The following is a 142,723-nucleotide window of genomic DNA, read 5'->3' on the forward strand; positions in this document are numbered from 1 at the left end:
CAGCAACAAACACCGTTAGTAAATGTGTCCTGGAGTTTATGCAGGTGCAGAAAGTGCTGCTGCTGTAAGTCAGCCTAACAGCTTCCAGATCACTTATTTTTCTGGAAAGATGGTAGGAAAGGCATCACTGCTCATTTCTACAGTCTCCCAGATCTTGGAATACAATCCCTTTGTACCATGAAACCACTTCGCAGTACTAGGAGTCCACTAAAACCTATAAGAGAGTGATCCTGGAAGAAATGGGGCACACACTAGTGACCTCAACAATTGCAAGACAGCCTTTTCCCCGATGCTCAGATGGGGGGGAAAAGGAAGTTTCATGAAAACATTAGGACTTTATCACCGTTTTACCAGAAAAGTTAATGGTAATATATAACCTAACTGGCTATAAAGAGTAAAACATTTAGATACAATTTTGATGAAAAGGACTGGGGCTATTTTAAAGAGTCACGTCGGTAAAAGTAGAAAAATGTTTTAAGAAATATACATTTTATAGCATTTTGTGAACATACACAAAAAGTGGCCATTTTTGGCAACAAACAAGCTGAAAGAGTTGTATATTTTTGGCTCTCCTTGAACAAAAATAATAGAGCATAATAATCAATGTTGATGTTAATCAATTAGATGTCCCAGACTCTACTATTAATAATACAGCGGTGCCTCGTTTATCGCTGGTGTTACGTTCAAAAAATAACCCGCGGTAGGTGAAATCCATAGCCAACTTTATTTTTTACAATTATTACAGATGTTAAGACTGTAAAACCCCTCACTACATGCTTTATACACTTTTCTCAGACAGGCATGAACATTTTCACACTTTTCTCTTTGTTTAAACACTCTTAGAGTTCAAACCTTAGAAACACAAGTCCAGTGCAAAACGTTTTGTCGGCATTGTTGTGTTTGTTTGGGAGAAAACTTACAAACATACAGTACAGCACTTCAGAGTTACACTGCTAGCGATCGAAGATTTATGTCAATTCGACAAGCTAAACGCATTCTGTACTGTACAGCAGGAGTCCCCAAGCTTTTTGCACCACAGACCACTTTAATGTCAGACAATATTTTCAGGGAACGACCTTTAAGGTGTCGCGGATAAATACAACAAAAGAATAAAAAAAAGAAACTGTGGTATTTTGTAAATATAATAATAAACGTGACTTGAGCTGTGCGCCAACAACAATGACAGTGACATCCTCTGCTTCTTACGCTCTCTGGTCGCTATGGTAACGCGTAAATAGTTCTTTCAAAATAAGACACACAACTACAACCATACATTTCACACCGGAGGATCAACCCTCGCGGAACGGTACCAAAGGACCGCTCCTGTACAGGAGACACTGGACTAGATTGATTGACAATGGTCTACAGCAATCAGAACGCACAACACGATGTACTGTAAAAATAATAATAAATCAGCGAAACAGCAAGTGTCACTTTTGGCCACGAACAATTTAAGATGTTGCATCTTCAAAAAATAAAAATACAATAACTGAGCCTTACACCGGAGTATCGTTGCACTGGTTTACTGAACCTTACTTTCAGGGCATGTACAGAACATGAGCATCCATTTTCTACTGCCTCCTGCAGGACACACTCTTCTTCCACTTCCTTACACATTAATGTAACACAGAACTAATACTGCCTCTCCTGGCATTACCATTGTAACAACACATTCATTCTGTTTCTTTCAGAAGAATAACAGGAACTTAGGATGTAGGTATCTATGAATAATAACTATTATGTATACTCATATATTTATATAACCACTTATTTCTTGCGATACCACATCTCCTCCCCCCTTAAGTCAACAACTCCCTTGACTTACAAAATAACTGTTTATCTAAAGAATGCTTAACAAACAATCAACATGTAATTAAGGTAACCATACAACCATACAAACTGTACATAGGTTTCCATGTTTCTCTTTTTTTTTTCTAACTAGGAAGGTACGTCCTTCCTGTGAGATCAGAGCGCATTGTTGCTCTATTTCTGGAAGATCTCACACTACCTAACAAAGTCCTTTAAAGTCTCTGGTGGACGTCTCTCTCTCTGGGAACGTCGCAACACGGGTGTCCCTGAGGAGTCTCCAGGAGCTGGAGTCTCCGGAGCATAAGGCAACTCCATTGCCGGAGGTTGTGGCGATGTGTCCAACTCTGATGGCAAGCAGCACTCAGGCACTGATTCTTTGTCAAGCAATGGCTCCACCTCCCTGTCTGGCGTACTGGGAACAGTGTCAGCCACTCTTGCTCTCACCTGATCCACGTGCCGCTTCACAGTTTGACCTGATCCAATGGTAACAATGTAAGACACTGGACCCGATGCTCTCACAATGACTGCGGGAATCCACTTCGGGCCATAGGAGTAGTTTCTGATGAAGACCTTGTCTCCTGGTGTGAAACTTCTCAGTCTTTTCTTGGTGACATGATTTTCTTTCTGTTTCAATTGTTTGTGCTGCACTTTTGTTTTCACATCAGGCATGAGCAAGTCCAAAACTGATCTGAGTCTCCGTGACATCATCAACTCTGCAGGTGATAAACCAGTAGTGGCATGCGGTGTGATGCGATAACTGAACAGAAATCGGGACAGTCTGGTTTGCAAGGTATCACCTTTTACTTTCTTCATCCCCTCCTTAAAGGTCTGGACCGCCCTCTCAGCCAGCCCATTTGAAGAAGGGTGGAAAGGTGCTGATCTTACATGGTCAATTCCATTCTGCTTCATGAATGACTCAAATTCAGCACTTGTGAAACATGTTCCGTTGTCTGAAACTAACATTTTAGGTAGTCCAAACACACTGAAACTCTGGCGCAGTTTCTCTATAGTTACCTGTGATGTAGAGGATTTCACAGGGTAAATGTCCATCCACTTGGAATGAGCATCCACAATGATTAGAAACATCTCCCCGAGGAAAGGCCCTGCATAGTCCACATGGATTCTGGACCATGGTGACTCCGGCCACTCCCAAGGGTGTAATGGTGCAGTAGGTGGTGACTTGGAGTGTTTCTGACACTCCTCACATGCCTGCACTTCTCTTTCAATGTTCTCATCCATCCCTGGCCACCATACATACGACCTTGCCAAGCCTTTCATCTTCGACATGCCTGTATGAGTCTGGTGCAGGAGTTTCAATATTTTGTCTCGGCCTTTGGTGGGAATAATTACTCGGGCTCCCCAGAGCACGCAACCATCCCTCACACTCAGTTCCAGCTTTCTCTGTCGATACGGCTTTAAACAGGTGTCGGTCTCAGTTGGCCAGCCTTTTAAGGTGTACTCGTGGACTTGCGACAACAAGACATCCTTAGCTGTCCATCGTTTGATCTGTGCAGTGTCCACTAATGTGTCATCCAGTACATCCATCATCAAAACCTGCTCAGCCATCTCTTGCTCAGGTGCTGAGTCTGGTACCGGCAACCGGCTGAGCGCATCCGCGTTTTCATGATGTTTTCCTGGCTTGTACCTGATGTTGTACTCGTAAGCACTCAATGTCACGGCCCATCTTTGTACTCTTGGTGAGCCCATCTGAGGTATAGGCTTCTTTTCATTGAACAGTGAGATTAGGGGTTTATGATCTGTGTAAATCGTGAAAACTCGGCCATACAAGTGTTTGTGAAATTTCTTGATGCCAAATATCACAGCTAGACCTTCTTTGTCAAGCTGAGAATACTTTTTCTCAGCAGGAGAGAGTGTGCGTGACATGAACCCCAAAGGTCTCTCGCTTCCATCCTCCATCTTATGTGACAATACGGCGCCTACGCCGTATGGGGATGCATCACATGAGAGAACCAACTCACGGTCAGCAGAATAATGAACTAACACCTCTGTTGAGTTCAACAGGTTCTTAGATTTCTGGAATACTTCCTCTTGTCTCTTTTGCCATGTCCACCGTACCTCGTGTCTCAAAAGTTCATGCAAGGGTGCCAACAGGGTTGCCAGGTTTGGAAGGAATTTGTTGTAGTAATTTAGCAAACCTAAGTATGCTTTCAGTTCAGTGACATTTGTGGGGGTAGGTGCGTCCATGATTGCTTTAACTTTCTTTTCCACTGGGTGGAGCCCCTGGGCGTCCACTATGTGCCCCAAGTACTCCACTTTCTCTTGCATGAAGGCACACTTGCACCTCTTTAACCTCAACCCAGCTTCCTCCAACCGGGTCAACACCTCATCCAGGTTCTGTAGATGTCTTACTTCATCCACTCCAGTCACTAAGATGTCATCTAAATACACTGCTACATGAGGTATCCCCTTCAAAAGACTTTCCATGGTCCTCTGGAATATTGCTGGAGCAGAGGCCACTCCAAAAGGCAATCTGTTATACGTGAACAGCCCCCGAGATGTGTTTACTGTCACATACTTTTTCGATTCGTCATCCAAGAGGATTTGCTGGTAAGCGTGGCTCATGTCTAATTTTGAGAACTGCTTACCCCCGGACAGTGTGGCAAACAAGTCCTCCATTCTGGGTATGGGGTACTGCTCCAGTGAAGCCACGGTATTTACAGTAAGCTTGTAATCCCCACACAGTCTTATTGTCCCTGTGGGCTTCAGGAGTGGCACTACTGGTGCCGCCCATTCAGCATATTTCACTGGCGAGATGATGCCTTCTTTCAACAGTCGGTCTATTTCCTCGTCGACTTTTGCTCGCATAGCAAAGGGGACAGAACGCGGACGGAAGAAGCGTGGGGTGGCATCACTTTTCACATGAATAGCAGCTTTCATTCCTTTCAGGGTGCCCAACTCCTCTTTGAACACATTTTCATGTTTACTTAACACTTGCTGAAGTGTTTTCTCTGTTGTTTTGACTTGGTGCAGCTTCCTGTTGTTAGGACTGCTTTTCACTTCACCCCAGTCCAATTTAATTTCCTCGAGCCAAGCTCGACCTAGCAAGCTGGGGCCGTCGCCTTCGACCACCACCAGGGGCAGATGTTTTTTCTGCTGCTTGTATTTGACGCTGACTCGTGTTGCACCAATCACCTTAACAGGATCCCCTGTATAAGTTTCGAGCTTGATTTGGATGGGCTGCAGGCTGGGGGGCTTGCTGTCTTTCCCTGTTTCTCTGATTGTTGCTTCGTTCATGACTGTTAGGCAACATCCAGTGTCTATTTCAAAGTTCACCTTTTTCCCATCAATTTGCATATCCACAGTGTAGGGGTCTACTCTTCTTAAGTGTACCGCACTGCCACGCCCTAACTTGAACAGTTTTCTGTTGTGCCCTTGACTGCACTTGACACAGTTCAACATAAAAGAGTCATCTTCAGAGCTATCAGTTTTGTTGTTATCTGCTTTCTCGCCCACATTGTGAGTACTGTAGTGTGAACTCTGCTTTTTTTCTTTCTTTACATATGTCGATCTATACTTTTTCTGGTTCAGTTTAGTCTTGCTTCTACAAGCTCTAGCTATGTGTCCCACTTTACCACAAGCATGACATTTTTCTTGTTTGTACTTACAGTCTGCTGCTGTGTGCTTGGTTCCTTTGCAACGATAACACTCTTTATTTTCTGCTTTAAAGGTACGACTCTCCTGTTGTCCTCTAGTGAGACTGAAACATTTTGCTGACGCCCCTGAGGTCTGCAGATCCTGTGCATTTTTATTTGCAGTCTCCATGGCCACTGCAATTGACAGAGCTTTGTCAAAAGTGAGATCTATTTCTGACAAGAGACGTCTCTGAATTCGGTCATCCTTAATTCCGCAGACGATCCTATCTCTCAACATCTGTTGTAACGTGTTGCCATAGTTACAATCCTGTGCCAGGCGACGCAGCTCCGCTACATATTCCATGACGGTTTCATTCGGCTTGCGGGAGCGAGAGTCGAACTTGTACCTTTGCACAATTTCACTGGGCTTCGGATCGAAGTGATTTTTCATCAGAAGCACCAGCTCTTGGAAGGTTTTGTCTTTGGGCTTGGCCGGGCTGAGAAGGTTTCGTATCAAGCTGTACGTCGCTGCTCCGACGACACTTATTAATATCGCTCTTTGTTTCTCTGCATCGTCGATCCCGTTAGCTGCGAAAAACTGTTCGAGTATTTCCGTGTACTCATCCCAAGTCTGATTCTTTGGATCGAACGCTACTAGCGTGCCAATTGTAGCCATTTCCGCTTCGAGGTCACTGCCTTCTATTTCCAGCCGAAAACTTTTGCATTCTTTGAAAAGCTAGCCAAACCTGTAGCCGACTCCTTCACTTTATTTTCTTCTCTTTTCTTTCAGTCCGATCGCCCAAACTCCTCCCCCCTAAACGTCCTCGTCGCCAAAAAGATGTTGCATCTTCAAAAAATAAAAATACAATAACTGAGCCTTACACCGGAGTATCGTTGCACTGGTTTACTGAACTTTACTTTCAGGGCATGTACAGAACATGAGCATCCATTTTCTACTGCCTCCTGCAGGACACACTCTTCTTCCACTTCCTTACACATTAATGTAACACAGAACTAATACTGCCTCTCCTGGCATTACCATTGTAACAACACATTCATTCTGTTTCTTTCAGAAGAATAACAGGAACTTAGGATGTAGGTATCTATGAATAATAACTATTATGTATACTCATATATTTATATAACCACTTATTTCTTGCGATACCACAGTGAATTTTTTTTTGAACAAACCCAGAGTGTTAAAAAAAAACATCCCACTTAAAACCATTTTATAGTAACAAAAACGCAATTTAGTTTTCGCTGTCAAAGTCGATTTAACCGAAGTTACGTGTTTACGGCTAGTGTGGAGGTCACATGTTTCCGGTTACTGTGGAGGTCACGTGTTTCCGGTTACTGTGGCGCTCCACAGTGGCTGCAGCCAGGTGCTCTTGTGTGCAACAGAAGCAGAGGGAACATTTTACAAGATGATAAATGGCAGATTTAGGTGATTAAGGATTTGTTGACAAGATTAAAAGACACGTCCGTCAGAGTTCAACAACATTACAGTTTGATTAAATAAAACGTTTTTAGACTACACAAGGCTCATTTTCTCCTCTGATAGTAATCATATTAAACATGTCAAGAAAGAAAGAGTATAAAGAAAAATAGTAAATGTGTCTAATTAAACTCTTCCTGTGAGCCTTATATCATCCTTTAATATGTTCGGTGTTACAAACTTGAAGAAGCACAGAAAAGATCATCAGACATTCATCTAATCAGTTTTCAGCCTTCATTCATATTGAAAAGTTGAAATCTTCCCTGCTAGACCCAAGTGCAGCGTTTAACACCGTTGGCCAGAACATTTTATTACAGCTATTATTAAATGGAGAGTCCTCTTCACACACTGAGGTTAATTATGAAGCTCCACAGGCTTCTGTGCAAAGACCAGTTCTGTTTACATTATACGTGCTTTAGAAGACATAGCATACATTTTCACTGCTATGCATATGATACCCACTTTTATTGGTTAAACTGCCGGGATGTCTTAGACACATAATGAGCTTTAATTTTCTGCTTCTAAGTTCAGATAAACTGAGGTTATTGTAACGGGGCGTAAAAATCTTAGAAACACTGGCTAACAAGATCCTTACTCTGGATGGCATCGCCTTAAGCCGCCTGTTGCAGTCATTTGGCACATTATAAGTCAAATTGAAGCACACGATCCCAAAGCACAACATCAACATTTATTTATATACAAAAATAAAAATGCTTTTTACAGAAAAGAATTGTAACTTCACAATATTGCATTAAGATGAGCAGACAGATTTTAATCTCAGCATCGTGCACACAGATTTTTCAGGACACTGGAAGAGTTCCTGCCGTGGATTTAGATGTTAGTGTTGTGTGGATGATCCCATTCTGTGATCTTTGTGTTACTAACACTGATGCTTTTACACTTTAGGACCCTCGAGACCTCTGCTGCTCAGCCGTCCTGATCGCTGCCTCCACTTTAACCAGAGGCTGTAACCTCTGATCATTTCACCTGCACCGACAGTAAAACTCTTCTCCAGAACCAAACGTGCCATAAACCCGTCACAGCTTCATCATCAGCTCAGTCTCAGCAACATGCAGACGACCGAGCAGCAGAAACTCTGCAGGGAACGTCTGAAGTCTGTTCTTCAGTTTTCCCAGCTCACTGTTTATTGAACATGAGACAGAAAAATAACTTCACCTTTAATGTGAAACTTTTATCGCCTGTGACATGTTTGCAGGAAGTTTTCATGCTGTGATTTAGTGTCACAGCCATAAATATCACACAAGGTAAAAACTACAAGTCCCAGCATCCTCTGTGTTTAGGGAGGAGCAGTGAAAGTGAAAGTGTTGATCCTCCGTTCAGAGCAGCAGGAGGAAGAAGGTGGAGCTGAGGCAGCTGAGTGTTAACATGAATATGTTTCTTCTTATGACATAAAATAATTCCACGCTGTTCGTGTCTGTGGGTGAAACGTGAGGCCGCTCGGCTCCTCTGAGCGCTGGTTTCCTGTAAGTAGAGAGGAAGTGAGTTTAGCTGAGAGAGCAGGAGGAGAGTGAGAGCTGTGCTGAGGCAGGTGAGTGTTAACACCGCTCTGACATTACTGTGTCTCTGTGGCGGGAACAACAGGCTCCGTCAGTGGAGGCAAAAATAATCAGACTTTGGTTTTTCAAAGGAAACTACTTTATGTTGGGAGAAGCCGCGCGCTCATTGGATAACGACTTGTCAATATCAAGTTATTAGCCAATGAGCGCGCAGGTTCACAGTAAGACCCGCCCTTATCTCGACAAAAAAAAATGGCGACAGAAACTCATTTCAGGCTGACTTTAAACTGTTTGAGCCACTTCCTGTTCTCAGTCCCGGCGTCCTGATCACCGAGGTTTCTGTTGCTCTGATATCTGATATTGATTATATCGGTAAACAGGCTGTAGGCAGAAACATCAGGTCTGATCTGAAAATCCCTTCAGAAACAAACTTTAAGAGTTTTATGTCCGTGTGAGGCCGCACGCTGATTGGATAACCACCTGTCAGTCTCAGGATATTAGCCAATGAGCGCGCAGATTCACAGTAAGACCTTATCACAGCATTTTTTTAAACTAAAACATTGACAGTAAAACTGTAACGTGTCCTGTGATCTATAAACACTCTGTGATGAATAATCTGAAGTCATTTTGAGCCTGACAGTAGTTTCCTGTCACAGAGCAGAAGCTGCAGGCAGTTTTTGGCACCTTTATATTTTATTTATTCCAAAATAAATCAATAAAGGTAGAAAAGAACTCTCAGTGACATTAAAAATCTATTTTTAAAGACAGATGTGACCAAGTGCAACAAATATAAGATGAGATGTTTACAGATATTTGAAGTATTGATCATATGTAGAACACAGAGCAGGTCCAATAACAGAGTCATCCTGCTCACAAACAGCAGTTTGGTTTCATGAGCTCACTTCCTGCAGTGATCCTCAGCTTCTCTCCAAAGGAGCCGTAACATGTGGGCTCCTCACATGATGATGATCCCAAACACACTGAGTTCCTTCATCCACCTGATCATGTACTTATTAAATAATGTGATGGTTTTGGTGTTTTTTAAAGACTTTGAGCCTCTAAAATAACTGGTTTGGACTTTAGGGCCAAAGCTCCAACATTAGAAAGCCGTCAGTGTGATGCTTCCAGTACAACAGCACCTCTGAGTGTGTGTGTTTACCTCTCAGACTAACTCCACCCTGACATCAAGAAGATGGAGGAAGAGGACGGAGCAGCATCTGCAGCATCCAGCTGTGTGTCTGTGAGGAGTGACGGGGTTACACAAACACCTCCACCTTACAGTCATGGACCTGCAGCAACAATGTAAGAACACTACTAACTTTATTAGTCATTTCAACATAACCATGACAGAATCATTGATCTGTGATTGGTTCAAACTGTTTGATCTGAGTTTGATTTTTATTGACTTGTTTTCTTGCTAAGATCTGAACTCTGTAAGTTTAAGTGAAGTCAGTGCAGCAGAATCAGAGAGAAGAGCTGAGAACAAACTGAGTTCATTCAGAGACAGAAAAACTGGCTGATGATTGGCTGACCTGTCAGCGTTATGAGGCAGACACAATATCACAGAGTGATCAGCTGATCATATGGCTGTCAGAGAGAACTGATCAGTTATTGATGTTTGTGTTTGCAGAGGTCAGAGGTCACAGTCTCCAGTATCCAGCTGTGTGTCTGTGAGGAGTGACTGGTCCAAAGACAAACCTCCATATTTCAGTCATGAACCTGCACCAACAATGTTCTTCAATCATGGAGCTCAGCTGACCATGTAAGAGAGCTGCTGACTCAGAGTTCAAAGGTTGTTTCTATAAATGTTCTGCCAGTGACATCATAACTTAACCTAACACTGGTCTGTGTATGAAGTATCATTTAGTGGCCGTTGTTAAAGTTGTATAATGATGATGCTAGTTTGGGGTGTATTTTCCTGCTGATGCAAATGCATCTACTTTGCCCTTTGTCTGGTGCTTTGGACAAAGACGTCCAATGAAACTCAGAACAACACAGTTTGCACCACCAGCAGGCAGAGGAAGTGGCTGACATCCAGAAATCCTACCAGTGGCTGAACAAAGCTGGACTGAAAGACAGCACAGAGGCACTAATCATGGCAGCACAGGAACAAGCTCCGAGCACAAGACCCATAGAGCCCGGGGTTGTGTTGTATTAATAGTGACTTTGTTTCTTTGGACCAAAATCTTTAGTTTTTCAGTTCAGTTGCAACATTGACTAACACTAATGCAGGGGTCGGCAACCTGCGGCTCTTTAGTCCTTACAGTGCGGCTCCTCGTGGTTTGGGAAAATAAATTAGAGTATTTAGCTGAAGTGTATTTTATTTATGTTCTTTTTTAACTTGTAGTTCTAAATTGGAAGATTATTGTGATTTTGAAATATAAAAATAAAATTATATTTTTTATTTTTCATCGTTCAAATAAGCGTCACACTCGTGGAAGCCGGTGTACCCGCCGAAACGCCGTGCATTTATCGAGACTTTCAGCCCCAGGTAGGCCAATTATGGATCTTCGGATCCACATTATGTCAGCAGCTGTTCTCCACCGTGAACTATGTTAAAAACAAACACCGCTCACGCCTCACAGACGACAGCTTACAGTCCTGTAAAGATGAAAGTGACTTCGTACAGCCCCGACCTGCAGACGCTGTGCGCAGAGGTTCAGGAGCAGAAGTCCCGTTGTAAACATATCACGGCAGACCCGACGATGTTTGCATGAACACGCTTTTCACACACGGTTGCTGTACGCACACAGCCGGCTGTAGCTTTGCAGCTCACAGCCCGACACACACCAACACAACAGCACAGACGTTAAGGCGGCGAGGCGTGATTGCGGGTGCCGCTCAGGTGCGTCCGGCTCCCCTGCAGCGGCGCTGCAGACCACGCCCCGCCACACACATTAACCAGGTAAAATACATATTTAGGCAGAATTTTGCAAATATCTATTTTTCATCTTTCAGCAGCTTAGAGCTTTTTTTCCAATTACTTTTTAAAAGTCAGGTCAAGGCTCCAAAAGCCCAAAGGAGATATAAGGGTGGCGGCTCACAGCAGCTTTTGTTTGCTACATCATTTTAGTTCAGCTGGGTGTCTTTCCTTTGGTTATATTTCTTTAAGAGTTCAAATGTGTTCATTACATAAATAACATGTAATTTTCTCTGTAGCACTTCATGGATTTCATAAGCAACACACCTTAGTTGTTCACACAAAGCATAAAGGTAAAAACAGTATATACAGTGTTATCTTCATTCTAGATGTCACAAAGTATTTGTGGCTCCCAGTGTTTTCTTTTGCGTGGAAACTGGCTCCAAATGGCTCTTTGGGTCCTGAAGGTTGCTGACCTCTGACCTAATGGTATATTTGTTTTAGCTGCATCGTTCTATAAAAACATGAATCAAATCTGAGAAAAGTTTCCACCTGACCTGTTGAATGTTATTGAAGCCAGAAGTTTGCCTTCATACTGTGTTTCTTGCATGCCTTTTGTGGTGTACTAATTGATGTGAAATGAATGCAATGTGGTTGTGTTTGCAGAGGTCAGAGGTCACAGTCTCCAGTATCCAGCTGTGTGTCTGTGAGGAGTGACTCGTCCAAAAACAGACCTCCAGTCTTCAGTCATGAACCTGCAGCAACAATGTTCTTCAATCATGGAGCTCAGCTGACCATGTAAGAGAGCTGCTGACTCAGAGTTCAAAGGTTGTTTCTATAAATGTTCTGCCAGTGACATCATAACTTAACCTAACACTGGTCTGTGTATGAAGTATCATTTAGTGGCCGTTGTTAAAGTTGTATAATGATGATGCTAGTTTGGGGTGTATTTTCCTGCTGATGCAAATGCATCTACTTTGCCCTTTGTCTGGTGCTTTGGACAAAGACGTCCAATGAAACTCAGAACAACACAGTTTGCACCACCAGCAGGCAGAGGAAGTGGCTGACATCCAGAAATCCTACCAGTGGCTGAACAAAGCTGGACTGAAAGACAGCACAGAGGCACTAATCATGGCAGCACAGGAACGAGCTCCGAGCACAAGACCCATAGAGCCCGGGGTCTACATGGCTCTTTTTGGGGGGGTTGTGTTGTATTAATAGTGACTTTGTTTCTTTGGACCAAAATATTTTGTTTTTCAGTTCAGTTGCAACATTGACTAACACTAATGCAGGGGTCGGCAACCTGCGGCTCTTTAGTCCTTACAGTGCGGCTCCTCGTGGTTTGGGAAAATAAATGAGAGTATTTAGCTGAAGTGTATTTTATTTATGTTCTTTCTTAACTTGTAGTTCTAAATTGGAAGATTATTGTGATATTGAAATATAAAAATAAAATTATATTTTTTATTTTTTCATCGCTCAAATAAGCGTCACACTCGTGGAAGCCGGTGTACCCGCCGAAACGCCGTGCATTTATCGAGACTTTCAGCCCCAGGTAGGCCAATTATGGATCTTCGGATCCACATTATGTCAGCAGCTGTTCTCCACCGTGAACTATGTTAAAAACAAACAGCGCTCACGCCTCACAGACGACAGCTTACAGTCCTGTAAAGATGAAAGTGACTTCGTACAGCCCCGACCTGCAGACGCTGTGCGCAGAGGTTCAGGAGCAGAAGTCCCGTTGTAAACATATCACGGCAGACCCGACGATGTTTGCATGAACACGCTTTTCACACACGGTTGCTGTTCGCACACAGCCGGCTGTAGCTTTGCAGCTCACAGCCCGACACACACCAACACAACAGCACAGACGTTAAGGCGGCGAGGCGTGATTGCGGGTGCCGCTCAGGTGCGTCCGCCTCCCCTGCAGCGGCGCTGCAGACCACGCCCCGCCACACACATTAACCAGGTAAAATACATATTTAGGCAGAATTTTGCAAATATCTATTTTTCATCTTTCAGCAGCATAGAGCTTTTTTTCCAATTGTTTTTTAAAAGTCAGGTCAAGGCTCCAAAAGCCCAAAGGAGATATAAGGGTGGCGGCTCACAGCAGCTTTTGTTTGCTACATCATTTTAGTTCAGCTGGGTGTCTTTCCTTTGGTTATATTTCTTTAAGAGTTCAAATGTGTTCATTACATAAATAACATGTAATTTTCTCTGTAGCACTTCATGGATTTCATAAGCAACACACCTTAGTTGTTCACACAAAGCATAAAGGTAAAAACAGTATATACAGTGTTATCTTCATTCTAGATGTCACAAAGTATTTGTGGCTCCCAGTGTTTTCTTTTGCGTGGAAACTGGCTCCAAATGGCTCTTTGGGTCCTGAAGGTTGCTGACCTCTGACCTAATGGTATATTTGTTTTAGCTGCATCGTTCTATAAAAACATGAATCAAATCTGAGAAAAGTTTCCACCTGACCTGTTGAATGTTATTGAAGCCAGAAGTTTGCCTTCATACTGTGTTTCTTGCATGCCTTTTGTGGTGTACTAATTGATGTGAAATGAATGCAATGTGGTTGTGTTTGCAGAGGTCAGAGGTCACAGTCTCCAGCATCCAGCTGTGTGTCTGTGAGGAGTGACTGGTCCAAAGAAAAACCTCCAGTCTTCAGTCATGAACCTGCAGCAACAGTGAACTTCAATCATGGAGCTCAGCTGACCATGTAAGAGAGCTGCTGACTCAGAGTTCAAAGGTTGTTTCTATAAATGTTCTACCAGTGACATCATAAATGATTCCTAATGGTGGTCCGGGTACGATAATGCTAGTATCAATCGTAGTAGTAATGCAATCCAAGGTAATGATTTCTTCTCTGTTGCTGTGAACGTCTCTGCAGCCGTCTGTACTCTAATCTGAGACAACTATTACTGACAGAAACCATCACATCATCCAGTTTGTGTGTTTGCAGCTGCTTAAAAGATTTTAAACAGATTAATCAGTAATTTATGTGATGTGTTTGTGTTTGCAGAGGTCAGAGGTCACAGTCTCCAGTATCCAGCTGTGTGTCTGTGAGGAGTGACTGGTCCAAAGACATATTTCCTCCAGTCTTCAGTCATGAACCTGCAGCAACAATGTTCTTCAATCATGGAGCTCAGCTGACCATGTAAGAGAGCTGCTGACTCATTTACGGGTGTTTGAAATTCTGTGACCACTTTGTAATTTTAGTTTATATTTTAAAGTGTTTTTATTTGTAGTTGCCTGTATTTTTATTACACTGTGTGTAACGTGGTGGTTTGTGCTGTTTGGGATTGTTTTGGTGTATTTGTGTCAGAACATCAGATAAATGATTTCATCACATTTTAAAAGAAAGTATCAGGATAATAATCTGAACTGAGTCATCAGAAATAGAAAGATGGTCTCAACAGGCCACTGAGCTGATCTCCAAAGAAATGCAGAAGATTGAAGAGTCCGAGGCTGTTTATTTGTCACAGGCATCGTCATACACGTACAACACAGTGAAATGTGCTGAGCTGCTCCTGTGACTGGACAAAACATTAGAAACAATCATTAAATGAAATAATGAAACATTGTGCAGATGTAATGTTAAAGTGCTTTGTGCCACATTAGCACAGCATGTACTGACAGAGCAGTGCAAGCAGAACAAAGCAAATGAGCAAAGTGATGTAAACAGAGTAACTGAACAGAGTGAGCAGAGTAATATCAGCAGTAATGAAGCAGCAGGATCAGTGTAGCAGCGTGTGACGTCATAATGAATCAGGTATGATCTGAAATATGACAGTGAGACAAGAACATGATGTAAGGTCCTGTTTAAACCCTGATGGTGATGCTATGAGGGGAGCATGTTCTGATTTAGGACTTGGATGGTCTGAGGATAGAAGCTCCTCTCTGTTTGTGTCCTGATGGTGCAGAAGCTTCTGCCTGATTGTAGAAGGAGCTGAAGCCAGCATCATCCCAGAGGTGAAGCTCCTCTGTGTGCAGACCTGAGGTCAGATTCCTCCAGGCTGATGTTCAGGATCTGCAGAAACGTGTGGTTGTAGTTATTGCTGCACTGTGTGCTGACAGCAGATACTCAGAACAAAGCGCTGCACACGTGTTCTTTACAAACATCTGTACATAGAAAATATGGATCATGGCAGTGAATGAACACGTTTCTGTCATTTGTTTCATTGGCTTCTTTTTTCTGCCTGTGTTCATGTGATTAATGTCTAACACATAAACAGGTTTGTAATCAAACATCACATCATCAGGGAGGCATCATGAAACAAAGTTACTGCTGGAGGCTGAACTCAATTTGGTGGCAATGTTCAAAAATATCACTCAGATCATTTCAAAGCTTTTAGTTCTTCTTCTTCACTTCTGTAAAATAATAGAAAGGAAATCAGAACCCAGAAGTTCACTTCCTGATGACTGAACTCTTTCAAAATAAAGCTGAAAGCTCTGAATGTGACACCGCTGTTCCACCACAGTTTTTAGAGGAGGTCAAAGGTCAGTTGAAAGTGATGGATCCCAAACTTCCAGTACATCCAGTGAAGGACATAATCAGCTGTGTGATGAAGGCTTTTACTGTGGAGTTTGTAGGCTGATCACTCTGTGTTTAATAAGACAGGCAGGAACAGCAAAGGAAACTTGGATTCTGAACTCAAACACAAGTTTCTCCACTTTGACTTTTCTCTGTGACCATCAGAGCTTCTGCACAGTGTCATCAAATCTGGATGTTTGTCACTGACAGTCAATGATTTTAGTGATAAAGAAATGTGTTCACAGAGGGAGGAAGAGGAAGAGGAGTGGTGTCTGTGAGGAGGATCAGCTGTCCTGCTGTGCTTTGTGTCAGGACGTCCTGAAGGATCCAGTCTCTACCAGCTGTGGACACTGGTTCTGCAGACAGTGCATCTCCTCATACTGGGACCAGTCTGCTTCATCAGGAGACTGGTCCTGTCCCCAGTGTGGAGAAAGATCCAGAAGCAGAGCTGGACTGCAGACAGCCAGTCAGAGCAGCTGTGTACAAAGTAAGACTGAACATCTGTCTGCTGATGGACTCATTTCTGAAAACTGGACTTCTTGTTGTTGTTCAGACATTGAAGAGTTTTCTTTCTGTTTTTCTTTCTTTCAGCAGATGTTGGTCTGCAGGAGGTTTTAGATGAACATAAGATCAGTCTGAGGAGGAGATGTGAACGTGTGACTGAAGGAAGTGATGAAACAGGAAGTAGAACCCTCCTCAACAGGATCTACACTGAGCTCTACATCACAGAGGGACAGAGTGAAGAGGTTCATAGCCAACATGAGGTGAGGCAGCTGGAGACAGCTTCCAAGATGGACGCCCTCCATGACACTCCAATCAGGTGCCAGGACATCTTTAAAGCCTTACCTGACCAACAGAGACCCATCAGAGTGGTTCTGACCAACGGCGTGGCTGGTGTTGGAAAAACCTTCTCAGTGCAGAAGTTCACTCTGGACTGGGCAGAGGGCTTGGAGAACCAACATGTCAGTGTGGTGGTTCTGCTTTCATTCAGGGAGCTGAACCTGATCAGAGATGAGCAGTACAGTCTTCTGGAGCTGCTCCATGTTTTCCATCCAACACTACAGAAGGTCACAGCAGAGAAGCTGGCTGTCTCTCAGCTTTTGTTCATCTTTGACGGCCTGGATGAAAGCAGACTTTCATTGGATTTCACCAACAGGAAGCTGCTGTCTGATGTCACACAGAAGTCATCAGTCAGCCAGCTGCTGACAAACCTCATCCAGGGGAATCTGCTTCCCTCGGCTCTCGTCTGGATAACTTCCCGACCTGCAGCGGCCAATCAGATCCCTCCTACATGTGTTGACAGGCTAACAGAAGTACGAGGCTTCACTGACGCCCAGAAGGAGGAGTACTTCAGGAGGAGATTCAGTGATGAAGAGCTGTCCAGCAGAATCATCTCCCACATGAAGACATCCAGGAGCCTCCACATCATGTGTAGTATCCCAGTCTTCTGCTGGATCACTGCTACAGTTCTGGAGCACATGTTGACTACAGAGCAGAGAGGAGAGCTGCCCAAGACCCTGACTGACATGTACTCACACTTCCTGCTGGTTCAGACAAAGAGGAAGAAGAACAAGTACCACGAGGGACATGAGACGAGTCCACAGGAGCTGACGGAGGCTGACAGGGAAGTTCTTCTGAAGCTGGGGAGGCTGGCGTTTGAACATCTGGAGAAAGGAAACATCATGTTCTACCAAGAAGACCTGGAGCAGTGTGGTCTGGATGTGACAGAGGCCTCGGTGTACTCAGGAGTTTGTACTGAGATCTTCAAAAGAGAGTGTGTGATCTTCCAGAAACCAGTCTACTGCTTTGTTCATCTGAGCATCCAGGAGTTTCTGGCTGCAGTCTACATGTTCCACTGTTTCACCAACAGGAAGTCAGAGGTGCTGAAGGACTTCCTGGGAAAAAAATACAGAGAGTCCTCTCTGGATGATTTTTTGATGGAAACACTAATAAAATCCTTCAGGAGTAAAAATGGTCGTCTGGACCTGTTTGTCCGCTTCCTTCATGGCCTCTGTCTGGAGTCCAACCAGAGACTCTTAGGAGGTCTGCTGGGTCAGACAGAGAACAGTCCAGAAACCATCCAGAGAGTCATCAAGAATCTAAAAGAAAGGAAGACAAAATCCTCTCCTGACAGAAGCATCAACATCTTCCACTGTCTGATGGAGATGAACGACATCTTATTATCTCAGGAGATCCAAGAGTTCCTGAAGTCAGAGAACAAATCAAAGAAACTCTCTGAGATCCACTGCTCAGCTCTGGCCTTCATGCTGCAGATGTCAGAGGAGGTTCTGGATGAGTTTGACCTGCAGAAGTACAACACAACAGCAGAGGGACGACGTCGACTGATTGCAGCTGTGAGGAACTTCAGAAAGGCTCGGTGAGTCCAGATGTGATCATTAATATTATCAATTAGTGATAGTTTAGTTACTCAGTCACACAGTAATAAATTCTGATTTATTTTGTGTTCACAGTGAAGAGTTGTTTTCATGCTTTTAAAAAGGTTTTTTTTTTTTTATCAGAACAGTACGTTTGTATTATTCTGGCAGAGACCTTGGTAGGAGAGAGCACCTTCACATGTATGTGGGTGTGTAACTGTGAGTTTTTAGTCTTACGCTGAGTTTGCAGTCTGACATGTTTTATCTGCGTGCTGTTTCCACTCGGTCGTGTTAACACGGTGCAGCAGACAGTAATGAGACTGTTGCTCATGTCTGTGCTGCTGTTGGTCTGTTAGCATTGCTCCTTAGGCGAGAAGACTGAGGTGAGACACTTTACAAAGAACGTGTTTGTAGTAAAGTGAAACTGTGTGAAACAGTGAAGATGGTCCAAAGCAGCCTCTGTTTGTGCTTCTAGTCACTGCTCTTTCTGTCTGATGTTATTGTCTTTATCTGGGCTCTGATTGCACTTTCTTAATTTTTCCAACTAATTATTGAACGTGTGAACAATCACAGCATCATCATCATCTTTGGTGGTTGGTGACGTGTAGCAGCAGTGAGTGGGCCAGAGTGATTTGTGTGTTTGTTTTTCTTAAAGTGGATTGTTGAGTCATTCTGGCTCGTTTTGGCTTCACAGCCATCCTCCTCACCTGGATGCTGACTTGCCACTTAGTGAGAGCTCTGTGGAGATCTTCAGGTTCTCCAGTATAGTCGAGAGTCACTTTTATTCTTTTGGGACCCGAAGCTGGAGATGTGGAGCTCACGGCGGCCTTACTTGCCGAGTTTTTCAGCGTGACTTTCTCCACGGTGAACAGGTTTACCGTGGAGCACAAGAAAGCTGACCTTATTGCTCCGATGGAAACGGAGTAAGGCCGAGTTTTAGGACCACAGTAAGAAAAATATTCCCGATCATCTTAAGATAAAGTCGAGGTTAAAGTCAAATTTGTATTTGGAGAAAAAAGTTGAAATGTGGAGATTTGATGTTTCAAGACAAACTGCCAGGTTTGCTGTCCCCTCTACAAAACGCTTTGTTTAGATGAGTTAGTGAAACAAAGTGATCCACCGTCTTATGATAATGATAATAACTTTATTTATAAAGCGCTTTCAAACAAAGTGCTGAACCAATATTTCATCATCCAGTTTTGCAGCATCCATCCTCTTTATTGTACGAAGGTGGAACCATCGATAACCTCGCATCCGTCCATTACAAGACATTTGATTTTGTACAAATCTTCCAGATTTGTGTTTTTCAGCTTTCTGCACCATCCTTTCAGCATCTTTATACTTTTCACCACACTGTGTTTATCTAACACATGGATGTGTAACAGGAATCATTTCCCTTCTTTAGCTAACACCACTGCTGAACTTTCACTGACTCAGAGAGTACAGCAGCTGTGGCACTTTGTCCTGAAACAGCAAATCTCCACATTTCTTCATTTTCACCTTTAATGTTGAAATTAAGGACATTATTTTTTCCATAATGTGGTATGGGCCTTCTGTATAACAGAGACCCAGCAGTAACTAGTGAAGTAGAGCTGGGCGATATATCGAGTTTTTAAAAAATATCGATATATTTTTATACGAGATATAAGATGTGACCATATCCTTTATATCGATATAGCTTATGTTACGTTATAATTATACTTGCGGAGCCGCAAGTTTGCCTTTCTTTCGTCCACTTTCGTCTTTACGCAACGTTACTCGGCCTCGCCTCTCCTTGACTGAACACAACTCCCCCTCCTCCCCCATCGCTTCACCTGCAGGAAGCGACAAGATGAACACGGCAAATCTCCGTTAACGAATTACTGCGCATCGCCCCGTGCGTGGGGCTGGACGGCGTCAACGTGTTAGCTAGCTAACCACGCTAACAAGCTAACCACGCTAACGCCATGCAGCCCAGAGGTGCTGCACGGACTAAAATCCTTTCATTTTCTCAAAAGTTGACAGCGTGCCTTATGTATAAATTCTGGTTGTGCTTGATGGCCGCGAACCGATTTTATGTGGAACACGGCGCTCAGCAATCTGTCAAAAAATGTTTTAGTACGACTTTGCTCAGCTACGGAGCTGCACCGCTTGATGGATTGTCGGAGCATTACGGCTGAGCCTCGCGGAGTGATACGTACTGTGCTTCAACGTAATATTACCCTACTGTGTATAAGGACCATAAATGGCACCTGTTAAGAGACGTGGTTGCGAAGCGGATTTCAAACTCCAGGCTGTCAGTCACGCAGTAGAAGTTGGGAACAGAGCAGCTGTGAAATCTGTGCTCGTCTTTTACTTTACATTTTGACTGCACATTTGTGAGCTTTTTGTTATGCACAAAAACAACATTGTTTTCTTTTATTTATGGAGCATTATTATTTAATAAATGCTCATAATTTATTTTTGAGTAAATTTTATGTACATCTGCTCTATGTTAATAAAAGTGCCTGTGTGACATCTGGGACACAGCTTTGACTAAGAACTCTCTTTTTGTTCTTACTTTATGGCTTTAAAAAAAGATATATCGAGATATATATCTTATATCGCCATCCAGCTAAAAAATATCGAGATATGAATTTTGGGTCATATCGCCCAGCCCTATAGTGAAGCCCAGTGTGAGGGTCTCTGTCTTTAAAATAAAGAGAGCTGGTGATAAAGTGGTGGTGAGGGAATCACCGCTGAGGTTGAACTTCGATCCGCCTCCCTGCATCCTTTTTACTTACCAAGAGAGTTTCCACAGATCCTTGTTACTGATGTGTACGTTCAACTGAGGGCGAATGTGGAAGTCGCCACTCAGACCACAGTAACGTCACACCACACGCTCCCAGTTTATTTTGTCATTTTAATCAATGTGCAGTTGGGAGGTCGCTCGCTGACGTTTGTTATAGCTCCATCAAGGAACCTAATAAATCTTTCTGTAGAGCTCTCTGTGGCATGTTTGACTGAAATGTGTTTTATTTGGTTCCCATCATGAAATCTGTCTTAAAGAGAACTAAACCTCAGTGCTGGTTCTAGATTAGATTAGATAGAACTTTATTAATCCCTCGGGTGGGTTCCTCTGGGAAATTCGATTTCCAAAAAAGCACAGCACCGACAGAAGTTACAGAGTTATACACACACACACACATATATATAAATACAGAGACAATATAAATAAAATATACGAAGGGGATAAATATAATAAATAGGAATAAAAATAAAAATACAAGTGAATTGCACATTTCAAGTATTGAGTCTATTGCACCGTTGACTATTTACAAAAGTATTGCACAAAAGGTATTGCACAGTGAGGTGAAGAGGCACTACAGCTTAGTTGTTCCCCCCTCCTTTGTCCTCCTGTTTCCCCTCCCTCTCCCCTCCAGAGAGGAGTTAAACAGTCTGATGGCGTGTGGGACAAAGGAGTTTTTAAGTCTGTTAGTTCTTGTCTTGGGGAGAAGCAACCTGTCACTGAACAGACTCTTCTGGTTGTTTATGGCCGTGTGCAGAGGATGCCCAGCATTGTCCATAATGTCCAGCAGTTTCTTTAATGTCCTTTTCTCTGCCACTGTCACCAGAGTGTCCAGCTTCGTGCCGACCACTGATCAGTTTCTCCAGCCTGGATGAGTCCTTCTTTGCTGTGCTGCTCCCCCAGCACACCACAGCATAGAAAAGTACTCCAGCAACCACTGACTGGTAAAACATCCTCAGGAGCTTCCTGCAGATGTTAAAAGACCTCAGCCTCCTGAGGAAGTACAGTCGGCTTTGGGCTTTTTTATACAGGTGCTCTGTGTTGCATGACCAGTCCAGTTTATTGTCCACCCACAGCCCGAGGTACTTGTACTTGTTGACCACCTCCACCTCCTGCTGTGGTCAGCGAGTCCATCCAGACCCTTCAAGACTGTTTTTCTTGGACTGATTAGGACTTATTTGAAAATGCTTGCTGTGACTTGGATACGTTTACAGACTATGACAGCGAATATTCATTTTTGTGAGGACCTCAAAATCCCAAGGAGGGTAATTTGTATATGTCCAAATGATAAGCTTTGAAAAATGTTATTAATTATTAATGCCTGAGCTTCAGAGTTCCTCAGATTTGGGAGGAATCTATTATTGTGTCTAAATCTATAAATAATTTTGGCCTGTTGCTTGTTTTGTAATCAAAACCTGAGAAACTTTTGTGTGCCAAAAACAGGACGTCCTCCTATTGGCTTATAGAACATCCAGGGGTGTGTGCACTGTGCTCCACATAGTTATGAAGATCTTGATTAACCACATTAGCTTCACATTAGTAACTTTGTTCTCGACAGCTCAGCCATCTTCAGAACCTGCCCAGGAATTGAACTGCACATGTGCACTGGCTCCAGACGTGCGGTTGTCCTGCATAGTCAGTGGTGTCAGTAGATCATTAAGTAAAATAATATGTAACTAGATTCCTTTGAAAGAGCAACCATGGACGACAAAGCTGGGCGGAGTCTGCTCTAAGACACCAAATGAGCAAATGTTTGCTGACCTGTATCAGTGATCACCTTTTTGTTGGCCTGGTCCCCCAGTCCTCCCACTCCCCCTGGTCCTCGGTGGATGCTGTCACTTCCTCTGACACTGGCTCACCATTTATGTTGTGTCAAAAATCATTTCTGCTCCGTTTGGTGACAGTCAGCAGATTTTTCCTGTGTGTGGACGTGAACAGTCGTACCTGACAGCAGCAGGTAGCAAACAGAGATCATCTTTCCAGCTGGAACTCTTCACTGAGCTGAGCTCATTCAAAATGTTCTGGATTCAAGACAGGAAACAGTCCAAATGTGTGTCTTCACTCTGACTCTGGATCAGATCTCAGTGACAGACTGTGGACATTATGGAAGCCTAAATGTGACGCCATCTTCCTCCTTCATCTGCAGATTAAAGCCAAACAAAGATTCTCATTAAAAGTCTGCAGGTCTGAGAGAGACTCAATCGTTGTGTCATGTCAAACACAGTAAAAGGAGCTGAAGCACAGATGTGAAGAGCAGATGTTCATCAGATTATGACCTCACTCTGTTTTGTCTTCATATACATTCAGTCTGTGTTTATAATGCAGACTTTCTGCTTTTATAATAACATATTTTATATTTTCTGTAATCTCAGACTGGCTGACTGTGGACTCTCAGGGACTCACTGTGAAGTTGTGGCCTCGGCCCTGAAGTCCATCCCCTCCCATCTGACAGAGCTGGACATGAGTGAGAACAAGCTGCAGGATTCAGCAGTGAAGCTTCTGTGTGCTGGACTGGAGAGTCCAAACTGTCGACTGGAGACTCTGAGGTGAGTTCACTGACTGCAGCTGTTGTTGTTTTTCTATATTTCAGGCTGCAGAGACTTTGAGCTTGTGTGGAAACAGAGAGAGAGAAAAGAAAGACATGAATGTCAAAGCTAATAAAGGTGAAGTTAGGAGCTGTGACGATGTTCATGTATCAGAAGCTGATCTGGCTGCTACAGAGACGACCCACACAGCTGCTGTGGTGAGGTGTGTGTTAAAGCAGAGGAACACAGAGCAGCCGAACACAGGCCCAAACATGACAGCAAAGCAGGATTCAGGCTCTGTGAGAGGATTTCAAACAGAAGCTGGAGAAGAGAAAGGACTCTGTTGGAATGACTACAGAAAGAAGGCAGCTGAGACCAGTCCAAGTGTTTCCATGGAGCCCAGTCTAACATTCATTTATACACTAACGTACAGAAGTGAACGGGAAAATGAATCCATAGTTTCAAATGTAGAAATAGTTCTCAGTTCATTTACAGAGTTTAATACAGTTCATGAGGAAATGTTCAAAACAGCAGCTGAGAAGAAATCTGCTTCACAAAGTTGGATCCAATTCCAATAGTTTGTGATGCACTTGAACGCAGCGTGAGCAGTTCACTGCCTAACCCCACAGAGACTGTCAGTCTGGACTTTTCTTTATTTCTATTGGCTGTCAGTGAGATTTCAGAGCAATCAGAGACTGTGGGTCTGTGTATGAAGTATAATTCATGTGCAGTTGTTGAAGTTGTAGAATGAGAAATGGCAGTTTGGGTATTTCCTGCTTTCATTGTCCTGCTTATAAATGTTTATTGACGTGTGAATTCATTCTTCAACGCTCGATTCTGCCTGAACAACGTGAAAACTTTGCTTTTCTTTGTGTAACACAATTCAAAGTAGGGCTGGGTATCGTCACTGATTTCTAGAATCGATTCAATTCGATTGGAATCTGGGAAACTTTGCCTCAGACAGAAATATTATAATTCAGATCAGTACATTTACATATTTTTGTGTCTATAAAAGGGAAGCTGACACTTTCGAGACTTTATCAAAGGTGTGAGCATCACAGCAGAGGCCTTTGTGTCAAAGTAGCTGAAGATAAAACACAGAAAAACATGAAGCTGATTTTCCTGTTCTGGGATTTTATAAAAATATTCTGCAGTAGATCAAAAACACATGAACATTACCTGATGCTGCTGAAGTGAAGCAGAGCAAAGTTACACCGTTTTTATTACAAACACAGCGTTTTGCAGTTTTGCATAATTTTAAAAAGTTTAAATTTGTTCAGTATTGAACAGCAGAAATTAGGTTTTGTTTTTGGAAGTGAGTAAAAGGAAAAAAACAGCGGCCGACAGTCTGTAAACAACGGTAGACTTGTGCGTAACAAGCAAGCGAATAATGCAGAAAACAGATTTTTAGACAGGAAACTGTTCTTGAAGTACAGAGAGAGAGAGAGAGAGAGAGAGAGAGAGAGAGCTGTGCATGAAGTGTGATTTTATCCTGGTGGAAGTAAAACAGCAAAAGTCAGAGTGAGTTCATGACGATGTTTATGTGAAGCGTAGTTTGGATCTTCTTTTGCTGCTGGTTCAGTCAATATTGTTTGGAGAGAGATAAAACTAACAGCTTCAGAATCACCGTAAAAAGGACGTAATAGAATAGAATAGAATAGAATAGAATAGCCTTTATTGTCATTGTACAGAGTACAACGAAATTGGAGTGCCACTCCCTTGGTGCAAGTTTCAATAATAAATATAAATGTAAAATATAAAAAGTACAATAAAACAATCGCAAGTATTCAAACAATAGTAAGTAAGATATATACAGGATAGCAGCATTAATATAATGACAGTATGAATAGCAGCATAATATAATGGCAGTGACGGTATGGTATAGCTAAGCAGGTTCAAACAGGTTAAACACAAAGCGCGGAGCCGCCGAAACATCAGAATCAGCGAGTTGTCGGCTTTCAGCCCCGACCGTGTCCGTGCCGTCAGTGAGAAAGGCGACATCTCACTGATTCTGATTCGCGGGTCGCGCTGTGTGTTTAAGTCTTTGTGCAGAATCCGTGTTCCTGCTCTCATTTACTGTTTCAGCTGTTGTTGAAATTTTGTGAGATTTCACCAGAAATTCTGGAATTTCAAGCAAAATAAATTTATATTAAAAAATTGATTCAGGATTTTAATTAATCGATTTTACATTATCCAAGCCAGAATCGATTTTAATCGATAAATCAATTATAAAAACCCATCCCCTAAAAGCAACCTATCAGACCCATTAAACACTAACATAGATGAATACTCAGATTTAAACCTTTATTGTTTCACAAAGGGTTAAATAGGGAACGTCCACAGTTTAGACTGCAGCAGATTTTATTAAAGCAGTTTGACAGGAGCAAAGCAAAAACACAAAGAATAAGTGTTTCACATATTAATACATATAACATAATAATAAAAGAAAAGCAAAATAATGATGAAAAAGAATGAAAAAGTTGTCCAGAGCAGCAGGATGTCTGAGGTCTGCAGAAACACAAAAACACAGCAGCTAAAAATAGTTGTTGAAAGAAAACGAGGTGGGAGCTGCTGATTCCTGAGCTTTGATACTGGATTAGCTTCAGTACTTATTCCCATCACTGCTGTAGGAGCTACATTTAGTCACAGCTGATTGTCTTCTTTGACCAATCAGAAGACTACTGTTGTAAAAACAAGCAGACAAAGAACCAATGAGAGTGAAGAACAGGATAAAGAGCTCGTGTGATGGAGGCAAAGCAATAATCAGCAGACTGTAGCAGTTTCTATCTGGATGAAAGTAGAAGGAGCTCAGCGGAGCTCAGTCCCATATCTTTGGTTAGAAACAACATCAGTGATTTCCTGCTGCTCGAGATGATTCCAGCAGCTCTCATTACAGCAGCTGATGAGAGAAACAGCTGATGGCTCACAGCTCGTGCACTGTTGGATCTCCAGATGTTCACGTGGCTGAAGTCTGTGAAGAAACTGTGGTCCACGTAGTTCACACGGCCTCAGATTGGACCGAGCTCCCTGGATCACTGCAGCATCCTCAGCTGGTACATGGACGTCTCTGCTCCTCAGTCTTGGAGCCCCTGCAGGTCCGTCCACACCACCAGGGTCTTCTCACTCACCTTTCCTTTGTCCTCGTCCTTCATCGGCCGTGCTGTGTCTTTGTTCCTGCGGTGTTGTTCCCACGATGCAGTGCTGATGTTCCCTCCTTGAATGCACAACAAGTACGGTGCTGGTCTTTCTCGGGTGGAGCAGAGACAGATTGAAGTCTTTCAGGCTTTAGTGCCGACTTCCCTGACAGAGGCTGGACTCCATGGTCTGCACAGGAGGCTTCTACACTGTGTGGAGGTGACTCCTGGACTTGAAGACAGGCTGCAGGTACATGTGTGATGAAGAGGAGCTACAGCAGTGTGATGGAGCCGCAGGTCTGAAGGAAGTCCTGCTGTCCTGTCCCACCCTCATCTTTGCTTCCTCTGTCTTCTCTGGACTTGTCCTCCTGTTTCAGAAACAGCACTGCTTCATGCCGAGGGTGGACGGGAGCGTTGGCTCTGATTCTTTTACCGTCCACCACAAGGAGACACTGATGCTGACCTCCTGATTCATCTGCATGTGTTCTGCTTCACACTGCTCACCTCCACCAAAGACTTCACAAACATCTTCTTTCTTTGAGTCCAGTTTGTCCCACAAACACTTCCAAATCTCCTCCTCTGAGATTCTGCAGCTTCTTGCAGTGTGACTCAGCTGACTTCTGACAGACCACAGACTGGCACAGCATCCACATGTGTCTCCTTTCAAACAGGCTCTTGATGTTTCCTCCCACATCATTCTGGCCTCTCAGTCTCCTTTGTTCTCCAGCTCTGTAGCTCCAGCTGATGAAGCTTCAGTTTCCATGTTGGTAACAGTAAACTACAGCCTCTGCTGTCAGCTGGGTAACTAAACAGAGCTGCAGCACGTCTCTGCGGTGGTGCTACATCCAGCCTGCAGACGGCCGTCTACATGTTGTAGTGGTTTACAGTCACCAGGGGGCGCTGTCCCAGCCATGCAGGCAGTGGGCTGCTCTGCTTGTGCTGTTGTTGGTGAAGCTGAAGTGAAAGCGAGAGTTAAAACACTGAACAGTGTCCACTGAGCTTCTCATGCTCTTCTCATGCTCAAAGAAGTTTAACAGGAAGGACGACTCGTCCATCAGGCGTCCAGCTGTCCGTGACCGTGTCCACAGCAGAGTGTGACCGAGGCTTCATGCTAACACGCACACATGAAGCTAATACCACCACGAGCAGCTGCTCAGTGGATTTGGAGGACAAATGTCTGCAGCTTCTCACAGGCAGTATGCAGAATGTGGATCTCCACAAAGACTGTGGAGAGCTCGTCCCACACTCTAAATCCACACTTGTCTGCACAAAACTTCTCACACGTTCCCGTCACAAGTGTCTTCTAAGTGAAGCTACCAGGTTCAGGTCCAGCTTGTTTATCTGGAGCTGCAGTAGATGATCCATCCTCACAAAGCAACACAGACAGCAGATATGCAAACACACAACACAACCACAGGATTCTCTCTGCATGTCTGTGGCTGATGCTGCTGGAACGAAGCTGTTTGAAACCTTGTTGTTCTGCACTTTGGGACCAGAAGAGGAAACTGAAGCTCTGTGCAGAGGGTTCAATGGAAGCAGCCAAGCGCTGTAAGTGTCTGCTGTACAGGGATGCTGGTTCAGCTGTGGCTCAGTTTCACAGGGTGACTCAATAAAAGCAGCAGGAAATCAAAGCTTGATGCTTTCATCAGTGTGGAAATAAGAAAGTTTCCTGTGACAGACGCTGGAGCTCTTTCACTCTCAGCTTCACAGTTTCAGCTTCAAACTTCTTCCAACATGTTTCTAACACGGCCACATTCCACCTTAATGGAGCTGATATCTTGTGCATCAGCACATTTTCTAAAGGCAGCGATCACATCTTTAGTTTTGAATGTTTAACTGCAGATTGTTTATGTGTTTATAGCACATTAATTACAGCCGCAGCGTTGACCACAGTGCTGTACAAGAATCCAAAATAACTATTAAAATAACTCCTAATATTAATATCACACATCAAATATCAAATAACTCTCATGCTGTATTAAAAGCCAGTGAATACAAATGTGTTTTCAGAGCAGATTTACAGAGACTGACAGCAGGAGCTGGGGCTGCTCGATAGAACGATGTATATATGATGACCATATGAAAACGTCTATCGTTTCATATCACGCTCTTTGTTTCCTGCTTATGTGTTTGTGTGTTTTCCAGATAAAGCTTTCAAAATAAATCTGAAGATCCTGTTGAGAGTTTTCAAAATAAACACAATAATTACTGCGGTCGCTCGTTTATCGAGTTACGTTCTAAAAATAAGTCTCAGAATGAAGTAGCAGCTTTATGTTTTACAATTATTATAGAAGTTTTAAGGCAGTTAAACCCTCACTGCACACTTTCTACACTTTTCTCAGACAGGCATGAACATTTTCACACTTTTCTCTCTTGTTTAAACAAAGTTCAAACCTTCATAGAAAAATAAGTTCATTATTAAAGAATGAAAGCAAAGTGTTTCTGAAACGTGTCAAATCAGCCTTTGCTGGCATTAAATGAGCTTCTGTGTGAGGAGCACTCGTCCATGGCCTGGGCTCCTCGCTGTCAAAGTTTCATAAAGCTTTTGAGTTTTTATGCAGATAATGTTGGTGTCCAGCACGATGTTCTTTTTCCTGCGGTCACTGATCCACAAAGCCAAAGCTGACTCCATCCTTACGATGTTCTTGTTGTGGACAGTTACAACCTTTTTGCCTCCTTGTTGAAACTATGATGGTCAGCATCTTCCTCTGCCTTTGGCTGCTACCACAGGTGCAAAACGTCTCGTCATCATTGTTGTTTGTTGGGGACAAAACGTACAAACATACAGTGCAGCACTGCAGAGTCACACTGCTGTAAATTTGAACACATTCTGTACTGTACAGGAGACACGGCACGAGATTGGCTGACAATGGTCTACAGCCAATCAGGACGCAGAACACAACGCGCTGTAAAAAACAAAAGCATGCAAAATTGCACAAAAAAGATCAGCGAAACAGCGAGGCCGCCAAAGGTGAACTGTGTTACAGCGAGGGACCAGCGTATATGTGGTTGTTGGGACGATAAATGTCTTTGAGCTTGTGTCAGAAGACGAGCTGCAGCTTTCTGGACCAGCTGCAGTCTTGCCAGGCAGGTCCCACTAACTCCAACATATAAGGAGTTACAATAATCCAGCTGGGACGTCATGAAAACGTGGATCGCCCGTTCAAGGTTTTTAAAAGATAGAAATGATCTCACCTTAGATAAAAGCCTCAGTTTGAAGAAAGACCGCTGTACAACTGAGCTCAGCTGTTTTTCAAAGGTCACATTGCCGTCAAATATAAGCCCCAAATGTAATAATGCGATTTTATAAAAGAGCTGAACCAGTCTAATAGAGCGCCCTTGATGCCGCCATGCTCCAATGGTGAGGTCAAGATGCTGTGGTCAACAGTGTCAAAGGCAGCGGTCAGATCCAAAAGCACAGCTGAGTCTGAGTCTGGTAGTAGTGACGCTCGGCTATGACGGCGTGCGGGTTACCAGCTGGCTTTCTCAGGATAGGGCTCCTGTGTGAGCGGTCGACAATAACGTCTTTATCCATACCCAGCACTTCACGTAGTAGCACGGATCAGGTTTTTAGTACAGGCTGTACAACAGCATGTTTAAAACAGGCTGTACAACACCTGAACTAAGACTGCTGTTAAAAATCGCTAAGATGTCGAACCAACAACCTTTAAAATCTTTTTAAACACATGTTGGAACAACATCATTTGGACAAGATGATGTCTTTATAGCATCACATCGTTCCTCCACCTGATCAAACCACACAGGCTCAAACTGTCACGGCTGGGAGCAGTCGTGTGGTGTATGAAAAAAGGATCCAAAATGCAGGTACTGGATGAGGTGCGAGTGAGTGTTTATTTACAGCGGTGAGAAGGTGACAAAACAGGAAGAGCAGAGCGGGGAGTAAATAAACCTAAACTGGGAAAACTAACGAACAAAACTTAAACCAAACACGCACAGGAGGAGGAGCAAAATGCACAAAGACAGATGGTAGAGAGATGCAGAATGAATACCGGGTAACAGAATAATGCAGACTGACATGGAATTAAAAAAGACGACGCGACAGAGAGCACAGGAAAACACAGGGCTTAAATACACGGGGAGTAATCAGGGAATGGGCCACAGGAGAGAGACACAGCTGGGAGCAATTAGGCTAACGAGACAGGGGAGAGGTAAAACTGAACACACTGACATGAGACATGAACTTTCAGAATAAAACAGGAAACTAACAGACACAGAGAACCAGGCAGGACACTGAACTTGACAGGCAGACTCATGAGCAGACACAATAACACCATGGACAGACAGAGAGAACACAAGCAGGCATGAAACAAAACCACTAACACATAGCAAACCTAAACAAAAGACAAAACAGAATAACCGAGAACAAAGAATAATATTAGTGATGGGCAGATGAAGCTTCATGAAGCACTGAAGCTTTTCATCCAATTGGTTCACCCCAGCGCAAAGCTTCTTGAAGCTTCATTTGCTCTAGTAGGACATCTACTGGATGTAAAAATATTAGTTGGCATGAATTTGAAGAGTGTGGCCTTTTGCACACAGCCTGTAAATGTCAACAACAAAAGGAGTGTGTAAAACATCTATATTGTAGTGATGCAGTATACTGTGTATATTTATAGTGGCAGTATGGAAAATGATCATTTGGAAATGCTTAAAATGGAAATGATCATTTACTGTGAGGTGAGGTGTGGTTGGGGTGTGGACAGTGGTTGTGCTTTTGTAACGTTGAGGTATGGACAGCTACACACTGCCTGTTCACATTTTATTCTGTAAAAACTACATTTTCACTGCTTTTATGGCCTTTTTAGTGGGGAGAACATAGCTAGGATTTAATGATTTAACAAATCTTTTAAATCCTTTGTCCTCCACAATGCTAAATGGCTGGGAGTCCTCAATCACCATGGTAACCAGGTCTTCATCTATTTGAGATTGTTCTCCTGAGGAAAGACAATAAAGACAAAGCACAAATATAAATATCACACACGTAACTTATAACAGTTGTATAATATTGTTATATCATTTAGTAACATTACTGCATGCTATATTATCATGGCATTTGATGGCTCACCTGGTCTTGCTCCACAATCGGTGTCCCCCTTATTCTCATGCAAAGCTCTGTAGTGCCTAAGCATGGATGAGGTGTTGTTGTTATATCCCAGCTCCCTGGCACATAGCAAACACTTCACCTTGTACAAAAGTCAAGACAGCTTAACATAAATTGTATTGCACCATCAGTATTATGAAAATACATCTTCTGTAGAAATTTGCATACCTTGTTGGGAGGAATAAGATCAAAATGTTCCCACACAGGGGAGGACATCCTCCTCTTCTTAGCTGGCTCCATTCTCTCCTGACTTTCTCTCCTCACTCTCATAAACCTTCAAACTGTCTCCAAACTCTCACTAACCGCAACTCTCCATCAAACACCCACATTTTTGAATGAAGTCTGAGGGGTTTGTATCGCTGTCATATCTCGCGGCAAAGTTCAAACCGCTTCATGAACCAGTCACGTGGTACAGCCGGGCAGCGAGGCTTCGGACGTCATCATTTTCATCTCCTCCCATAAATGAAGCAAGCCTCGATACGCGCATCGCGGAAACGCCCCCTCCATTACTCGACACAAGCTTCGAAGCCTCGATACAGAACGTCACATCACTAAATAATATAAAGAAACACAATACACCGAGTCCTCAGACTCAGGACCATGACACAAACTGATCAAAAACAGCTGAGCAGGTGAATATTTTAGCCCCGGTGCGATCTCGTGCGGCGAAGTTGATGGAGTAAAGGTTATAGTGAAAGAAGCTGAGGATGGGCTGTCAATGTGGAGCGATGAGGTGACCACCCTGCAGTCTACAGTAGAGAGTATGAAGGAGGAGCTGTCTGACCTGAAGGATAAATGTGATGAAGGCAGGAAGCGGAGAGCTAACATCCACATCATAGGGATCCCAGAGGGCCTGGACTCGAGCTCCTCCACGGCCGTATCCGTGCTACTACGTGAAGTGCTGGGTATGGATAAAGACGTTATTGTCGACCGCTCACACAGGAGCCCTATCCTGAGAAAGCCAGCTGGTAACCCGCACGCCGTCATAGCCGAGCGTCACTACTACCAGGATTGTGTGGCTACGCCGTGCCAGGGCCCAAGCCCCGCTTGAGTTTAACGGACAACCTATTGCAATATTACGACTGGGCGATATGACCCAAAGTTCATATCTCGATATTCTTTAGCTGGATGGCGATATACGATATATATCTCGATATTTTTAAAGCCAGAAAGTAGGAACAAAAAGAGAGTTCTTAGTCAAAGCTGTGTCCCAAATCTCACACAGGCACATTTATTAACATACAGCGTAGATGTACATGAAACAATTACTCAGGAATAAATGATCAGCATTTATTAAATAATAATGCTCCATAAATAAAAGAAAACAAGGTTGTTTTTGTGCATAACAAAAAGCTCACAATCGTGCAGTCAAAATGTAAACTAACAGACGCTGAGCATAATAACAAGCAGCTGCTCTGTTCCCAGGTTCTACTGCGTGACTGACAGCCTGGAGTTTGAAATCCTCTTTGTAACCGAAAAACAGGCGAGTTATCAGCTCACCAGCTACGACTAAGAACAGCTAACCAACTATCCTTGAGATCCACAATGATTTCAATAAGGTGTTTGATATTCCCTCCTTGGGAGAAGATGCGATCGCTAGCCTGGAGGAACCTGTCTCTAATGCTGGAATTGAAACGGCCGTACGGAGCATGCAGTCTGGAAAATCTGCTGCCCCGACGGGTATCCATCTGATTTTTTCATAAAGTTTTCTGACCGACTGAATTCACTGTTAAAATCAACTTTTGAAGAATCCTTCCTCTCACAGTCGTTGCCTCCAACAATGCATCAAGCAGTGATGTGTTTAATTGTAAAACAGGAAAAAGACCATTTAGATTGTCGTTCATGTCGTTTAATATCTTTGTTCAACACAGACACCAAGATCCTGGCTCAAGTGTTGGCCCGTCGCTTACACAAGTATTTGTCCTCCATTATTTCACCAGACGGGCTTTATTAGGCACTCTTTTTTGAACATTAGAGCTCTATTAAATATCATTTATACCCATGTTAAAGGTGATACATTGGAAACTGTAATTTGGCTTGACGCAGAAAAGGCGTTGGATCGGGTGAGATGGGATTAATACATTTTATTTATAGGCGCCTTTAAGAGCCTCAAGGTCACCTTAATGCATACTTAAGGAATTTGGGACAATTTCTGGATATAAAGTGAATTTTGGGAAGAGCGAGGCAAAGTCTGTCTGTACAACAACTGGGGAGTTTTGTGTATTTTAGCCCCTTTTAAACCCAGCTATAACAAGTTTAAGTACTCGGGCATCTGGGTGACAAGACAACCACAAAGACTTGTATAAAACTATCTTCCTTTATTGTCGAAGCTTAAAGAGGATTTTGGAAAATGTGGGTTTTGCCTCTTTATATTTATGGTGGGGATGCAGAACAGGGAGCAAAGATGAATGTGATGCTGAATCAGCAGAAGACTTGGACTCATTTGTTTCCAGCTTTGATATCATTGATTTCAATATGTCCATTTCTGTCACACTTCACCTTTAAAAGTGAAGCCATGTGGTTCCTGGAAGGAAAAACACGACTTTTTCAAGTCTTTGTCCTGTTTTTATGAGAAATGTACGACTTTAATGTGAAACATTCAGAGTTTTTTCTCTTGTTGTGTTTGTTTGAAGCTGCTTCCTGTTGGCTTCAGCTGTTTGGAGTTTCCATTTTCTAAACTTCTACATTCTGAACCTTCTTCAGCTCTGAACAGATGATGAAACACTGAATGATTTCAAGCACTTTGTCTAATAAACTTACATCTTTCATTCTTTATACAGATTGTGGGGCTGTGGTTTGTCAGAGATCAGCTGTGATTATCTGGCAGCAGCTCTGAAGTCCAACCCCTCCCATCTGAGACATCTGGACCTGGGTAATGACTACTCCTGGTCTCCAACTAACAACAACAAGCTGCAGGATTCAGGAGTGAAGCATCTGTGTGGTTTCCTGGAGAGTCCAGGATGTAAACTTGAAACTCTGAGGTCAGTCAGCATGTTTTAGTTGTGCTGAGATGAATATGATGTGAAAGTTGTGCTGACACTAAACTGCAGACATCAGGCTGATATTATACTGATCCACACTGAGGATCTTCATGGTAAAGTCTGTTTTCTTCTTCTCTGGTTTAGTCCATTGACTGCAGCAGAACAATGTTCACATTTCAAACAGTGATACTCAACGTATGGCCCGCGGCCCACACGCGGCCTGCCCACCTTTCCTGATTCAGAGAGAGGGGACCCTGATTAACTGTGTAGCTTCTTCCTCACAGTTCTAAGTATCAGACACAACAATGAATAATCCACAGCTGACTGTCTTTAGCAGGTCAAAGGTCACGGCACACAGCAGACAGTCAGAAATATTCTAACTCTGATCATTTATCAGTTGTGACACTGTGAGACTTGATCAGAGGTGTGATCATCACAGCAGAGGCCTTTGTGTCAAAGTCACTGAGGATCAAACAGAAACACATGAAGCAGATTTTCCTCTTCTGGCTTTTTATAGCAGATAACCTTCAAAATATTCTGCAGTCCATCAAAAACTGAAGCAAACCATGAAGCAACATGTGAACATGAGCTGATGCTGCTGAAGTGAAGCAAAGTTACAGAGGTTTGATTACAGACACAGCTGAGAGTTTGTAATCTGTCATCATTTTAAAAAGTTTCCATGGAACAGCAGAAATGAGGCTTTACTGTCAGAGGCCGACAGCACTGAACACAACAGCAGACTGGTGGCTAATAAACAGTGAATGATGCAGAAACAGATGTTTGAAGCTGTTCTTGGAGTACACTGAGAGAGAGAGAGCTGTGCAGGCAGGAACAGCCAAAGTCAGAGAGAATTCATGAGCATATTTATCAAACGTGAAGCAGAGTTTGGATCTTCTTTTGCTGCTGCTTCACTCAGTTTTGGTTGGAGACAGATGAAACCTGCAGCTTCAGGATCTGTGAGCTGTCCACTTTCAGCCCCGACGGCGTGTCCGTGTACGTGCCGTCGAGTGAACGATCCACGCTCTGTGTTTCCATCTTTGTGTGTTTAGCTGCTCTCATTTACTGTTTTAGCTGTTTGCTGCTTGTTGAAATAGTTTGTGAGCTTTAACCTGAGATTCTGGCAAAATACATTTATATTAAACATCGATTCAGGATTGAATGAATCAACATCGTTTTATTCAAATTAAAACCATTTAAATGGGAACATGAATTTTTACAGCCGCCTCTAATGCTGGGTAATGTCAGCTGGTCCATGTGCAGCTGGCTGTGAGGCTCAGGGAGCGTCTACAAAGTGCAACACTGAAAGAACATCATCCATAAATATTGAGTAAGAACTGGACTCTCATACAGCGAGACTCAAATGCCTTTAAACATCAGCTTATCCTGCTGATCCAAGTCCAACACTGAGTTTGTAAAAAGATGTTTGTCAATCATTTTGTTTGGTTTCTGAGGAAAATGATTCAATAAGTTGCTGCTAATACACAACATTTCATCATATTTCCTCATAACCCTCTTTTGTCTGACCATTTGATCCCATTTGAATTTGCAATAAAGGATCCACAGAGTTTGGTGACAATAATGACAGTAGATGTTTGTGTGGAAGTGCTGGAAGCAAATGAGTGTGTGATGTTCTTTCAGTGTTGCACTTTGTAGACGCTCCCTGAGCACTGGTCTCACAGCCAGCTGCACATAGAGACCAGTGTTGTTAGTCCAGGTCAGAAGATGACTTGTTGGAATGAAAATGAGCTTGTAGTTTGTCTGCTTTAATAATGTGACTGGAAAAAGGTGTTGGACTTCAAATATGTCCATTTCTTTCACACTTCACCTTTAAAAGTGAAGCCATGTGGTTCCTGGAAGGAAAAACACGACTTTTTCAAGTCTTTGTCCTGTTTTTATGAGAAATGTACGACTTTAATGTGAAACATTCAGAGTTTTTTCTCTTGTTGTGTTTGTTTGAAGCTGCTTCCTGTTGGCTTCAGCTGTTTGGAGTTTCCATTTTCTAAACTTCTACATTCTGAACCTTCTTCAGCTCTGAACAGATGATGAAACACTGAATGATTTCAAGCACTTTGTCTAATAAACTTACATCTTTCATTCTTTATACAGATTGAAGGGCTGTGGTTTGTCAGAGATCAGCTGTGATTATCTGGCAGCAGCACTGAAGTCCAACCCCTCCCATCTGAGAGAGCTGGACCTGGGTAATGACTACTGGTCTTCGACTAAGAACAAGCTGCAGGATCCAGGAGTGAAGCATCTGTGTGGTTTCCTGGAGAGTCCAGGATGTAAACTTGAAACTCTGAGGTCAGTCAGCATGTTTTAGTTGTGCTGAGATGAATATGATGTGAAAGTTGTGCTGACACTAAACTGCAGACATCAGGCTGATATTATACTGATCCACACTGAGGATCTTCATGGTAAAGTCTGTTTTCTTCTTCTCTGGTTTAGTCCATTGACTGCAGCAGAACAATGTTCACATTTTTTTTAAACAATGTCTTTTTTTTTAAGAGGTTTCCTTTTATACACGTAAACATCAATGTATATATTATACATATAAACAGAAAGAAAAGAGAAGGATTACATATGATCTGTACATTAGGGTTAAGTAGTACATTTAAGCTGTGAAATGAGTTCAAAAATGTATCTTTGGCTGTGAAATAAAAGAAAAAAAGAGAAAAAAGAGAATATAAACAAATGTATAAAATATCCCAAAGTAACAAAATCCCTGCAAAACAATCCCATTCATTCCCACCCAGGTCACTGCCTGCACCCGCACACTGTATTTCCACACCTGACTTAAGAGAGTTTGCTGAAAAATTCTTATAGATTTTGAAAAGCATCAAGGAAGGGTCCCCACATGTCTTGAAATTTCCCAGTGGAGTTCTGAAGTGAGTGTCTTATCTTTTCCAGTTTTAGACAGGCCATGAGGTCATATAACCACTGTTTGTGAGTGGGAGGGGCAGCGTCCCGCCACCTCAGTAGGATTGCCCTCCTGGCCAACAGGGAACAGAATGATAATGCCTGTTTTTTAGAGGCCGGTAGAAGCACCTCATTCCCACTGATGCCAAACAGAGCAAGAAGGGGGCCGGGGGCCAGCGTCACACTGAGAATCCTGGACAGGGTACGAAAAACCTCTGACCAGAACTGAGTGAGATTGGGACAAGACCAGTACATGTGGACCAGTGAGGCTTCAGCAGTTTTGCATCTGTCACAATATGGAGAGATTTCAGGGTAGATACGGGATAATCTGGATTTTGAGAAATGGGCTCTATGCACCACTTTGAACTGGATTAAACAATGGCGGGCACATAGTGATGTTGTGTTGACATGTTTGAGTATAGAGGCCCATGTTTCGTCAGAGGTTGTCATGTTTTAAGTCTTCTTCCCACAGTGTCTTGAGCTTGGATGAAGAGGTATGTGTCAAATTTAACATTTTATTGTAAAGCAAGGAAATCAGCCCTCTATTGGTGGGATTGAGTTGTAGGATAGTTTCTAGTAGTGTAGGCTCTGGTGGAGGGCTTGAGCCTGAAGTCTGGGAACAAATAAAGTGCCTGACTTGCAAGTATCTGAAAAAGTGTGATGGTGGAAGAATATATTTATTAGCAAGTTGTTCAAATGATGCTAGTTTGTTGGCTATGAATAGGTCCTTGAAGCAAGTTATTCCACTTCTGTGCCACTCCGCAAACCCACCATCCTGGGTAGAAGGTTTAAAGAGATGGTTAGATGCAATGGGGCTGAGAAGGGAGAAGTCACAAAGTTTAAAATATTTCCTAAACTGGCCCCATATTTTTAATGAGTGCACCACTACAGGGTTGGGAATGAAGTTGAATGAAGAGGATGAGAGTGGAGAACAAAGTGCAGGTGGTAAGGATATACTGTTGTCACTATGCAATTCCATAGTGACCCAGTCAGGACAACCACTCCGATTATGGTAAAAATACCAAAACACCAAACATCGTATGTTAGGAGCCCAATAATAAAAACGAAAGTTGGGAAGTGCAAACCCACCCTCAATTTAGATTTTTGAAGATGCATCTTATTAAGCCTTGGGCGTTTACTCTGCCACAGATAAGATGAGATGACAGAGTCCAGCTTATTGAAAAAAGTGTTGGGAATGAAAATGGGTATGGCCTGGAAAAGGTATAGAAATTTGGGTAGAATGGTCATTTTAATTGAATTGATACGTCCTACCAGAGACATAGAGAGTGGTGTCCAGTGGGTAAGGGACCGCTTCACTTGGTTCAGCAATGCACTCACATTTTCTGTGAAAAGGTTTTTATGTTTTTTTGTCACTGTGATTCCCAAATATGTAATTTTTGTCCTTTCAACTCTGAAGGGCAAGCAGGTGAAGTCTAACATACTGGCTTTGCTACTTAGCGGGAAGAGCTCACTTTTATTAAGGTTCAGTTTATACCCTGAAATCTGACCAAATTGACTAAGCAGATTCAATGCAGATGGTAGTGAGGCTAAGGGCTTAGAAATAAAGAGCAGGAGATCATCTGCATAGAGCGAGACCTTATGTTCTGTATTGTTTCTCCAAATGCCGTACCTCTTTGCAACTGTGGAACGCAATGGCAAGGGGTTCTATGGCCAGATCAAAAAGCAGGGGGCTGAGAGGACATCCCTGGCGTGTGCCTCTGTGAAGTTTGAAAGGTTTTGACAATTGGAGGTTAGTTCGTATTGTAGCAGATGGTTGAAAATAGAGTAATTTAATCCATGAAGTAAATTTTACTCCAAAGCCAAATCTATCAAGGACTGCAAAGAGATAATCAAACTCAACTCGATCAAAGGCCTTTTCAGCGTCAAGCGAGACCACACATTCATCAGAGTCTGTAGAGCTGGAGTAGACTATGTTAAATAGCCTCTTATGTTAAAATATGAATGACGACCTTTAATGAAGCCTGTCTGGTCTTTCGAAATAATTTTTGGAAGAACTATTTCTAGTCTACGGGCAAGTATCTTGGCTAATATTTTAACGTCTGTGTTCAGTAGAGAAATGGGTCTATAGGAGGCACATTCCAACGGATCTTTTCCTTTCTTTTAATAAGTGTAATACAGGCTTCATAGAATGATCGTGGAAGAGATCCTTGTTCCTTGCAGTCTGTGAGGGTTGCACTAAGCTGCGTGGACAGTAATGAAGAGAAGTGTTTGAAAAATTCTGACGGAAAACCATCCGGACCCGGACACTTACCAGAGTGCATCGAAGCTATAGCCAAGGAAAGTTCTAACTGGGAGATGGGTTCATCCAGCCTTGTTTTAAGTTCTGGTGGAATTTCAGGAATGTTCACATTTCAAACAGTGATACTCAACGTATGGCCCGCGGCCCACACGCGGCCTGCCCACCTTTCCTGATTCAGAGAGAGGGGACCCTGATTAACTGTGTAGCTTCTTCCTCACAGTTCTAAGTATCAGACACAACAATGAATAATCCACAGCTGACTGTCTTTAGCAGGTCAAAGGTCACGGCACACAGCAGACAGTCAGAAATATTCTAACTCTGATCATTTATCAGTTGTGACACTGTGAGACTTGATCAGAGGTGTGATCATCACAGCAGAGGCCTTTGTGTCAAAGTCACTGAGGATCAAACAGAAACACATGAAGCAGATTTTCCTCTTCTGGCTTTTTATAGCAGATAACCTTCAAAATATTCTGCAGTCCATCAAAAACTGAAGCAAACCATGAAGCAACATGTGAACATGAGCTGATGCTGCTGAAGTGAAGCAAAGTTACAGAGGTTTGATTACAGACACAGCTGAGAGTTTGTAATCTGTCATCATTTTAAAAAGTTTCCATGGAACAGCAGAAATGAGGCTTTACTGTCAGAGGCCGACAGCACTGAACACAACAGCAGACTGGTGGCTAATAAACAGTGAATGATGCAGAAACAGATGTTTGAAGCTGTTCTTGGAGTACACTGAGAGAGAGAGAGCTGTGCAGGCAGGAACAGCCAAAGTCAGAGAGAATTCATGAGCATATTTATCAAACGTGAAGCAGAGTTTGGATCTTCTTTTGCTGCTGCTTCACTCAGTTTTGGTTGGAGACAGATGAAACCTGCAGCTTCAGGATCTGTGAGCTGTCCACTTTCAGCCCCGACGGCGTGTCCGTGTACGTGCCGTCGAGTGAACGATCCACGCTCTGTGTTTCCATCTTTGTGTGTTTAGCTGCTCTCATTTACTGTTTTAGCTGTTTGCTGCTTGTTGAAATAGTTTGTGAGCTTTAACCTGAGATTCTGGCAAAATACATTTATATTAAACATCGATTCAGGATTGAATGAATCAACATCGTTTTATTCAAATTAAAACCATTTAAATGGGAACATGAATTTTTACAGCCGCCTCTAATGCTGGGTAATGTCAGCTGGTCCATGTGCAGCTGGCTGTGAGGCTCAGGGAACGTCTACAAAGTGCAACACTGAAAGAACATCATCCATAAATATTGAGTAAGAACTGGACTCTCATACAGCGAGACTCAAATGCCTTTAAACATCAGCTTATCCTGCTGATCCAAGTCCAACACTGAGTTTGTAAAAAGATGTTTGTCAATCATTTTGTTTGGTTTCTGAGGAAAATGATTCAATAAGTTGCTGCTAATACACAACATTTCATCATATTTCCTCATAACCCTCTTTTGTCTGACCATTTGATCCCATTTGAATTTGCAATAAAGGATCCACAGAGTTTGGTGACAATAATGACAGTAGATGTTTGTGTGAAAGTGCTGGAAGCAAATGAGTGTGTGATGTTCTTTCAGTGTTGCACTTTGTAGACGCTCCCTGAGCACTGGTCTCACAGCCAGCTGCACATAGAGACCAGTGTTGTTAGTCCAGGTCAGAAGATGACTTGTTGGAATGAAAATGAGCTTGTAGTTTGTCTGCTTTAATAATGTGACTGGAAAAAGGTGTTGGACTTCAAATATGTCCATTTCTGTCACACTTCACCTTTAAAAGTGAAGCCATGTGGTTCCTGGAAGGAAAAACACGACTTTTTCAAGTCTTTGTCCTGTTTTTATGAGAAATGTACGACTTTAATGTGAAACATTCAGAGTTTTTTCTCTTGTTGTGTTTGTTTGAAGCTGCTTCCTGTTGGCTTCAGCTGTTTGGAGTTTCCATTTTCTAAACTTCTACATTCTGAACCTTCTTCAGCTCTGAACAGATGATGAAACACTGAATGATTTCAAGCACTTTGTCTAATAAACTTACATCTTTCATTCTTTATACAGATTGGGGGGCTGTGGTTTGTCAGATATTGGCCTTGATTATCTGGCAGCAGCACTGAAGTCCAACCCCTCGTATCCCACAGAGGTGGACCTGAGTGGAACCTACAGCAACCTAAAGGATACAGGAGTGAAGCATCTGTGTGATTTTCGGGAGAATCCACGATGTCGATTTGAAACTCTGAGGTCAGTCAGCATGTTTTAGTTGTGCTGAGATGAATATGATGGGGTTTTTTTTTTCTTTTTCTTTTTTTTGCCTGTCCCGTTTGGCTCTTTTGCATCAGAATTATTGTCTAAAGGCAAAGAAAGATGCCCAACGGATTTACTTTACCAAATTGACCATCCCAGCCTTGCCGTAATGGTCCATTTGATTCACCTTTTATTGTTTATTATTATTTTTTTATTGTTTATTTTATTTTCACTTACTGAATACGGGACAGACTTGACTGGGAGAAAGAAAGAGGGAAAGAGAAACAGCTGAGAAGAGGGACGGGGGAGAAGGGCAAAAAACATAAACCAACAGAACGGGCAGAGAAAAAAAAATGCATATATCAATCACCTGGATCACCTGCTGAGAAAGAAAAAAGAAAACAAGCAGAAGAGAACAAGAGTAATAGAATAAACAACATCACAATGATACAGTGGGGCAAAAAAGTATTTAGTCAGCCACCGATTGTGCAAGTTCCCCCACCTAAAATGATGACAGAGGTCAGTAATTTGCACCAGAGGTACACTTCAACTGTGAGAGACAGAATGTGAAAAAAAAATCCATGAATCCACATGGTAGGATTTGTAAAGAATTTATTCGTAAATCAGGGTGGAAAATAAGTATTTGGTCAATAACAAAAATACAACTCAATACTTTGTAACATAACCTTTGTTGGCAATAACAGAGGTCAAACGTTTACTATAGGTCTTTACCAGGTTTGCACACACAGTAGCTGGTATTTTGGCCCATTCCTCCATGCAGATCTTCTCGAGAGCAGTGATGTTTTGGGGCTGTCGCCGAGCAACACGGACTTTCAACTCCCGCCACAGATTTTCTATGGGGTTGAGGTCTGGAGACTGGCTAGGCCACTCCAGGACTTTCAAATGCTTCTTACGGAGCCACTCCTTTGTTGCCCGGGCGCTGTGTTTTGGATCATTGTCATGTTGGAAGACCCAGCCTCGTTTCATCTTCAAAGTTCTCACTGATGGAAGGAGGTTTTGGCTCAAAATCTCACGATACATGGCCCCATTCATTCTGTCCTTAACACGGATCAGTCGTCCTGTCCCCTTGGCAGAAAAACAGCCCCATAGCATGATGTTTCCACCCCCATGCTTCACAGTAGGTATGGTGTTCTTGGGATGCAACTCAGTATTCTTCTTCCTCCAAACACGACGAGTTGAGTTTATACCAAAAAGTTCTACTTTGGTTTCATCTGACCACATGACATTCTCCCAATCCTCTGCTGTATCATCCATGTGCTCTCTGGCAAACTTCAGACGGGCCTGGACATGCACTGGCTTCAGCAGCGGAACACGTCTGGCACTGCGGGATTTGATTCCCTGCCGTTGTAGTGTGTTACTGATGGTGACCTTTGTTACTTTGGTCCCAGCTCTCTGCAGGTCATTCACCAGGTCCCCCCGTGTGGTTCTGGGATCTTTGCTCACCGTTCTCATGATCATTTTGACCCCACGGGATGAGATCTTGCGTGGAGCCCCAGATCGAGGGAGATTATCAGTGGTCTTGTATGTCTTCCATTTTCTGATGATTGCTCCCACAGTTGATTTTTTCACACCAAGCTGCTTGCCTATTGTAGATTCACTCTTCCCAGTCTGGTGCAGGTCTACAATACTTTTCCTGGTGTCCTTCGAAAGCTCTTTGGTCTTGGCCATGGCGGAGTTTGGAGTCTGACTGTTTGAGGCTGTGGACAGGTGTCTTTTATACAGATGATGAGTTCAAACAGGTGCCATTCATACAGGTAACGAGTGGGGGACAGAAAAGCTTCTTACAGAAGACGTTACAGGTCTGTGAGAGCCAGAGATTTTCCTTGTTTGAGGTGACCAAATACTTATTTTCCACCCTGATTTACCAATAAATTCTTTACAAATCCTACCATGTGAATTCATGGATTTTTTTTTCACATTCTGTCTCTCACAGTTGGAGTGTACCTCTGGTGCAAATTACTGACCTCTGTCATCATTTTAAGTGGGGGAACTTGCACAATCGGTGGCTGACTAAATACTTTTTTGCCCCACTGTATATGGGAATATGACAGTAAATACTAAATATTAAACATTATTGTGCAGCACATAAGATCAACAGAACACAGTGTGCTTTGAGGTAGGAGCCAAAAAGGGTGTAGTTTGTGGGTGTGATCACCCGTGTGTACACCTGTGAGCATGGACGCGCTTGTTTTTTGTTTTTTCAAAGGTTCCTTCATGTAATAATCTGCTAGGGAGTGTGGGGGGGCCACAGCCCTGTCCCCCAGGGCATGAAGCAGGTATGGAGGAGATCAAAACTCCAGACATCCAGAGGCCCCCAGAACACAAGAGACCAAGGAAGACCAACAGAGGGGCAGCCGCGCCACTGTCCCAGTAAGAGCTGAGGAGAGTCCCAGATGAGGGCTCACTCAGCAGCCGCGGAGCAGAAGCCAGGGGGAGTTGCAGTGACGTGCCCGTGAGCTCCGCCGGCAGCCAGCTGTGCCTGAGTGACCGAGCCCCAGGCCGAGAGGCCGGGGGCACCCCACCTCCGAAGTGGCCCGAGCGAGCCCCAGGCTCCAGGCCCTGATAAGCGGCCGCCAAGGAGTGAGCCGGTGTGTACCTGGACGCCCATCCCCAGACACAAAGAACCACCAACGCACCGACACCTGAGGGAGTCCACCACTGGCAGGGGAAGTGGTGGTAGGGGGAGATAGGCCTCCAAACCTTGGAGGGCCTGAGATGTCCCCAGAGAGGTGGCGTCTGACACCCAACCTGACATATAGACACAGACATACAGGCACACACAGATACAAACATCCATTCCCACCCTCATGCTCTCATATGCACTTACTCCACACTCAACCAACGTGGACACAGACATAAAGAGACGCTGTACACACAATCACACTCCCCAAGCGTACTCTACGAACCGGGTCTAGGTACCCTTGCCCTTGCAGGAATTCTTGCACATTTGCAAACTGACACTGCTGCACGGCATGCTGGGTAATGCTAGCTGCTCAGGTATGGGCGTGCTAACGGCTGTGAGGCTCCGTGGCTGCAGAACACTGAAGAAGAGAAAAGAGAGGTGGAGGATGAAGAAAAGAGGCGGAGATGAAGCAGAAGTTTAACTCCAGAGAGGAGCTGTCACTGTGTGGGCAGGGCTCAGGCAGCTCCGCCCACACAGTGACAGTGAAGCAGGTGAAGAGTAATAAATGAAGACAGCAGACAGGATTTGATAAGCTGATGTACAAACATGTAGAATGATGGTGGCAGCTACAGAAACAGGTCCATACAGACTGAAGCGTGTCTCAGTCTGAATGTACACTGCTGTTATAAGAGCTGTGGAAACTCAGGTCAAAAGGACGTAACCACACTGCTGACAGTTCCAGGACAGTCACACAGTTACAGCATCATTTGTGACCATAAAGACAGAAAGCTCATCCAAATGCTGGGATTAAAAGTCTGTCCTGGTGGTGTCCAGTCAAACAGGTCTCTGTGAAAGCTTCAGTCCAACAGGCTCCAAAGTCCTTCTGATCATTTCCTCGCCGGGTTCTTGATGCTCCTGTACCATCTCTCTGTCATCCTCCTCGCTCCCTCTTTGCACTCACAGTCTTTGTGCATCATTAACACTCACATGAGGAAAACCAAAGTTTTACTGGGCAGAAGATGATCATCAGTGACGCTGTCTTTAAAATACTCTTGTTAGAAATGTACGACTTTAATGTGAAACATTCAGAGTTTTTTCTCTTGTTGTGTTTGTTTGAAGCTGCTTCCTGTTGGCTTCAGCTGTTTGGAGTTTCCATTTTCTAAACTTCTACATTCTGAACCTTCTTCAGCTCTGAACAGATGATGAAACACTGAATGATTTCAAGCACTTTGTCTAATAAACTTACATCTTTCATTCTCTATACAGATTGGAGAGCTGTGATTTGTCAGAGATCAGCTGTGATTATCTGGAAGCAGTGCTGAAGCTCAACCCTTCGTATCCCAGAGAGGTGGACCTGAGCTACCACAAGCTTCAGGATTCAGGAGTGAAGCAGCTGTGTGTTCTTCTGGAGAATCCACAACATCAAATTGAAACTCTGAGGTCAGTCTCCATGTTTTAGTTGTGCTGACACTGTCGATCTGTGGAACTAAAACCTTTATACAGGAAGTCTGGTTCAGCTCTTTGTAGACCTTCTAATCTCTGATGCTCTGAGTCTTACTCAGTAGATGATGCAGAGTTGTGAAGCCGATGTGGGTGAGGACACTCGCCCAGCTCTAACTACTTTGACGTCCAGGTGTCTTCCCTGCTTGTCCTGATACAAACAAACCTGAGTAACCTTGCAGGTCAGATCTCATCAGTCACACCTGTTATGGCAGCTCTCCTCTAGATTGTAGTTCTTGTTAACCTGGGATGGTTTTAGAAGCCTGGACCACAGACTGCAAGGGAAGATATTACTGGGAAAGGCCAAAGCAACCTATCAGACCCATTAAACACTAACATAGATGAATACTCAGATTTAAACCTTTATTGTTTCACAAAGGCTTAAAAAGGGAACGTCCACAGTTTAGACTGCAGCAGATTTTATTAAAGCAGTTTGACAGGAGCAAAGCAAAAACACAAAGAATAAGTGTTTCACATATTAATACATATAACATAATAATAAAAGAAAAGCAAAATAATGATGAAAAAGAATGAAAAAGTTGTCCAGAGCAGCAGGATGTCTGAGGTCTGCAGAAACACAAAAACACAGCAGCTAAAAATAGTTGTTGAAAGAAAACGAGGTGGGAGCTGCTGATTCCTGAGCTTTGATACTGGATTAGCTTCAGTAGTTATTCCCATCACTGCTGTAGGAGCTACATTTAGTCACAGCTGATTGTCTCCTTTGACCAATCAGAAGACTACTGTTGTAAAAACAAGCAGACAAAGAACCAATGAGAGTGAAGAACAGGATAAAGAGCTCGTGTGATGGAGGCAAAGCAATAATCAGCAGACTGTAGCAGTTTCTATCTGGATGAAAGTAGAAGGAGCTCAGCGGAGCTCAGTCCCATATCTTTGGTTAGAAACAACATCAGTGATTTCCTGCTGCTCGAGATGATTCCAGCAGCTCTCATTACAGCAGCTGATGAGAGAAACAGCTGATGGCTCACAGCTCGTGCACTGTTGGATCTCCAGATGTTCACGTGGCTGAAGTCTGTGAAGAAACTGTGATCCACGTAGTTCACACGGCCTCAGATTGGACCGAGCTCCCTGGATCACTGCAGCATCCTCAGCTGGTACATGGACGTCTCTGCTCCTCAGTCTTGGAGCCCCTGCAGGTCCGTCCACACCACCAGGGTCTTCTCACTCACCTTTCCTTTGTCCTCGTCCTTCATCGGCCGTGCTGTGTCTTTGTTCCTGCGGTGTTGTTCCCACGATGCAGTGCTGATGTTCCCTCCTTGAATGCACAACAAGTACGGTGCTGGTCTTTCTCGGGTGGAGCAGAGACAGATTGAAGTCTTTCAGGCTTTAGTGCCGACTTCCCTGACAGAGGCTGGACTCCATGGTCTGCACAGGAGGCTTCTACACTGTGTGGAGGTGACTCCTGGACTTGAAGACAGGCTGCAGGTACATGTGTGATGAAGAGGAGCTACAGCAGTGTGATGGAGCTGCAGGTCTGAAGGAAGTCCTGCTGTCCTGTCCCATCCCTCATCTTTGCTTCCTCTGTCTTCTCTGGACTTGTCCTCCTGTTTCAGAAACAGCACTGCTTCATGCCGAGGGTGGACGGGAGCGTTGGCTCTGATTCTTTTACCGTCCACCACAAGGAGACACTGATGCTGACCTCCTGATTCATCTGCATGTGTTCTGCTTCACACTGCTCACCTCCACCAAAGACTTCACAAACATCTTCTTTCTTTGAGTCCAGTTTGTCCCACAAACACTTCCAAATCTCCTCCTCTGAGATTCTGCAGCTTCTTGCAGTGTGACTCAGCTGACTTCTGACAGACCACAGACTGGCACAGCATCCACATGTGTCTCCTTTCAAACAGGCTCTTGATGTTTCCTCCCACATCATTCTGGCCTCTCAGTCTCCTTTGTTCTCCAGCTCTGTAGCTCCAGCTGATGAAGCTTCAGTTTCCATGTTGGTAACAGTAAACTACAGCCTCTGCTGTCAGCTGGGTAACTAAACAGAGCTGCAGCACGTCTCTGCGGTGGTGCTACATCCAGCCTGCAGACGGCCGTCTACATGTTGTAGTGGTTTACAGTCACCAGGGGGCGCTGTCCCAGCCATGCAGGCAGTGGGCTGCTCTGCTTGTGCTGTTGTTGGTGAAGCTGAAGTGAAAGCGAGAGTTAAAACACTGAACAGTGTCCACTGAGCTTCTCATGCTCTTCTCATGCTCAAAGAAGTTTAACAGGAAGGACGACTCGTCCATCAGGCGTCCAGCTGTCCGTGACCGTGTCCACAGCAGAGTGTGACCGAGGCTTCATGCTAACACGCACACATGAAGCTAATACCACCACGAGCAGCTGCTCAGTGGATTTGGAGGACAAATGTCTGCAGCTTCTCACAGGCAGTATGCAGAATGTGGATCTCCACAAAGACTGTGGAGAGCTCGTCCCACACTCTAAATCCACACTTGTCTGCACAAAACTTCTCACACGTTCCCGTCACAAGTGTCTTCTAAGTGAAGCTACCAGGTTCAGGTCCAGCTTGTTTATCTGGAGCTGCAGTAGATGATCCATCCTCACAAAGCAACACAGACAGCAGATATGCAAACACACAACACAACCAAAGGATTCTCTCTGCATGTCTGTGGCTGATGCTGCTGGAACGAAGCTGTTTGAAACCTTGTTGTTCTGCACTTTGGGACCAGAAGAGGAAACTGAAGCTCTGTGCAGAGGGTTCAATGGAAGCAGCCAAGCGCTGTAAGTGTCTGCTGTACAGGGATGCTGGTTCAGCTGTGGCTCAGTTTCACAGGGTGACTCAATAAAAGCAGCAGGAAATCAAAGCTTGATGCTTTCATCAGTGTGGAAATAAGAAAGTTTCCTGTGACAGACGCTGGAGCTCTTTCACTCTCAGCTTCACAGTTTCAGCTTCAAACTTCTTCCAACATGTTTCTAACACGGCCACATTCCACCTTAATGGAGCTGATATCTTGTGCATCAGCACATTTTCTAAAGGCAGCGATCACATCTTTAGTTTTGGATGTTTAACTGCAGATTGTTTATGTGTTTATAGCACATTAATTACAGCAGCAGCGTTGACCACAGTGCTGTACAAGAATCCAAAATAACTATTAAAATAACTCCTAATATTAATATCACACATCAAATATCAAATAACTCTCATGCTGTATTAAAAGCCAGTGAATACAAATGTGTTTTCAGAGCAGATTTACAGAGACTGACAGCAGGAGCTGGGGCTGCTCGATAGAACGATGTATATATGATGACCATATGAAAACGTCTATCGTTTCATATCACGCTCTTTGTTTCCTGCTTATGTGTTTGTGTGTTTTCCAGATAAACCTTTCAAAATAAATCTGAAGATCCTGTTGAGAGTTTTCAAAATAAACACAACACATTACTGCGGTCGCTCGTTTATCGAGTTACGTTCTAAAAATAAGTCTCAGAATGAAGTAGCAGCTTTATGTTTTACAATTATTATAGAAGTTTTAAGGCAGTTAAACCCTCACTGCACACTTTCTACACTTTTCTCAGACAGGCATGAACATTTTCACACTTTTCTCTCTTGTTTAAACAAAGTTCAAACCTTCATAGAAAAATAAGTTCATTATTAAAGAATGAAAGCAAAGTGTTTCTGAAACGTGTCAAATCAGCCTTTGCTGGCATTAAATGAGCTTCTGTGTGAGGAGCACTCGTCCATGGCCTGGGCTCCTCGCTGTCAGGTAAAGTTTCATAAAGCTTTTGAGTTTTTATGCAGATAATGTTGGTGTCCAGCACGATGTTCTTTTTCCTGCGGTCACTGAGCCACAAAGCCAAAGCTGACTCCATCCTTACGATGTTCTTGTTGTGGACAGTTACAACCTTTTTGCCTCCTTGTTGAAACTATGATGGTCAGCATCTTCCTCTGCCTTTGGCTGCTACCACAGGTGCAAAACGTCATCATTGTTGTTTGTTGGGGACAAAACGTACAAACATACAGTGCAGCACTGCAGAGTCACACTGCTGTAAATTTGAACACATTCTGTACTGTACAGGAGACACGGCACGAGATTGGCTGTAGACCATCATCAGCCAATCAGGACGCAGAACACAACGCGCTGTAGAAAACAAAAGCATGCAAAATTGCACAAAAAAGATCAGCGAAACAGCGAGGCCGCCAAAGGTGAACTGTGTTACAGCGAGGGACCAGCGTATATGTGGTTGTTGGGACGATAAATGTCTTTGAGCTTGTGTCAGAAGACGAGCTGCAGCTTTCTGGACCAGCTGCAGTCTTGCCAGGCAGGTCCCACTAACTCCAACATATAAGGAGTTACAATAATCCAGCTGGGACGTCATGAAAACGTGGATCGCCCGTTCAAGGTTTTTAAAAGATAGAAATGATCTCACCTTAGATAAAAGCCTCAGTTTGAAGAAAGACCGCTGTACAACTGAGCTCAGCTGTTTTTCAAAGGTCACATTGCCGTCAAATATAAGCCCCAAATGTAATAATGCGATTTAATAAAAGAGCTGAACCAGTCTAATAGAGCGCCCTTGATGCCGCCATGCTCCAATGGTGAGGTCAAGATGCTGTGGTCAAGGCAGCGGTCAGATCCAAAATCACAGCTGAGTCTCCTGATCAGTGGCTGATAAAAGATCATTAAGAACTTTTCAAAGTGCAGTTTCAGTGCTGTGAAGAGCTTTAAAACCAGACTGAAACCTTTACAACAGATTGCAGCTGAACAAATATAATCTTTTACAAAATCTTCGACAGGAAGGGAAGCTTTGAAATAGGCCTGAAGTTTGAGCGGACAGAGGATCCAGATCAGGTTTTTAGTACAGGCTGTACAACAGCATGTTTAAAACAGGCTGTACAACACCTGAACTAAGACTGCTGTTAGAAATCGCTAAGATGTCGGAACCAACAACCTTTAACATCTTTTTAAACACGTGTTGGAACAACATCATTTGGACAAGATGATGTCTTTATAGCATCACATCGTTCCTCCACCTGATCAAACCACACAGGCTCAAACTGATCAAAAACAGCTGAGCAGGTGAATATTTTAGCCCCGGTGCGATCTCGGGCGAGAGTATCGATGATGGCCAAAGGGCAGCGTCCAGCTCTACGGCGGCTGAAGATCAGCCTCAACAGACGCGCGTGATGTGGATCCTACTGCTCTAAAATTGGAGCTTCTTCAATCCATTAAAGAGGACATTAGTACGCTGTTAAAAGAAGAACTCAGAAATGTATTGAAGGAAGATTTTGACAATATGAGGGCTGACGTGCAAGGACTGAGAAATGAGATCGCTAACAGCATGGCAGTGACGTGCGGCGAAGTTGATGGAGTAAAGGTTAGAGTGAAAGAAGCTGAGGATGGGCTGTCAATGTGGAGCGATGAGGTGACCACCCTGCAGTCTACAGTAGAGAGTATGAAGGAGGAGCTGTCTGACCTGAAGGATAAATGTGATGAAGGCAGGAAGCGGAGAGCTAACATCCACATCATAGGGATCCCAGAGGGCCTGGACTCGAGCTCCTCCACGGCCGTATCCGTGCTACGACGTGAAGTGCTGGGTATGGATAAAGACGTTATTGTCGACCGCTCACACAGGAGCCCTATCCTGAGAAAGCCAGCTGGTAACCCGCACGCCGTCATAGCCGAGCGTCACTACTACCAGGATTGTGTGGCTACGCCGTGCCAGGGCCCAAGCCCCGCTTGAGTTTAACGGACAACCTATTGCAATATTACGACTGGGCGATATGACCCAAAGTTCATATCTCGATATTCTTTAGCTGGATGGCGATATACGATATATATCTCGATATTTTTAAAGCCAGAAAGTTCGAACAAAAAGAGAGTTCTTAGTCAAAGCTGTGTCCCAAATCTCACACAGGCACATTTATTAACATACAGCGTAGATGTACATGAAACAATTACTCAGGAATAAATGATCAGCATTTATTAAATAATAATGCTCCATAAATAAAAGAAAACAATGTTGTTTTTGTGCATAACAAAAAGCTCACAATCGTGCAGTCAAAATGTAAACTAACAGACGCTGAGCATAATAACAAGCAGCTGCTCTGTTCCCAGGTTCTACTGCGTGACTGACAGCCTGGAGTTTGAAATCCTCTTTGTAACCGTGTCTCTTACAGCTGCCATTTATGGTCCTTATACACACTCAATACAGTAATATTACGTTGAAGTAGAGTACGTATCACTCCGCGAGGCTCCTCGTAGCTGTAATGCTCCAACAATCCATCAAGCGGTGCGGCCTCGTAGCTGAGCAAAGTCGTACCAAAACATCTTTTGAAAGGTTTCTGAGCGCCGTGTAGCACATAAAATCGGTTCGAGGTCAGTAAGCACAACCAGAATTCATCCATAAGGCGCACTGTCGATTTATGAGAAAATTACAGGATTTTAAGTGCAGAAAATATAGTTTATGGTTTTCCTTTGATCTTAGCAAATATCTACGCCTCTAATTGGGACGATCACAGATTTTTCACTAATGTCTTTGCGCGGCTCCCCAATATGTCATCACACAATATCATCTTTGAGGGAGACCTAAACTGCTCATTATCTGCTATGGACCACAGTTCACACAAAAGTACACTTAGTCCAAAGTCAGCATGCGTCATTCAGAGCTTTCTTGATAATTATGGGCTGGCTGATGTATGGAGATTTCATAATCCTGCTTCACATCAATACTCTTTTTTTCTAATGTCCATAAAACATATATTTGTATAGAAAAACGTCTCCCTTTAGTTACAGAATGTGATTATAAGACTCTGGTGATTTCTCCTCTTGTTTTTTCAATGTGTATTCCTGATGCCTGCTCCAACTATCAGCCATGGAGATTCAACTCAGTGTTGTTAGCAGATGAAGAGTTTGTCAGTTACAAAAGGTCTCAAAGAGATTTTTTTTCTATCAATCAGACCCCAGAGATGTCATCATCAGTCATTTGGGAATCTCTAAAAGCATCTGAGAGGCCAAATCATTTCATTTTGTGCCAAACAGAATAAAATGGGGACCGAGGGCCTCTCTCAGTTAGCTGATGAAATGACTAAACTACATGCTGTGTACAGCCACTCTCCTGAGCCTGTATTATATACACAGCGGTTACAATGACAAACTGAATACAATCTCATATCTACAAAACAGGCTGAGTCAAAGTTGCAGCTACGCTTATGAACATGGAGAAAAAACAGGCGAGTTATCAGCTCACCAGCTACGACTAAGAACAGCTAACCAACTATCCTTGAGATCTACAATGACCAGGGAATAAGGTCTACAGACAACCAAACTATCCTTGAGATCCACAATGATTTCAATAAGTTTTTTGATATTCCCTCCTTGGGAGAAGATGCGATCGCTAGTCTGGAGGAACCTGTCTCTAATGTTGGAATTGAAACGGCCGTACGGAGCATGCAGTCTGGAAAATCTGCTGCCCCGACGGGTATCCATCTGATTTTTTCATAAAGTTTTCTGACCGACTGAATTCACTGTTAAAATCAACTTTTGAAGAATCCTTCCTCTCACAGTCGTTGCCTCCAACAATGCATCAAGCAGTACTCCAGGAAAATATCGCATCACTTCAAAGACAGCAGAGACTCACGGAGCCTGTGGCGGGGCATTCAGACCATCACAGATTACAAGCCCCCACCACAGACCTGTGATAGCACTATCCCCCTGCTGAACGAGCTGAACACTTTCTTTGCTCGCTTTGAAGTCCAAAACAGCACCACTGCACAGAAGACCCCACCCCCTCCTGGTGACCAGGTGATGACTCTGTCCCCGGACAGCGTGAGGAGATCCCTCAGCAGGATCAATGCACGTAAAGCTCCGGGTCCTGACAACATTCCTGGTCGTGTACTGAGAGACTGTGCAGTGGAACTCACTGATGTCTTCACAGACATCTCCAACATATCACTCATCCAGGCTGTCGTCCCCACATGTTTTAAAGCCACCACAATCATTCCGGTTCCAAAAAAGTCATCTCCCTCCTGCTTTAATGACTACCGTCCTGTTGCACTTACTCCCATCCTGATGAAGTGCTTCGAACGACTAGTCATGCAACACATCAAGACTGTCCTGCCCCCCTCCCTGGATCCCTTCCAGTTTGCGTATCGGCCAAACCGCTCAACCGATGATGCCATCTCCACTGCACTCCACTCAGCACTCACACACCTGGACAAAAAAGACTCATATGTTCGAATGCTGTTCATAGATTTCAGTTCAGCATTCAACACTATAATCCCCCAACAGCTCACTCAAAAACTGGTCCAGCTGGGGCTCAACACCTCACTGTGCAACTGGCTGTTGGATTTCCTCACCGGAAGACCTCAAACAGTACGGGTCGGCAGTAACACATCCAGCACCATCATTTTAAACACGGGGGCCCCGCAGGGATGTGTGCTGAGCCCCCTCCTCTTCACTCTGCTGACCCATGACTGCACTCCATCATACAGCTCCAACCTCTTCATCAAGTTTGCGGACGACACAACGGTGGTGGGTCTCATTAGCAACAGGGATGAGACCGACTACAGAAGTGAGGTGAGACGCCTGGCCACGTGGTGTGCTGACAACAATCTCTCTCTGAATGTGGAGAAGACAAAGGAGATTGTTGTGGACTTCAGGAGAATGCACACCCAACATGCTCCTCTGACCATTGACGGAGCGTCTGTGGAGAGAGTGAGCAGCACCAAGTTCTTGGGTGTGCACATCACAGAGGATCTCTCCTGGACGTACAACACCACAGCACTGGCCAAGAAATCACAGCAGCGTCTCTTCTTTCTCCGCAAACTAAGAAGAGCAGGAGCATCAGCCCCCATCATGCACACTTTCTACAGAGGCACCATCGAGAGCATCCTGTCGAGCTGCATCACTGTGTGGTTTGGAGCCTGCAATGCGTCCTGTCATAGAACCCTCCAACGCATAGTGAGAGCTGCAGAGAGGATCATTGGTGTCTCTCTCCCCTCCCTCCAAGACATTTACAGCACCCGTCTCACTAAAAAAGCCCTTTGCATAGCGGCTGATCCCACGCACCCAATGCAAAGCTTCTTCAAGCTGCTGCCGTCGGGGAGGAGACTGCGGAGTCTCCAGGCCAGGACCAGCAGGCTGAAGGACAGCTTCATCCATCAGGCTGTCAGGAAGCTTAACTCCCTCCCGATTCTGCCCCCTCTCCCCTCTCTCCCCCACGGTCTCACTGAACTCTGTCACACACACTCACACACACACACTCTCTGACTCACTCACTGGCCTGCACCAGTTACCAGTCACTTTGTGGAGCATTGGACTGCCATTACCTCATAAGACTTTGTGTTACACTATCTCATACCGTACATTACCAAATCTCCATTTGCACTATTTGCCTATTTGCACTACTCTGCCTGGTTTGCACTCAATGTCATTTACCCTTATATTGTATATTGTATAGCTTTCTTGTTACATGTAAAATTGTATTATATTATTTAATTTTTTTACTTTAAAATATTTTACTTGCATTTTTAATCACTCTTATATTTAAATGTTCATTTTCTATTTTATCTAGGGATTGAGAGTAACGAAGTTTCTATTCTCTGTATGTCCTGTACATGTGGCAGAATTGACAATAAAGTTGACTTTGACTTTGACTTTAATTGTAAAACAGGAAAAAGACCATTTAGATTGTCGTTCATGTCGTTTAATATCTTTGTTCAACACAGACACCAAGATCCTGGCTCAAGTGTTGGCCCGTCGCTCACACAAGTATTTGTCCTCCATTATTTCACCAGACGGGCTTTATTAGGCACTCTTTTTTGAACATTAGAGCTCTATTAAATATCATTTATACCCATGTTAAAGGTGATACATTGGAAACTGTAATTTGGCTTGACGCAGAAAAGGCGTTGGATCGGGTGAGATGGGATTTTTTTTATACGCTTAAAAAATGTGTCTTTAATTTTGTATCTTGGATAAAAGTATTGTATTGCTCCCCTCTAACAGCCGTCCGGACTAACAATAATCTGCCCCCCAGGACAGGGATGCCCTCTGTCTCCTTTTTGCCATTGAACCGCTAGCTGTTGCTCTGAGACAATGTGTTGGTGTTGAGGGAAAACATCGAGGGGGTATCGAACATGAAGTCTCTCTTTACTTTTGGATAGACTTACAATAATAATAATAATACACTTTATTTTTAGGCGCCTTTAAGAGCCTCAAGGTCACCTTAATGCATACTTAAGGAATTTGGGACAATTTCTGGATATAAAGTGAATTTTGGGAAGAGCGAGGCAAAGTCTATCTGTACGACAACTGGGGAGTTTTGTGTATTTTAGCCCCTTTTAAACGCAGCTATAACAAGTTTAAGTACTCAGACATCTGGGTGACAAGAAAACCACAAAGACTTGTATAAAACTATCTTCCTTTATTGTCGAAGCTTAAAGAGGATTTTGGAAAATGTGAGTTTTGCCTCTTTATATTTATGGTGGGGATGCAGAACAAGGAGCAAAGATGAATGTGATGCTGAGTCAGCAGAAGACTTGGACTCATTTGATTCCAGCTTTGATATCATTGATTTCAATATGTCCATTTCTTTCACACTTCACCTTTAAAAGTGAAGCCATGTGGTTCCTGGAAGGAAAAACACGACTTTTTCAAGTCTTTGTCCTGTTTTTATGAGAAATGTACGACTTTAATGTGAAACATTCAGAGTTTTTTCTCTTGTTGTGTGTGTTTGAAGCTGCTTCCTGTTGGCTTCAGCTGTTTGGAGTTTCCATTTTCTAAACTTCTACATTCTGAACCTTCTTCAGCTCTGAACAGATGATGAAACACTGAATGATTTCAAGCACTTTGTCTAATAAACTTACATCTTTCATTCTTTATACAGATTGTGGAGCTGTGGTTTGTCAGAGATCAGCTGTGATTATCTGGCAGCAGCACTGAAGTCCAACCCCTCCCATCTGAGACAGCTGGACCTGAGCCACAACTACAAGCTGCAGGATCCAGGAGTGAAGCATCTGTGTGGTTTCCTGGAGAGTCCAGGATGTAAACTTGAAACTCTGAGGTCAGTCAGCATGTTTTAGTTGTGCTGAGATGAATATGATGTGAAAGTTGTGCTGACACTAAACTGCAGACATCAGGCTGATATTATACTGATCCACACTGAGGATCTTCATGGTAAAGTCTGTTTTCTTCTTCTCTGGTTTAGTCCATTGACTGCAGCAGAACAATGTTCACATTTTTTTTAAACAATGTCTTTTTTTTTAAGAGGTTTCCTTTTATACACGTAAACATCAACGTATATATTATACATATAAACAGAAAGAAAAGAGAAGGATTACAGATGATCTGTACATTAGGGTTAAGTAGTACATTTAAGCTGTGAAATGAGTTCAAAAATGTATCTTTGGCTGTGAAATAAAAGAAAAAAGAGAAAAAAGAGAATATAAACAAATGTATAAAATATCCCAAAGTAACAAAATCCCTGCAAAACAATCCCATTCATTCCCACCCAGGTCACTGCCTGCACCCGCACACTGTATTTCCACACCTGACTTAAGAGAGTTTGCTGAAAAATTCTTATAGATTTTGAAAAGCATCAAGGAAGGGTCCCCACATGTCTTGAAATTTCCCAGTGGAGTTCTGAAGTGAGTGTCTTATCTTTTCCAGTTTTAGACAGGCCATGAGGTCATATAACCACTGTTTGTGAGTGGGAGGGGCAGCGTCCCGCCACCTCAGTAGGATTGCCCTCCTGGCCAACAGGGAACAGAATGATAATGCCTGTTTTTTAGAGGCCGGTAGAAGCACCTCATTCCCACTGATGCCAAACAGAGCAAGAAGGGGGGCCGGGGGCCAGCATCACACTGAGAATCCTGGACAGGGTACGAAAAACCTCTGACCCGAACTGAGTGAGATTGGGACAAGACCAGTACATGTGGACCAGTGAGGCTTCAGCAGTTTTGCATCTGTCACAATATGGAGAGATTTCAGGGTAGATACGGGAATAATCTGGATTTTGAGAAATGGGCTCTATGCACCACTTTGAACTGGATTAAACAATGGCGGGCACATAGTGATGTTGTGTTGACATGTTTGAGTATAGAGGCCCATGTTTCGTCAGAGATTGTCATGTTTTAAGTCTTCTTCCCACAGTGTCTTGAGCTTGGATGAAGAGGTATGTGTCAAATTTAACATTTTATTGTAAAGCAAGGAAATCAGCCCTCTATTGGTGGGATTGAGTTGTAGGATAGTTTCTAGTAGTGTAGGCTCTGGTGGAGGGCTTGAGCCTGAAGTCTGGGAACAAATAAAGTGCCTGACTTGCAAGTATCTGAAAAAGTGTGATGGTGGAAGAATATATTTATTAGCAAGTTGTTCAAATGATGCTAGTTTGTTGGCTATGAATAGGTCCTTGAAGCAAGTTATTCCACTTCTGTGCCACTCCGCAAACCCACCATCCTGGGTAGAAGGTTTAAAGAGATGGTTAGATGCAATGGGGCTGAGAAGGGAGAAGTCACAAAGTTTAAAATATTTCCTAAACTGGCCCCATATTTTTAATGAGTGCACCACTACAGGGTTGGGAATGAAGTTGAATGAAGAGGATGAGAGTGGAGAACAAAGTGCAGGTGGTAAGGATATACTGTTGTCACTATGCAATTCCATAGTGACCCAGTCAGGACAACCACTCCGATTATGGTAAAAATACCAAAACACCAAACATCGTATGTTAGGAGCCCAATAATAAAAACGAAAGTTGGGAAGTGCAAACCCACCCTCAATTTTAGATTTTTGAAGATGCATCTTATTAAGCCTTGGGCGTTTACTCTGCCACAGATAAGATGAGATGACAGAGTCCAGCTTATTGAAAAAAGTGTTGGGAATGAAAATGGGTATGGCCTGGAAAAGGTATAGAAATTTGGGTAGAATGGTCATTTTAATTGAATTGATACGTCCTACCAGAGACATAGAGAGTGGTGTCCAGTGGGTAAGGGACCGCTTCACTTGGTTCAGCAATGCACTCACATTTTCTGTGAAAAGGTTTTTATGTTTTTTTGTCACTGTGATTCCCAAATATGTAATTTTTGTCCTTTCAACTCTGAAGGGCAAGCAGGTGAAGTCTAACATACTGGCTTTGCTACTTAGCGGGAAGAGCTCACTTTTATTAAGGTTCAGTTTATACCCTGAAATCTGACCAAATTGACTAAGCAGATTCAATGCAGATGGTAGTGAGGCTAAGGGCTTAGAAATAAAGAGCAGGAGATCATCTGCATAGAGCGAGACCTTATGTTCTGTATTGTTTCTCCAAATGCCGTACCTCTTTGCAACTGTGGAACGCAATGGCAAGGGGTTCTATGGCCAGATCAAAAAGCAGGGGGCTGAGAGGACATCCCTGGCGTGTGCCTCTGTGAAGTTTGAAAGGTTTTGACAATTGGAGGTTAGTTCGTATTGTAGCAGATGGTTGAGAATAGAGTAATTTAATCCATGAAGTAAATTTTACTCCAAAGCCAAATCTATCAAGGACTGCAAAGAGATAATCAAACTCAACTCGATCAAAGGCCTTTTCAGCGTCAAGCGAGACCACACATTCATCAGAGTCTGTAGAGCTGGAGTAGACTATGTTAAATAGCCTCTTATGTTAAAATATGAATGACGACCTTTAATGAAGCCTGTCTGGTCTTTCGAAATAATTTTTGGAAGAACTATTTCTAGTCTACGGGCAAGTATCTTGGCTAATATTTTAACGTCTGTGTTCAGTAGAGAAATGGGTCTATAGGAGGCACATTCCAACGGATCTTTTCCTTTCTTTTTAATAAGTGTAATACAGGCTTCATAGAATGATCGTGGAAGAGATCCTTGTTCCTTGCAGTCTGTGAGGGTTGCACTAAGCTGCGTGGACAGTAATGAAGAGAAGTGTTTGAAAAATTCTGACGGAAAACCATCCGGACCCGGACACTTACCAGAGTGCATCGAAGCTATAGCCAAGGAAAGTTCTAACTGGGAGATGGGTTCATCCAGCCTTGTTTTAAGTTCTGGTGGAATTTCAGGAATGTTCACATTTCAAACAGTGATACTCAACGTATGGCCCGCGGCCCACACGCGGCCTGCCCACCTTTCCTGATTCAGAGAGAGGGGACCCTGATTAACTGTGTAGCTTCTTCCTCACAGTTCTAAGTATCAGACACAACAATGAATAATCCACAGCTGACTGTCTTTAGCAGGTCAAAGGTCACGGCACACAGCAGACAGTCAGAAATATTCTAACTCTGATCATTTATCAGTTGTGACACTGTGAGACTTGATCAGAGGTGTGATCATCACAGCAGAGGCCTTTGTGTCAAAGTCACTGAGGATCAAACAGAAACACATGAAGCAGATTTTCCTCTTCTGGCTTTTTATAGCAGATAACCTTCAAAATATTCTGCAGTCCATCAAAAACTGAAGCAAACCATGAACCAACATGTGAACATGAGCTGATGCTGCTGAAGTGAAGCAAAGTTACAGAGGTTTGATTACAGACACAGCTGAGAGTTTGTAATCTGTCATCATTTTAAAAAGTTTCCATGGAACAGCAGAAATGAGGCTTTACTGTCAGAGGCCGACAGCACTGAACACAACAGCAGACTGGTGGCTAATAAACAGTGAATGATGCAGAAACAGATGTTTGAAGCTGTTCTTGGAGTACACTGAGAGAGAGAGAGCTGTGCAGGCAGGAACAGCCAAAGTCAGAGAGAATTCATGAGCATATTTATCAAACGTGAAGCAGAGTTTGGATCTTCTTTTGCTGCTGCTTCACTCAGTTTTGGTTGGAGACAGATGAAACCTGCAGCTTCAGGATCTGTGAGCTGTCCACTTTCAGCCCCGACGGCGTGTCCGTGTACGTGCCGTCGAGTGAACGATCCACGCTCTGTGTTTCCATCTTTGTGTGTTTAGCTGCTCTCATTTACTGTTTTAGCTGTTTGCTGCTTGTTGAAATAGTTTGTGAGCTTTAACCTGAGATTCTGGCAAAATACATTTATATTAAACATCGATTCAGGATTGAATGAATCAACATCGTTTTATTCAAATTAAAACCATTTAAAGGGGAACATGAATTTTTTACAGCCGCCTCTAATGCTGGGTAATGTCAGCTGGTCCATGTGCAGCTGGCTGTGAGGCTCAGGGAGCGTCTACAAAGTGCAACACTGAAAGAACATCATCCATAAATATTGAGTAAGAACTGGACTCTCATACAGCGAGACTCAAATGCCTTTAAACATCAGCTTATCCTGCTGATCCAAGTCCAACACTGAGTTTGTAAAAAGATGTTTGTCAATCATTTTGTTTGGTTTCTGAGGAAAATGATTCAATAAGTTGCTGCTAATACACAACATTTCATCATATTTCCTCATAACCCTCTTTTGTCTGACCATTTGATCCCATTTGAATTTGCAATAAAGGATCCACAGAGTTTGGTGACAATAATGACAGTAGATGTTTGTGTGAAAGTGCTGGAAGCAAATGAGTGTGTGATGTTCTTTCAGTGTTGCACTTTGTAGACGCTCCCTGAGCACTGGTCTCACAGCCAGCTGCACATAGAGACCAGTGTTGTTAGTCCAGGTCAGAAGATGACTTGTTGGAATGAAAATGAGCTTGTAGTTTGTCTGCTTTAATAATGTGACTGGAAAAAGGTGTTGGACTTCAAATATGTCCATTTCTGTCACACTTCACCTTTAAAAGTGAAGCCATGTGGTTCCTGGAAGGAAAAACACGACTTTTTCAAGTCTTTGTCCTGTTTTTATGAGAAATGTACGACTTTAATGTGAAACAATCAGAGTGTTTTTCTCTTGTTGTGTTTGTTTGAAGCTGCTTCCTGTTGGCTTCAGCTGTTTGGAGTTTCCATTTTCTAAACATCTACATTCTGAACCTTCTTCAGCTCTGAACAGATGATGAAACACTGAATGATTTCAAGCTCTTTGTCTAATAAACTTACATCTTTCATTCTTTATACAGATTGAGGCGCTGTGGTTTGTCAGATATTGGCCTTGATTATCTGGCAGCAGCACTGAAGTCCAACCCCTCGTATCCCACAGAGGTGGACCTGAGTGGAACCTACAGCAACCTAAAGGATACAGGAGTGAAGCATCTGTGTGATTTTCGGGAGAATCCACGATGTCGATTTGAAACTCTGAGGTCAGTCAGCATGTTTTAGTTGTGCTGAGATGAATATGATGGGGTTTTTTTTTCTTTTTCTTTTTTTTGCCTGTCCCGTTTGGCTCTTTTGCATCAGAATTATTGTCTAAAGGCAAAGAAAGATGCCCAACGGATTTACTTTACCAAATTGACCATCCCAGCCTTGCCGTAATGGTCCATTTGATTCACCTTTTATTGTTTATTATTATTTTTTTATTGTTTATTTTATTTTCACTTACTGAATACGGGACAGACTTGACTGGGAGAAAGAAAGAGGGAAAGAGAAACAGCTGAGAAGAGGGACGGGGGAGAAGGGCAAAAAACATAAACCAACAGAACGGGCAGAGAAAAAAAAATGCATATATCAATCACCTGGATCACCTGCTGAGAAAGAAAAAAGAAAACAAGCAGAAGAGAACAAGAGTAATAGAATAAACAACATCACAATGATACAGTGGGGCAAAAAAGTATTTAGTCAGCCACCGATTGTGCAAGTTCCCCCACCTAAAATGATGACAGAGGTCAGTAATTTGCACCAGAGGTACACTTCAACTGTGAGAGACAGAATGTTGAAAAAAAAATCCATGAATCCACATGGTAGGATTTGTAAAGAATTTATTCGTAAATCAGGGTGGAAAATAAGTATTTGGTCAATAACAAAAATACAACTCAATACTTTGTAACATAACCTTTGTTGGCAATAACAGAGGTCAAACGTTTACTATAGGTCTTTACCAGGTTTGCACACACAGTAGCTGGTATTTTGGCCCATTCCTCCATGCAGATCTTCTCGAGAGCAGTGATGTTTTGGGGCTGTCGCCGAGCAACACGGCCTTTCAACTCCCGCCACAGATTTTCTATGGGGTTGAGGTCTGGAGACTGGCTAGGCCACTCCAGGACTTTCAAATGCTTCTTACGGAGCCACTCCTTTGTTGCCCGGGCGGTGTGTGTTTTGGATCATTGTCATGTTGGAAGACCCAGCCTCGTTTCATCTTCAAAGTTCTCACTGATGGAAGGAGGTTTTGGCTCAAAATCTCACGATACATGGCCCCATTCATTCTGTCCTTAACACGGATCAGTCGTCCTGTCCCCTTGGCAGAAAAACAGCCCCATAGCATGATTGTTTCCACCCCCATGCTTCACAGTAGGTATGGTGTTCTTGGGATGCAACTCAGTATTCTTCTTCCTCCAAACACGACGAGTTGAGTTTATACCAAAAAGTTCTACTTTGGTTTCATCTGACCACATGACATTCTCCCAATCCTCTGCTGTATCATCCGTGTGCTCTCTGGCAAACTTCAGACGGGCCTGGACATGCACTGGCTTCAGCAGCGGAACACGTCTGGCACTGCGGGATTTGATTCCCTGCCGTTGTAGTGTGTTACTGATGGTGACCTTTGTTACTTTGGTCCCAGCTCTCTGCAGGTCATTCACCAGGTCCCCCCGTGTGGTTCTGGGATCTTTGCTCACCGTTCTCATGATCATTTTGACCCCACGGGATGAGATCTTGCGTGGAGCCCCAGATCGAGGGAGATTATCAGTGGTCTTGTATGTCTTCCATTTTCTGATGATTGCTCCCACAGTTGATTTTTTCACACCAAGCTGCTTGCCCATTGTAGATTCACTCTTCCCAGTCTGGTGCAGGTCTACAATACTTTTCCTGGTGTCCTTCGAAAGCTCTTTGGTCTTGGCCATGGCGGAGTTTGGAGTCTGACTGTTTGAGGCTGTGGACAGGTGTCTTTTATACAGATGATGAGTTCAAACAGGTGCCATTCATACAGGTAACGAGTGGGGGACAGAAAAGCTTCTTACAGAAGACGTTACAGGTCTGTGAGAGCCAGAGATTTTCCTTGTTTGAGGTGACCAAATACTTATTTTCCACCCTGATTTACCAATAAATTCTTTACAAATCCTACCATGTGAATTCATGGATTTTTTTTCACATTCTGTCTCTCACAGTTGGAGTGTACCTCTGGTGCAAATTACTGACCTCTGTCATCATTTTAGGTGGGGGAACTTGCACAATCGGTGGCTGACTAAATACTTTTTTTGCCCCACTGTATATGTGAATATGACAGTAAATACTAAATATTAAACATTATTGTGCAGCACATAAGATCAACAGAACACAGTGTGCTTTGAGGTAGGAGCCAAAAAGGGTGTAGTTTGTGGGTGTGATCACCCGTGTGTACACCTGTGAGCATGGACGCGCTTGTTTTTTGTTTTTTCAAAGGTTCCTTCATGTAATAATCTGCTAGGGAGTGTGGGGGGGCCACAGCCCTGTCCCCCAGGGCATGAAGCAGGTATGAGGAGATCAAAACTCCAGACATCCAGAGGCCCCCAGAACACAAGAGACCAAGGAAGACCAACAGAGGGCAGCCGCGCCACTGTCCCAGTAAGAGCTGAGGAGAGTCCCAGATGAGGGCTCACTCAGCAGCCGCGGAGCAGAAGCCAGGGGGAGTTGCAGTGACGTGCCCGTGAGCTCCGCCGGCAGCCAGCTGTGCCTGAGTGACCGAGCCCCAGGCCGAGAGGCCGGGGGCACCCCACCTCCGAAGTGGCCCGAGCGAGCCCCAGGCTCCAGGCCCTGAATAAGCGGCCGCCAAGGAGTGAGCCGGTGTGTACCTGGACGCCCATCCCAGACACAAAGAACCACCAACGCACCGACACCTGAGGGAGTCCACCACTGGCAGGGGAAGTGGTGGTAGGGGGAGATAGGCCTCCAAACCTTGGAGGGCCTGAGATGTCCCCAGAGAGGTGGCGTCTGACACCCAACCTGACATATAGACACAGACATACAGGCACACACAGATACAAACATCCATTCCCACCCTCATGCTCTCATATGCACTTACTCCACACTCAACCAACGTGGACACAGACATAAAGAGACGCTGTACACACAATCACACTCCCCAAGCGTACTCTACGAACCGGGTCTAGGTACCCTTGCCCTTGCAGGAATTCTTGCACATTTGCAAACTGACACTGCTGCACGGCATGCTGGGTAATGCTAGCTGCTCAGGTATGGGCGTGCTAACGGCTGTGAGGCTCTGTGGCTGCAGAACACTGAAGAAGAGAAAAGAGAGGTGGAGGATGAAGAAAAGAGGCAGAGATGAAGCGGAAGTTTAACTCCAGAGAGGAGCTGTCACTGTGTGGGCGGGGCTCAGGCAGCTCCGCCCACACAGTGACAGTGAAGCAGATGAAGAGTAATAAATGAAGACAGCAGACAGGATTTGATAAGCTGATGTACAAACATGTAGTATGATGGTGGCAGCTACAGAAACAGGTCCATACAGGCTGAAGCGTGTCTCAGTCTGAATGTACACTGCTGTTATAAGAGCTGTGGAAACTCAGGTCAAAAGGACGTAACCACACTGCTGACAGTTCCAGGACAGTCACAGAGTTACAGCATCATTTGTGACCATAAAGACAGAAAGCTCATCCAAATGCTGGGATTAAAAGTCTGTCCTGGTGGTGTCCAGTCAAACAGGTCTCTGTGAAAGCTTCAGTCCAACAGGCTCCAAAGTCCTTCTGCTCATTTCCTCGCCGGGTTCTTGATGCTCCTGTACCATCTCTCTGTCATCCTCCTCGCTCCCTCTTTGCACTCACAGTCTTTGTGCATCATTAACACTCACATGTGGAAAACCAAAGTTTTACTGGGCAGAAGATGATCATCAGTGACGCTGTCTTTAAAACACTCTTGTTAGAAATGTACGACTTTAATGTGAAACATTCAGAGTTTTTTCTCTTGTTGTGTTTGTTTGAAGCTGCTTCCTGTTGGCTTCAGCTGTTTGGAGTTTCCATTTTCTAAACTTCTACATTCTGAACCTTCTTCAGCTCTGAACAGATGATGAAACACTGAATGATTTCAAGCACTTTGTCTAATAAACTTACATCTTTCATTCTTTATACAGATTGGAGCGCTGTGGTTTGTCAGAGATCAGCTGTGATTATCTGGAAGCAGCACTGAAGCTCAACCCTTCGTATCCCAGAGAGGTGGACCTGAGCTACCACAAGCTTCAGGATTCAGGAGTGAAGCAGCTGTGTGTTCTTCTGGAGAATCCACAACATCAAATTGAAACTCTGAGGTCAGTCTCCATGTTTTAGTTGTGCTGACACTGTCGATCTGTGGAACTAAAACCTTTATACAGGAAGTCTGGTTCAGCTCTTTGTAGACCTTCTAATCTCTGATCCTCTGAGTCTTACTCAGTAGGTGATGCAGAGTTATGAAGCCGATGTGGGTGAGGACACTCGCCCAGCTCTAACTACTTTGACGTCCAGGTGTCTTCCCTGCTTGTCCTGATACAAACAAACCTGAGTAACCTTGCAGGTCAGATCTCATCAGTCACACCTGTTATGGCAGCTCTCCTCTAGATTGTAGTTCTTGTTAACCTGGGATGGTTTTAGAAGCCTGGACCACAGACTGCAAGGGAAGATATTACTGGGAAAGGCCAAAGCAACCTATCAGACCCATTAAACACTAACATAGATGAATACTCAGATTTAAACCTTTATTGTTTCACAAAGGCTTAAAAAGGGAACGTCCACAGTTTAGACTGCAGCAGATTTTATTAAAGCAGTTTGACAGGAGCAAAGCAAAAACACAAAGAATAAGTGTTTCACATATTAATACATATAACATAATAATAAAAGAAAAGCAAAATAATGATGAAAAAGAATGAAAAAGTTGTCCAGAGCAGCAGGATGTCTGAGGTCTGCAGAAACACAAAAACACAGCAGCTAAAAATAGTTGTTGAAAGAAAACGAGGTGGGAGCTGCTGATTCCTGAGCTTTGATACTGGATTAGCTTCAGTAGTTATTCCCATCACTGCTGTAGGAGCTACATTTAGTCACAGCTGATTGTCTCCTTTGACCAATCAGAAGACTACTGTTGTAAAAACAAGCAGACAAAGAACCAATGAGAGTGAAGAACAGGATAAAGAGCTCGTGTGATGGAGGCAAAGCAATAATCAGCAGACTGTAGCAGTTTCTATCTGGATGAAAGTAGAAGGAGCTCAGCGGAGCTCAGTCCCATATCTTTGGTTAGAAACAACATCAGTGATTTCCTGCTGCTCGAGATGATTCCAGCAGCTCTCATTACAGCAGCTGATGAGAGAAACAGCTGATGGCTCACAGCTCGTGCACTGTTGGATCTCCAGATGTTCACGTGGCTGAAGTCTGTGAAGAAACTGTGATCCACGTAGTTCACACGGCCTCAGATTGGACCGAGCTCCCTGGATCACTGCAGCATCCTCAGCTGGTACATGGACGTCTCTGCTCCTCAGTCTTGGAGCCCCTGCAGGTCCGTCCACACCACCAGGGTCTTCTCACTCACCTTTCCTTTGTCCTCGTCCTTCATCGGCCGTGCTGTGTCTTTGTTCCTGCGGTGTTGTTCCCACGATGCAGTGCTGATGTTCCCTCCTTGAATGCACAACAAGTACGGTGCTGGTCTTTCTCGGGTGGAGCAGAGACAGATTGAAGTCTTTCAGGCTTTAGTGCCGACTTCCCTGACAGAGGCTGGACTCCATGGTCTGCACAGGAGGCTTCTACACTGTGTGGAGGTGACTCCTGGACTTGAAGACAGGCTGCAGGTACATGTGTGATGAAGAGGAGCTACAGCAGTGTGATGGAGCTGCAGGTCTGAAGGAAGTCCTGCTGTCCTGTCCCACCCTCATCTTTGCTTCCTCTGTCTTCTCTGGACTTGTCCTCCTGTTTCAGAAACAGCACTGCTTCATGCCGAGGGTGGACGGGAGCGTTGGCTCTGATTCTTTTACCGTCCACCACAAGGAGACACTGATGCTGACCTCCTGATTCATCTGCATGTGTTCTGCTTCACACTGCTCACCTCCACCAAAGACTTCACAAACATCTTCTTTCTTTGAGTCCAGTTTGTCCCACAAACACTTCCAAATCTCCTCCTCTGAGATTCTGCAGCTTCTTGCAGTGTGACTCAGCTGACTTCTGACAGACCACAGACTGGCACAGCATCCACATGTGTCTCCTTTCAAACAGGCTCTTGATGTTTCCTCCCACATCATTCTGGCCTCTCAGTCTCCTTTGTTCTCCAGCTCTGTAGCTCCAGCTGATGAAGCTTCAGTTTCCATGTTGGTAACAGTAAACTACAGCCTCTGCTGTCAGCTGGGTAACTAAACAGAGCTGCAGCACGTCTCTGCGGTGGTGCTACATCCAGCCTGCAGACGGCCGTCTACATGTTGTAGTGGTTTACAGTCACCAGGGGGCGCTGTCCCAGCCATGCAGGCAGTGGGCTGCTCTGCTTGTGCTGTTGTTGGTGAAGCTGAAGTGAAAGCGAGAGTTAAAACACTGAACAGTGTCCACTGAGCTTCTCATGCTCTTCTCATGCTCAAAGAAGTTTAACAGGAAGGACGACTCGTCCATCAGGCGTCCAGCTGTCCGTGACCGTGTCCACAGCAGAGTGTGACCGAGGCTTCATGCTAACACGCACACATGAAGCTAATACCACCACGAGCAGCTGCTCAGTGGATTTGGAGGACAAATGTCTGCAGCTTCTCACAGGCAGTATGCAGAATGTGGATCTCCACAAAGACTGTGGAGAGCTCGTCCCACACTCTAAATCCACACTTGTCTGCACAAAACTTCTCACACGTTCCCGTCACAAGTGTCTTCTAAGTGAAGCTACCAGGTTCAGGTCCAGCTTGTTTATCTGGAGCTGCAGTAGATGATCCATCCTCACAAAGCAACACAGACAGCAGATATGCAAACGCACAACACAACCAAAGGATTCTCTCTGCATGTCTGTGGCTGATGCTGCTGGAACGAAGCTGTTTGAAACCTTGTTGTTCTGCACTTTGGGACCAGAAGAGGAAACTGAAGCTCTGTGCAGAGGGTTCAATGGAAGCAGCCAAGCGCTGTAAGTGTCTGCTGTACAGGGATGCTGGTTCAGCTGTGGCTCAGTTTCACAGGGTGACTCAATAAAAGCAGCAGGAAATCAAAGCTTGATGCTTTCATCAGTGTGGAAATAAGAAAGTTTCCTGTGACAGACACTGGAGCTCTTTCACTCTCAGCTTCACAGTTTCAGCTTCAAACTTCTTGCAACATGTTTCTAACACGGCCACATTCCACCTTAATGGAGCTGATATCTTGTGCATCAGCACATTTTCTAAAGGCAGCGATCACATCTTTAGTTTTGGATGTTTAACTGCAGATTGTTTGTGTTTATAGCACATTAATTACAGCAGCAGCGTTGACCACAGTGCTGTACAAGAATCCAAAATAACTATTAAAATAACTCCTAATATTAATATCACACATCAAATATCAAATAACTCTCATGCTGTATTAAAAGCCAGTGAATACAAATGTGTTTTCAGAGCAGATTTACAGAGACTGACAGCAGGAGCTGGGGCTGCTCGATAGAACGATGTATAGATGATGACCATATGAAAACGTCTATCGTTTCATATCACGCTCTTTGTTTCCTGGTTATGTGTTTGTGTGTTTTCCAGATAAACCTTTCAAAATAAATCTGAAGATCCTGTTGAGAGTTTTCAAAATAAACACAATAATTACTGCGGTCGCTCGTTTATCTAGTTACGTTCTAAAAATAAGTCTCAGAATGAAGTAGCAGCTTTATGTTTTACAATTATTATAGAAGTTTTAAGGCAGTTAAACCCTCACTGCACACTTTCTACACTTTTCTCAGACAGGCATGAACATTTTCACACTTTTCTCTCTTGTTTAAACAAAGTTCAAACCTTCATAGAAAAATAAGTTCATTATTAAAGAATGAAAGCAAAGTGTTTCTGAAACGTGTCAAATCAGCCTTTGCTGGCATTAAATGAGCTTCTGTGTGAGGAGCACTCGTCCATGGCCTGGGCTCCTCGCTGTCAGTAAGTTTCATAAAGCTTTTGAGTTTTTATGCAGATAATGTTGGTGTCCAGCACGATGTTCTTTTTCCTGCTGTCACTGAGCCACAAAGCCAAAGCTGACTCCATCCTTACGATGTTCTTGTTGTGGACAGTTACAACCTTTTTGCCTCCTTGTTGAAACTATGATGGTCAGCATCTTCCTCTGCCTTTGGCTGCTACCACAGGTGCAAAACGTCTCGTCATCATTGTTGTTTGTTGGGGACAAAACGTACAAACATACAGTGCAGCACTGCAGAGTCACACTGCTGTAAATTTGAACACATTCTGTACTGTACAGGAGACACGGCACGAGATTGGCTGACGATGGGCTACAGCCAATCAGGACGCAGAACACAACGCGCTGTAAAAAACAAAAGCATGCAAAATTGCACAAAAAAGATCAGCGAAACAGCGAGGCCGCCAAAGGTGAACTGTGTTACAGCGAGGGACCAGCGTATATGTGGTTGTTGGGACGATAAATGTCTTTGAGCTTGTGTCAGAAGACGAGCTGCAGCTTTCTGGACCAGCTGCAGTCTTGCCAGGCAGGTCCCACTAACTCCAACATATAAGGAGTTACAATAATCCAGCTGGGACGTCATGAAAACGTGGATCGCCCGTTCAAGGTTTTTAAAAGATAGAAATGATCTCACCTTAGATAAAAGCCTCAGTTTGAAGAAAGACCGCTGTACAACTGAGCTCAGCTGTTTTTCAAAGGTCACATTGCCGTCAAATATAAGCCCCAAATCCATCTGATGTTTTCATAAAGTTTTCTGACCGACTGAATTCACTGTTAAAATCAACTTTTGAAGAATCCTTCCTCTCGCAGTCGTTGCCTCCAACAGTGCATCAAGCAGTGATGTGTTTAATTGTAAAACAGGAAAAAGACCATTTAGATTGTCGTTCATGTCGTTTAATATCTTTGTTCAACACAGACACCAAGATCCTGGCTCAAGACCAGACGGGCTTTATTAGGCACTCTTTTTTTTTTTTTTTTAACATTAGAGCTCTATTAAATATCATTTATACCCATGCAGGGCTCTAGACTAACTTTTTGCCATGGGCGTACCGGCACAAAAGTTAGGCGCACACAAATTTTCTAATAATTGATATAATATAATGTGTTTTTCTGGATACACTGAGCTTTTTCAGCATTCAAAGATTGATGACACCGTGTCAGAGCACTGGCTATGAATTTCAGAAGGATCAGGCCTTAACAGAAAAGTTAGCAATAGTTCTTTTCCTATTACAGCTACATCCACTGCTGTCGTGCCTAGGCTGCTCACTAGGGCTGGGTATCATCACTGATTTCTATAATCCATTCGATTCGATTCAACTTAGCCTCAGACAGTCAGAAATATTATAACTCTGATCATTTATCAGTACTGACTAACATCACAGCAGATGCCTTTGTGTGAAAGTAACTGAGAATAAAACACAGAAAAACATGAAGGAGATTTTCCTGGTCTGGCTTTTTATAGCAGATAACCTTAAAAATATTCTACAATGTTCTGCATATAAAGTTTAAATTACTTCAGTATTGAACAACAGAAATTAGGCTTTCTTGTCCGAGGTCATTTAAGTGAAAAAAAGAAAAAGAAAAGAAAAAGACAGCAGCCACAGAGCTGTGAACAACAGCAGACTGGTGGGTAATAAGCGAATGAATAATACAGAAAACAGAGATTGGAGACAGGAAACTGTTCTTGAAGTACAGAGAGAGAGAGAGAGAGCTAGCTGTGCATGGATGTGATTTTAATAGTCGTGGAAGCAAAACAGCAAAATTCATGACGACATTGATCAAATGTGAAGCGCAGTTTGCTGCTTCTTTTGCTGCTGGCTCGGTGAATTTTGGTTGGAGAGACAAAACCTGCAGCTCAGAATCAGCACAAAAACACGTAATCACAGCGCGGACCGGACGCATCAGGATCACTGAGCTCCGACAGCGTGTCCGTCTACGGGCCGTCGGGTGAGAAAGCCGAGAAAGACAAAGTTGATTCTGATGCGTCGGGTCTGTGTTTACGTCTTTGTGTGGAGTCCGTGTACCTGCTCTCATCTGCTGTTTGGTTGTTGTTGAAATGGTTTTGTGAGCTTTAATCTGAGAATCTGCCGTTTCTGGCAAAACACAGTTATATTTAAAAGTCGATTCAGGATTTAATGAATCGATATCGCTTTATTCAAGCTACTCACCTCCCACTTCCACCTGCACCTGCGATGGGGGCAAAATGCGTGTCTGTTGTTGACCACAGGGAAGGTTGCAGAATTTTTTTTTTTTTTTTTTTTTTTGCTACCCGAACAGCTGGTCGCACAGGTGCAACCAAATACTTTTTTTTTTTTTAGTCGCACCACTGAAAAATTTGGTCGCACTCTAGAGCCCTGCCATGTTAAAGCTGATACATTGGAAACTGTCATTTGGCTTGACGCAGAAAAGGCGTTGGATCGGGTGAGATGGGATTTTTTTTTATACGCTTAAAAAATGTGTCTTTAATTTTGTATCTTGGATAAAAGTATTGTATTGCTCCCCTCTAACAGCCGTCCGGACTAACAATAATCTGCCCCCCAGGACAGGGATGCCCTCTGTCTCCTTTTTGCCATTGAAGCGCTAGCTGTTGCTCTGAGACAATGTGTTGGTGTTGAGGGAAAACATCGAGGGGGTATCGAACACGAAGTCTCTCTTTACTTTTGGATAGACTTACAATAATAATAATAATACACTTTATTTATAGGCGCCTTTAAGAGCCTCAAGGTCACCTTAATGCATACTTAAGGAATTTGGGACAATTTCTGGATATAAAGTGAATTTTGGGAAGAGCGAGGCAAAGTCTATCTGTACGACAACTGGGGAGTTTTGTGTATTTTAGCCCCTTTTAAACCCAGCTATAACAGGTTTAAGTACTCAGACATCTGGGTGACAAGAAAACCACAAAGACTTGTATAAAACTATCTTCCTTTATTGTCGAAGCTCAAAGAGGATTTTGGAAAATGTGAGTTTTGCCTCTTTATATTTATGGTGGGGATGCAGAACAAGGAGCAAAGATGAATGTGATGCTGAATCAGCAGAAGACTTGGACTCATTTGATTCCAGCTTTGATATCATTGATTTCAATATGTCCATTTCTGTCACACTTCACCTTTAAAAGTGAAGCCATGTGGTTCCTGGAAGGAAAAACACGACTTTTTCAAGTCTTTGTCCTGTTTTTATGAGAAATGTACGACTTTAATGTGAAACATTCAGAGTTTTTTCTCTTGTTGTGTTTGTTTGAAGCTGCTTCCTGTTGGCTTCAGCTGTTTGGAGTTTCCATTTTCTAAACTTCTACATTCTGAACCTTCTTCAGCTCTGAACAGATGATGAAACACTGAATGATTTCAAGCACTTTGTCTAATAAACTTACATCTTTCATTCTTTATACAGATTGAGGGGCTGTGGTTTGTCAGAGATCAGCTGTGATTATCTGGCAGCAGCACTGAAGTCCAACCCCTCCCATCTGAGACAGCTGGACCTGAGCTACAACAACAACCTGCAGGATCCAGGAGTGAAGCATCTGTGTGGTTTCCTGGAGAGTCCAGGATGTAAACTTGAAACTCTGGGGTCAGTCAGCATGTTTTAGTTGTGCTGAGATGAATATGATGTGAAAGTTGTGCTGACACTAAACTGCAGACATCAGGCTGATATTATACTGATCCACACTGAGGATCTTCATGGTAAAGTCTGTTTTCTTCTTCTCTGGTTTAGTCCATTGACTGCAGCAGAACAATGTTCACATTTCAAACCTTCAAAGAAGAAGAAAAATCCTCCAGTGGAAAATTCACTGTGAAACTCTCAAACTCTTCATTCCACCTTAAAGTCTGTCTGACACTGAAATCCAAAGCAAAATGTGCGTTTGCTTTACAGACAGCAGTCCAACACAAACATACACACATCATCCAAAACACAGTCCAACATCCAAATCTCCTCCACTGCCAGCATGAATGATGGGAAAGAGAAGGAGGAACACTCTGACATTCAGGGTTAGAATGAGTTTCATCAAGCAGACTGTGAAGATCAAAGCTGCATTAGAAAGCTTACATGAATGAATGAGTGGACAGAAGTGGACAGAGATCATCTGAAGCACTTCAAAGGCTTTAAATCAGCACATTTCTCTTTATTCTTTATCAACTCTGTTAGTTTCTCTCAGTTTTCTGTGGAATGAAGCTAACAGCAGGCTAATAAGATGCTGACCAATAGGTTTCTATTAAAGGTTGTAATTTGTATATGAAAAAGTGCTTTGGCTCAGCAGGGATCAGCTTACAGGTAGAATACAGCTGCTGGATGGGATTAGCATGTCATAGCTATCTACCAAACTGCTAACTGGGGGATTTCAGGCCATCTATGGATCATTTTTGCTAACTGTTTATTCAGCTTAGGCTCACAGGGCTGCAGCCTGTGCCCTAGCTGTCATAGGGCAAGAGGCGTGGTCCACCTGCACAGGTGAGCAGTCCATCACAGGGCCAACAGAGAGAGACAGAGAAGCACTCCCTCACATCCACACCTACAGCCAATGTAGAAGCACCAATGAACCTAAGCAGCATTTCATTGGACTGTGGGAGAACATCCAACCTCCACAGAAAGGCCCAGCTGACCAACAAGCTTCAACCTACAACCTTCTTGCTTTAAGGCACTAGTGCTAACCACTTTTGCCCATTTCAGCCCAAATCCTGCATCTTCCTGTTTCTGACTCCAGGCCAGCTCCACTAACACTTTCTCATCAGACACTGCCACCTAGTGGAGGAAGTCTTAGTTCCATTTGAAGCTTCAGATTACAGTTAGTTCCTTTACAAAGAGGTGGAGGTGGTGGGGCCACAGCACCATCATCACTGAGTGCCATAGGACACTTAACCTTTGTTTCCATATGCTGGGAACTTCCTGTTGTTCCAAGGAGGACTGGAAAATGTGTGAAAATCTCCCAGTCAGTTCCTCACAGCACACTTCAATCATTTCCCTCCCACAGCATCAGGACCAGGGCTTTTTCTCTCTTTGGTCCCACTAAGAGATTTCCACACAAACACCTCATCAGTGGGACTCTCAGAGCTACCAGCCCTTTGCTACAATCACAAAGCTCTTCATTGAAATCAATGATATCAAAGCTGGAATCAAATGAGTCCAAGTCTTCTGCTGATTCAGCATCACATTCATCTTTGCTCCTTGTTCTGCATCCCCACCATGGACTTCATTCCTTTCCAAGCCAGCCTTGAGTGTCCTTTATTCAGCTCATCCTCTGCTTTACTTTTACACCTGATTTTAGCTGCTTTATCTCTCTTTCAACAGGTTTCTGTGCCTCAATCTTTTTCTTCTCTCCCTCATAACAAGACAGCTTCTTCTGCCTGAGAACATGTTGGAGTGATTTACTAATCCAGGGCTGCTTATTGGGGAAAATACTTCCTGTTTCCAAAGTAATCCCCATTTTTCCCAGAAAGAAATGTCAGTAGAAATCGATGATCTAAGTGAGAACATGAGCCTTTAAAAAGTCCCAGTGGGTGCAGTCAAAGCAGTCCCTCAGTCCCAGTATAGAGTCTTTGGTCCAGACTGGAACAACTGTGTGCCCAGTTTGAGCTCTCTTCAGTGCTGTGACCTGACAGACCCAGAGGGGCCATCACATCACATTTAGAAGCTCCCCTGATGGAGCCACAACACATGTCCAATACTTAGTCTGTCTTGTTGGACCAACTGGAAGAAATGATTCAAGGACTTAGTCACAGAACAGAGATTCAAATCTCCAAAATCCAACTGGCTGCATCAGGACATATAGTCTGAAACTCTGCACAGTTTCCTGTTTGAAGCTGCTTCCTGTTGGCTTCAGCTGTTTGGAGTTTCCATTTTCTAAACTTCTACATTCTGAACCTTCTTCAGCTCTGAACAGATGATGAAACACTGAATGATTTCAAGCACTTTGTCTAATAAACTTACATCTTTCATTCTTTATACAGATTGTGGGACTGTGGTTTGTCAAAGATCAGCTGTGATTATCTGGCAGCAGCACTGAAGTCCAACCCCTCCCATCTGAGACAGCTGTACCTGTATGGAAACAACCTGAAAGATCCAGATGTGAAGCAGCTGTCTGATCTTAAGAAGAGTCCAGACTACAGACTGGAGACTCTGCGGTCAGTAGAGTGATGGAGTGAGTGGGTGGTGCTGTCAGCAGTATTGTACTAAACACAGTCAGTATGAAACAAAGATCCAGTGTTTCCTGTAAAGCTGCAGCTTCTCAGTGAAGCTGTGAGAGGAGAACGGTGACAGGCTTCAGGATTGGACACAAACACTTCCTGTTTCTCACCTTTATGGTCACCATAGTAACGGCTGACACGCTCTGATCAAACACTGTCAACAGCCAATCAGCTCTCTGAACAAAGCAGCACGCAGACCAATGACTGCATTGATTTCCAAGTTTAAAGCAGTGAAGAACACAGTCTGTAGGTGAGGAAGAATTTAGTGAGAGCAGATGTTTGGATGGAATTCCTCCAGTTAACAGCTGGAACCGTCCATCTGGATTGTTGGGCTTGTTGTTGGGGTTCCTACAGAGCTCAGAGTGGACACACCAAGGTTCTTCTAATGAATGAAAGTCCAAACTCAAACTAGGAGGGAAAAACATTTTCAGCAACTTCAATAAAAATCCAAAGATTAGAAAAAGTGAAGCAACAATGAGTCCTAGTACAGTCCCAGCACTGACGTCCCTGCTGCTCTTTATACTGGATGTGCTGCATCACTGACTGACAGCTGATGAAGAGTCTCTGGAAACACTCGTTTATCTCCTCTGCTCTTCCTCCTTCTCTCTGCAGGAACTGGTGATGATGGTAAACAGGACGGTGTGTGTGCTGAGAGAGGAGCAGCTGTGTCCTGATGATCCAGAGAGGTTGAAGCAGCAGCAGCTTGTGTGTAGAGACGCTCTGACTGGGCCATGTTACTGGGAGGTGGAGAGGAGAGCTTCATCCAGCAGTGACTGACAGAGGAATGAAGTGCAGATGACTGTCAGTGCTGCAGAGTGAACTGCTCTGAGAACAGCTCCACTGTCAGACACAATGTAGAGTCCAGCATCAGCCCTGTGTGTCCCTCTGGATCTGACAGAGGATCATCAGTGTATCTGGACTGCTCTGCTGCTGCTCTGTCCTTCTACAGTCTCTGCACAGTCTCTGTCTCACTCTGGAAAGATTTTACAACTTGTTGTAATTACAGAACATTAATATAATATTCAAACATGTGATCTTCTCTTTATTTCTGAATCTTTACCAAATAAAGAAAAACCAAACTAACAAACAGAAGCTGTCGTGTCCTTTTTCACCACATCTGTGAATCTTTTCTGTGTTTTTCCTCTTTTCCTCCTTCCTGCAGCTCCATCTTCATCATTCTGTGTCCAGTATATGTGAACATGTCCAAAGCATCTGAGCCTCATGTTACCCGTTTGTGTGAGTTACGCCTGTCGTTGTGTTGTGGTGTATAAATAAGGGGCAGGAGACAGCGCTGGATCTCTGAGTTCTTTACTCTCAATTTCTGCAACATCTGCAATATCTAGAAATGCAAACCTGTGAGCTGTGTGTGTTGTGCGTCTGCTCGGCCACCTCTCCTCCGGCCATGCTGGAAGCAGCTGTGCGTTTGACAGTTTTATCGACTCGACAATAATCGAACAAATTAAATGTTCAAAAATATCAACTTAAGCACTTCAAAGTCAACAAAAAGCTTAAAACAATGAAATAATATTTCACTGAAAAAACAACAGCTCATAAGAACGATACACAAAATAATACAGAAACAAACAAATAAAAGTTATTAACCAGGATCCATGTTTTTGTCACAAACACTGAATCAGCTGATTCACTCTTTATGTTTCTGAGTTTGTTTTGTGATTATAGTTCTGGTTTCTGTTTCTGTGTCTTCACTGTGTCCCACGTCTCCTTACTTTGGACTCTGTGTTATATTTCCTGTTTTACTTTGACAGTCCTGTGTTACTGTTTCCTGTCTCGTGTGTGTAATTGGTCCCAGCTGTGTTTCCCTCCTGCCTCCCGTTCCCTGATTACTAAACTGCGTCCACGCCGCCGGCGCTCCTCTCCACAGCTGGATTCCAGGATTTCAGAGCATCCAGCTGTGGTGAGTGATGGAGACACTTTCTCTGCTCCCTCAGTAATCAGGACAGTTTATTGAACATCAGAGGACATAAAGGACTGTTTTTCACCTGCCCGTTCTGAAGCTGGACATTAAAGACTGCTGGCTTCAAGGACATTAATCCCAGTGTCAGCCAGCCAATAACAGCCTGTGTTTTTCAGCTCTTTAGGAGTCAGAAATGAGAAAGACACAGACTGCTAACCTCTCCCTGCAGGAAATAAGCTCCGCCTCTTCCTGTCCTGTATATGAGTGATTTGATTCTGACATGAGACACAATGAGTTTCCTGTTTATTGTGACTTAAAGCGAGCAGCAAAGACACTAAACTGTGTGTTTCCAGCTGAAGCTGCTGTTTGTGTTGCTCCCACAACACTGTCTAAAACAGTCAGTGAGGAAAACTCAGTTTCTGCTTCCAAGCTCATTGTGAGAGGACACATTGTGTTCCTGCAAGTGCTGATTTTGTCTGCATCCCTGAGTTTAGTGAGCTGCCTCCAAGGACTTGTGAAACCCAGTGTGTTAAGGCTGCATCTCCCAGATGTTTCCACCTTTCCAGCAGAGACGATAAATGTTCCCACAAAGGCTCAAAGACTGTTTGATTTTCTGAGTGTTGGCCTCAAGAGATTGCTCAGTGAGCACCTGAGTGTTTCTGGGACATCGGACACTAACTGGAACTTCAAGTCTGGTTCTGAAGCTGCACATGCAAAGACTGTTTCTGGTTGTAGAGACCTGGCTGTTCCAGGGATTGTAACCTCCCCAGAGGCTGAGCTGCTGACCTCAGCTGACTCTGGAGCCTTGAAGGTAACTAAGTTTGCACCGCTCGGGTGAGCCATCTCAGCTGCAACAGCCTCCACAGAGAGCTCACGCAAGCTTACCCAGCCTGCTGAGGATTTTATGCTGCTGCAGCCCAAAAGGCATCCTGAGCTGGCTGACAGCCACCCACAGCTTCAGCTGCCTCAGCCAGGGGTCTCCACACCTGCTGGCCCTGCATCTGCTCTGACTGGGGGCTCCGGAGAGCCGCGCCAGCCATCCATCTCTGCTGGGGCTCCTGTTTGAGAATGTAGGAGTGTAAACTTCAAATATCTGCTCGGTTTGTCAAGATATCACATATTTGCAAACGTGCTCTGACGTTTTTGGAGACGTCTGTTACCCACCATCTTGATAGCTAACCGGGAGGTCGAGGGTCATTAGAGCCGGCGAGAACAGCGGACTCCCGGCACATCAACTTTGGCTAAAGTCTATAGTTAGTCTTACTCGTTTGTACAACATTACTGGATCGCCACTGTTTGAAATGATATGACATATGACTCTCACTGAAACAGCAAACTTTGTAGAAAACACAACACTTCTGATTCTCTATCCAGCTGTTTGGTCACAGCTGTAGATCACATTATAAGTGGTTGTTCACTCTTGTCAATAATTACATTTCTAAACTCTATTTGTGCAGTTACATGTAAACAAAGTCCAATATTGTATCTAAATGATTGTGTTATCGTGGGACAGTTTCCAATTTTGTTGTATTATTGTACTAGGTATGACTGTGCAAGAGTTATCTTATCTTCCTTGCTTGCACCACACTCTTTGTAGAAATGGTACACAGCAGCACTGCATCATGTTATTGTGTTGCATAATATACCAGAACTAATACAAAGCAACATCCATGTACACTATAGGTCCATGCCAATGTGCCCAAATGGGACCTCCATAAATGGTAAGGGGCACAAAGGCACTTTAAGACCAGTGGGCACACCATCGGTGCACATCCGCTCGGATGCTTTTTTCTATTCATTTATTTCCCTGTTTATTTATCGATGCACAAAAGCAATTATCTCAGAGACACCATCCTCTTAACAGAGACTCAAATCAGGAACCTGCAGATTATTAGTCAGCAGCTTTAACTTCCTGTCTTTGTCTCACTAAACCTTCCACGTGGAAACTTGAGCTGCCCACTCAAGCACAGTAGGCTTTAACTGGCTCTGCTCAAGTCACTTCAGTATCTGAGAAACTGTCTGATGCATTCCATTTGAGTGGAATCGGGTTTCTTTCCAATTGTCTTCACAAGAGTCTCTATAAATTGTTCCAGTTAAAATGAAACAAAATCGGGATTATAGTTTCTATATATTTGTTGTTGTGGGAAAATCAATCACATATATTCTTTCACTAACCTAACTAAAGCTTTCTTCTTAAACACCTGGCTTTACAGCTTTTCTTTTTTAATTATATATATTTACCTTCACTGCTAAAAACCACAAGCAGAAGCAGGAGAAAGCAGAGTTTCCGTGCAGTCATGCTGGTGAGGAAGTAACTGTGGCTGACAGTGTGACTATAGTGAAAGCAGGAAGACTTGCACCCTCCTTATTTCACCTCTTGTGTCTACACTAAACTTTTACTATGTCTAAAATAGAAGTGCATAAAAGTGGAAGGACAGTAGAAGGTAAACCACCAACATTGTTTAAGCCAGACTGATCTCTCTGTTTATCTGGATGGACATTGTGTTCAAATTATGATGAGATGTTTGTTCAAAAACAAAACTAGTCTGATACAAAGAGTCATGTTTGCCACAGTTTATTGTGTTTGTATTGTATTAAATCTGAGAGCCTGAGTTGGAGTATTATGACTGAATGGTCTCCATTACTGGGAAACAAATATCCAGTGTGAAAAGATGGACGTTTATTATAATATATGAATATTATTATATTAGTATGTCACCTAAAGTGTTATATACTTTAAAATGTTTCATAGAGCTTTATTATCCACTCCCACAGTTCCTGCGCTTCTTGCTGAGCGTGTCTTGTTGTCGTGTTGATGGTTCACTGAGATGATAGTCTGGTAGGAATCACTCGATGGCAGCTGAAGGTTTGTATAGGGCTGATCTGGCTCATCGTCATCCTTTAGAAAAGTGAAATATTTTAGGTATTAATCACGTTCAACCCGGTCTACCCACACACTCTATTGATCTTTAAATCTCTCCATCTGTTGCCTGGATTATTTAATGTTTCTGCTCATTTCTGTAAGAGCTTCTTCACAAAATAAAGGACACTGAAGTTGGCACTAATAGTATTATAACACTAATCTGTAATTATCTATATAAGTAACATCCTAAAACATAAATGTACATGTTTTATGTTTACTGGCAAACTTTTAACTAGCTGCTGTAGATCGTAGCAATAAATTGCTCACCAAACCGTTGGGATTTTCAGGTACAGACACTCCAGATGTTCCTGACCTTAAGCAGCCACGTTGATAAGAAAGGATGTCAGCATTAGTGTAACACTATTCACATTCAAACAGAGAAAAATCAAGTAAGAACATCTACATTTATATTATCTTCTCTCTTAATAATGATAATTATTTTTGGAAGGATAAAAAGTGTTCATTCTAGACATGATGTTTAACATACAGCGAATTCTCATTTATTGAAATGTGATGTTTCCTTTTACTTTCTCTACATCTATATCATCTTTGAATTACTGCAGCAAAAATAGTCTCACCCATTACTTTTCCTCCAGTAGATAAATCCCACGATAACTCCAGTTATAAAGATGATCACAACACCGGGCAGATAAACGGAAAAAGATTTGTCTGCTGAAGTGTGGGCCTCGTTTGTGTCTAAATCATTGAAAAGATGCATTTGTCAGTAAAATCATTTACTTTCATTTCCTGGAAATCAAAACACAAATCAAACACAGTTTACGTCTACTGAAACTCTGAGTGAAGTAATGAAACCCCAGCTTTATAACCACAGAGCTTTAAATATTGTCACTGTGCTCTTTTCTTTTGTCTTCTTCTTCTTTTGCAGTCTTTTCTGAATATTACTATGAACTGAAATTGGTCCAGCTGCTTATATACATTCACTGGCCACTTTATGAGGTATACCTGTTCAGGGTGTAACACAAATATTTCAGTGTTCATTTCATTTGTCAATCACATGTCAGCTTCATCTTCCTGGTTAAATAAAGGTTAATAAAATAATAAAATGTCAGCAAATCAATGCTCAAACAGAGCAACATGGCACATGTTACTGGTCCGAGTGCTTCACAAGCTGCTGATCTGCTGGGATTTTCCCACACAATCATCTCTGTTCACAGACAATGGTCTGAAAAATAGAAAATATCCAGTGAGCTGTGATTCTCTGGGTAAAAATGCTGTTTACACATCAAACCTTGAGGCAGAGCGGACCACACTGGATATCACTGCTGTCCTCTAACAACAGCAAGCTGAGGCTACAGTTTGCAAGTCTGGACAACAGAAGACTGAAAAAACGATGCCTTGCCCGATGAGTTGATTTCTAACAGTTCAGACTGCTGGTGGTGTAATGCTCTGTGGGGGGTTTTCTTTGCAAACTTTGGACCCTGTAGTAACCACTGAGCATCATTTAATTGACAAATGACAAATCTGCAGCAACTGTGTGATGATGTAATTTCAATATGTCTTGAGAATCTTTGAGGAATGTTTTTAGCGCCTTGTTGTGCCACAAAAAATGAAGACATGTTTGAGGGCTGAAGGTGGTCCAACTCGGTTCAAAGATGTACCTGATAAATGAGTCAGTGAGAGTATTTAAACTGCTGTAAGTGAAAATAAGAAGAAAAGAAATGAACAAATTACAAGAATAAAAAACACATAAGCAGGTCAATACAATGCTAACACAGTGCTGAATAACTGTGTCAGATAAAGAAACCAAAATGCATTTACCTTCCACAGTGACACTGATATGGACAATATATGTCCCTTCAGTGTTTGTACACTCACAGGTGAAGTTCCCACTATCAGCTGGTGTTAAACTGGTCAGCTCGAGAAAGGCAGTCTGATTTTCTTTTGTTATTGAGAACCTGGGGTCACATTCCTGAGTAACGTTCTCTCCGTGTCGATACAGCAGATGACACTCTCCTCCTGTGTCCCTCTGTCTTTTGATCTTACAGATAATCAAAACAATAGTAGTCTGACTTTCCTTGTTGCAAATCCGAGTGACATCGTGTTCTCTCCTGACTGTCTTCACAACAGTCTCTGTAAACAGGGACAGCAAAATACGGTAAATACAAGATTCAGCCTGTGTCAGAGAGGACTTTAGTTTCTATATTTTGTGAATGTTAAACCATCTTTTTAATCCCATAATAATGTGTTTAGTTTAAACTAAAAGCAAGGAGGTTATAAATTTAAAAATATTAATAATGCATAATGAAAATAGTTTCCTTGTATTACCTTCAGCATCATGGGACACAGCTAGTGGTAACAGCAAAATCAAGCAAAGGTTTGATACGTCCATGCTTGTTAACATGTCTATGAGCCACCGACAGTGAAGAGGAAGATGTGCGGAAAGAAACAAGCTGAAGCTTTCCTGGCTAAGCAGACGTCAGACTGTTGCCCTTCACGGGGCAAGTGTGAAATTATGTAAAAAGGAAGTGTACTGACAGGACTTTCATATTAAAAGGCTGTAAAGTTGAAACACTGTGCGAGCTCCCACACAAAAAGAAAACAAGCTAGTTTTTCTTTATCACAGAGGAATTATTACACTGCTAACTGTCATGTTCGCTGAAACTGAAGGATGGATAATATTGTAAAAGTAACAACAAAACTACCATTTATCATAACATTATAAGTATTTTAAACTAAAATAGCGTGTTACGTCATCAAACCGCTTCATCCAATCACTCATATACTTACAAAGTTTTGACTGCATTACCTTTAAAATTTGTACAAAGATTTGCATAAAATGAATAAAACTGACATGCTTGCATTTGTTGTGTAGTGCAACAGGTGTATGTGGCTGAGGGATTCCCATGATGCAATGCGTATTTCTTCTTCAGTCACCTTTCCTACTCACTGTGTGTTAATGCAGCTCTCTGCATTGAATCATACCTGTTATTAACCTCTGTCTCTCTTCCACAGCGTGTCTTTATCCTGTCTTCCTTCTCTCATCCCAACCAGTCGCAGCAGATGGCCCCGCCCCTCCCTGAGCCTGGTTCTGCTGGAGGTTTCTTCCTGTTAAAAGGGAGTTTTTCCTTCCCACTGTCTCCAGACTGCTCACTCATAGGGAGTCATATGATTGTTGGGCTTATTCTCTGTATGTATTATTGTAGGGTCTGCCTTACAATATAAAGCGCCTTGAGGCGACTTTATATTGTTGTGATTTGTCGCTGTGCAAATAAAATTGAATTGAAAATTGAATTGTGAAGGCCACACCAGAAGCCACACAATTGGGAAGTCAGTAACGTCAGACACCAGCATCTTTATTTTAATTTTAATGCACATTTCCACAAACATAAATAACAACACGTGTCCCATAAACTATTTCTGGTTAAAGTTTTACTGGTGCTGGAGGTCTGTTGGACTGCTGAGGGTAACTGGAGAGAAAATGATGTGTTTTTCAATGCAGCACAGCTATCACTGCTACAGGAGGTTTTGTTTACGTCATTTCTCATTGGGTGGGGTGGGGGAATCTAAACCATTCATCTTAAATATATTATTTGGGGTTTATTTTTGTTTTTTTATTTCTGAGTTTGATATTTGGTCAGTTTTGTGTTTGATTACTTTTAATTTGAAGTAAGTATTAAATTAACAGTTGGTTTTCATTCTTTCTTTTTAGATAATCTTTTCTATTTGTATCCCCTCGTGTGTTTAACTGGCCAGTTCTGTCCAATTTACTTTGGGAAATATTTAATCTGAGGTAAACATTAAATTAGTAAATACAACAACACTGCTGAAAACTCTAATTTAAATAATTACTACTGATGCACCTATCAAATAAACTAACATTTGCACAGGTGTTGAAATGCTGGACTCTTCCTCTCCTAAATCTGTGGCAGAGAAAAAATGTTGCAGGAGTGTTTTTTTTTTTTTTTTTTACATGATATGTAAGAAAAATAAGAAAAAGAAAGAAACCCTGTGATTTTAATGTGAAAGTATTACTGACATCTTATGCAAACACACATTGTGCACACCACTTTATCCCTTATTACAACTGCAGCTTTTATTAGTGCATGTTCACGGGACTTCTGATTCTATAGGGTCTTGACAAAAGTCTCTGCAATCAATTGATTACAATCAAGTGATTCAATTGAAACATGGAAATCAGCATTTCACCATTTTATACTATACATACATGTTTTACTTTCAAGACTGGACAGGAGTGGCATGTGGGCGGCATTGTAGAGTGTGTTGACAGGAGGAAAACTTACACGCTCAGTAAATCACCCCCGTCACTACCTAAACCTCAAAGTCTCTAAACAGGAAGTGCATCTGCATGAAAGCTTCTGTTTTATATGCAGACAGATGACCTTTTGATGTAAAACCTTTCTCTGTATCTAGAGAAACACTTTAACTATATATTCAACTATATAGTTTAACATTTGGTCCGTAACTATCATTTAAAAACAATAAAAAGGTTTAAAAGAATATACATAGGCGGCTATAAAGACTGCAGGTCAAACATCGTGCAGATACAGAAGGACCTCCTGGGGTCCAAAATGTCGCACTATTACAGAGCAATGCTTGCAATAGTCTTGCATGGTTAGCCAGTTAGACAGATGCAAATGTTAAAGTGCTAAAACAGACATGTAAATAAAATACAACATCATGTTAGCAGCTTATTGGTATTAATGTCTCTTAATAAGAGAACTAACTGTCACACAGTGTTGTTGTAACTTAATATCGTAATGGTGGTAGTGCAGTGGCAGTCTCCGGGCAGTCTGTGGTCAGCTTCAAACCACCCGTCTACCTGCAGAGAGCGTCTGTTGTCAGGTGGGGGCAGGGTTATAAATATACGGCACAAACGGTCTTTGGGCTACTGTTGTTGGTCCATCAGCCAGCCATGGAGGAGAGTAAAGTTATAACATACAAAGCACTGAAGTGAAACTGAGGTAAAAACAATGACAAATGTCCGCTGCAGCTGCTGTCTGGGATTCTTATGCATCTTTTTTGATCTGTGATGTTTTTTTCACCCGTTTTGCTTCATCCACATCATGCACTGTGCAGTTGGGATTTTGGAAAACTGCACAGGAGAACATCTGCAATCACTGAAAACACTTCTCTGTTGGCTCTTTGACACATACCTCCCAAGCTGGACACAAACTTGTTAGTATTGAGTCAATGCATCTGTTGATTGTTGACAGCTACTCCAGTTTTGTCCCACGGGCCAAAGACATGCCTGGTTTAGGTTAGGTGCACTTCTAAATTGGCCACTTATTGTGAGCATGAAGATTTGTCTTTTGTCTGCTCGCGCTGTGACAGAGTGTATCCAAGATGTACCTTGGCTTTTGGCTTTGCACAGCTGGGACAGGCTCGAGCACCCCTGTGAACTTCAGCTGGATGACTGAAACAAACTAGAAGTTAACTTGAGTTCTAGTTCAAATGTTTTCGTAGTCATTAGACACCTGATCCATTTCCAGATTATCCTTGCAGACATTTTCAGCACGTCTTGCTGCATGTGTCCTGATGTTACGCTGATAGCGGACTGAGGCGATATTTTGATAGAGATCATTTCCTGGCTGCCGAACGTTTCTGTACTGGTCCCCCAGGTCATTGTCATACTATAAGAAAATATATAAAAAATTATACTGCATCATAATGCAGTTCAATTCATTTATTGAGCATCAGTTCACAACAGTTGTCTCAATGTGTTTATATTGTAAAACACTCTAAGGCCCTGCAATATTAAAAGCAAAACCAGACGACCTCCTATAAGCAAGCACATGGTGACAGAGAGAAAGGACAAAAGGCAAAATATGGGAGAGTTTAATTATTACTAATCGTTAAAATCAGTCGTATAAAAACACAGAGAGTGAAAAGAGTTTAGTGAAGAAGAAACACTCTGCTGCACATTAAAGGACATCTCCTGGTCCAATATTCATCTCAGTGACTCTGGAGGCCAAAGTACTGCTGTCCGGGGTAAGTATCTGGTTAGAAACCATGTTCCTGAGACTTCTGAATTAAATAAAAACTGGTGGGTAAAAGTGCTTTTGAAACCTCAGCGTTCCAACTGTGTGCACAGAGTGCACTGTAGATATACTGTAGATACTTCAGTTGTACATCTTTGTAACTAAAATGACAAACATTAAACTTCTCACTACTTTGACTGTACAGGTAAAGCTTAAGAATCGATTACTCACCACAGAAGATGAAGTTTTACGTACGGATATTTCAATTGTTTCTGAGCGTGAACGGCAACTTTGGATAAGAAAGGATGTCAGTGTTAATGAAACATGCAGTCACATATGTGCAGAGAGAAATGCTAGAAAACCATCTGAGAGATTTACAGAGTGAATATATCTGGCACAAATTTTTATTAATTTCATTTATTTTTCACTTCATCTGCCAACAATTTGTGATGAACACAATAAAGTAATTCTTCAAACTATTACAAGAATGAAAGTTTCTCACCCACGACTTCTCAACCAGTAGAAAAATGCCAGGTTAACTCCAGTTACAATGACGACTCCTGCTGCAGTGATCAAATAAAGAGAAATAGACGTGTCTGTTGAATTGATGTTCTCTTCCTCCTCTGAGATTGGCACTGAGAATAATTATAAAGAAGCATAACAATGATATTGTGCTGGCATCATCAGGACATCTGTAATCACAGCAATGAATATAAAAACGATCCACAGACAGACGTAAACAAGCTACGCAAATCAAATACTGTACTTGGGTCCACTTTCTTATGTTTGACTACCAAAGCTGTGAATGAAAATTCTTAATAATCCTCATGCAGTTAAACGAAGTATGAAAGGAAATATATCTAAAAAGAAAACTGATTAAATACAACATTAGCGCAGCAGGAAATCACATAAAACATTCCTACCTTCCACAGTGACATTGAGCTGGAGCTTATATGTTCCTCCAGTCTGTACACACTCACAGGTGTAGCTCCCGCCGTCCTCTGCTGTTAAATTTGTCAGGTGGAGAAACACAGTCTGATTTTCTGTCATCAGTGTGAACCTGGAGTCACATCCATGCTCAAAGTTTTGTCCATGTCGATACAGCAGCCTGCACTCTTCTCCTCTGCTCCTCTGTGTGCTGATCTTACACACTATCAGCATGATAACGTTCAGCGTTTCGTTGCTGCATATTCGAGTGACATCTGGTTGTTTGTCAATGATTTTCATAAGAATCTCCGTACCAGCTGAAATGTGTAAAACTGGAAGTCAGTTCTGTGTGATATACAGTTGCTAAGTTACCACTTGCACTTTACCAACATTTATTGGTAAATACAGGTAATAAAACCTAACACAGATTAACTGTGAAAAACAAACAAAAAACAACAACAACAAAACAATCCTACATAAATAAAAGTAATGTTGCTGCATATTCGAGTGACATCTGGTTTCTTTCCAGCCTTCTTCACGAGCATCTCTGCAATCATTCATTTACAGTAAATATACAACAAAGTCTGAGTTCATCACTGCTATAATTGATAACATGTGATTATTTTTTTGTGAAAGCACATCTCTCTTTTTTATGTAACTGCAAAGAAAGATAGAAAATAACTGAAGACATGATTAATAAAAAAATATTTACCTTCATCACTGTAACACACAAGTATAGGCAGAAGCAGGACAAAGCAAAGTTTCCGTAGAGTCATATTGGTCAGGAAGTGACTGTAGCTGGTGTCAGTGTACGGTAGATTATATTGAAAGGAGGAGACTTGCCCCCTCAGTAATTTGTTTTCTGTGGCTAACTGAACCTCAAAGCCTGTTTAAAAAGGAAATGCACTTAGAAATTAAAACTGTGTCATGACATCAAAACACACATTTGACGGAAGTGACTTTGTTCACACACTGACTTCAAAAGTGACTGAAAAAAAAAAAAAGTGACTGGAAAATTAGGCCCCACTTTGTGTGACTTTGTATTTGTGTGATTTTTTGAGCAACAGCATGGCCTAATTTCAAAACATAATGCTTTTTCCTTTGCGCTGCATGCACACTCCACTGCACTCCACAGGCCAAATATGACCTATGTAGACCTATATATCAGGGAAGGCCAGAGGTAAGGCACATTGAAGCTGGAGGGATAATACAGCATCTCTGATTCTCAGTGTGCAACACGTTACTGATTTCCAGCAGTGGAACAGCAGGGTCACAGCCAACCGCAATGCTCTACTTGATGAGCTGAATGCTTCGCTTGCTTGCCTAAACACCAACCAACATAGAGACATTCTACTAGCCGAGGCAGCATGGAGCTCTTCACACACTCTGACTTTGACTGAGGCATCCAAGGGTACACAGCAAATTCAAAAGTGTTAAATGTTTTGGTGTTAATAGTCTCCTTGCAAAAGTAGAGTTAATTTTACTCTAAGCAGAGTCACATTCTTTTAATGTAACTCTGAGGTGTAAAATGATAGTAGTTAAAATCGAGTGTTAAAAATGAGTGTTTCTCTGTCAAATCTGGAGGTGTTACAATGGAAACATTAACTCTTGACCTCTTAACTCTGAACTCCTAGAGGGGCTATGACACCAATAGAGTAAATTCACAGACTCCGCCCCCAGCACGGCTCCAATCGAAGCTGAAGTGAAGCCGTTTCAGAACATTTTGCTCTACATATTTGAGTTGTTTGCCATGCTTGGTAAGTCGTTTTTTCAAAGATTGTTTCAATTGTTATTATGAGCTTTTACTTCTGTGGCTCTTTGGAGTTGAGACAAAGCTGTGTGAAAGGCATTAGCCATGTTGCTCGCTGATAGCATAATATTCTGTTTTAGCTAGCTGAAAGGTATTGTTTGCGGGCAAATACCACAGCCTTGAAAAAAAGCTTGCATGTGAATTTTCAGTCAAACTTTTGGTCAAATACACCTAAAACAATGTCTAGAATGTTAAATGTTGGTATAATGGTGCTACTTGAAGCCTGAAAACGATCGCCCATAAAACAAACGAGCAAACAGCAGTAGCTGACGTCCTGACTGGGTTCTACGTTAGCATAGATCCCTCCAGAGTTTTGTGCACACGGTTTAGGTAAAAATGAAAAAGGTTGAGGTTTTACATTTAGTTCAGTATTACCTGTTGCTTGTGTCTTTGTCTTTGGGAAAATACTTTACACAAGTAATGGCTCAAAGAGGATTCGTTTTTTTTTTTTTACTGTGCTGCAATTGTTTACTGGATTATTTGTGCCATTAATTAGTGTCAACTAATTTTTATTCAATCTCCGCACAGGATATGCTTGTGAAGATGGAATATGGGGGAGAGCAGAAGTGCGTTGAAGTTCCACAAAGGGATGAATGAAGGACATGCATATTGTATTGAAGAAATAAGTGATGGGAATGCTGTTATTTGCATTTACCATGTCAGACCTTTTGATAAACAAAATTCTAATGAAAGTGAGAACATGTATACTGTTACATCTTTCAGAAAATGTTTTGAAATTGTGGTGCACAGTTCAGAATAAATGTTTTTCAAAAACCATTGCATCTTTTTAGTAAATGTTTATTTCCAAAAGAAATTTCTAGAAGTTCAGAACAGTAAAATTCCCGCTTTTTAGAATGAATTAGAAGATAACTCTTACGTAGTTAAACTAAAATACTCTTTGAGAGTTAATATATAAACTCTTAACACCAAGTGTTAAATTATCAACTCCAGACAGATTTGGTGTTTAACACTAAATCAGAGTTAATGTACCAACTCTCCAAAAAGAGTTAAATTAACACTCTCTGGTGTGGACCCATATAGACACTTTAATAGTGTTGAAATCAAATCCGACAGTGTTAATTTGGACATGCTGGATTTGCTGTGTATGAGGAGAATTCACCCCCAAAAGCAGCTACCCTGGCAATATCTGTAATAGGTTTCTTAGTCATTTTGTGCCTGCATGCTTAAACCCCACCACCACAGTGCCTCTCTCTGGAAAAAAAAACAGCATAACCTGTTTGAATGACTATGGCCCTGTTATGCTCACTTCAATTCACCACTTTTGTGCATGTGCCAACCAGCACGCTGCTGCTTTTTCTAGTTTAGCTTTTTTTCTTACTTATTCTTTTTCTTACTTGTTCTTTCATCTGTTTTATTATCGGTCCCTCAATCATGTGGATTGAGAGAGTTTTTGTTCCACATAATTTCTCTTGGGAAATTAAGCTCTTTAGCCTTGGACTACCACCATCCATCTGCTGCTAGGTCCTGAACTTCCTTATAGATAGACTTTATGCAGCCATAGCTGGTACCAGGACATCAGGCACAAAGACACCGAGAACAAGGATCCAAAGGATCCACAAGGCTGTGTGTTCAGTCCACTCCTGTACGTGTACAACGTCCACCTATGACTGCGTCCTCGCCCAAAGAAACACCTCCATCAACTTAACTGACTACACAACCGTCATGTGGCTTATTATTGACAGCTTACAGGGTAGAGGTGGCACAGCTGGTGTCCTGGTGCAAATAAAATTATCTCTCCTTAAAGGCGGAGAAGACTAAGGAGATGATTATCAACCCAAGGAAGACACAAGACCAGCACACCCCATTTTACATCATAGAGATTCAGGTGGACTGAACTGATCACGTGGTAGTGAGTCAGCTGGCGGGAGAGCATGCTGGACAGACCTTGTGCACTCTCACACACTGGCAGAGGCCCTGGTCTCTGAGACCTTCAACTCCCACCTCCAGCAGAACTTCAACAACTTTCAGAGGATGGGCCGGGGCTGGGGACACTGGACCAAGTTCTGCACCTTTGGGGTGGGGTGTTGCTTACTTGAACAGAGGATGTAGTCAGGCAGTGGAAGGAAAACTGACACACCCATCATTGGGGGTAAGGTCACTGAGGCAGTAGCTGAGCATCTGGGGAGGATGAAGTTCGCCTTGAGATGGGGTGTCTGGCTCATTTCAGTACAACCATTGCAGGAGCTTGGTCCACATTGCCAGCAATTCACATTCAACATTCACAGGCAGGTGTGAAGCTCTGAGAATGAAAATCATCACCAGGTCTGAATTGCTGTCCACTTTTACAGCTGCTGTGATACAGACACTGCACCAGTCTGTGTAGTAAAGAGAGTGCTGAGTATAAAGGTGAGGCTCTTGATGTAGAGGTTGATCTACATCCCTGCCCTCACATATGGTCACGAGCTAGTAGGTAGTTACAGAAAGAACAGGATCACGAATGCAAGCGTCAGAAAAGAGGTTCTGATCACTGCAGGTCACTTATAATACCCTGTTTATACAAAGGGAACACAACATCATCAAGGACCTCCCCCGGTGTAAATGACAATAAACTTCTTGATTCTTCAATATTTATTCCAACTAGCATTTACAGAGACACAGAATCAGAGAGATCTGTGAGTAACTGTGCACAATTGATGATCATGAAAAAAAAAGGAGTCATATTCCAAACATTTTGGAATATGACTCCTTATGTAAGTCTGTGGTGAAATGTTTTGGGCTGGGATTATTTCAGTCGATCAGATCTAGGTTAACAATATTTTACAAAATTCTATGCCTAAAGAAATTAGGTCAGCTAAATGATCAGTGTTTCAGGAGCATGAGACAGTTCCCATAATCATTACTGCAGATGGAAATAAATTTGTTGTCACGCCTGGGTACACCGGTGTTTTGAATACAGAACCCAGAAGCAGACACAAAGAGTGGCACTGTGGTTTTCAAGAAAAAACGAGCATTTATTTGGGCAGATGGCAGCAACAAACATGAAAACTATGAAAAAACTGTTGCAACTATGAAGAACTGTGACAAAATAAACCATGAAACACAGAGAAAATAACCATAATCAAAGAATAGAACTGAAGCACACAAAACACTGGGTCATAGACCCAGTACCATGGCATTTGTGACATTGCCAAAGTATATTTTAACGATGTGGCAAACAACAGTCCGTAGTAACCGAGCTTTTGGTTTCTCAGAGAGTTTAAACCTCTGATCCATTTCTTGATAATCAAGTTGGGACAGTTTCTGTGCTGAGTGTGTCTGGGTGTGATGCTGGTCAGAGGAGAGTGTTTGGTAGAGATCATTTGCTGGCTGATGAAAGCTTGTGTAGGGGTCATCTGGGTCATGTTCATGTTCTTGAAAAATAGCATATAATGCTTGTTGTCACACAAACATAATCAACTCACAGCCACTTCCTATTTGTGCAAGTAACCAAGCTAAAAAGTCATAGGCTGAGGTAAGCGTGGGGAAACCGCAATAGTCGATTCAACAAATAATTATATATACTTTATAAATATACACGTAACCATGTAACCGTAGTGTGTTAACGCAATGTCACGATCATAACAGGAGTAGAAATCCTGACAAATTCACCCCCGAGGTCAACCAGTGCAATGTTCAGAGAAACAGAGCTGCACCTCAGACTCTAAAGGCTTCAGTCAGGATCTGCGTATTTTAAATTCATGACAGTACAATTAGAAAACACTGAGCACGTACGGTTCATTTGAGTGAGATGCTGGGAGAAATCCTCTTTTGACTGAAAAGGCCATGGCAGCACATCTTTGCAAAGCTGCTGCTGAACAAACCAAAAGACTTTATGCACCTTTGGACAGATGAGACCAAACTGAAGATGTTTGTTCATAATGCAAAAAAACCAACCACAGCATATTAGCACAAACACCTCAGACCAACTGTTAAGGACGATGGTGGCACTGTGGTGATTATGGCTTGCTCTGCAGCCACAGGACCTGGGGCCCTTGCACTCATTGAGTTGTCCATGAACTCCTCTGTATGCCAAAGTATTCTAGAACCATCTGTTTAACAGCAGGAGGTTGGGTGAAACTGAGTCATTTGAAAGAACAATGATCCCAGACACAGCATCGAATCTGCAGCAGAGCGGCTGAAAAAGAAAAAATGGAGTCAAAGTTCAGACCTCAATGCTGCAGTGTGACCTGTACATGCAGATTTACCTACATGGTTCTACAAGCTACTAAATCATGTGTGTATTTAGTTTTTCAGCGGACTACATCGTCTTTTGTTTTTTCTTCACAAGACTGTAAATGTGCATTTCTGTGTGTCTAGTAACAAACGTTAAACTAGCTGGTGTTTAGAATATGAGAATATGTTACTCAGCAAAGAGCTGTGAGTTTCATGCACACACTGTCCGGATGCTTCTGACCTCAAACAGCGCCTTAACAAAAGACGTCAATCAAAATGGTGTAATGAGCTTTAATACCATTACAGTCAAAGATTATCTCACCATTGACTCTTCACTTGGTAGATAAATAACTCCACTTATTAGGATGACGACAACACCACACCAATCACATAAATGGAATTAGTCATTTTGGCTGAAGTCTTTCTGATTTAATCTTTTCTGTCTGACATCATCTGTAAATCAAACACACATCATGCACTGCGTTATCATATCAGACATATTTAAAACAAAGTTTCATTCATTTAAACGAATATAAATTTAGTCACAGTGTGGTCGATTTAAACAAAGAACAAAGTGAGTTACCTTTTACGGGGACATTAACATGAAGATTAAATGTTCCATCAGGTTTTATGCACTCGCAGGTGTATCTCCCACTGTCCTCTGCTGTTAAACCAGTCAGGTGGAGAAGTACAGTCTCATTTCCCATCATCACCGTGAACCTGGAGTCACATTCATTAACAAAGTCCTGCCTGTGTCGATACAGCAGACAGCACTGTTCTGATTTTACACACAATCAGCGTAATAACATTCTGTGTTTCATTGGAGCATATGTGAGTTTCATATGGAGTCATAACCGGCTCTCCTCTCGATCTTTTCACAAGACTCTCTGCAATCAGTGACAATGAAATACAAACAGTGAAATGAATCTGTGTCAGAAGTTATTGCGATGATTTTAATCCACACTCATCGAGACGTCTTTGCTCTACAGTGTAACACGTGCCAACAGTGCAGAGGATTATCTACTGAAGAGGACGACACTGGTGAACCTGAAACGACCACTTCTCACAGACGTACATCTAGGTGAGACTTTTCTTACAAAGGAAGAGCATTTGCAGTAATTGTAGACTGAAAAAGAAAGCAAAACAGCAGATTGGCGCAGTGATGCCAAAAAGTGACATCACTAAACACCAGGTCCACAGTCATATGTTCCCACTACTGTCAGAAAGTAATCCCTTTCACTTTCACTGTCGTTTTAACAAGATAAACCTCATTTACTGGAAAAAGGTACAGAAAGTATAAACATATTGCTAAGAAAGTTGGGATGCTGTGTAAAATGTAAATAGAAGCAGAATGCAGCATTTTGCAAATCACTATAAGGTTATTTGCAGTTATTGTTTTCTGTCTTAGTAAAACACAAGTGTAATAAATTTCAGCGCATTCAGAAACACGTGGGAAACTTTAATAGTGTTAAAAACTCAGCAGCTGAAATATCTGCCAGCTCACGAGGTCATTGATTGACTATTGAAAAAAACAAAAATAATATCAGGGCCCTTAGTTATTATAAGTACAGTATAATAGGTACCACTCCAAGCCTCAGGAGGAGTGAACACAGTTATCACTGAATCCCTAAATGCAAGATAAAACTGTTGCATGCAAAGAACAGGAAACCTGCTGAAGTTTAAACCAAGCATCAGAATCAGGAAGAAAAGCATTTTGAACATGGCATGGTTGCTGGAGGTCTTTGTACATCACAAACTGCTGATCTACTGGGATTTTCACACAAACCATCTCTGGGGTTCACAGACAAATGGTCTGAAGGAGAAAGGCCAGAGGTGAGAGGAGAATGGCCACATTGTGTGGGGCTGAGATGAAGGCAACACTTGATACAACCAAGCTGTGCAGAAGAGTTCTCTGAACTCCTTGTAGCAGACGTGCCACGACAGCAGAAGCCCACACTGGGTACCATGCACTCCTATGAGCTCAGAATAGGAAACTAAAGCTACCATTTGCGCAGCCTCACCAAAACTGGACACCAAAAGTAGACAGTAGCAACATTCACAGTTTAAGGTCAGAGTTTTGTGTGCCATAATTGTTCATGCACTCGTGGTTTGAGCTGCAGGTGTGAGTTGGTGATTTTCTGGGCATCCGATTCGCCCTTAAGTCTCATCTCTGAATTTATAGCACATATGCAATTCAGTGACCGGCTCTTTTAATTTGACATATTTTAAATTGCTGTCAATAAATTGTTGTTTTTACACCTCTGTCTGAGGTTTAACAGACCTGAGTGAATTCTTGGTCATTAGCATAGTTTCAAGCAAGATATTCTCCAAGTGAATGTCCCAGGGTGGCATTGTCGGGTTTTTCCCAATAATTTTAAAAGTGCCAGGATTCTAGTTTTCTGACATTTAACACAATTTTGCTCCTTTTTTTTCAAACAATAAGAGCAAAGATTTCAGGTTTGAAACTGTGACAGTAATAATGTAGGGTTGTCATTTGTACTTAGAAACATATAATCATTTATGCTTAGAGCTATATAATCCTTTGTATATTGATAGAATGTCTCATCCTTAGTAGGTCTGCTAAGACTCTGTGTGCACCATGAGATGGGAGGCCGTTCACTCCCTGTGGTGTTCTGGCATACCTCATGTACATCTTAAGTTCATGGGAAGGTTGCATCCTGTCTTGTGACATATGGTGTGGTGGAATACATACTCTGTATCTGTTCAGTTACAGGAGTCCTTTGTTTAGGTGGACTGCTGCAAGGAGGACTCCCAGGAGACTCCTGGTGCCGGCTATGTGGGGAGTCATTCACAGGGTCATATTGTGACCCACACACACACCCACACTTACACACAGACAGGTATACTCTGCTCACACACATGCCTGTTTAAGAGGTCACACATTCATGTAACCACAATAAAAGCAGCGCTACGGTGAAGCCAGCAGAGAGTTTGACGGGGTTCAAGTGGGAGGAACAGCGCTTGACCTCAGTCGGCCTCGCTCATGCGTGAGATTACACAAAGAGCTCGGTCATGTGTCGTGTTTTGCTGCTGCAGTAGGTTGTCGCGTTTGTTCCAGCAAAGGTTTGTGCTTAGATAAACCTAACGAAAACTATTGAGACTGGTCTCCTCACTCCCTTAAATCTGATGCAGTGTTGCAGAAAAAACAGTTGAGTGATGCTTTGTAGTGCATTTTTTAATTTGCTAACATCAAATTCACTATGAGCAACTAAAAGAATTAAAAAGTTACTTTTTAATGACCAAGGGTCTGTCTTACCATATCTGATGAGAAAATAAGTGAGATGTTGCTGCGTCAAGTAAAGTGCTAAAACTGACATGTTTGCTCTGGTGGTTTTCAGCTAGAGGCCTAAATTTGATCTGTAAATAGAAGTCTGCATCCTCTATGCAGCTCTTTGCAAAGTCACTTTCATATAGCACCCTTAAAACACAAGTGCATGATAAAAATGAACTCTGTGCAATGCAATGACTTAACTTTTATCAAATTAAGATTTCATGATTAAAATTATTTTGCATGCCTTCAAAACTTAAACATTAAAATCTTTTGGTTTATTTTCTTCTACAATAGTGATTACATATGAGTCATTTATAGCCAACACAGCACAATCATGATCAGAATGCTCAGACTTAACTCTCTGTTATATTCATGGAGTCTGGCAGTGACGAGTCTGTGGGAGGCAGATCTGAAGATGATTCTACAGAACTGAAGGCATGAAACAGCTTCTGGAGCGAGTTATATTTCACAGTTTGTTGTCTTTGTATTGTAAGAAAGAGAATATGTGATCACAGTTTAAAGACGTTATCCACTAGAACAGCGGTCCCCAACCCCCGGGCCTCGGACCGGTACCGGTCTGTGAGTCGTTTGGTACCGGGCCGCGAGAGTTGAGGCTCAGGTGTGAAATGTCTGGTTTTCAGGGTTTTTATCGGTTTTCAGCGTTATTTTGTTATCGTTTTTATCGTTAACTCGGTTTTCCTGGGTCTTTTCAGTGTGTTATGAATAAATCTTCTTTTTTTCGGTACTAGTTTTATTTTGTTGTATTTATCCGCGACACCTTAAAGGCCGGTCCGTGAAAATATTGTCGGGCATAAACCGGTCCGTGGCGCAAAAAAGGTTGGAGACCGCTGCACTAGAATATTGTGTTGAACTTACCGGTGACTTGTCATACATATTTGTGAATGGTGAGAATAGTGGTGATAGAAAATGCTCAGATGTTTATGAGGGGCCATGTTGGATACTAGATTGACTTTAACTTTGAATGTTTTCATAGACACTGTAGTCTGGATCATTGTCCTGATCATCACAGCAGAAATTTTCTGTGGTTCTTAAGTTTTTCCCGAAATTGTGTTGATGATGAACCGGGCTGATAGTTTGGTAGAGGTCATTTGTCGGCTGCTGAAGGCTTGCGTAGGGGTTCTCCGTGTCATCTTCATCCTGTAAGAAGATTTTTTTTTAATTCTTTTGAATCTTATTTTTTAATAAACCAAAAACAAGACAAGGACATAGAATAAGGAAAGGGGGGAGAGATGTAAATCAAATCAAATGACATAAGAAAGAAGGAATATCCACGGTGATAACAATCATTAACCTGACATCGAAGTTTATCCACATATATACATACATAACATGTAAATATATACCTGCACATATGTGCACACATACATGAACATTCATACAAATATATAAGTAATAAGGAAAATAAATAAATTAAATGTCAATATTAGTAAACAACAGAGGAAGGGATTTGTTGGGAGTATCTGAGAAGAAGAAGAAAGGAGCAGCTCATAACACACAAAAGAGCAGCTTTCGGTGGCACGGGCCAAGAGGAGAATGAAGTGTAACTAAAACAGTGAGAGATTTCCAAAAATTGACACCATCACTATTTTTTGGACAGCAGTCAGCCAGCTCAAAGGATGAGCACCACCAAAAACACCCCCCATACCCTGGGGGCCTCTTTATATATCAGTCACTGGGACTAGGAACTACCATAATTGGAGGTATCCCAACGTACTTCGTTGTACTGAAGTATGTTTAATTTTTTATTGTTTTCAAAGAAGAATAAAAACAAATACATTGAAAAAAAGAAAAAACAAATAAAATAAAATAATAGAAATAACAATGAAGCAGTCTGGGGAGAATCTGGAAGTCACTTTTCCACCCAAAACACAATTATAATAATTGCATTTTAAAAACAAAATGCCACTTCGCACACATTACTTAATGTAAATAATTAACTAATCTTAATTATGTTGAGAACAAGTTATTGCAGTCTGCATAGTTGTCCCTTATGTGTTGCATATATTCCCTGGTTATAGGAAAACAAACTTTAAATGGACAGAAAATGTATATAGTACATGGCACGACTGCTTTTGTGTCAGGGAACGCTCACACACAGGCTTCTTTCTACTTTTCACTCACGGTGTGTTAATCATTTAATTATAACTTGATCATTTTCTAATGCTCATTGTGCCACTCAAAGAAGCATCAGCTGAAGTCAAAATCTAAAACTTAATTGTCCTCTTTAACCCAAACTAGACTTTAAATACATTACTCACCAAAGAGCCGGGACTTTCATGCACAGATAATCCAGGTGTTACTGGTACTGAGTAGCTTTAGATAATAACAGAGGATAGTGTTAAACATGAAACGTGAAACATGCACATGCATGAAAATCAAGGTTTAGAAGAGCAACTTGCTCCAGAAAATTTTAAAATTAAAAACAAAAAGGTTAATATTCAAATTAAGCTATTGCAGTAACACATAAATAAATTTGAAGTCTGTTACCTGTGTTGAGTTTTCTTCCAGTAGGTAAATGCCAGAATTAATCCGGTTATAATGATGGCCCCTACTGCACCAAGGAGTCCAGAAGAGATTAAAGTTAATATTTTTGTTGAACCGGTCGACTCTTCCTCACCTGAAAAAAAAACATCAAACCATGTGTGAGAGAACAGCTCAAATCAAAAGATTAATAATGAAAAAGAGATGAGAAAATAGATCCTGCAACACATTAAGCATAATGTTAACCTGTGTTCACCTTCCATGAGAGCCCTCTATGTTTTGTACACCCACACATGTAGTACCAGTACCCACAGGAATGCATTAAGTCTGGATTAAAAGGCGTTTAATAAATCCACACTTTACCTTCCACAGTTACATTGAGTTGGAGCGCATATGTTCCTCTGTTGTGTACACACTCACAGGTGTAGCTTCCACTGTCATCTCCTGTTAAATTCGTCAGATGGAGAAACACAGTCTGATTTTCTTTCATAAGTTTGAACCTGGAGTCACATTTGTTTAACACCTCTGGTCCATCTGGATACAGAAGACGACACTCTCCTGTCCTGCTCCGCTCAGTGCCGATCTTACACACTGTCTGCGTGATATTGTTCGGCGTTTCCCCGGAGCAAATTTGAGTAACATCTGGTTCTCTCTCAATAGTCTTCACAATAGTCTCTGCAAAACATTACAATAAGCATGAACTACAGCGTGGGTTAGCAACTGCTGCTGCTGAAATGACAGAAAATGATGTCATCTGAATAAAAGAGATGAAAATAGAGGAAAAACCTCATTACCTTCACTGCTAAAATAAACCAATACTGGCAGAAGTAGGAGAAAGTGCAGTCTCCGTACACCCATATTGGTTTAGAATTAACTAGTACAGCAGGTTTTAGCGTACTACGTCTTATAGTGAGAGAGGAGAGGACATATAGAGGAGGACAGTAACGCCCATCTGTGCTGTTCTCTAGGGACCTGAAATTAGTTGCATCTCTAAAAAGGAAGTGCTTTGACAGGACTGCTTACTTGTGCCATATTAAGACAACTGCAAGCAAGCATGTGAAAACAATTCACTAAAAGTCAGAGCCGGTATGCACACAGAGGCAAAAGCAGAATTACTGTATGTCTTCGGACAAAAATATGACAAAAAGGTTGAGTGGGCATTAACCATCTAAGACTGTGTGCACTGCGCTCTACTTAAGAGACAACGGAAAGTACAAACAAAGGTTTTGCTGCCAAAACCTCAAACTAGCACCTTTTTCTGTAGGTCAATGATACAGCTTCACAGAAAGTACAAGACACAACAGATTCAACTTTCACGGCGATCTGACTGAACTGATGGCAAGGTTCTTCAAATTTTTCTATATTAAACATTTAAAACTAGCCGACGCCTGCGTCTTTCTACTTTTCTGAAGAAGTGGGGTTCTGCCCTTGATTCACATCATGATAAATTTTGGGAGAGGTTTTTTTAAAAGGAGGAAAACACTCTGATATTCTAAAAGCTACTTTCAAACCTTCTTTCCAAAGAATGTGACTCTTTTTCAATTTGAGAGACAGTGACACACAAGTAGCTTGGTCTAAAGTTTCCTCTGAGAGCATCTAAAGTCTTTGACCTTACCAGTTCAGCATCAGTATACAGGGTGGGCCATTTATATGGATACACCGTAATAACATGGGGATGGATGGTGATAGTAAAGTCCTGTTTGTGGCACATTAGTATATGTGAGGGGGCAAACTCCTCAAGATGGTTGGTGACCATGGTGGCCATTTAGAAGTCGGCCATCTTGGATACAACTTTGGTTTTTTCAATAGGAAGAGGGCCATGTGACACATCAGACTTATTGGCAATGTCACAAGAAAAACAATGGTGTGCTTGGTTTCAACGTAACTTTATTCTTTCATGTGTTATTTACAAGTTTCTCTTTGTTCACAGCCATTGACATGTCGAAGAGGTTAACACGTCATTGCAGCAGATTTCAATGCAAGACCCCCTACGAGACCACCCATCTCCCATGCTACAGTTAGCAAACTGCTTGCTAAGTTTCGTGAAACTGGTTCAGTGTTGGATTTGCCAAAATGTGGACGCAAGGAAACTGTCACTGATGAAGAAACATCAGTGGCTGTGCTAGCTTCATTCAGCAAGAGCCCACAGCGTAGCACTCGCCGCATGTCACTGGAGAGTGGCATTAGTCGAACATCCCTTCGGCGGATGTTAGCTACTCAAAAATGGCACCCTTACAAACTCCAGCTGCTGCAGCATCTCAACGAGGACGACCCAGATCGGCGCACAGAATTTGCAGAATGAGCAAAACAAAAATTGGAACAGGACCCTCAGTTCACGCAGAAGATTTTGTTCAGTGATGAGGCAAACTTTTATGTGATGGTGAAGTTAACAAACAAAACCACCGCTATTGGTCTGACACTAACCCACATTGGATGGATCCCTCCAAGACTGTTGGAACAACAAAAGTGATGGTTTGGTGTGGTATATGGGGAACAACGATAGTGGGTCCATTCTTCATCAATGGAAACCTCAAGGCCACTGGATATTTGAAATTGCTACATGATGATGTGTTTCCCTCTTTATGCACTGAAGCTGGCACGTTCCCTGAGTTTTTCCTGCAAGATGGTGCACCACCACATTATGGGTGCAGGTCCGAGCATTCCTAGATGAACAGCTTCCTGGAAAGAGGATTTGTCGTCGTGGGCCAGTTGAATGGCCCCCAAGGTCTCCCGATCTGACCCCCTTAGACTTTTATCTTTGGGGTCATCTGAAGGCAATTGTCTATGGTGTGAAGATACGAGATGTGCAGCACCTGAAACTACGGATACTGGATGCCTGTGCTGGCATTTCTCCTGCGGTGTTGCTATCAGTGTGTGAAGAGTGGAAGAAGAGGGTTGCATTGACAATCCAACACAATGGGCAGCACATTGAACACATTTTATAAGTGGTCAGAAACTTGTAAATAACTCATGAAAGAATAAAGTTACGTTGAAACCAAGCACACCATTGTTTTTCTTGTGACATTACCAATAAGTTTGATGTGTCACATGGCCCTCTTCCTATTGAAAAAACAAAAGTTGTATCCAAGATGGCCGACTTCTAAATGGCCACCATGGTCACCGCCCATCTTGAGGAGTTTGCCCCCTCACATATACTAATGTGCCCCAAACAGGACTTTAATATCACCAACCATTCCCATGTTATTACGGTGTATCCATATAAATGGCCCAGCCTGTAGATTCTTAGACTTTATTCAGTGAATCTGACATTTTCACCACATTAAACCATAACTACAACTGTAGTGAGTAATATATGGTCTTAAACAGAGACCAAATTTGCTCTTGGTGACCAAATTTGCATATAATCTAAACCTAGGTCAGTGGATGATGCTTTAAAAATAGGACTGGCTTACATCCACCAACATCCCAACTGCCCAGGGACATATGTTAGCGTCCTGTTTGTGGACTTCAGCTCGGTGTTCATTAGTAGCAATAGTCCTGCACTCCAAATTGTCTGTGAACTACAAACTTTCTGACAGATCCAAAAGCTGGAGAGAATCACATCCAGAACCTGTAGAATCAGCAAAGATGCGCCCTCTCCCCTTTGTTCTTCTCCCTGTAAAAAAATAACTAAACCTCACAAGACCCATCTGGTGAAACTGTGATATCTGCAAATGATGGTCATTGGACTCATCAAGGAAGGCCATGAGTTTGCAAACAGATGTAATGTTGAACAACCCCTGTGGTGCACTGTCCCAGCTGAGAAAGTCCAGCTTGCCTCTGAATTCCAATCTGCAATAATCCAGTCTGTTCTCCGCACATCCATCACTGTGTGGTGCGTACCAGCCACAAAATGGGGAAAGAACAGACTAAAAAGAACAGTCAGGGCTTGATATTGTCATGTCCTGACTCAAGTCCTGACTCATTTGATGAACAGATATTGTCTACTCATCAAACAAGCAGACATTATCACTCCAGATCCATCTCACCCTGTACACAACTTGTTCCAACTCTTCCACCTCTGGGAGGCGCTAAAAAGCAAGTTTCTTTCCACAGGCGTTCCCTTTTATGAGCACTTAAATCGCTCACATAGTGTCTGCACTAAACAGTCACAGTACCTGCTGCTGAACCAAATGCATGCTGCTTATACTGCATGTTGTACATACCTGCACAGTGTTACTCACCGTCTTTTTGCACAGATTTCTGTTGTTTCTGCTTATTTAGGGGCTTAGGTTCAGTGTCTTTGGTTTGGTTTTACCACTGAAGAATTAAGTATATTTCATTGAAATATCGCTGATTTTGTTTCCTTTTTTTGGCCTTGTGTATTGAAAGCAACACCTTTAACTGAAAACTTCTCATTAGACTGTGGTTTGAGGAGCCGAGGGGACTTCCTTTAAACCCTTAGTGGTAGACAGAGACATAACGCCTTATTTGCAGGGTTTTGTGTTTGTTTTAATGTTCACAGCTTTTCAAAAGGTTTCATTGTGTGTATCTGTAAGTAGCATTAGTTCTGAAAAACATGCAGAATTCTCAGATCCATGCACAGGTTCACAAACTGATAAAGGCTCCTTTTGTGCCAGTTCTGTCAGCATCCTCCTGACCAACTCTGCACATTATGTACGTGTACATTAAAAATGCACAGTATAGAGTATGGAAATAAAAATATTTATTCATGGACGTTAAGTAGCTTTTGCTGGGGAGTCTCTCTTTAAAACCTTTTGCATGCGAAGGAGCTGAATGCATGTATCAGGACAGGAAGCTGATGCAGGAAGCATCATGATGGTGTAAGGTCAAGGTGACAACCCATCAACCGCTGCTGCTGTTGTTTTAGAGAGAGGCCGGAAATCCCACAACCCCCTCTTATGTCACTGATGAAGAGATAGTCAGTATTGTTTCACAGTATTTTACAGTGAAATGGAGAGATATGAGTCAAGGAGTTGCAAGGTGTTTGTGAACACTGATAGGCACTGATAGGTGGGAATCTATGTGAATTATAAGGTTTGACAATGTCATTACAATTGTCCCGATTCTCAAAAATTGTGATCTGTAGTGAGAATAGGGAGCGGGTGGAAGAGGGCCTGGAGAGGTGTAGTAGAAGAACAATGAAAGTCAGTAGAGAGCAGTAGAGAGATTGAGCATTTTGGAGACAAAGTCAGAGAAAAGCTGAGATGGTTTGGACATGTGCAGAGGAGGGATACAGGATATTCTGGAGAAAGGATGCCGAATATGGAGCTAACAGGAAGAAGGAAAAAAGATGAGTCTCGGAGGAGGTTCATGAATGTAATGAAGGAGGCCATGCAGAGGTTTGGTGTGACAGAAGAGGGAGCTAGAGATACAGATGAGCTGCTGTGTTGACCCCTAAAGAGAGCAGCTGAAAGAAGAATGCTTGTTTACAGTGAAATCTCACTGTGCTTCAAGATGATATCTGGGTGGCGCTGTTTTACAAATAATTAACATGTAATCATGTTCTCTTTAATCAAGGTAAGATAAACATGATTACATCAAATCTTATGCAACAGAATTCGCATTAGATGCAATTTATATACTGTAGATGTAAAGCTTTACTACTGATCAGTCTATTCCCATCTGTGCTATAACAATACCATTTAATTTCTGTAGGTCAATTCCAGGATAATGCTGGACATATATGGCAAAGAAGGTTAACTTTACATTTTGTGAACTTGGGGGTTCCTTCGTTTGCTGCTTCAAGGCAACAATGTGCTACACAGGTGCACCAGTTCTATGCATACTCAAGCATCTGATTCAAAATGTTAACTTTTATTTTTACAAACCCATTTTCATACAAGCATTTATAAAATATCTGTGTGTGCACAAGCATGGGTTAGTGAGCCTGTGCCTGTTTGTGTGTCTGACACTGAAAATGATTCTTTGTTCTTTGAACTTCAGGAAGAAGTTGCTGGTGGATGTGAAACTGACGTGGATGTCACATTTCTGGTGTTTCTAATGTTTGGAAAAGCATTTCATCACACTACCTTTCATCTCCCTTCATCTCACTCTCTGTGCTCCAGACACAAAAATGTGTAAACACCATCATCACCCACATACGCACACTGTTACTTGGACAAACATCTCATGTTTGCCCCTTAACTGCCCCCTGATCTCCTAACTCATCATCAGACCTGAATCTGAAGGGAATCCACCATCCTCACTGTCTCTCTCATCACAAGGAATAACTCTGTCCTATTCTCTTATTTGTAATAGTGTTGCATTTTACTGTCATTTTATTGTGTGATTTAGAGATTGTTAATCACCATTTTATGAACATCATCTGATAGCATCTCTGGTTAGAGTTGGTGACATGAATGGACAAATTGTACCTTTGCATTGGATGAAGATGCTCTGTCCAGTGTACATGTTTATGTGGATATTCACATCTTGGATGTGCAACTGACAAATCTGCAGCAGCTGTGTGATCCCATCATGTCACTATAGACTAAAACCTCTGAGGAATGTTTCCATCACCTCATCACTCTATGTCATGAAGAACTCGGGCAGCTCTGAATTACAGGAGGGCACTCAGTGTGGTCTTCAGCTGCTGTAGGTAAACTGCTTGAAGGTTTAATGTGTGTTCAGAAATGCCCTTCTGTATTGCTGACTTTCTCTCAGCTCGAAGATGTTAAGCCATTCTCTTCTGACCTCTGACCACTGATATCAGCAAGGCGTTTTCACCAAGAGAACAGCTGCGCAGAGGATATTTTCTCTTTTTCAGGCCATCCTCTGTCAACACTTCCACATCCTTAAACTCAGTCTAAATTCAGTAGGATACCATAGTCATGTCTCCAAGCCTAAACTCATCGAGTGTCTCCCATATGATTGGCTGATTATTTATTTACATTTACGTGCAGGTGAACAGGTGTGCTTTGTATCTGCATGCCTTATAAGTTTTAGGATGACCTGTTTTTGTGTCCATGAACTGAGATCAAATGATTGTTGCTCAAATGTGCAAGAAAAGGCATGGTAACAAACTTACAGTACACGGAACAGTAATGTGTTGCATCACCATTTTGCAGATAAATGCAGCGATACTTTGCATCACTTTGTAATGAGGCATGAATAAAAGGTGCAAAGTTTCGCCAAGCAGTGTAATGACACAACATGTGTGATTATCAAGTTACTGAGATGAAGTAAAGGGCTGAAGCTGATCCATTTGCGTTTGTGGTTCTCTCATATTTGGAGGCCTGAATTTGATCTCTAAATAGAGAACAGCATCTGCTGTGCAGCTCACTGCATTGCACATAATAAAAAGCAGTGTGCAATTTTTGCATCACAGCGTTATAACTTAGTAGGCAACAAAAACTCTTTGTGTAATGTTACTTAACTTTGCTCAAGTGAAACTTCCATGAGTAAAATATAAGCCAGTTACACATTGATGTTTAACAAACATTACTCTCAGTTCTAAAAATAGGAGACAACAATACTTTCTATGTATTCAAATCGATGCAGTCATTTATTTTCTTTCTCAATAGTAACACAGTGGATGATTAACACATTTCATTTAATACCAAAACTTTGACTGAAAAAGGTAAATAAAGGAACAGACTCAAGGCCACTGTATTTGTTGATATTTGATATTAGACTCACTTTTGGTTTACATGTTTTCATAGTGTTCATGATTCAGATCAGTTTTCTGATCATCCAAGTCAACCGTTTCTGTGGTTCTCACGAGACGACAGTTTGATCGATATCATCATGTCCTGGCAGATGAAGGTTTTTGTAGGAATATTCGAGATCAACATCATCCTATAAGACAATAACATGGATGCAATCAATAGATTTAAAAAAAAAAAGAATTCTGGATGTCAGTTAGAATAATAACCAATGAGAGAGTCACTGCGGGGTCAGGGACCAATCTCTGCTGAATCTAAACCGCACACACTTACTGATCCTTAAAGCCCTCTTCATACGTTCCATTGATTATTGGGCCTTTAAAATAAAGTCTTAAATAGAAAGGGAATGTAAAAGAAATCAGTAGAACTCACAGTTATGTTTATGCTATAAGCTAACCAGAAATAATTTCTTCGGTTATACTAGGAAGCATAGTCATTGGGCTCTGGTGCAATAAATAAAGATCAATATTCACCGGCACATCAGGGCAAGACGAGGTGGATTATTCACCCATCATCTCGGACTTCTAGCTTCAGCAATGCCATGCATCAAAAAAAAAATAAATCAACTGACTGAGTGACCAGATTTCTCCATCTTGGATTTTTTTTATTCCCAGGTTGGCACACAGTTACATTGAAACCAAGCACACCATTGTTTTTCTTGTGACATTACCAATAAGTTTGATGTGTCACATGGCCCTCTTCCTATTGAAAAAACAAAAGTTGTATCCAAGATGGCCGACTTCTAAATGGCCACCATGGTCACCACCCATCTTGAGGAGTTTGCCCCCTCACATATACTAATGTGCCACAAACAGGATTTAATATCACCAACCATTCCCATGTTATCACGGTGTATCCATATAAATGGCCCACCCTGTAGTATCCTGTTTGTGCCAGTTGATGAGCTTCCTGGGCTTTGGGACTGTTTGCTGTCCCTCGGCTCCTCATGTGTGCTCCTATTCCTTGGCATCCATGCTGCCTGGTTGGGACTGGCTTCTGCTGTCTGGCCTCTGTTGGCTCTCGGCGGGGTGCCCTGGGGATCAGTGGAGGCCTTCCTGCATGTTTCTTGCTCAGGATGCTGGTCTCCACAACACTTTGGTCTTCTCTCGGTTTGGACATTTGGGGTTTCTGTGCTCATGTGGTTCTCATTACCCACCCTGTGTGATGAGAACCACATGAGCCATCACCCTCAGCAGAGCCATCTCTGCTGGGGGTGTGGGTGTCCTCACAAAATAAAAGACCACACTGCCTGTCATTGTTATTGCTTATTATTGCTTGAGTGTTTTGTTTCTGGGTTTCTCTGTGGTGCATTTTGCTCTCTTTGAAGGGAATTGGGATATCACTGATAGCATATTGGGGAAGGTCAAATTCACATGTTTACAAAGGCAGGAGAGGACGTGAGTAAATCCTGTGACATATTGTGAAGATTACTGAAATGTTGCCAAAAGTGGCTAAAGGTAGGTAACTAAAGCTAAAGCCAGACAAGCAAATATTAGAGTGTTTTACTGTTTTATTTCTTTTGGCCAGACGGTGTACTACTCACCAAAATGCGCGGAGTTTCATGTATATATAATCCCGGTGTCTCTGACCTTGCATTGCCATTTTGGAAGAGAAAGAACGACATCATTAGTGAAACACGTATTCACAAAAATAAAGCTAAAACTTGTAATAAAATTTTGATTTACTCTACATTCTTAAATAAAATACGTAAATCGTCCTGTCCTTTTATCTGGTAGATCTGCACTGTGAATATTTTTTAAGTCTTTTACCTGTGACGCTTAAAACAGTAGATAACTCCCAAAAAAAATGGAGTTACAATGAAGACTTGTGGCTGCACCAACTGAGGAGAGTAAAATTACAATTCTCTTTAGGCTGCCGCCACCATTCTGGACGTCGTCTGCAAAGAAAAACCTTAACATTATCTCAGCTAGTTTATTACAGCTGATGTTTCTGTCTGCAGAAACTATGCTACAAACACAGCAATGAACATAAAAAGCAAAACCTCTTGAATATTAACCGCTAACAAAACCTTTAAAAAACCATGTAGTACTACCTTCTTATGAAAGCGTGGATATCACATCACTGAAACACTTGATAAACACTGTTAAAGCAGTGGAAAGTAACCACCTTAACTCACATGAAAAGTAAGGAATAAGTTTGCACAGTGTTACCTTTGTGCTTGTGTTCACCTTCCACGTTCACCTTCCTTGAGAATGCATCAAGACCTTTCACGGTAACAATGAGATGCAGAACAAATGCTCCATCAGCAGTTGTACACTCACAGGTGTAGTTCCCGCTGTCCTCTGATGTTAAATTGTTCAGGTGGAGAAACACAGTCTGATTTCTTTTTATCAGCGTGAACCTGGAGTCACAGCCATGAAAAAAGTCCTCTCTGGTCTCATACTTCAGGAGACACTCTTCTCCTCGGCTCCTTTCTGTGCTGATCGTACATGCAATCAGTTTAATATTCAGTGTTGCACTGGTGCATGCTGGAGTTTGGTCTTCTCTCCCAATAGTCTTCATAATAGTCACTGCAAACAATCAATTAAGAGTTTATGTATTGTGCAATATAGTCTGGGTTAACAAACCCAATACTGAAAATTACAGATAATTGTGCTCGATGTGAATGAAAGATGGGCTGCAAATTTGTAAACAGAAAACATTACCTTTACTTTCAAAACACCCAGAAAGCGGCAGGAGCAGGATAAAGCACAGCCTCCATTGATCCATATCAATAAAAGAAATAAACACTAATGCAGCGCACATATGCCACCTCATATACTGAAGACTGGAGGACAGTGATGCCCACTTTAATACTTCTCTGACTATCTGAACATCAAAGTATTGGCACTTCAAAAAAGGAAGTTCCTGTGCAGGCGTGCTATAGTAGGACACTGAAAAAGTAAATAGCAAGCACGTGAATACAAAAATAACCCCATTTAGACTGCACTAAAATGACCTGCGTAGACGTAGCTTTTATATATAGATATATATAACTAAGTTTTACAAGCTAGATGTGTGAAAAATAGCATGCAATAAATAGCCTCTGTAGACAGAGGGGTAAATAGCTTCAGCTTCATTTGCTCCATATTATAACAAAGAAGTTCAGTGAGCATGCACATCATCTGGATTTGTACACATTATACTTTATGTAACTGATAAGCGGAAGTACAACCACAGATTTTACTGCCTAAACCTCAAACTAACACCTTAATGTGTCAGTGACGCTGCATCTTCTCAGAAAGTGTAAGACTTAAGTGTAAGTTAAACTTTCCATTAATAAAAGTCCACAATTCACATCACAAAGTCATTCATGGTCTTTCTTCAAAAGCAGAACAGCACTTTGATGTTTAGTCTAAAAGCAAATCTCATGACAATTTCATTCAGAAGGTAAACATCTTCAGCATGACACAAACTAAATACAACTAAAATGACATTTCATATACACCATCACCTGTCTAATAACGCATTGTATAATGTATTGTGTAATAATGTGTTGTATAGTATCACCACGATTTCATGGAATAAATGAAAAATATGCTTTACTTGCTGTTTCAGGATGTTTTTCTCATGTCTTGTTTTGTGTTTCACTTCCTCTTGTTGTTCTTCTTCTTCTTTTGGGATTTTCTGGCTTTCATTGGTTTCACCTGTGTTTGCTTCTCTGCTGTGTATCCTCACTCTGCCTTCTCCTCGTTCCTGTTTTCAGTTCACTCACTTTTCCTCCTGTGCTCTTCACATATGTTTCCGAGTTCACGGCTTTGTTTCCTGTGTTATTTTGACTTATTTTTAGTGTATTTTTGTATCTTTTTTTACTCATTTGGAAAAAAAGCCAAACCTTATTTTAAGATTGAGTTTCTTGATTTTCCATCTCTGACCCGTGGTGCATGACCCATCCAGTGTGGCCCACTAAATGATTCTGCAGAGCATGAAAATTCCAGAAAAGAAATATTTATTTCAACTTTTCAATAAAATGCGCTCCCATTGCTATTGTGGGGATAACAGCATCACTATATAGGAGTGCAAATCCATGAAAATGTTAAATTCTGAATCATAAAAATGTGAAATACTTCAGTTTTAGTTTAGTCAAAACACTAGACTAACGGATGTCCTGTGCATTTGTGGATACACTTTGATCTATAAATTGTAAAGCACATGTTGTGGTAAGTTGTTAAAGTTAGGTATGGTGTTCAGATTACTCATACATTACAGTAAGTTATGCCAGGACCGTGACGGTAAGACATTGCACCATGAAACAAGTTCAACATACCCAGGACGTCTTTCTGTTATGGGGCTTCTCTCTCTAACTTCAACAATCAGGCTAAGCGGTCACTTAAAGGTGGTTGTAAACGCCATAAATGAATCCAGGGTTTGTTAATCTAGGTGCTACCATGTCCACATGGAAAAGGTAGCGAAGTGGCTAATTTTACAAAGGGAGCAAGCTACAATGTTAGAAAAATTATGCATAATGCAGAGTGAAACTAACACAGTTTCTGAAGTCAGCAGTATGATTGTGCTGTGCAGAAGTACAAAGTGCTGCACAAGTGCCCCTGTGGCTCATTGGGTTGAACCAGTGACCCACATGCTCAGAGACAAGCAGTTACCTGGGTTTGACTATGCCCCAGGCAATTTCCTGTGTGCCATTTCCCCTTTCTCTCTCTCTCTTGACTTTCTTTGCAGCTCCATCAAGTAAATGCTACAAAATGCCCATAAAAAAGCCCAGTGTGTGGTCTGTAAGTGCTTCAGTCAGCAAGACCAGAAAAACACCATGATATGCAAAAAGTTGAGGCAACACAAAAACCATTCAGAAATGCCAAATGTGTAAAGTAACATTATGTAAGTATCTATGCTTAGTCATCAAGACACAGGAGAATCTGATAGGTTATAATTAAATTAATAATTAGATGTGATTAGTTTCATTTTCTTCACCTGTAGCCCTGGTGGCATTCAACAGACTTAAAGGATAAATATAAAAAGTTTTTATGTAGGCTTAGTCTATGTGCAACTTTGGTCACCACGTGCAAATCTGAGAAATAAAATGAATATGATTGTTTTAAAATTGTTTGCAGTTGGCAGGCAAAAGAAAAAGAAAGAAAAAAGTAAAGGAATAACTTTGCGTCTAACATGAGGTATTTTATTAGGGTCTTTTTCAGCTGAATTTCTTTTAAATTACAGGACAAAAAAACAACAAAAACAACTGTTATGTACAGATGCGTGCACAATTCACGAAACAGTAAAGGCCTTTTCTTTCAGACACAATATTTTCCTGTTGGCCTTTTCAGTAGTTTCATATATATTAAATTCCAGGAAGAGAGCCTGGAAAATGCACTTGTGTACAGAGGTTTGGTGGTTGTTGCTGGGGAGTCCCTGTTTAAAACCAACTGCGTGGGGAACATTGGTAAAGTGCAAAAGAGCAAAATCTGTCTGTGAGAAGAGGAAGTTGATACAGGAAGCTCGACGATGGTGTGAGGTCAGGGTTACGGCTCATTAACTGAAAAAGCCCTGAAACACTCAACAACCCATACTTAGATAACGATAAGCGGAAATGCTAATTATTGTTTCACATAGCGGTTTAAAGTGGGTTACAAATCTCAGCGTAGTGAACTCGCACCATGGCTCAAAAAAGATTTTTGCATGATGCTGTTTGACATAATAACTTGGTTTTGGATTATCATTATTTTCATTAACTGATATATCAGCTGAGCTAATCTATCAGTCAATATATTGTATTTATATTAACTAATAAATAAAAAAATTTAAAGTAGAGACGGGAGAAACACCATTCAACCATGACTGTTACATAGTTTGTCCATAACTCTGCACTCTGCAGATCCCCTGTTGGCTACAAAGTGCAGAGAACAAACGGGTAATCCATGACCTGTTAATATAAAAAAACAGGATTTTGTTTTAAACTGCATTATGATATTATCTTATATAGATAACCCTTAAAAAATGTTTGGGAAATTTGTTTATCTTTGTGTGTCTCAAAGACAACAACACCAGAATAAATATCTGAGTTTGAAATTACTAAATATTGGTATCAGTATCAGTCTTAAACATCCGACATCAGTCAAGATCTAATTATTGCTATAAAGCTATTACAGCTCTGAAATCAACAAACTGAATATGTATAAAAGTCTATTTTGTCACTCTAGACAGTGTGACTTGATATTTAAGTTTCAGATATAAAACGTTACTCTTAAAAGATTAAAATAAACTGTACTTCTACTAATGCAACAATAAGTGAAACTAATAGTAAAGCATCATTGCTTTGGAGATTGCACGTCCAGCTTCACTGTTTATTCACTAGGAAATAGATACTTATTATAAAAGTGCTGCAAATTCATACCTCAATTTACATCAAATGTATTTCAAGTTATATGATTTAAGTTTATTTTATTAGTTGAATAAAGCCCATTTTCTGTTTGGATGAAGATACTGTATGGCTCAATTTCTCCCGCTGCCTGTAAAGTGAAACACACTCAGTTAGAAAAAAGTTCCAAGTCAATGAAAAGCAGGTACAAAATGCAGTAAGTGCAACATTTTACCATGTACGCTTCTGTGTTTCCAGGATCAGTTATTATTTCAGGACTGGTTATTGGCAGCTGTCGTCTTCTGCTGGGAAAACAATTCACCAAAAAAATGTTTTTCAAAAATTCTGCATTTTCTTAGAACTGAGATGAAAATATTTATTTTATATATGTGGATTTTAAATAAAGAGCTTGTGCAGGAGAATAAAAAAAATAAAGACACATCGACCATAAGATGAGCGTCAGCGTAAGATAAATGTTACATTAAATAATATGTGACAGAGTTTGCATGAGATGTTGTGAATGCCTCAGTAAATATGATTATATAATATTATATAATATGGTTATACTATGGTTATACTCCCTAACCGTATTATAATACTGAGAACTGACTGAGAACCTTCACAGACATTATAATATAATAATCTCTTACCTGCTGCATTTTGTTACGTATATAAATCCAAGGAGGACTCCAGATATGATTAAGACTACAAGCACTCCAAATAAAACATAGAAAGACCATTTAAAATGTATTTCTGTAGGACTGGTGGTGACTTCATGGCTTTCAGTGCCTAGAAAAGAAAAAGAAATGAGAAAATCACCAGTGAGTTAATGAGTTAATTATAAAGCAGCATCATGATATTAACCTCTGTTGCTATAGTGTCATATAATATGTTCTTGAAATTAAGTGATTTTTGATTTTATTGTTTATACTGTTTAACAGCAGATTTTGTTGATTTAATTGCTTTTTTTTAAAGATATGTGGGCAGTCGTGAGGTGACCCCAGCTTCTTACAAACCTTTGTTGATTGATATGATACCAGTTATCAATAACCACAGTAATACAGTGAGGCTCGGTTATAAAAGGTATTAAATCCACACTTTACCTTCCACAGTGACATTGAAGTGGAGCTTATATATTCCTCCAGTCTGTACACACTCACAGGTGTAGCTCCCGCTGTCCTCTGCTGTTAAATGTGTCAGGTGGAGAAACACAGTCCCGTTTTCTTTCATCAGTGTGAACCTGGAGTCACATCCATGCTCAAAGTTTTGTCCATGTCGATACAGCAGCCTGCACTCTTCTCCTCTGCTCCTCTGTGTGCTGATCTTACACACTATCAGCATGATAACGTTCAGCGTTTCGTTGCTGCATATTCGAGTAACATCTGGTTGTTTGTCAATGATTTTCATAAGAATCTCCGTACCAGCTGAAATATGTAAAACTGGAAGTCAGTTCTGTGTGATATACAGTTGCTAAGTTACCAACATTTATTGGTAAATACAGGTAATAAAACCTAACATAGATTAACTGTAAAACAACAACAACAATGCGCTGCATAAGCGATCCTACATAAATAACTGTTTTGCAAACCTTTGTTGTCCATACAGGAAGTGAGGAGCAGAAGCAGAGCAAACCCGAGTCTCCATTTATCCATACTGGTCAAAACATCTAAATAACAGTGCAACTGCTGCTGACAGTTGACACTGTAGATCACTGTAGGGTGAAGGGTTTATACACCCAAGCCTCGGATTCTCAGCCTTCACTGAGGTCTGTGTTGGTGTGGAGGAAGGAAGTGCTGACGACGCTTCTGTTTTCATGTGAGCGCTGGAAGAGAGAGCCGGTGCATCAACACAGAAAATATATTCTGGCTGAGGAAAACAAATAGCAACACTCGTATACATGTTAATTTAAAGGACTTTATGATCACTCTGATAGTGATGTCTGATAGAAATGAACGCAAAAGCTTTTGAGATTTTGCATCTGCGAGCATGTGCCTTTCAAAGTCATACTGCGTCAGTAATCTACTTGAAGATGCATGAAAGGCAGATGAAAGGATCTCATGTTTGAACAAATAGACATCACTGTCCCATTACCTAGAAGTATCTGAGTTTCCTAATCATGTTATCTTGACTGTTGACTGATGTGTGATTTACTAGCTGGAGTTTCAGTATCTAGAAGGTTGCAGTGTTGTGCAATTCCAAAATCCACCGAGAGATAAGATGGAAACACGTTTGCTTCAGCCGGAAGGCAAATTCCCTTTTTTCATTTATTTACAGATTCCTCTGTAGTTACACCTTGTATACTAAGTGAGCATTGTATTCATTATAACATAAATTATTAAACATCCTTATCTGACACATGGCTTGTTGTAAATCTACATGTAAGAACTTTGAAATATGTTAAGGACCAGTATAGAGATTCAAATCAACTCTGCAAAAACACACTAAAGACAGACGAACGGTTGATGAAGGATTGTGTATGCATCATCTTGATTGACTTTATCCTTTTAAAAATTACAGATAGATGTTAAAACAATGTCTCTTAATCACTTATTAAATACTTTATCATTTGTACATCTCACGGTCCTCATACCAGAGGCTCCAAGCCAGAGCGGTCCCTGACCTCCTCAGTCTCAATGTCACTTGTGGTTTCCAGGTCCAGATAAGTGACAAGGATACAAAGCTCCACTCAGAAAAAGAGTCTGATCACAGACACGGGGGCAAGTTTACATATCATTATGCCAAGCTCCAAAATATTAAGTTTCCAGACTAAGACACCAAACCGATATCATGTGGAGTAATAAGATATGGATGTTTATTTTATGCTTTGACTCTTCAAAACCTGAAATGGGCATGCATGCTGCAGAGGTGGCATTACCAGCAGAGGGAGACAGTATATTCAAAGCCAAGAAGTCGGTAGGGAGCAAGGTAGGTATGATTAAGCACATTGCAGAAGCAATGATGGTACGCAGCAAATATGTGTTTACATGTAAATGTGTAATAATGTCTCAAACACTTTCCTATGATTGTTTTAATGTTGGCTTCAAATACAGTATCACCCTCTGCTGGTACTGCAGCTCACTACAACTTATTGCAACTTCTGCCTCTCCAAAGTGTGATACGACACAGTGGACTGGCGTGTCTCGTGTCTATTACACGTTTTGTCGTGATACTGGGCTGAGGACACACTGCGTGAAGTTGGCTCATTGTACAAAATGCAGTTTAGTCTTAGAGTGCAGTGAACGGGCACTGTACATCCCCTTATAGTTACAGGACATCTTTTCTGTGAAAGCAGCTGCTTCCCAGTTGGGTGATGTGACTTTCAACAAAGAGAAAGACGCCATGCAGCACAGAGACGGTACAAAGTTCCACATCTATGAATACAACAGACGGCACTACCTGCATACAGCGAGTGACCAGTGTAAGGGTTGATATGTTAAGCAGACACAGCGTGTAATACTAGGGCACTATAATTATGATGACATTCAAAAATAGGAAAATGTTGTTGATGTTATGACAATCAAAGGTAACAAACAAACCTGCCCTACAATGTGAGGTGTGCACACAGGGCCACACACAGACCTAGCAGGACCAGCAGGACCAGAGATGGGTTTGCATTATCATTCACTCATGATTATTCCAGTGCAAAAAATAAGAACGACCAAGTGCAAGCTACAGAGAAGTTTCTGTCTGATACCCTGTATGGGCAGATTAAATGTATCTGAGTTTATGGTAAAGGATAACCAGGCAAATAATGTAATGAAGCATAAGACTTCCACACCATACTTATCACATCAAAATGCTACTGCTGAGAGAAACTGCTGCACACTGTTTAATAGGGATGGGTACCAGTATCCGGTAACATGATGGCACCGGTTCTGACATAAACGGTAGTAACCAGACCGAAAAGCAGCGCACATTTTGGTGCTTTTTTTTTTCCTGAGCTGTCACACACTTTAGATTCTAGCCAATCATTTTACCTTTGCGAGCATAGTAGGCGGGCCCAGGTACGTACGTTCTTTTAGAGCAGAGCTACAGATTAAAACGAAGCTGTCAAAGTCTGGCTGTACTTCACAGCAAAAGATGCAAACTCAGCAGCAACAAGTGCTTTAAGCTGATACTGTGATACTGTCAAAGGAGGTAACACCTCGAATCTGATCAAACACCTGACGACGCATAGCGTTTTTTGAAAAGCCGAGAAATGCGCCGTATTTGATAGCTTGCTGCGAGACCTCACACTGAGCGCATCTACTGCGGGTGTGGTGCCTGTTATCGGACCTGGAGTTAGCAACATCCCCCAAAAACCCGAAGAGGAGAGTCCTGGCCCCTAGCCCTGCCAGTGTAGCAGAAATGATGAGGATGATGATGCAGCAGCAGCCGTTCTTCTCTGCGTGAGTAGCTTAATGTTGTTCGTGTGTAACTTACGTTGAGTAGGCTAACCACGTTATTACATTAATGCACGTAAGGTGAACTAGCAAACACCATCGTAGTTACATGCGGCTGTCTTCTTGTTTGATGGCAGATACTCCCTTCACCCTGGCCAAAAAGGCTAAAATGACCCAAGAAAAAGTGGAAAACAGTTAAACATGAGAGGTTTTTGGATAAAGTTTGTGTTTTTTCCATTGTTTAAGCTTCCAGCCAAGAGTGATACCATATATGCCCTATAGCTGCAGAATCCATGGATGCCTGGATGTTAAACTTACTTGTTAGACCTGGTAAAGCAGCCACACTGATGTTTTTATTAACCCTTTAAGACCTACCATAGAACCAAGTCTGCCAGAGCTCATATTATATTTTTACATGCTGTAGTGCTATTTTTGGGAGCATTTCAAGTTGATATACATCAATACAACCATTATAGCCCATATTTTAATAATATGTCTGCATTAAGTGCATAGTAATTACATAAATTGCAAAAAACTGCAATAAACTACAAAAAAATTGAAAATCATTTTTGTTTTTGTAACATATATTTCTAGTTAGAGAAATTTAAGAGGCTTATCCCTCAAAACTGTAAATACAAAAAAGTTGCACAAAATAGTTTCCCACCACAGGAAATTTATTTTGAGTGTCTTCATAGTTTTATTTTTGAAATACACCTATTTTTATATAATGCAGGAAAAACGGAAATAAATATTATACTGCAAAATTGCAAAAAAACAGCATATGCATCAAAATAAACTATTTCCAGCAGTGCAATATGAGTCCTAAGCATCCCAGAAACGACACAGAAAGTCCTAAAGTCAAACATAACTTTTAAAAACACAAGTATAGGCTCATAAGGCCCTCATGGTAAAAAACTACATTTCCTCAAAATGACGTCACTTCCGGTTTTGGGCAGGTCATTGCAGACATGCGATAGTTCACGCTGATGGACGTAGGAAGTGTTAGGAACAGCTGATCGGATCGGCAAAGTGTGTTTCTGGAATATTATGCTTTTGTTGCTGCAAGTGCTTTTTATACAGTTTTTGCAAAGCTTTATGTGGAAGGAAACCGTGACCGAGGACAAGCTGATGGCATAAGATGTAAGTACAACTCCTCCGGTTTCATATGCAAAAACAATTATTGTGCTAGCTTACGTGGTTGCAGTGCTACCGGGATTTAAAAATAGTTACGCAAAATGGAGCGTGTCTGCTCTGGCCTGCTTTAAAGGGTTAAAGATGGGAGAATTTAGACAATTTTCCAACTCTTAGTGATGCCGCAGTGATTATTTGACTTTGGGACCTGCAGCGGACTTTAGGCCCAGACATGGCTAATGACTTCAGTCTTAAAGAGCGGATACCTGTAGACTGGACAAGAGTAAACTGGACTTGAGATGTGAGAAAAGAGCTTTTGTTGGGGATGGCAAGGCCAGTCCAGTTCACATCTTCTTCCAGTGGGAACAGTGGGAAAGTGTAAATGTAACTTGTAAATATGACAGATATACGTGGATTTTATACAATAAACTGCTTGTGTAGGAATAATTACAAAACGAAAGATACACATCAATCTCTTCTAAGAGCTCAGTGTAAGATAAACGGATTACATTTAATATTATGTGATAGAATAATTTCATTAGATGCTATTTATAAAGCTGTTAATATATGTATATATTGGTGGATGTCAACAAAGTTTTTAATAAGGGGTTCAAGTCCAAAAAAGAAGAAAGCCACTGTGTTTATTCCTCTGTAATCACTGCCGGTGGAAAAAGGGATGTGACCCTAAAAATCATCAGCTTTAGTTTGGAGCGGTTTTACAACTACCTTTGGAAAGTGTTCTGGCAGATACAGATGAACTTTGATTTTGTTTCATGAACTCATCAAGAGGAGGTGGGGCCAGGCCATGAAGAATTTTATACACAAGTACAGTAACTCCAAATGTGATCATGTTTTCCCAATTTAAGAAACCGTACTTTGTTAAAGGTTTACAGTGATAGTATGAAATTGTCTTTTTAACAAACTGATTTTAGTGAATTCTCATCTGCTATTGTTGTTTCTGTTTACATTCAAGCATCAGGTGGTGCAGAGGTACAATGTGACATCACTGTAGACTGTAGACCGCCTGCTAACCCAGCATCCGCTGTTTTTACGATTACTGGTGATCTTAACCACATCTCACTGAACAGATGCAAAGTTTTTGCACAAAGTATATCAATTACCAGGCCTGCTGTATGTAAATACTAATACATACAGTCCAATCAACCTTCTTCTTAACAGGCATTACCATAATCTAGTCTAATGTGAGTTACTGCTTTCAAATGACAACTTGTATCCACAGTGGACAGAAGAGGAACTGGAGGCACTGCAGGGCTGCTTTGAGTCTACAGGCAAATTACATATACTCTATTTTTAGGACTAGTCTCAAGACTTTCCTTTTTCATGAAGCTTATACTTGGGCCGGGACGATGTGATCTTTTAGTAATGCTGCTATAGGCTCAGACTACTGTGGGCGTTCTTGCTCACCCCTGCAGCATGTCAGTACATTTTTATCTTCTTTCTTCCACCGTCTGTTCTGTTCTGTCTTTCTATGGTATAGCTTTTCTTTCCTTTCCCTTTCCCCTCACTCCCCAACAAGTCACAGCAAACAGCTTTCTGCCCTAAACTCTGAGAATATTTTGGTTATAAAGCCACTACAGTTTGTAGACTGTAGTTTATAGATTAAGCAAAATCACTAATTCACTGTGTGATATTAAAAAGATCATTTTAATTTTGTTACAGAGGATGGTAATCAAATCAAGTCACTTTTATTGTCACGTCACATTACTGGTGCAGCACATGCACACATGATAAAACCAACCTTTATTTGTCCGGTTTTAAACATTCAACATGAACCGTAAAACAAACTGTAAAAAACAACTATTTCCTCAAACAGCTACAGATGAGTGAAATGTAAAGTGAAGCAACACAGATATGGACAAGAAAAGCCTGCAGCTTATAGAGGTAGATGTTACATAACAAGATTACAAATACAAATTCTTCAATTTCAATTACTTATTAAGAAAAATCCCTAAATTTGGATTTTTATTCAAACACTGAAATAAGTGGTACATGTGTTGACTTTAGAAATGAAAAGAAGCTCACTTTCTGTTGGCACGAAGACAGACGGCTCAGTGTATTCTGCACGCTGCAAAAGAAAACACGTCATTACAAAATACTTTTAAAACTAAATGAACAGCAGACAAACGTGCACTAGGTGAAACATTTTACCGTGTACAGTTCTGTGTTTTCATGACTGGTGGGCACCTGCTGTCCTCTGAGAGGGAAAATACGCACACATTCAATTGTCTTGGCACTAAGATAGAAACCGTTTGTTTAAACAAATGTACAAATAAAAGGCACCAAAATACATAAACAAGTCAGGTATAGATGGATTTTAAGAACTCAAGTTACGATTAACATACTTGACCTTAAATAATATGGGATAGAATTTGTAGCCATTTATCTGACAATTATCTAACCTCTCTGAGCTATAATAATCTCTTACCTGTAGCATTTCTTTGTGTGAATAAATCCAAGGATGACTCCAGATATGATGATAACTACAAGCACTCCAATTACAGCATAGAAAGAGAGAGATAAAGGTGTTTCTGTTGGTCTGGTGGTGACTTCATGGCTTCCATTGGCTAAAAAAAGAAAAACAAATCAGAAAAGTACGATAGGTACGCGTTATTTATAAATCAAAATCATGATATTAACCTCTGTTGCTATAGAGTCGTGTAATATATTCTTTACATTAAGTGATTTTTTTTTAAATTTAACTTTTATACTGCTTAGCAGCAAATTTTTTTATTTTTATTTTTTGTTTAATTGCTAGTTTCTCTAAAAATAAAAAAAAAAGGTATGTGGGCACAGCTCACTGTCCACAGCTTCATTGTTGCTTGTTATGTTACTAGTTATCAATAAAAGTGACTCACAATTATAAAAGGTATTAAATCCACACTTTACCTTCCACAGTGACATTGAGCTGGAGCTTATATGTTCCTCCAGTCTGTACACACTCACAGGTGTAGCTCCCGCCGTCCTCTGCTGTTAAATTTGTCAGGTGGAGAAACACAGTCTGATTTTCTGTCATCAGTGTGAACCTGGAGTCACATCCATGAAAAAAGTTGTGTCCATGTTTATACAGCAGCCTGCACTCTTCTCCTCTGCTCCTCTGTGTGCTGATCTTACACACTGTCAGCATGATAACGCTCAGCGTTTCGTTGCTGCATATTCGAGTGACATCTGGTTGTTTGTCAATGATTTTCATAAGAATCTCCGTACCAGCTGAAATATGTTCCAATAGAAAACATTATTAAATAATATCATTTGCTGTATATCCATAATACATGACCAACATTAACTGCTAATATATTCCTTTTAAACACTTTGACAAGACAAATTAACAGCAGAAAAACAACTTTACATGAAAGTTATACATTTTAATAGAAAATTAGCTCTTACACAATACCTTTGTTGTCTGTACAGAAAGTCAGCAGCAGAACAAACCACAGTTTCCATCTACCCATACTGGTCAAGACATCTAAACAACCGTTAACTGCTGCTTGAAGTGTACACTGTAGTCTACTGCAGGGTTAAAGATATACACACTGCTTTGCACACATACACCCAAACCTCAGATCACCAGCTGTCACAGAGGTGAGTCAAGGAAGGAAGTGCTGATATTTCTGCTTTTTATGTTCGAACTGGAAGAAAGAAGAAATGCAAAAAAACAGAAAAGAAAACATACAAATTTATTTGAATTTCTTTATGGTTACTTTCAACACCTCGTTTAATGAAATTCAAGAAGCAAAAAATTATTTTCAAAATAAGACCTAACATTAGTAAATGTAACAGTTACATATGATTGCTCCGTTACCTACGAACAAACACAACACAACATCAAACACACACCCAAAATACAAGTAAATATGTAGGCTACCCCACACCTTTGTGAGCAAGAAACGCTGTATGCACCTCACTGCACCATGCATATCTGCATTGTGAGCGTGTGTCTTTGCCAGAAAACAGTGTGGTATTGATCCACCCTTGTCATAAGTCAAACCAGTCAAACCAGGCACAAACACACTCTACGATAGTTTAAATGTCAGTCTACGTGAATTATTTCACGTCCAAGAAGTGGGGGAATGTCCTATTCTTTTTGTCAGACAGACAGACCACAGGTGGTGAGGATGGGAGGATGCATGTCTGCTGAGCTCACCGTCAGCACTGGATCTCCACAGGGCTAGGAAGTGTATTACCACCCTCTCTGTACAGTGTTTTTGTACATAGTAAATACTATGATTCTTCCATTCCTTGTTTTATTTCTTTTTCCTTTTTTCAGTTGCTTTGTCTTTATCTTTAAAAAGTGTAATTGACCTGGAGAGCTCTGCACAAGAATTCCAGTGTGCACAAACTGTTGGTCCTGTGCGCAAATGGCAAATAAAAATCTTGAATCTTGAATATTCTAAACTGTCAGGGATGTAAGAGATGACATTTTTGTATTCAGCCTCATCAGTTTCCTCCAAGGTTTCTCTCTGGACTTCTCTTCTAACTCAACCGGTGCTGGTGTGTTCTTAGGTGAGTGACTTTTAAGCTTATTTGCTTTAGATGGGGCAGCACAGCGGCACAATAGTTAGCACTGTTAACTGATAGCAAGGAGGTCCTGAGTAGTAATTGGTAATTCTCAGTTGCCCAGTGGTGAATGTGAGTGTGTATGGTTGTCTGTTTCTATGTGTTGGCCCTGCGACAGGCTGGCTAGCCCTATGGTAGCTGGGTCGCCCCCCCCGGCAACCCTGACAAGGACAAGTGGAAGAGAACGGATGGATGCCTTCGACCTACTGACTACACCACATAAACTCTTTTCCCTCTCTGCAATAAGATCATACAATAGGGAGACCTGTTCCCAACAGAACAGGGTAGAGCAATTTGGGAGCTACACCTATTTTTAGCAGATAGACCTGATTATTGACCTCTATGTAAATCTCACCGTTCCTTTTCCTCAAACTTAAATTGATATTTGATGGTTTGTTAGATGTCAATCATAGTATGTTGTTAGTCTGAGAAGATGAACTGCTGAAAGAACCACTCCTTTTCCCATACTCTCTGGCTTACCCTTCACCTGGCACAGCAGTCCAGCATATCGATGTGTTCCTGGGCCTTTCTGTGCCAAGACGTAGGTATCCACCAGTTTTCCTGCCTTTGTTGCTGTGTCAGGGTCATGCTCCTTGACCCACATCTTCACTTCTAGATAAAGCGCTCCAGCACAACAGCTACCATATTTTCCTCTTTTGTGGATGTACAGTAACCAACACCTTTGCAAGTCCCTCAGATGGGTGTATATCTTTTGGGAGATTTTTTCGCTGGGGTGTCAGGGGACCTGGATCATCATTATCAACAAATATCTCTACAGAGTTCATATTTATTCAACACTGCTTCTTTCCGTTTGTAGAATGAGCTGGATCCATGGCCACAAAGGCACTCCTAGCTTTGCATGTTAACAATTGAATGAGACGAATTGCCCACTCATGCTTTGGTGATTTATAAACAGTTTCCAGCCTTTCAAAAGTTGTCAAAAATTGTTCAACATCATCATCTTCCTCCAATCTCACCAGTTTAGGCTCCCCAGGTGGCAATCTCGTGGTTCATGCTGTGGACCAGCCTACCCTGCTTACCTCCGAATCCGTTTAGAGCTGAGTAACCTGGAGGCTGAAGAGCCTGAGCTCCTGTTCTTGTTTTTCTGTTTCTTCCTCTTTTATCCCTCCCAATGTGAAACTGCATGAAGGTCTCAAATATCTGGGCCGAACTGGAGGGTCTTGCTTCTGATGTTTTATCAGGGTTCACTGTAAAATGGCAGTCATCCTCAGTGGCTCCCCGTACAGCCCCCTCTTGCTCTGTTATGGTGGCTTGTTATAGTGTTGCTGCTTCTCCTGTCCCATCTGTAGATTCGTAGGAGGCATTTTTAGAAGTTTCTTCAATGACATCTACAGGAAGCGGTGTCTGAAAAGGGCTGGGAAAATCATCAGAGACCCCAGTCACCCATCACATGGACTCTTCACCCTCCTGCCCTCTGGGAGGTGCTACAGGAGCCTCCGGACAAAGACCACCAGGTACCGGAACAGCTTCTTCCCCTACAGCTGTCAGACTCCTGAACTCTGCCTCCTGACATCTGACCCACGTTAAACTCATGGACTGAACATACACACACCCACAACCACTAACACTTTATACAGCCTCTGTAGGAAGTAGCCACATATTTCACTGATCTTAACTGCACTACTGTATTATTCTGTATAAACAATCATTCTGAACAATATGATAATTATAATTCTACAGCTGTTTACAACTGTTCATAACTTGCATGTTTCTGTATAGTTTCATATTTATATCCTGTTCATAGCCTGTACATACTTATAGTTATTGCATATTCATAACATACCTTCATGCCATGTACATTGTAACATACCCATAATAGACCCATTTTTGTACCCTCAGACCTATAACAGACCTATTTCTGTAATATATCTATATACCTATATTATTGCTCATATATATTTTGTAATATATCTAAATCATGGCTAAAGCACTTCTGGATGGATGCAAACTGCATATCGTTGCCTTGTACTTATGACATGTGCAATGACAATAAAGTTGTATTGTATTGTATTGTATTGTATAGCCAGTGGCTCCTCCCACTCCTTGAAATAACAATTAAATATCAATTAAGGATTACATAAGTTAATAGCAATGCTTAAGCTGTCATTCAAATATAATGATAATAAATTAACACTGGGAACATTAACACCAGTATATTTAGAAAGTGCTCCAGTTCCGTAAACTGGAGCCCCCCCCCCCCCCCGTACTACACTTGGCACATTCCCTCCCATGAACTTAACCATAGAAGGAGACCAAAAAACAGTTACTGGGTTTTTGCCAGATGGAGGAGAGGTGAGAAACAGATTAGACAGGAATCTTACAATCTTAACCAATTCTCTTCATGATGTTAAAATTAATGTGGCATCAATATAACAACAATTAGATTTACAACACTGCAGTACGCTTAGAGATCACAGGACTCCCTGTGACATTGTTTACCATGTGAACCTCCCACTTTAAGAACAAATCTAGGTCATAAGACTCAGTAGTTGTTGATTGATTTTAGAAGGAAGTGGCAGTGGTCAAAGGAGGGCTCCTAGGTGTTTCATTATCTGCAATGGAGACTAACCTTTGGGAGATGGAAAGTTGCCTCTCTGGTGCTACCAACAGAAGTTGGTATACTTGTATCCTCCCAGTTTACTTCCTGTACATTGGAGGTGGAGGTCTTGTCATGTGTGTTGCATATTATTACTATTATTTCAACTGCTATTAAAAAAAAACCCTAAGCAATAACTTCTTTTTAGCAGTGTGTATGATAGTGGTTTCTGAAGCCTTAACGTATAGACTGCAAAACTGGTTCACACAGGCCGGTCCAAGTATTGTCAGGAAACCTGAGTCATACTGAAACTCTGAGCTTATCGCTTCACCACAGCTCCCTCGGCCTCTCTCACTCCTGACCCACAAAAACCTCTGTGTCTTTAACGTATGCATGCAGGCGCTACTTCAAAAGCCATATTTGCTTGTCTTTAGTAATCTCCTCCACAACACAATATGGCCATCGTGTGGCTTCAAAGCATTGTATTGTATTCTGCAATCCCCACAAGTTGCCTCAATCTTAAAACCAATATATCATAAATATATAAATGTATTAAAAACCTGTTTGTTTGATGGTGTTGAGACATTTGGGCTTTTAGCATCTTCAGTATATTAAAGCAATTGTAATATTTTATGCTATGTAAAAATTATTGCCACACCATCCTCTGACAAACTGAATCACTTGTCATGTCATGTAAGTTCTAATGTGGCTCAGTTTGCCATGTTAATTTGGATAAGAGCACTCGCAAGATGCCAAAATATGAATGTATTCGTATTGAGTTTTAAGAGTTTAAACAAGAATAACGAATGAGCAGGTTAATGCAGTGTTTACCCTCTGACAGACTGACCACTCACCATCCTGCAACCCTGAATTATTATCATTATAAGCTTTTCTGTATTTATTTATGTAATGGCATGTATGCTATTGCTAATTGTTGAAGAGGGGAAAAAAGTCTGAAGAATAAAATCCAGGGGGCCATCAAACATTTGTGCTCAGGGGGTCTGTAGGTGATGATCTGCATGTTGAAGGTAACTGAAGTGCAAATGAGTGCGTAAGGACAGGAACTTGATACAGGAAGCATGATGATGGTGATCAGTCAAAGCAACAACTCATTTACACCTGCAAAAAAAAACCAACCTCTACGTGTGTCACTGGTGATTATTGTTTCACACAGTGTTTTACAGTGAAATCTCAAAGTGCGTCAAGATGACATCCGGTTTCTTAAAGTTTACATTAAACTTTAAGAAACTTTTGATTATTACTGTACTGCTACCACAGCATTGAAGGTATTTGACAAACTGAATATGTGATTTTTAAAAAGTCCAAAAGTCCAATTGTTTAATTCTGTTATACAACACAGTACGCTTTAAAACACTTCAGCTTTAATTTCAAAGTTTGAAACATTAAACATGAACTTTAAAACATTAAAATAACATGTACTCATACAAAACAGATAGCAAAGCAACATTGATTTGTATACAGCAGCTTCTGCTTTAATTTGTATTGGGAAATAATAATAATAACATTAATAACAATACATTACTCCTTAATGTGCATCACGCCTCTTCAGACATTTAAATAAATAGTATGCATGTTAAATTTTAACATGTTAGAGATCGTAAATTGAATTCTCTGTTTGCATGAAGACTTCGTATGGCTCAATCTGTTCAGCTTGCTGCAAAAGAAAACACGAAGTCAAAGTGAAGCCAAAGTAAAGTAAAATGCACATTATGAACGTGCAACATTTTACCGTGTACAGTTCTGTGTTTTCAAAGATGGTTATAGGCGCATGTCGCCTTCTGTTGGACAAATAACATGAAAACATGGGGATTGAAACTTCTGTATTTGGCACTCAGATAAAACAAATGTTTTATGCATTATGTTATATTTACTTATGTCAGATATGCATGGATTTTTTTTTAAAAGAGCCTTTGCATGATAAAAGCTCACCTCTCCTAAAAACTAAATTTATTAAAGATTTTTAAAAAGAAAATTTCATTAGATATTATGTGAAAGAATTTTTATTAGATGATATTTAAATGGCTGTAATGCTTTACTAATGAGTCTTTCCCTGCCTGGGTAACAAAAATCTCTTACCTGTTGTATTTCTTGCTGTAGACCAGTCCAAGAATAACTCCAGATGTGATGATGAACACAGCTGATCCAGCTGCAGCATAGAAGAAAGTTACTTCTGCAGAACTGTTTGTGGTGGCATTGACTCCGTCTACATTATTTAAAAACTCTGAAAAGTAAAACAGGTTCTAATCAATTATAAGGGAACATTAGGATGCTACGCATTCTTGCCTGTCATGTAATATTAACTTGTATTAAGTGTGTTGTCATAGATTTAAATTTATAATTGGTTTGGTCAGATTAACTGCTTCACATTTTTCATTAAATAAAGCAGTTTGATTTCTTTGACAATTACAGCAGACGTGTCAGTGATAATTATTATTACAATGTTACCACTGCAGAAAATTAACAGAGAAATACATAAAGTGTAAATCATAAAAGTTATTAAATAAATCCACAGTTTACCTTCCACAGTTACACTGAGATGAAGCTTTTTTGATCCTCCAGTCTGTACACACTCACAGGTGTAGTTCCCGCCGTCCTCTGCTGTTAAATGTGTCAGGTGGAGAAACACAGTCTGATTTTCTGTCATCAGTGTGAACCTGGAGTCACATCCATGCTCAAAGTCGTGTCCATGTCGATACATCAGGCTACAGTTTTCTCCTCTGCTCCTCTCTGTTTGAATCTTACACACTATCAGCAGGATAACTTTTGTTGTTTCATTGGTGCACAGTGGAGTGACATCTGGTTCTTTACTAATGGTTTTCACACGGCGCTCCTGGAAAGCTGCAGTACAAAAAAATAAAAGTTAGTTCAGTATGAATTACAGCTGCTAAGTTAGCACTGCCTGTATTAAAATAAATAATAAATAATAAATAAAACATTTATTGGTAAAGGAAATATTCTCACTCTAAAAACCAACATATATTAACCGTTCAACATCAAAAACGCTCTACATAAGCGATCCTTTAGAAATAAAAGTAACTCGTGCACGATACCTTTTCTGCCTGTACAGAACAACAGCAGAAGCAGAGCAAACCACAGTTTCCATCTACCCATACTGGTCAATACATCTAAACAACTCTTTAACTGCTGCTGGTTGTGTACACTGTACTCTACTGTACTGCAGGGAGGATACACCCCTTTGCATGTTTCTGCTGCAGTCAAAGAAGGAAGTGCTTTTATGGATTCAAATGTAGCCTCACCCATTTGTGTCAAATTAAAATAACTTTAACTATCTTGTTTGAAGAAATTCAAGAAGTAAAAATGTTGAATGAAGATCAAACACTGATAAATGAAACTATTATATGTGATTGATGCGTTAACAAATAGCACTCACATCACATCTCTTACACAAAGGAAGACGTCTGTCTTAAAATAGCAGTCAAATTAGAAGCTACGCAACGACTTTATAGCAAAGAGAACAAATATGTATGAAGACATTAGTGCAAAACAGGCATAACTTGATGTTTACCAAACATTTCAAAGCAGCAATAACAAAATGTCACTCTGCCAAGACTAAAGAAAACAGCGGGTTTGAAAAATAAAATCTTCAAGGCCCTGAAAGGCATATGAAAGATTCCCACTCACACCTCATGTCTGTTGTATAAATTGGTTGAGTCGGGGTTAAAAATTAGTTTGCAATAGAAACTTGTCGATTAAATTTGATATAATTTAACAAATTTTCAGTTTTCAATTTTACCAAAATACAGCATGACATAAAATGCAAAAAAGTTGTTTTTGATGGAGTTGACAGAGATATTAATTTATATACACTACCAGTCAACAGTTTGAACACACCTTCTCATTTATTGATTTATTGATTGAATTATACGACTGTCTACACTGTAGATTTATAGTGAAGACATCAGATATATGAAGCGAGATACATGGAATTATGTAGCAAAGAAAAAAAAGATAAATAACTCTGTCTGATATTTTAGATTCGTCAAAGTGGCCGCCCTTTGCTTTGTTGACAGCGCTGCAAACCCTTGTCCTTCTTTCAATAAGCTTCATGATGTAGTCACCTGATATGGTTTTCACTTCACAGGCGTGCCTGTCAGGGCTCATTTGTGGAATTTCTTGCCTTCTTAATGGGGTTGGGACCATCAGTGCAGAAGTCAGGTTGGTACACAGCTCACAGCCCTATTTGACAACTGTAAGAATTCATAATATGGCAAAAATCATCAGCTAAGTAAAGAGAAGTGACAGTCCATCATTACTTTAAGAACTGAAGGTCAGGCAGTCTGGAGAGTTGCTTTGAATGTGTCTGTGATGGTTGCAGTTAAAGCCACAGATAGTGGTAATATCTACCAAACATCACAGTGCTACAACAGACTTATACATAACACTACATTTATATTTTTCTTTCTTTAAATATAGCAATTAATTTACAGGGTAATAAAACTGGTTTTGGTTTACAATTATTTTACTTGTACAATGACATGATACTGTATTCTAAAATAAGTGTGCACGTTTTAGTTTACACTGTTATGTGTATGATTTAGTCTTTTTTTGACTGAGTGACCTCAGTAGCAGCTGCTCCCAGTAAAAGGGGCGTACAGTATGTGGAGACCTGCAAATCATATCACAACTCTGGATCATGGGGGGTGGGACGTGTCATGGTGGTTTCACCTAGGTTTTTGTGTGTTGTACCCCTTTTTGTGTCCGTCTGGGCTGATCAGCCACTATTTAAATTTTACTTTTGTCTCATTTAGATAGGTCAGTTTGTTTGAGTCTGTAGTATTGGTTGGTGCCAGCTTTTGAGAAGAGTTCTGTTACTTTGACCTCTTTTATGGGCCCCAAATTTATTTATTTATTTGTATAATTTCATCAGGTTTGTTTTTTTTAGTTAAATTTAAAATGTATTAATTAATTAATTAATTTTAAATTGGACTTTAACCTGTGCCAGACTTTCCTTTACTGCTCGGTCCATCACAGTGTCTCCAAGTGCAGTAGCAAAAACCATCAAGCACTACGATGAAACTGGTCCACATGAGGACCGGCCCAGGAAAGGAAGACCAAGAGTCGCCTCTGCTGCTGAGGATAAATTCATCTGAGTCACCAGCCTCAGAAATCGCAAGTTATCAGCACCTCAGATTAGAGCTCAGATAAATGCAGCACAGAGAGTCAGTAGCAGACACATCTCTATATCAACAGGACACTGTGTGAATCAGGCCTTTATGATCAAATAGCTGCTAATAAACTACTACTAAGGAAAAGCAACAAGCAGAAGAGATTTGTTTGGGCCAAGAAACACAAGGACCAGATATTACTGGTAGACATCTGTGCTTTGGTCTGATGACTCCAAATTTGAGATCTTCTGTTCTGTTCCCCATGTAATGGTCTGCTAGAGGTTGTAGAGATCCATAGCCCCGTCCCCCAGGGCATGAAGCAGGCATGGAGGAGATCCAGGCTCCAGACATCCAGAGGCCCCAGAGTGCGAGAGCCCAAGGAGGACCACCGGAGGGGCATCCGTGCCACCCTCCTGGGAAGAGCTGAGGAGAGCCCCAGATGAGGGGTCACCCAGTAGCCACGGAGCAGAAGCCAGAGGGGGCTGGACAGGCATGCCCGCCGACTCTGCCGGCAGCCAGCTGTGCCAGAGTGAACCGAGCCGCAGGCCCAGAGGCCGGAGGCCCGAGGGCCCCCTCGGTCAGGAAGAGGCCTGACCGAGCAACAGGCACCAGGCCCCGTCAAGTAGTCACCAGGAGTGAGCTGGTACATACCTGAGCGCCCAGCCCCGGACACCAAGAACCACCAACGCACCGACCCCTGAGGGCATCAGTCACCGGCAGGGAGTGTGGTGAGGGGAGATAGGCCTTGGAGGGCCTGGGAGTTCCCAGAGAGGTGGAGTCTAAGACCCGACCTGACATATAGACACAGACACAAACATGCATTCCCACCCTCATGCACACATATACAAATACTTAACACTCACCCAACATAAGGATAGACATACATGGACATGTACACACAATCACACTCCCCAAACAAACTCTATACCCCGGGTCCAGGTACCCCTGCCCCCAGAGGGGGAAACGGCACCCAGACCCAGGAGATGTTACCCTTTCCCCCGGGGTGGAGGCAAGCAGACCGCCCCAGGCTCCGCAGCAGCAGGGAGGCCCCGCATCCCAGATCCCAATCGGACGGCCAACACCTCCTCCCAACCCCCCCCCCGCCTCGATGGCCAGCAGAGAACAGGGGTGTGTGATAACCCCAAACCTCCCTCCTCTCACTCATGTGTAGTGTTGCTGCGTGTTGTTCTAAGGTGTATTTAAAACACAGGAGAGCATGGTGCTGCTGCCAGAGAGCAGCAGGTGTTAGCACGGCCCCTCCCGAGAACCCTCAATGTCTACATGGATTTAAAATTGAGAGGTGGGGCGCCAGAGGTGGGGTTGAATACATAGACTGTCCACTGGACGCTGTTAACGTGCCCACCCTCAAGGCCCTATATGTATGTGTTATGAGAGTGTAAGTAATGTGGATGTCTAAGTTGTGGAATAGAAATTGAGGCACAGGCAGCCAGAAGGGGACAGGGGGGAGGGGGGATGCCTCCCCTGCACCCTGGTGACACACCCGCACCCCAAGACCCTAATTGCGTGGGTGTGTTGGAGCGGGAAGAGGGAGGCAGCCGGGGATGGGGAGGAATAGAAGGGAGGGGCTAGATGCCCCTCCCTGGGGCCAGCTCCCCCGCTGACCCCAATAAATGGTAAATGGCTTGTATTTGTAGCGCTTTACTAGTCCCTAAGGACCCCAAAGCACTTTACACACCCAGTCATTCACCCATTCACACACTGGTGATGGCAAGCCACAGCCACCCTGGGGCGCACTGACAGAGGCACCCCCGTCCTTCGGCACCCACCAAGGCAAGGGAGCCCAGGCCCATCCAGACCGGGGCCTACGGCAGCAGGACCGCCCAGCCCCACAGGACCCGGGGCAGCCTACCCGACCCCACCGCAGTGGAAACTGTACCCACCCTAACATTCAATCATCTCCCAGACTACACAAGACAACAGACACCCAGGTTAAGTTTATTCTCCACCCCTCCTATGTCTCTCCCCCACCTGCAGAGTCGCCTGACCTAAACCCAGTCTAGATGGTTTGGGGTGAGATGGACCACAGAGTGAAGGCAAAATGACCAACAAGTGCTCAGCATCTCTGGGAGCTCCTTCAATACTGCTGGAAAACCATTTCAGGTGACGACCTCACGAAGCTCATCGAGAGAATTCCAAGAGTGTGCAGAGCAGTAGTCAAAGCAAAGAGTGGCTATTTTAAAGACTCTAAAATATAAAACATTTTTTGAGTTATTGAGTAAATTGACACAGTGAGCATCATATTTGATTTCTCGAGTTCATTTAACACAATCCAGTCACTGTTTCTGAGACAGAAACTACAGAAAATGTCAGGAAACTAGTCTGTTATCTCACAGGTTACTGATTACCTGACAGAAAGGCCACAGCCTATAAGACTAGACAGCATTCAGGCTCCACGGGGGCTGTGCTGTCGCCACTCCTGCTCAGCGTGTGCACCTCACACTTTAGATGTATTAATGATGGGCAGGTGGAGGAGTACAAAGCACTAGTGTATGATTTTGCGGTGTGTTCTCAGAGGAATCATCTGGCCTGAATGTGAAAAAGACCCACTGGTTGGTGATCGACTTCAGAAGGAAGACGATGGTTACGTGGCTGGCATCTATAATAGGACAGGATGTTGATGTGGTGGTGGAGTGCAAGCACCACTGACAGCAGGCTGAACTGGAAGACCAACACAGCGGCTGTAGACAAGAAGAGTATGAGCAGTCTGCTTACTAATGAATTGGAGACTTTTTAGCATATACAGTAAAACTGGATAAGCGCACTCGCTAGATGCCTAAATGTAAAGTGCCATTCATAATGATTTAACACTGCATGACCGTGATGTTATAGCTAATTGTTGAAGACGGGACAAAATGTCTGCACATTAAACTTCAGGTGGTTTGGGCCCATCAAGCGTTTGTGCTCAGGTGTCTGTAAGTTGATGGTTGGGGCATGTTTAAAGGCTAATCAGGGCTGAACAGTGAAAAAGAGTTATGTGTGTTTTAAGGACAGGAGCTTGACACAGGAAGACTGAAGATGGTCAAGGTGACGACTCATTAATTACTGGGGAAACACTCAGCTTGAATCAATCATAAACATCACTCTTAAACAAAACATGAATATTTGTTTAAGAGTGAAACATCAGTGTTCCTCCAGATGATGTCTGCGTGAGCCTCTTTTTAATAAAACCTTTAAAATATTCAGATTAGTAACAGAAGGTCACTAATGCTTTGCAGGTAGTAGACAAACTTTGTGGTATGAAAAAGATCAACAATTTATTTTTGTTAAAGACAAAACTTTCTTTGTAAAACAGTCAAACTGTACTTTGAATGTTTGAAATATTCAACATGATCATGTAAAACATTAAAACAAAATTTACTCAAACATCTACAGGTGAGTGAAACAGGTAGCAAAGGAACAATGGCAGCAAGCCTGCCTCCGTTTTTATCCACCAGACAACCATTCATCATGTTATACTAAAAATAAATCTCTTTAAATGCAATACCTTAACAACAACAACAACATAACAACATAATAATAATAATATAATAATGACAATAATAACGTTCCCTAATCATGTCTCTTCAAACGTTTACATAAATAGTAAGCGTGTTGATTTTAGAAGTCATTGTAATTAAAGGCCATTCTTCGTTTGCATGAAGACACTGTGCGGCTCGGTATTCTGCTTCCTGCAAAAGAAAAGATGAAAAAATACATTTTTGAAGTAAAACGAACAGCAGAGAAAAGTTCGGCAAGTGCAACATTTTACCGTGTACAGTTTGTCGTTTCCACGACTGATTATTAGTGCCTGATGTTTTCTGCTGTCAAACAACACAATTAAAAAAGAGAAGGTGGTTATAAATTTGCTATTTCATACTATTTATACAGCCGTTAACTATTTGAGCTATAAAAATCTCTTACTTGTTGTATTTCTTGCTGTAGACCAGTCCAAGAATAACTCCAGATGTGATGATGAATACAGCTGATCCAGCTGCAGCATAGAAGAAAGTTACTTCTGCAGAACTGTTTGTGGTGGCATTGACTCCGTCTACATTATTTAAAAACTCTGAAAAGTAAAACAGGTTCTAATCAATTATAAGGGAACATTAGGATGCTACGCATTCTTGCCTGTCATGTAATATTAACTTGTATTAAGTGTGTTGTCATAGATTTAAATTCTGAACATTGTTTTATAATTGGTTTGGTCAGATTAACTGCTTCACATTTTTCATTAAATAAAGCAGTTTGATTTCTTTGACAATTACAGCAGACGTGTCAGTGATAATTATTATTACAATGTTACCACTGCAGAAAATTAACAGAGAAATACATAAAGTGTACATCATAAAAGTTATTAAATAAATCCACAGTTTACCTTCCACAGTTACACTGAGATGAAGCTTTATTGATCCTCCAGTCTGTACACACTCACAGGTGTAGTTCCCGCCGTCCTCTGCTGTTAAACGTGTCAGGTGGAGAAACACAGTCTGATTTTCTGTCATCAGTGTGAACCTGGAGTCACATTCATGCTCAAAGTCGTGTCCATGTTGATACATCAGACTACAGTTTTCTCCTCTGCTCCTCTCTGTTTGAATCTTACACACTATCAGCAGGATAACTTTTGTTGTTTCATTGGTGCACAGTGGAGTGACATCTGGTTCTTTACTAATGGTTTTCACACGGCGCTCCTGGAAAGCTGCAGTACAAAAAAATAAAAGTCAGTTCAGTATGAATTACAGCTGCTAAGTTAGCACTTTGCGTATTAAAAAAATCAAATAAATAAAACATTTAATGGTAAAGGAAATATTCTCCCTCTAAAAAACAACATATATTAACCGTTCAACATCAAAAACGCTCTACATAAGCGATCCTTTAGAAATAAAAGTAACTCATGCACGATACCTTTTCTGCCTGTACAGAACGGCAGCAGAAGCAGAGCAAACCACAGTTTCCATCTACCCATACTGGTCAATACATCTAAACAACTCTTTAACTGCTGCTGGTTGTGTACACTGTACTCTACTGTACTGCAGGGTGGAAGTCAGATACACCCCTTTGCATTTATCTGCAGCTACCCAAGTTCAGAGGACTGAGCTGCTGTCAAATCAGGAAGTACTTTTATGGATTCAAATGTAGCCTCACCCATTATTGTTAGTTTAAAATTATAATTCATGAAGCAAAAACACTGAAGGAAAAACCAAAACGCCAAGAAATGTAAATATTACATGTAATTGATGTGTTACCAAATAACACTCACATTACATCTGTCAGCCAAATCCACCCAAACCCTGCAGTCCTGTAGTGGTTCCACACTCCCACTTAACATCTAAAAGTGACACACCTTTCTCCATCTCTGGAACAGTCTTCCCTCTTTTATAAAGTTTTCCTTTTTTTTAAATTCAATTTGAAGATCTACCTATTTTCAAGTGTCTTTCAGGTCACTTTAAAACCCACCCCAGCAGGGCACATCTTGATCTTTGTAAAACATTTCAAAGCAACAACAGAGGATTAATGCGCACACATATCAAACCCGACACATGCACAGCCTCTGGTAGTTTGTGGTGCTGTACAATCCTCTGGTCTGTGAGATGCAGCTGTGTGGATGAGGTGATTGATTTGGGATTAAAAATACTTTATTAGAAATTCTGTATTTATTAAATGTGATTTTAATCAAACAAACAGACATGAAGCAATATAATAATATAGATTTGTCTGAGATTCACAGTTGTGGAGTTGATGGTTTCACACAGAATTACATAAAATGCAAAAACAAAACAACAGAACAAAAAAGGCCTCTAAGCACATTTTCTGCCCTCTGATTGACATGTTAGTCTATAGGACCCATTTTCTGTACAACAAAATATCTCTCTTTACTTTACAGATATTATAAACAGATATTATCTGCACCTTGTATACTAAATGGATATTGAATACTTCCAACTTAGTACTTGATAGTTTCATAGATTGCATAATCAACATGTAACTCTTTTCCTTCTATTCCCTGAGTATTAATGTACATCACTGTGACATCACAGGTAGCTGGACTGGAGTTAGCATCATGCTGGGGGCGACCTGACGAGATAGTTTGGTAGACATCAGTGGTCGGGTGTTGAAGGCTCATGTAGGGGTCCACTTCATCCTAAACAACATTTCAGATTTAAACATATTTAATATTTATTATAATATTTAATTACAGTGCTGTTTGAAAATAGACACGCTGTCACATGACCCTAAACATTTTGAGAAGTGTGAAACAGAACTACGTCAAACTCACCAAAGTCTGCAGAGTTTCAGATCTGGTTAAGTTAGATGGTCCTGGTTGGTTTTCTCTGTTAGAATGAAAACATCAGAGTTTACAGGGTGAACATTAAATACCTCCAACCTGCTGATGTGGGCATCTCTTCATGCTGCTTTCAAAGAAGCTAAAAAAATCTGACATTTTCAAATCATGAAGCGTTATTTTACAAGTTAAAAAGTTTTCACCTGGGAGGATTTCTCCTCAGGGTGACACAGCACGTTATCCCAACCACAATGATGAGCGTAGCAACAGCAGAGATGATGACGACTGTTGCCATGAACTTCATGCCAGAAAACGTGTCGTCCTCTACTGAACATTGACGCAAAATAAATAAATCAGAGACGATCAACATTATCTTGAAAAGTATAAAAAAGACCAAACAAGCTTACATTCCACTGTGATATTAAGACTTAAAACCTGAGTTTCTCTTTCATATGAGCATTCGCAGGTGTAGTTGCCACTGTCTGCTGCTGTTAAACTGGTCAGGTGGAGAAACACAGTGTGATTCACGTCTATCAGCGTGAACCTGGAGTCACAGCCGCACTTTAATGGCTGCTGTAGTCTGTATAGCTGGCAGCAGGTTTCCCCTGTGTGTCTCTCTGTGCTGATCCAACATTTCACTAAAACCAAAGTCAGGTTCTGACTGGTGCACACTGGAGTGATGTCTGGCCCTTTTCCAGTGGTTTTCACAAGAGTCACTGAGTGAAAAGGACAAAATTAACATTTTACCAACATCAGTACAAAGAGTAGAGTTTTCTATCGTAAACTAGGTTTAGTGCCGTACCTCTGCTGTCAGCGCACAAACACAGCGGCAGAAGAATGAGCCATCCACGTCTCCATCCGTCCATAGAGCCAAGAGATTAAACTCAAGTCTACCTGCTGTTCTTTTAATACTCTGTGTTAAGGCACAGTAACCTGTACGTGACCTGATGTGACGTGGATTGAAACAGAAGTGAACCTGACTGCTTCTACTTTCCTGTTAAAATACATCAGTTCCTATAAGTCTCATATACAGTGATGTGAGTTAAAAGGCTTTCACAGCACTCTACACAGACCTGTGGAAAAAATGAACACACTCTTGCTTTCTCCGTGGGACAGGTTAGCAGTCACGTACTGCTGATCAAATGCACTCTAACAAATAAAGTGTGAGCACTTATATAAAAACAGATGCTTTGACACTTTTCAGGTCGGGATCACTCAGGTTTGTGCTGATACTCTGCCACAATCCTCTCAAGAAATTCACCTCAAGTTCAGATCGTGCGAAAAATGTAAAAACTCGGTTAGCATGTTAAATATTAAAGTTCACGACAGCACAGTTAGAAAAAGACTGAACAAGTATGGCTTGTTTGGAAAGCTTGCCAGGAGAAAAGAAGATGGCAGTGCACCCGCAACTTTGGTAGCAACGTTGCAAAGCTAACCAGCACAAACACCTCACACCAACTGTCAAGCACGGTGTGGGAGGAGATGTTTTGCACTTGTTTTGCAGCCACAGGACCGTGGCACTCTGAATCGACCATGAACCCTTCTGTAGCAAAGTATTCTACAGTCAAATGTGAGGCTGTCTGTACAACAGTTAAAGCTTGGCCCTAACTGGGTCATGCAACAGGAAAATAATCCCAAGCACACCACAAATCGAGACCTAAGCTCAACTTAAATGCAGTGGTAGGACCTTAAGGCCTAAAAGAAAGTCCCCAAACATCAATGAACTTAAGCAACACTGTAAAAATATAAAAATGATTTAAACGACCGATACAGAAAACGATTACTTAGTTATTTCAGCTAGAAGTGTTTCTACAAACTATTTGATGGGGGTGCGTAGGAGTGCAGAGGAGTCCTGAGAAACTCTCTTTTTCACAAAGGCTGATGGGTAAACTTCAACTTCTCAGTTCTCACTTTCAGGTGCATGAATGCAAAAATGTTTCATGTCGGCTCTTATTTAAGTTTCATATAAGACGTCTGTGGTCAATTTAGTTTGTGGTCGACGTTTGGTGATTTTGTTTTTTTGTAAACACGTGCATGTGTGGGAGTAACATCTGACACTGGCCACAACAACACAACTCACACGCAGCAGTGCAAACAGTTAAAAACAGCTGCTTTTAATTTGAATGGATATAAAACCCTAAAAGCAGATCCCATATCTTATTGCATTGAAATTGAGGGCCTAGAGGCACATAGCAAAAGAAATAATGATTTAATGATATAAAGCTTGCTCTGTGGTTTTCTTCCATCGTCTAGTTTAACGAAAAACTAGCTGAAGATATGAACACATCAGTAACAAAAAGAAAAAAACAGAAAAGAAATCGTTGTTTCTTAAAAAGTTATATTCTGATATATGTCAAAACTTTGATCTCTCTTTCTTTTTTCTATTTCCTGTTTCAGCTGGGCGGTCACCGTAGTGATGGCTGCATCTCTATCTGTCGCCTCCTCGCTGTTGTAAGCCTGACGTCGCACAGTCTGGTAGAACTCATCTGACTCCCGGTAAAGGCTTGTGTATGTAGCATCATAATCGATTTTACCCTGTAAAGACATCCAAATGTGTAAGGTTTTTGTGCTCATAAACAAACTTTCCATATATATTTGGCAGCCAGTGACTCACTTTAAAAAACACAAGGTCACATAATAGTTCACACTATGAGCTTATGCACTCGGGCTGTGATCAGGAGACCTGTGCTGCTGAGGTTCGCCCTCTCTCTGTGGGCTTTGGCCAGCTTCATTGCAAGCAGATGTTACATGAGCAATAATGGCTGCTTCCCAACTTCCTTCTGCTTCTGCCAGATTAAAGCTAGCATAAAGGTGGGATTTGGGAAGTGATTGCAAAGAGTATCATCAGCTTAAATTCAAATTGAAGACTGTCACCTTTGACCTGCATGCAGGCGTGACCCCATCTGTGTTTGCTGAGCGAGGATCTCGGTGGCCTGAGCTGCAGGGAACGCAGACTGCAGCTCAACCAACAAGAGCTTGCTTTATATTTATTATGTATTAAGGTGACTATCAGATTTAACGTCTCCACATCATTTTGGTCTAAAAGTTAAGCTTGATTTAGATTAAAACGAGTGTTTAGGGTCAGTGACTTGAATGGAAAACTGAGGTTTCTTTATATTTTGGTGCTTAAACTTTTGGACAGTTGTTGTTCTATTGTAATTACCGAGTGCTCGGTCTCTGTTCATTTTGCACTTGACTGTCCATTGATTTGCTCGCTGCGTCTCTTATGAGTTTTCCTCGGCCTCTTCATGCCCTGTTAGCTGACATTACCATCCGCCTCACAGTGAAGCTTGGCTTTTGTTCTGCTCCGTACTCGCGTTTGTGTCTGACTTTAAGCCAAATCGTGACATTTCGAGCATTTTAAAGGTAAATAAAGGTTTCCACATAATTAAGCTGGAAAAAATGTTTCATGTCCTGCTATAAGTGTTGTTGCGAAACCTGAATCATACTGAAAGTCTGAGCTGTTCGCTTTACCAAAGTCCCCCTGGTCTTTCTCTCTCACTACTGACCCTGAACGGAAAGAAAAATCCCTTTGACTCTCAGTTCTCTGTCTCTAAGATGTGCATCCTTTAAAAGACATCCTCGTTTGTCTTAAGTGGGCTCCTCCAAAGCATTATGCTCTAAACACTGGCAGCATAACTGTCAGGCAGCGTTTTTGAGAGTGTCAAACATTCATGAGGTTTTATCGCTTAGTGCCAAGTGTAACTTTTTTTTTGTTACACCATCTCTCTGAATAATAAGTGCACTGTTGCAGTGACATGTGCACATGGTGAAGTGCCAGCTGCCAACTAACTGAGAGGATTTTCAAGTGGTTTCATTTCCCAACTTATATTTTCTGACTTATACAGAATTTATGCATCGCTCCAAGTGTTTTATGTTGCATTGGATAAGAGGGCCAGCTAGATTTCTAAATGTATAGTTTGTAGGAATGCACACAATAAATTGGATTTTTTTTACTGTGTTACAAGAACGCAGAACAACAGAATAAAGAACAAGAGGATTCACTTACTATTGACACAGGTGGCTCTTTCCTTGTAGGGTATCTGTGAACAAAAGTGACAGTTAGAGCCATGCTTCAGTGAAACAGATGAGGTAATCCTAAATCTATTACAGGTTCAGTTACATACAGTTTGATTGAAATTAGTGTCTAATGTTCTCTCTAATCGTCACAATTAAATCATCTTTACAAACTAAAATTGTTTGATTACTGATTGTCCAGTTGTTTAAGTTACAGTTCTTTTCTCTGTGTGTTGTAAACACAAACTGCTTAAATTTAAAGTGCAAGAAACAAATTTTCACCTGCAGCGATTTTGTCTCAGGATAAATCCGAGGACAACTCCGACTACGATGACAATTCCAGTACATATACAAATCACAGTGATAGACATCAGCTGCCTCACTGGAGAAGTGTGAGCTTCTAGAAAAAAATCACAAAAGAAAAAGTTAGAAAATGTAGAAAAACAGAGCAAAACCAGACTTTAGACATTACCTCCAGTTTTAATGTTAGGATCAGTACAAGAGCTAATGTCCCTCAATTCGTTTTCATTTTAGCCATGATTCAAAAGAATGAGTCTGTGATGCAGGTCCGATTTATTCAACAGCAGTCTGCGCACAACTCGAACAGCAGCACAGGAGGCAAACAGAAACAGGTATGAGAGAAAGAACAAAGCAAACACGCACCTTCAGCCGAGACAAGGAGATGGATAATATCTGTCCCATTGCTACGGGAACACTCACAGGTGGACTTCC

General features: G+C 41.8%; 7 protein-coding genes and 2 long non-coding RNA genes across 47 annotated transcripts in view; 2 read left to right on the forward strand and 7 right to left on the reverse strand.

Moving 5' to 3' along the window:
• Nucleotides 1-1,924: 1,924 nt before the first annotated feature.
• LOC120733232 (uncharacterized protein K02A2.6-like) lies at nt 1,925-6,562 on the reverse strand. The gene has a single exon (XM_040031264.1). It carries the CDS (start codon nt 6,076-6,078, stop codon nt 2,005-2,007), a length of 4,074 nt encoding a protein of 1,357 aa, XP_039887198.1. The 5' UTR covers nt 6,079-6,562; the 3' UTR covers nt 1,925-2,004.
• A 1,700-nt stretch (nt 6,563-8,262) lies between these two features.
• Nucleotides 8,263-77,193, forward strand: LOC120733233 (NACHT, LRR and PYD domains-containing protein 14-like). 32 transcript variants are annotated; one of them, XM_040031265.1, is made up of 17 exons: nt 8,263-8,446; nt 9,581-9,716; nt 10,045-10,176; nt 11,941-12,072; nt 13,862-13,993; nt 14,297-14,431; nt 16,054-16,295; nt 16,400-18,185; nt 23,323-23,496; nt 36,819-37,013; nt 41,931-42,110; nt 57,103-57,279; nt 62,202-62,381; nt 66,296-66,469; nt 73,674-73,850; nt 76,226-76,401; nt 77,074-77,158. In XM_040031265.1, exons 2-17 carry the CDS (start codon nt 9,607-9,609, stop codon nt 77,082-77,084), a joined length of 4,113 nt encoding a protein of 1,370 aa, XP_039887199.1. In that variant the 5' UTR covers nt 8,263-8,446; nt 9,581-9,606; the 3' UTR covers nt 77,085-77,158. The 32 variants fall into 32 exon arrangements, with proteins under 32 accessions (XP_039887199.1, XP_039887200.1, XP_039887202.1 ...); XM_040031266.1 differs by lacking the exon at nt 8,263-8,446 and having other exon boundaries at nt 8,453-9,716; nt 76,226-76,399; nt 77,075-77,193; XM_040031268.1 differs by lacking the exon at nt 8,263-8,446 and having other exon boundaries at nt 8,453-9,716; nt 76,226-76,396; nt 77,075-77,184.
• LOC120733235 lies at nt 46,126-47,003 on the forward strand. Its single transcript, XR_005695764.1, has 2 exons — nt 46,126-46,197; nt 46,323-47,003. It is a non-coding gene; the product is annotated as an uncharacterized LOC120733235 (long non-coding RNA).
• Nucleotides 77,194-80,936: 3,743 nt separating the features above from the next.
• LOC120733236 lies at nt 80,937-83,688 on the reverse strand. 2 transcript variants are annotated; one of them, XR_005695765.1, is made up of 5 exons: nt 83,587-83,688; nt 83,080-83,391; nt 81,879-82,952; nt 81,568-81,613; nt 80,937-81,276 (listed from the first exon to the last, which is right to left on the reverse strand). XR_005695765.1 is itself a non-coding variant. In XM_040031300.1 (5 exons), exons 1-5 carry the CDS (start codon nt 83,660-83,662, stop codon nt 81,124-81,126), a joined length of 705 nt encoding a protein of 234 aa, XP_039887234.1. In that variant the 5' UTR covers nt 83,663-83,682; the 3' UTR covers nt 80,937-81,123. The 2 variants fall into 2 exon arrangements, 1 of the variants encoding a protein (XP_039887234.1); XM_040031300.1 differs by having other exon boundaries at nt 81,879-81,996; nt 83,587-83,682.
• Nucleotides 83,689-85,303: 1,615 nt separating this feature from the next.
• On the reverse strand, nt 85,304-115,885 carry LOC120733242. Of its 5 annotated transcripts, XM_040031311.1 has the most exons (6): nt 115,491-115,877; nt 115,006-115,326; nt 114,553-114,691; nt 114,138-114,207; nt 113,939-114,053; nt 112,578-113,467 (listed from the first exon to the last, which is right to left on the reverse strand). In XM_040031311.1, the coding sequence occupies exons 1-5, from the start codon at nt 115,552-115,554 to the stop codon at nt 113,961-113,963; spliced, it is 687 nt and encodes a 228-aa protein (XP_039887245.1). In that variant the 5' UTR covers nt 115,555-115,877; the 3' UTR covers nt 112,578-113,467; nt 113,939-113,960. The 5 variants fall into 5 exon arrangements, with proteins under 5 accessions (XP_039887241.1, XP_039887242.1, XP_039887245.1 ...); XM_040031307.1 differs by lacking the exons at nt 112,578-113,467; nt 113,939-114,053; nt 114,138-114,207; nt 114,553-114,691; nt 115,006-115,326 and adding exons at nt 85,304-86,912; nt 87,492-87,549; nt 87,763-87,895; nt 88,184-88,504 and having other exon boundaries at nt 115,491-115,885; XM_040031308.1 differs by lacking the exons at nt 112,578-113,467; nt 113,939-114,053; nt 114,138-114,207; ... (1 more) ...; nt 115,006-115,326; nt 115,491-115,877 and adding exons at nt 85,304-86,912; nt 87,492-87,549; nt 87,763-87,895; nt 88,184-88,504; nt 88,900-89,147.
• LOC120733243 lies at nt 98,235-100,839 on the reverse strand. The gene is made up of 5 exons (XM_040031313.1): nt 100,759-100,839; nt 100,328-100,639; nt 99,971-100,100; nt 99,742-99,796; nt 98,235-98,620 (listed from the first exon to the last, which is right to left on the reverse strand). Exons 1-5 carry the CDS (start codon nt 100,820-100,822, stop codon nt 98,435-98,437), a joined length of 747 nt encoding a protein of 248 aa, XP_039887247.1. The 5' UTR covers nt 100,823-100,839; the 3' UTR covers nt 98,235-98,434.
• A 5,224-nt stretch (nt 115,886-121,109) lies between the features above and the next one.
• Nucleotides 121,110-123,263, reverse strand: LOC120733245. The gene is made up of 5 exons (XM_040031318.1): nt 122,828-123,263; nt 122,323-122,643; nt 121,862-122,000; nt 121,585-121,630; nt 121,110-121,501 (listed from the first exon to the last, which is right to left on the reverse strand). The coding sequence occupies exons 1-5, from the start codon at nt 122,883-122,885 to the stop codon at nt 121,403-121,405; spliced, it is 663 nt and encodes a 220-aa protein (XP_039887252.1). The 5' UTR covers nt 122,886-123,263; the 3' UTR covers nt 121,110-121,402.
• A 4,591-nt stretch (nt 123,264-127,854) lies between these two features.
• LOC120733244 lies at nt 127,855-129,743 on the reverse strand. 3 transcript variants are annotated; one of them, XM_040031316.1, is made up of 5 exons: nt 129,619-129,743; nt 129,086-129,406; nt 128,645-128,789; nt 128,298-128,346; nt 127,863-128,222 (listed from the first exon to the last, which is right to left on the reverse strand). In XM_040031316.1, exons 1-5 carry the CDS (start codon nt 129,677-129,679, stop codon nt 128,157-128,159), a joined length of 642 nt encoding a protein of 213 aa, XP_039887250.1. In that variant the 5' UTR covers nt 129,680-129,743; the 3' UTR covers nt 127,863-128,156. The 3 variants fall into 3 exon arrangements, with proteins under 3 accessions (XP_039887251.1, XP_039887249.1, XP_039887250.1); XM_040031317.1 differs by having other exon boundaries at nt 127,855-128,346; nt 128,645-128,714; XM_040031315.1 differs by having other exon boundaries at nt 127,859-128,346.
• Nucleotides 129,744-134,536: 4,793 nt separating this feature from the next.
• Nucleotides 134,537-142,723, reverse strand: part of LOC120733250 — an 11,978-nt gene continuing 3,791 nt past the window's right edge. The window contains exons 2-13 of the long non-coding RNA XR_005695766.1: nt 142,655-142,723; nt 142,274-142,391; nt 141,984-142,017; nt 138,777-140,509; nt 138,382-138,690; nt 138,178-138,301; nt 137,969-138,023; nt 136,597-137,833; nt 136,070-136,390; nt 135,616-135,760; nt 135,464-135,515; nt 134,537-135,383 (exon numbers count right to left, since the gene is read on the reverse strand). The exon at nt 142,655-142,723 is cut by the window's right edge and continues 240 nt beyond it. This is a non-coding gene — a long non-coding RNA (uncharacterized LOC120733250). The remainder of the gene's footprint in view (nt 135,384-135,463; nt 135,516-135,615; nt 135,761-136,069; nt 136,391-136,596; nt 137,834-137,968; nt 138,024-138,177; nt 138,302-138,381; nt 138,691-138,776; nt 140,510-141,983; nt 142,018-142,273; nt 142,392-142,654) is intronic.

The sequence above is a fragment of the Simochromis diagramma genome, unplaced genomic scaffold, assembly GCF_900408965.1.
Source record: "Simochromis diagramma unplaced genomic scaffold, fSimDia1.1 OVJJ01000235.1, whole genome shotgun sequence".
Lineage (NCBI taxonomy): Eukaryota > Metazoa > Chordata > Actinopteri > Cichliformes > Cichlidae > Simochromis > Simochromis diagramma.

Bases quoted from the DNA above. Each gene is read 5' to 3' on its own strand.
- LOC120733245 (XM_040031318.1), bottom strand. From the start codon at position 122,885: ATGGGTAGATGGAAACTGTGGTTTGTTCTGCTGCTGACTTTCTGTACA. The intron at 122,644-122,827 runs GTATTGTGTAAG...AACATATTTCAG, and splicing joins TTTCTGTACAGACAACAAAG to CTGGTACGGAGATTCTTATG. The intron at 121,631-121,861 runs GTAAGAGATTAT...TTTCCCTCTCAG, and splicing joins CACACAAAGAAATGCTACAG to AGGACAGCAGGTGCCCACCA.
- LOC120733233 (XM_040031265.1), top strand. From the start codon at position 9,607: ATGGAGGAAGAGGACGGAGCAGCATCTGCAGCATCCAGCTGTGTGTCT. The intron at 10,177-11,940 runs GTAAGAGAGCTG...TTGTGTTTGCAG, and splicing joins CATGGAGCTCAGCTGACCAT to AGGTCAGAGGTCACAGTCTC. The intron at 66,470-73,673 runs GTCAGTCTCCAT...TTCTTTATACAG, and splicing joins CATCAAATTGAAACTCTGAG to ATTGAGGGGCTGTGGTTTGT.
- LOC120733243 (XM_040031313.1), bottom strand. From the start codon at position 100,822: ATGGGTGTACGGAGACTGCACTTTCTCCTACTTCTGCCAGTATTGGTT. The intron at 99,797-99,970 runs GTAACAGACTTC...TATTATCTAAAG, and splicing joins TGGAAGAAAACTCAACACAG to CTACTCAGTACCAGTAACAC. The intron at 98,621-99,741 runs GTGAGTAATGTA...ATCTTCTTACAG, and splicing joins ATGAAAGTCCCGGCTCTTTG to GATGAAGATGACACGGAGAA.
- LOC120733244 (XM_040031315.1), bottom strand. From the start codon at position 129,679: ATGGGTAGATGGAAACTGTGGTTTGCTCTGCTTCTGCTGTTGTTCTGT. The intron at 129,407-129,618 runs GTATCGTGCACG...TTTGTACTGCAG, and splicing joins GTTCTGTACAGGCAGAAAAG to CTTTCCAGGAGCGCCGTGTG. The intron at 128,790-129,085 runs GTAAACTGTGGA...TTTACTTTTCAG, and splicing joins TCTCAGTGTAACTGTGGAAG to AGTTTTTAAATAATGTAGAC.
- LOC120733236 (XM_040031300.1), bottom strand. From the start codon at position 83,662: ATGTTAACAAGCATGGACGTATCAAACCTTTGCTTGATTTTGCTGTTA. The intron at 83,392-83,586 runs GTAATACAAGGA...CCCTGTTTACAG, and splicing joins TGTGTCCCATGATGCTGAAG to AGACTGTTGTGAAGACAGTC. The intron at 81,277-81,567 runs GTGAGCAATTTA...ACTTTTCTAAAG, and splicing joins CTGAAAATCCCAACGGTTTG to GATGACGATGAGCCAGATCA.
- LOC120733232 (XM_040031264.1), bottom strand. From the start codon at position 6,078: ATGGCTACAATTGGCACGCTAGTAGCGTTCGATCCAAAGAATCAGACT.
- LOC120733242 (XM_040031307.1), bottom strand. From the start codon at position 115,554: ATGGATAAATGGAGACTCGGGTTTGCTCTGCTTCTGCTCCTCACTTCC. The intron at 88,505-115,490 runs GTTTGCAAAACA...TACACATTTCAG, and splicing joins TTCCTGTATGGACAACAAAG to CTGGTACGGAGATTCTTATG. The intron at 87,896-88,183 runs GTAGGAATGTTT...AATTATTCTCAG, and splicing joins GCTCAATGTCACTGTGGAAG to TGCCAATCTCAGAGGAGGAA.